Source organism: Cheilinus undulatus, linkage group 10, assembly GCF_018320785.1.
Source record: "Cheilinus undulatus linkage group 10, ASM1832078v1, whole genome shotgun sequence".
NCBI lineage: Eukaryota > Metazoa > Chordata > Actinopteri > Labriformes > Labridae > Cheilinus > Cheilinus undulatus.
This window is the reverse complement of record NC_054874.1, coordinates 41,335,658-41,479,836: the sequence shown is the minus strand read 5'-3', so window position 1 is coordinate 41,479,836 and position 144,179 is coordinate 41,335,658. Positions and strand designations below refer to the sequence as shown.

Below are 144,179 nucleotides of genomic sequence, written 5' to 3'. Positions count from 1 at the left end.
TCCTTTTAGGGTTATTATGGTAAGGGTTTCGGTAACAGCAGAGGTGGAAAAAGTACTAGATTATTTCACTAAAGTAAAGGTACAGTTACTTTGGTTAAAATTTACTGAAGTAGAATTAAAGCAGTAATCTATAGATCCACCCAAGTAAAAGTAAAAAGTAAAATAATTCAAAATGTACTCTGAGTACTGAGTCTCTTCTTTTGATTCCAGAGGTGGTTAAACACTAAAATATGATCTTTCCTTAATATGAAACAACTACAAGAGAAAATTAATCTATAATCAGGCTGTTTATTATAGGTGTGATGAAACCTAAAGTCAAATGCAACAGCTGCTTTAGGATAAAATTTAGAATCATTCTGTCGCTACTGACCATCATGTGTTGTGAAAGTCAAACTTCTGTCCATTGTTGGCAGAAAGCTACAACCTCCTCCTTTTGGCTTTTATTGTTAATTTTTTACTCAGTACTTGATACTTTTTAAAATGTAGTAAAGTAAAATACTGCCCCCAAAACATTCTTAAGTAAAAGTAAAAGTAGTTAACCTTGCAAAGCAGATGGATACACTTGTTTCCATGTTTCTCACTGGCAAATCCATCTTGCAAAGCTCCCGTCTGAACCGTTTGGGCAGGACCATTCAGCGACGAGGGCAGTACTTTTGGCGCGACAGAGTCGTGACGTAAGCAAGCAGCAACAAGAGGCCGGTGCTGTTGTGGCGGCATTTCTTCGTTAAAAGAAGAACAAAGAACAGCACTGAGTTGTTTTCTTTTAAAAAACGACAGAAATCGTGTGCTGACATGTCTACATTCACCATGGTTCACATTATGCAGTTCTATATGGAGTTTATTCCTCGGTAGCTGCGCACGCGCTCCTCGGTAGCGGCGACGATGTCTGGTGTTCTGTAGTTCTGTTTGGCCTGTAAAGATGTGACAGACAGAATGTTCATCCAATCACCCTCCAAGTTTTTTTTTTTTTTTTTTTTTTTTTAAAGGCTCTACCCTTTCCCAAATGCTTCGCATTGAAGGTTTACCAGATGCATGTGTGAAACACATCCATTTGGCATTTCAGGTTAAAAAGTAGTGATTTTAAAATGAACTCCAAAAAGTACAAGTACACATATGATACTCATTTACAGTAGCTTGAGTAAATGTAATTAGTTACTTTCCATCTGTAGGTAGCAGTTAGGATATATAGTTATAAACCTGACCTGCAAAGGCTAAAAAACATTCAACAAAGCTGAGTAAATAATCTGCTAACAGGAAAAAAAGCTAATGAAAATATCTCTGAAAATATTCTAAGGTAGCAAGTGTAGCTCTGTTAGCTGCGTGAGCTACATATAGATAATGTAGCCTCATAGCTTATGTAGCTAAAGCAAAGCTATCGTATTTAACATATCTTAACATATGGCATGATAATGTTGTATATCATGTTGTATCATATTATAATATGCATTTTATCAAATGTATGACTGTATCACATCATATTGTTTCATAATGTAACACAATGTAATGTAGTGGTATTGTATATCATTCCATATAACAACTGTATAATAAAGTGGTTCCTGAATGGTGTAGCATGGCACACTAGTGTGCCTTGAGGCAAGTATTGGTGTGCTGTGGGAATTTGCACCATCATGCATTATTATACATTTTAAGTTACTATAAAGTGTTTAAAAGACTCTCATTTGTATAGAAACGGATATGTTGTGACTTTAGATTTTAGCTTGATCTTAGTTGTGCCTTGAGCAAAAAAGGGTGAAAAACACTGGTATATGTATAGTATCACAGAGGAAATGAGGTGGACCCCGTTTAAAGTTATTCGACTTTTAGACTGACTTTGAACAACAAGCGGAAAAAATTAAACATAGTCGTTTGACAATCAGGTGATACCATTTGCCAGTTCTGCACTGTTTCTGTCATACAAATATGGTAATATGGCGTATAAATGAAAATAGTATTTTTAACCGATTATATCTCCTTCAATCCTCCATAAAATATTATGGATATTTCACTAATCCATAAAGTTGTATACCCCAGGAACTTTCTGGATAACTGTCCCTTTAGTCCAGTGTCAGTACTTTCACACAGATGGAGCCATCTGGAGGAAATAAAGAATTTAATCAAACTTCTCAGAGTTCTTCTTGTGCACAGATTTCATGCTCTGATTAGACGAGGGTTGAGGCAGAGACAGGCAGTAAAAAAAAACATCAGACAAAGCTGGATGAAATCTGCCCAGCATCACCTCAGAGCCTGCCAAAGTGCTCTGGATTACAAAATAAGGTTGAGTGGGGTCACCGTCTTGCGAGGTATAATTATATCGTAAAACTAAGCCTCTCGCCCGGACATAATGGTAGATAAACAGACTCTGATTTGTGACACTTCTCAAGTTCAAATCCAGACTGATGCAGCTAACTCAATTAGCAAACAGGGGATCATGCAGCCCCTTAATAGGGATTGGTGGGGATGAGCGAACTTGTTCCCAAAAATTAATTGCCTATCACATTTCTTGTGGTCATCAAAGTACCCCGGGGCTAATGGCACGGCTAAATTCATATTCAGTGGAGCGCTCATGTTCCATTAGAAATGTCAGTCACCCGCTTGATAGAGTGGTACAGTAATGTTTGCTGTTGACTCACGCCCTTCAGAAAGGCCCCAGCATGTAAATGAGCTCTTTAGCTTTGTCTCAGTGATGGAGTAATTTGGTTTAGAAAGCATACATAAATATGTGAATGCACACTGTTGGTCACTCACAATGAAAGTTGGTACAGGAGGGCAATTAATAACGCACAGTTAGAGCTGACAAGACACCTGAAGGACAGAAGTGACAGCGTGCAAGCAGGAGCTTCATGTCATTGTTCATCTCCATTACAGCAGGCTTTATTGAATAATAACTCAAACCTGAGCAACATTCACCATCAGCTCTATGTGCAGCTAAATCAGACAGCAATTAACAGCTACATGAATTTTTTACAAAGGTAAGTTACACTGCTCTTACAATACCCCATTAATTAGAAAATAAAAATCATGTACAATAAGTAAAAGCCATAATTCCAAAAAAGCTAAGACATTTTGTAAAATCTGATTAAAAACAAAACAGTGATTTGCAAGGCATTTTCAACCTATTTTTAACACATACAGCATAAGACATTCCAGAAAAGCTGGGACATGGGTAAGAAAGGACTGAGACAGATATGGAATGTTCAAAAACACCTGCAACATCCATAGGTAAGCAGATTCATAGGTCAGAAGTGACACTACAATGATTGGATATAAGAGAGGCACACCTGAAAAGTGTAGTAATAAATTATGATGCACAATTCTCACATTTTTAAAAGACTGCATGGGCATAAGGTCCACCAGTTCATGCAGAGCAGTGTCACTCAACCCTGCTCAACCAAAGAGCCAACTTGTTGAAAAATTCATTTGCATGAGCCACAATCTAAGTGGGGAAAAGGTGGTGAAAATATGGGTTATAGTGGCAATAAAAACAAGTAAAAGCTGGAAAAATGGTTATAAAGTGGCAAAAACTGGGTTAAAAGGGGCACAAATGAAGAGAAAAAGTGACAGAAATTGGTAAGAAGTGACAAAAAAATGTTTTACAGGTGGTAAAAATGCGGAAAAAGATAGTAAAAAGTGACTAAACTTGGCAAAAAGCAGCAAAGAGTTGCAAAATGGGCAAAAAGATGACATTTAATGGCAAAAATGGCATAACAGGGTCAAAAATGGCCAAAAAGTGGCAAAAAGAATTGCCAAAAATGCGCTAAAAGCAGAAAAAATGGATTAAAAGTGGCAAACAAATGGAAAAAGGGGAAAAAAATTGCAAATAAGGGCAATGAAAGTATAAAGATGAAAAATAAAGGTTGACAATTAACTTGACAATCAATGCCTGCTGTGTAAGTGTGGAAAACAAAGTGATTAATGTGACTTGCAATGGATAATTTAAGTGGTCACTGACGGTCAGCTTGGGTAACTCATGCAAACAGCGATTAAACTGCAACAAGTCTGCCATCTTATGCCGTTCTCTTTTGTGCTCAAACTCCCAACCGAAAGTTTGGGAGCCACCCAATGCAGAAGTGATGCGTGCATGGATCCCATTGTCTTCAACTGATGATGACCACAGTACCAAGTGCTTGGTCATTCACAAAGAGCTGGACTCAAACCCCCCAGAAGTACAGCGGCACAGTGTGAACCAACTGTATTTGTGAACTCATTCTACCACTCAGGACAACAGAGGAGAAAAGTCTAGCTAAGTGCATAGTGTTCTCTAAAGATCTGGGTCTTTTGCCTTCTCTTGAAAGTAGAAAGGTACTCAGTAGATCAAATAGAGTTGGGTAATTCCACCTTTGAGGGACAACAGAGGAGAAGAGTGGAGCTTGTAAGTTAGGCTCTGATGTGATGGAAGCACCAGACGCCTTTCACTGGCTGAGCGTAGGGGCCAAGAAGGAATGTAGATCTGGATGAGGGATTCCAGGTAAACAGGAACAGTTGCAGTTACTGCTTTTAAAGCAATGATTAGAGTTTGGAATTTGATACTAGCTGCAACTGGAGGCCAGTGTAGAGATGACCAGTGAAGTGACATGTGCTTGTCTTGGTTTGGTTGCAGACCAGACGTGCTGCTGCATTCTGGATCATCTGCAGAGGTCTAAGTGTGCATGCAGGGAGACCCACAAAGTTCTAGGGACAAAGTTCCAGAGGGACAACCATCACTGCAGCTCATCACTGATATCGACTTAATGGCAGAGTAGCTAGATGGAGGCCTCCCCTCAGTGTAAAATACATGACAGCCCACTTGGGTTTCATTTTGAGTTTTCTGCAAACTCCAAGCAGGCTGAGGAGAGGCTTCTATGGCAGAGTGGCTTTTAGCTCATAACAGTGGGGGGCTGCAGTGAGGTTTGTCCTTCTAGGACTTTGTCCAATCTTCACACAGGATCTCTGGAGCTCAGTCAAAGTGACCATCAGTTCTTGATCACCCTTCTTACTGAGGCCCTTCTCCCCAGTTGCTCAGCTTGGCCAGGCAACCAGTTAGAGACCTGGTTGTGCCAAACTTCTTCCATTTGAGAATTATGGAGGCCACTGTGCTCTTGGAAACCTTCAGTGTAGCAGAATTTTTTGTAGCCTTCCCTAGATCAGTGCCTTGCAGCAATCCTGTCCCCAAGCTCGGCAGGCAGTTCCTTCAACCTCATGACTTGGTTTCTGCTCTGATATGAATTGTCAGCTGTGAGGCCTTCTATAGATACTTTCTGAATGCACTATAGTCAAAAGATGAATAGCATTTGATTTCAGATACAAGTGAGGTTTTGTAAACATAATATCCTGAATAAGATCCCACAGTTTTACAGAATTAGCCTCCTCACACCGTCACTGAAATCACTGAGCTAAGACATAACAACTGCTGATTGAGGCTCAACTCAGGCCTGAGGAGATGAAGACAACTTTATACCGGCTCCCACACAACTGTTGTGCGGCTGTGGATGCAGTACACAGGTATGGTATGGCAGGCCTGTGATAGAAACATGAGCCTGAACCGTAAACGTGCCATGAAGGAGGAGGAATGTGAGCGCGGGAGCTGGGCAGAGCTGGATTGAGTTTTCATGGATCCTGTCAGGGTCAGTACATGAGATAATATGACAAATGGCAGCAAAAAAACAGCTGAAATTTGCTCAAAAGTCAAGTTAAATTTCTGAATTTCCTGCTCTCTTTAGTTTATTTTTGTGTCAATTAATGTAAACTGAATATAGATGTATTTAAAGTTCAGCAAATGAAAGTTGTTATTGTTCTGATGAGTTTTCAATGCATTTGTTCATAATTGTTTCCACAGTTGGCCTCCCAGGTTGGGTTTTAATGGGAAAGATTTCAGCATTTTCTCAACTTTTATAGCACTTTTTTAACCACACTAGAATAAAACAGTCTTATTTTGTCATTTTAATCTTGTTGTTTTTGCATTAATACAAATAGAGGAGATGTGACCACTGTCATCTTATTAGTGACTATATTAGTCTTTCCTTGGACCTCTAAGTTCACCCAGCCTTTGTGACAGAAGCACTTAAGCTAACATTAGATTTAAGGCCAACATCAAACAGCCAAAGGGGACAAAAGCAAAGCCCCGAGCTGTGAACACAATGCCGTCTTCACACTGGTAGGTTGTTTGTTTACACGTGGCCTGAGATAATTAGCCCAGAAGTAATGACTGCTCTCTGATGACAGCCGCTGAAACCCGACCCCCTGGTGTGACATGCTCTCCCCCGTCACTCTCCCCTGCCCAACAACTGCAGCCGGGTTATTTTTTGCCACGGCTGCTAGCGGGGCTAGCCTGGCGCCAGCCCCTGGGACCCGGTGAGCTAGGGGGGCTGACAGGGCCAACGCCGCCATTCAACCCTTAACCTCCCACACCCCGACGATGCCAAACGGCAGCCGGAACACAGCGCTGAAAACACTGTCATGGCGTCACCCAATGACAGCAAGGAATGACAAAAACATCTGAACTTTGTGCTGAGTCCCCTTCAGACAGAGGGCAAAGGGAAGGGTTAGAGCTGAGTTTATGGTCAGTTTGGAAAACCCTGAGGGATAGAGATACTACTGCCAGCTTCTGGTTATTGTTCCAGTAAATGCCCACCTTTGGGGGGGGTACCATATTTGTTTGAACTATTTTGCTTTAGGTACATTTCTTTTACTTACATTTTTTTCATCACGTCTGGTAGAACATCCCTTGGGCTGTAAGTGCTGTAGAACCTACATAGTATTGTGGTCGGTCAAATGAAATCACTTTTAAGGAAAAACTAATTTTATGAAGAATTTTGCTTTATGTCAATTACTTTTACTCACTTTTGTGATGCTTAGTTAGTAAGTTGGTTCATTTTATTATCAAACTATTACATTTTTAAACTCATGATTAATTGCATCACAGTGGATCCCAATCAATCAAATGCTTAAAATTCACATCTGTATTCCCAAACTTTTTTGCTCCATATTAATGATGTGGGCAGTATCTTCATTTATCATTTAAATGAAGTCAAATCATTTCATGATATTGGCTTTTAGCTGTCAACATGAATAGCTGACTTTTAGTTTTGTCATTCAAATAAGTGCTGCACTGCTACAGCAGCGTGCTCTGAAACCATTACTTAAAGAAAAGAAACAGCTTTACAGTTCTTCTTCTGTGAAAAGCAGTGTTAAACAGTGTTATAAATATGCAGGAGTGCATGTACAAAATGACTCTGAAGTCAAGTGATCCCTGTGTAGCACTTAGGTGTCCATGATCAAGCCGGTGAGATTTCATCATGTGCTACTTTTGTCTCATAACAGAATGAAAACAAAGCCACGTTTTGCATTGCAATCACTACATGTGGGAAGCATGGTCTTTAAGCTTCCTTTCAGTTTTTGTTTGATGTCAACAGGCCAAGTAAAACAGGAAATATGATCATTTTAATTTGATATAAAATTGTTACACATAGGGGACAGTGGACCATGCTTTACAGGACTGGCACTGGTATATTTCATCATTTCAGCATATTGTAATTTTAATTAATTTTGTTTTAAATAACATTTTTGATTTTTAAATCCATTTTTTGTGGGGCATTTTGTTTTTTTTTTGAGGCCCTATATGTAATACAGTTAAATAAACTTAAAACAGAATATAGTTTTCATCTTACAAAGTTTAGGTAGTGCAGAAAAAGATTACACCAAACATGAGCATGGTATACATTTTCTGAGTGATTTATTTTGTCAAAAAAAATGAACAAAATGGCAAAATAGCAAGTGGACCTCTAAGGGTTAATACAGCAGCACTTCTCAGGAGTTTACATCTAGGTACTGTCTCTGTGCAAGTAGCCCACACTGTAAAACCAAAGAGGTTGAAACTGCTCAAAATGTTTGCTGAAACTGATTATATCAAAGTTTTTAAGTAGTTGAAATAGATTTCTTGGGTAATCATTACACATACATTTATGTTGGGTTAACTCCAAGCTAATATGCACAGAAGAGAAATTCCTATGCAAAAAACTTGGTTTAAATCCAACTCAGAACATGTCTAAGTACAGTATTTGTCATAAAGCTGCATGTTCTTCTTCCACTGTAATTTTCCCTTATCTCTTTCACAATCTTTAATCCTTAACATTTATGCCACCCAAGGTAGTTAACTTAAAATAATTGACAACAAATAATTGAGTACAATGACAAATATACCTTGAATTATTAAGTACTGTTTACTTAAAACTAATGTGCTCTATAACTTAAAAGTAGAGCTGACATAGCTTTTTTGATTTTTAAGTTAGCACAGCTAATTTCTTTTAACAGCCTTCAACTGTTTGGTCTTACAGGACAGTTGCAGGACAGTTGTGTGGTTTCTCAAGTACAAGTTGATGTAATTGCAGGCATGCTTTCTCCTCTCTACTTTATTAAGAACAGCCAAAGTAGTAAAACAGAGGGTTGCCGTGCTCTGCCCACATGTGCAAAGATAAACACTTTATTTTTTATTTGCAAAGCGTTACAAAGCTGCAGAATTCTTACAATCACAGCAAATATGCACATGTTGGCTTTGTAATACATTACTATATTATTTCAAAAGCATCAACAAAGCTGCACAAATGTTTAAATCGTAGAGCTGCTGTGTTTTCAGCACAGCCAAACTTGGCTTAAGACAGCTCGGACAGTCAAATGTCTTCCTTTTCTGCTTATTTGAGTGTTGCTTTGACTGGTTACCGCCACCTACTGGACAGTGGTGTGAATCAGAAAGTGTGCTACTAGTTTAGATTAAGTCAACTTTACTTAAAACAGCAGTTAAATAGTTTCCTTCACCCTGCTTTTTAACATTATGTGATAAAAAATATAAATAGAACATATACTTGATTATGAAGTAAAGCTAACTTAATTTCTGTGAGCATGGATAGCTATCAGGTGTATAAAACAACTCAACAGCCACTTCAGAAAATTACTTAAATAATGCAAAAACTTTAACAGTCTAGGAAGAAAACATCAAATTTTTGCAGTTTAAGCCAGATACAATTCAGTTTCTTGTGTTCTCTTGGACTCTCCTTCAGTGGCTTGTACTACATGACTCAGAGTCTTTGTTTCAATGACAAAGCAAGAGCAGCTCTCCGACTCATCACGTTCCAGAGGGCGGCGACCGACCACCAGGACACAGCTTAACAAAGACTACCCGGCTTGATCTTCCTCAAATCTAAAGCAAACAGGCCCAACATGGCAGCCATGCCAGCCCGGCACACTGCAGCTTTAGAGGGAAAACAATGACTTTCCCTGAGCAGCTATCAAAGCTTTGCTGCCCGCCAAGTGCAAAGGCCTCACAATCCTCTGTACATGTAGAGGGTGAGGAACCTGGCCAGCGCCCAATGCCCGTCTGCGTCAACAGTAAAGGGACGTGTTTCCACATCCTGTGGCGGTGTCCCACTGTCCTTTTTAAGACCTCTTTAAACCTCTCAACAAATTTAAAACTTTGCCTGAAACTTGCACCGTAGCCTAATTTTAGAAGCCTTTACATGAGTAGTTTGGATGACTCAAACGACAGGGAATGGCATGGCTCAGGCAGCTAAAAGACGGCATGCCACAGACATGCGTCTTTCTTTTGAAGATGATCCCACGTCTCCGGTTGTCAGTTGTTTTTTGGTTACCTCAAAATGTGCTCCGTAAAAAAGCCAAGGAGGCAGGCATAGTTACTGGAAGACATTTGAGCCGTGTTTTTGGTGCTAAAAGAAGAAACTGGTGTGATTCCCTTTAACTTTGTGCCCATCTGTTTTTGGTATGAGCAAATTTTATGCATGGGGAAAAAAGCAGTTTTACTGCAGAATTGATGTGAAATTGTGCATAAAATGTCTGTTTTGCAGCTGGTTTCTAGCTATGTTTTAGGTCTAGGTGCATGGTGACTGCCAGAAAATCTCTCAATTTATTCCTTAATATCTGTTGAATGAATCAACCAATCTCTTGAGATATTATTTGAAAAATGAGGGCAAAATATTTCTGCTGTATGATTAATTTGATGTAGATTTCATGTTCTTGATCATATGCTACAGTAGAAGCTTTCATGAGAGGAAGTGAAGTAAAACACGTATCTCTTTTCCTCTCAAAGGTTTCGAGGTTACATCCTTGCTCTTGAAAGGCAGACACTAACATTTAAAAGGCCTGAAGGACTGAGGGGTTGCCACTTGTGACCTCCAAATGGTATTCATTCCTTGTCGGTCTTGTGTGTGAAACATTTCTGTTGACACCCTGCAATGCGGCGTTGATGAGTTAATCTAGCAGCTGAGTGTGTCCTTTAACTACACCCAACCCCCTGTAGATTTTCAGAGGAAAAACACCCCTTATCTCCACGGGAGAGGGGGGAAAAAGGGGCCCTGGTAGCCGTAAATTCACAGGATACCAGCGTAAGAACGACAAAACGTGGCACTATCATGACCGTTTGTGCCTGCTAATTCAACTGGAAATTTGAAGCAGTTTGCAGTCTTTAATCTGGTGTCCAGTTTAACAGGAGTGTGGAGTATTTTCTATCTTGTGTTAGACGTCTATAAAAGTAGCATACATGCCACTTTTGGCTGCACAAGACTGCAAAGACAAACAAAGGGCGTTACAAAAATGCCATGCTTCCTCCACAAGCTTATGAAAGTTGATGCCTCACTAGTATTGCTCCATTACTCCGAAAGGTTCCCCACTTGCAAACCCCAGTGAAGCAGCAGTACCAGGCAGTGTTACTGCAAGATATTACTTTAACCATCCTGGACGGGCTCCAGGGTTGTCTGAGATCAGGACAACAAAAATAGGCTTAGAGTATGCTCAGCCCTGAGTATGAAATCCACACTAAGGCTCGCTGCCTTATTGTACGTGTGGGCCGCTCTGAGGGTATCGCTTACTTCTCAGAACCATCTTGTAACCTGGGCTTATTAGACAGCCTTAATAAGGACATCTGACAGCTGAGGCCAGCTCTTTTCGAACCACAGCGATGTAGGTTTTAACATAGTGATGAGAGGGCTGCTTTGACATCATAGATGGCATTATTGAGAAGGTTTCCACTGGCAGGAAGGTTGCTTTTAAAATTTAAGAGTCCTGACACAGAATCTCTAATTGCACTGATTATTTTGGAGGAAAAAAGTCACAGTAAACATGAAAAGGCTGAGAACTGCTACTGACTCAGTCTTTGCACACAGAGCCTGTTTTGGCGTACGAAATTGCCCCATGTTTAAAAAGAAATGCAATCTCATGCTGTGTCATTGGATTTTCACACTCACTCCAAAAACGTTTATGCTTCATCATTGTTATTTCTCTTTGAATCAGGTTTGACATTTTTGTGTTTTCCCTTAGCAATGCAAATTACGGTTGGTGGTTTGACTGTTAAGGACAGCAGCTGCAGCTCCCTTTCTCCTGACTGAAACTTCACGTCAAAGACCCTGTAAAGTTAAATCCAAACTTTGTGTCTCAACACTCTAGATATGTTGGAATATGGTTGTTATGCACCTAAAATACTGAGATCTACATGTGGCTGAATTTTGGATTTAGACTGTTAGAAAGTTTTTCACCTCTTTCCTGGCTGAGTTTAATTTGAGCAGGGCAAATATGATGTCACTGGCCCTCGATGGGGACTGATCCCCACCCCTCTAACACTACAATTATATAAAATCACGGAGCAATTCATCTCAACTCAGTCTGTTGTTAGCTGATGTCACTGCCTTTATTGAAAGTTAACCGTCAGTTAAATGCTGTTTTTTTGTTCATTGAGAGGTAAATTACCCAAATCTTTCAGCCACAGTGGCTTATGGATCATTAAAAGCATCATAACAGAGAGATGAGGGCCAGAGAACAGATTGTCTCTGCTCTGATACAGAGACAGACAGTTGCATAAGGTTAACATAAGGGAGCAGGCTAAATGCTGGAGTGCTCGTCTACTATTAACTTGAACCAGATGCAGCAGTAACAAACATCCTACCTGCTGAAAGTGTGTAATATCCATATCCCACTCATCTTTAATCCTAGATGATTAAAAGAAGCGGGCTGTGGCTTTCTCTCTACAGCAGAAACAGTTTAATCTCTCATGTCTGTTAGCAACGTGATGCTAAAGTTTAGTAAAGTATCTGTCGACAGACACGTTCTATTCCTGCCAAGTCTGTCACAATAAAAGCCTTCAGTACTAATCATCATTCAAGACTTTTATTTTGAAGAGCAACATCAAGGAAATGGGGTGTTATCAACAGCACCTTAACAACAAACACCTCTCAAAAATGGGAGAGAGAATTAACTTCACATAACCCAGGACAGTGTTTCACAACCCCTACAAGTACCTAAGAAAAGTGGAGTCCCCCCCCCCCCCCCATGGTCAACTAATGACCCAGAAAATGAAATATAAGGTATACAGTATGAGAAAATGAAACCAAGGCTTTTTAGCTCTAAACTGTCATGAGATAAATATGATTGTTTCTCTGGTAGCTGATACAGACAGATGATTCCTCCACTCAGGTTGTAGCATTGTTTTTAATTGGAGAGGACAGCTCTTGTGGGCGTGGCTTCGGCTCATTCAACGACATGCCCACACCATCCTATAGCAGATTTACTGCCTCATTTTGATGCTTAATTTGATAAATTTAGGCTTTTTTATTTTATTTTTTTTTCCTGAAATTTTACCTGGTGGTTCATAATACTGTGGCCTGTCATACAACAAACATATACAGATTTGTTATGACTTTACAAATTAAATGCAGTGTGCACAATTTGTGTGAATGACACTTTTAAGAATCAGTTTTCTACTCTAAAAATGCATCGAAAAAAAAAGTCAGTGTGCAAAGACAATTAGACCATTACAAATTTTTAACCTGCCTTGAGCTCAGGGTATTTGCTGCAGGGTGGCCCGAACAGCTAACCTGACATGCCAGATGTTTCACACATCCATCTGGGAAAGCTTCAATAGGAAACATTTGAGAAAAGGCCGAGGCTTTGAAAAATCCTCGGAGTATGATTGGGTGAACGTTCTGTCTGTCACATCTCTACGGGCCAATCAGAGCAACAAAGCACGTGAAGTAGCCGCTAGCAAGCTGCGCGTGCGCAGCTACTGAGGAATACCATGAAAAATGGCGACTATAGACATGTAAGTATTCAACTTTTGTCGTTTTTGAAAAGAAAACAACTCACTGCTGTTCTTTGTTCTTCTTTTAACAAAGAAATGTCGTCAAGTTCTGATAAAGCTGGCGCTTTAGCAGCATCCACGCTAATCTCTTCCTCCATAACTGCACCAGCTCTTGCTGCTGCTTGTTTACTCACGACTCTGCTGCGCCTGCAAGTACTGCCCCTCGTAGCTAATTGGTCCTGTCACTTTCTAACCGGGCCCAAACGGTTCAGATGGAGCTTCGCAAGATGGATTTGCCAGTGAAAAACAAGGAAATGGGCGTATCCATCTGCTTTGCAAGGTTGCCGAACAGCCTGATAACACTAAGGTTCCTAACACCCATTTCAGACTAGGTACAAGTTTGCTGTATGACAGCTGTCATTCATGTCCGCTTTGGCACTTTCATAGCAGGCACGTGTGTTGCATGTTAAGGCCAGGTCAGACTATGATTTCAGCTAGATTTTGGCTGCATGGTCATACACAGATCAGACTTTAAAATATATAGCTTTTTTTGCTTTACTTTAACTTTTATTTTACTTGGAACAGTCCCACTGAGATGTAGGCATCTCATTGGCCAGGGAGTCCCTGCCAAGACAGCAGCTATAAAAAGTTTAAACAAACACAAGACCATAAAAAAACAGATTTAAGACGATAAACTGGCAGCATTAAGCAGCAAGACATGGTCATACACAGGTCAAAATTATCCTCAATCCTGTGTTTGAAATCTTCCAAGCTGATAAAATGTTCTTACCTATGATGTCTCAGGTCAAGAGGAGGGAGCAAGACATTCAATGCACGTTAATTAAAGACAGATCAGCTTTTACAGAGCTACTTCTCAGCTAAGTGGGATGTCAACATTAATATTGCAAAGCATTACAGCTCTGCTTAAATTTTGTTAGACCAAATCATAATGTCCAAAGTCTTACTAAAGGTTTATTTGTCATATCTCTCACCTAGAAGATGTGAGATTTGACTTATAATGCTTTCAAGTATAAGATGTGAACACTGTCACAGCTATGTGGAAAAATGCTCAGACAAAGATACAGGAGAATTGATCCAGGGATTTTTTTTGCATGTTAGTGTTTCACTGTGGGAAAGTCGGTCTCATCTTCAGCAGGGATTCCCACTCAGAAGAGGGGGGGGCTTTGCATGTGAGATAGATCTGAAGGTGGTAATGACCAGTGTATTCTTTCACACTGACAGCTCCTCTGACATCTTGGAATTTATCTCTTGCAGCACATTTTCACAGGCTTAAGACAGCAGCCTGGCTGCCTCACGGGTATATCTCACTTACTGTACAGGCAGAAACAGCTGTAAACAGAGAGCCCAGTGGGAAAAGGAACTGGCCTTTTGTTTATGCTTTGACTCAGTGTAAGTGCAGGAATCTGACTTATCCTGCAGAGATCTTTTGTTAGAGCCACAGTTTGTCTTTGCAGGGGAACTGATTTGTTTATGTGGTGATATGGTTGTATGCAGTAAAATCCTGAAGCCTGCTGTGTTCCTCACTGACAGTTTGACACCTACGAGCCAAAGGTGAACAGCAAGTGTGGCGCTATCAACAGCCTGAGCTTATTAGGCTGCTGCTCTGACACCAGAGCCTGAAGGCTTATAATGAAGGATGAATAATGTGAGCAAAAATAGCTCAATCTTATTTTATGAAACATTTTATATAAACATGATACAAATTATTTGGTTTAGAGAAATAAACATAAGACTTGAGTAAAAGTCAACTTTCAGAGCAATCTGACATCCTTACTGCGACACAAAGGGCCCTATTTGTGCATGCTATCTAAAGCACATGGTGCACAGTGACTTAAGACATGTCCGTCTTCATTTTTCCACCCTAAAAGTGCACAATTTAGGTGCAAACCCAGACATTGAGCAAAAAGGAGTTAGATTGAAATGGATTAACTATGCATGGGTGTGTTTTGGGAAGACATGAATCAAACCAGTTTGACTGTCATCTCTCATTACCTTTACAATCCAGTGCAAACGCCAGCTAGCACTTTGGTGCAAGCTTACATGTTGAGCTAAATTTGTGCGTAGATTTTATTTATTTTTTTTCATTTTGGCAGATATCTCAGTTATGACAGGACTGAGCTAGTGACACTTTTTTGTATCTATAAGTGCCATGAAAATGTGCTATCACTGCAATGGTAATGTCAGCACCCTCATTAAAGGGAATCAGTGGTGAAGCACCCTCATGCAGGAGTCATACAGCCTAATGTTACTTAGTTTCATGATGATAAAGATGCACAAAAAACAGGTATTCATGGCAAAAAACAGAATACTGTGTGGCAACTGTGAATGTTGCAGAGCATCCCATTGCAAGCAGTTGCAGGTTTCAAGCTTGTGGAAAATACTGGATGGAACCTCAGTGATGTCAGCCCTTTGTTTACCAAAGGGGGCTTCTGAATCTGCGGTCATTAGCATATTGAAAATGCTGTCTTCAAAAAACTTTGGATCAACTAAGTACAGAAATGAAGAGGTGGAGTTGAGGCAGGCCTGGTGTGACCATATTCTCAGTCCTCCAAATAGGGCCACTTTTATCGCAAACATACATGTATGAGCTCATCGTATGAGATTGTTTTTTTGCACTTTTTGGCACCATACACAGTGCCTCAGCAGATGAATCAGTGTCTTCCAAGATGAACTAAAACTTAAAAAATGTAATTAATCAGCACCAGTAAAGAATAAAAAAGTGTTCTGTTGGAGAATTTGGTGACCTGCGCTGTGACACATTCTTCAGGTCCATCAGCCTTTTTAAAATCTTTTACCATTACTCTTACTGTTATAATTACCATATATTTTGATAAAACAAATACTATCATTATTATTGTTGTTGAATTACAAAAACAAGGCGGGTCTAAAATTTCACTGTGGTCAAAATAACTTAGACTTATATATATAAAAGCACAGGAATGAATGGTCTTCACTTTAAGAAATCTGTTCTAAACAGATCTAACCTGTTCCTGCTGTATAGCTTTATAACTTGAGTTTCATCTAAGAGATGCTGTCCTGAGCAGTCAGCTTAACTTAAAGGGATACTTCAACATTTTGGCAAATTCGTCCATTACCATAATTCCTATAGTCTTAGTAAAAGGTCTGTTACCTTTAGTTGTCGGTGCAAGCTGTTTCTAGATCACCGCTGCCGATTTCGGACCTGCTGTGCCAACTCAATGTAAACAGACGGTATTCTGGCTTTCCCTCATCAAACTCATCAAATACACAATCCAACAACTCCAAAACACTCTTGTGGACAAGTTGTGACCTGTACATTCACCACGCTATGAAATAATCATGGAACATTACGAGACGGAGATGTTTTAAAGCTAAATGCAAAGCCGTAACTACACTCCAGACATGGCTGCTGCACTGTGTCACTCCGCCCAGTGGTTTACTCAAGAAATAGTTCAGAGTATTTGTTTCATGCGTCCTAATGTTACAGAATTATACATTATTATTTCATAGCATGGTGAATGTGTCACAACTTATCCACGAGAGCGTTTTGAAGTTGTTGGACTGTGTATTTGATGAGTTTGATGAGAAAAAGCTGGAATACCGTCTGCTTACATTGAGTTGGCACAGCAGGTCCAAACTCGCAACAGCAATCTAAAAATAGCTTGCCGCTTCTGTGAGACACTGCCTCTGTCTGGACAAGAGTGTTGTCAATTATAACATTACAGACTAAGAAACATTCATAAATAAAACAGAACAAAGGACAGAAGTGTAATCCAGGATCAACTTACATATGGACCCATTTTCGAAATAGTAACAATTAGCATTAGCTAATTAGCTGACATAGCTATGCATTATGCACTATATTAGCCAATGTAGCTACATTAGTTTAAGTTTTAGCAGCTATGCAGTCTTCAGCTACGTTACCTATGTTAGCTACACAGTGTAAGTAGCTAAGGTACCTTTGTTAGCCTTAGCATTAGCTACGTTAGCAGCATTAGATTGTTTTCATGGAGGAAAAGCTGTGTTTTGTTTTTTTGTTTTTTTTAGGTTGCAGACTGTTAGCCACCTTTCTAAAGGTTTTGTAATCAGTTTTTACAGGTCAGGTTTTTGAATTTTAATTTATGGTATCCTAAGCCTCACCTTAACCCAGTGTTTCCCAAAATGTTCAGCCTGTGACCCCCAAAATAATGGTGTCAGAGATCGAGGACCCCCGCCTCTCCTTGAGGGGATAAAGTGCACAATGTTGCATCATGTACAAAACTTGCATTTTAGCTAGTTTTTATAACTTTCACTTACATTCAAGCACACATCTCACTTGATAAATACATTTTTTATTTCAAAGTGAACTTTTTTAACAATGTTTTTTACAATAGTGCATAAAATTCATGATTATAAATCATATTAAATTGTCCTTTGTTTTTGGAAAGTATCCCATGACTCTCCCTTCACTGTATCGCTGCCACCCTTGGGGTCATAACCCTCACTTTGGAAACCACTGCCTTAACCCTTACCCTTACATTAATCTGATTTTATTTTGAAAGTTTTAGAGTGTATTTCAATCCTGATAGATGCATCTCACAGTTTAAGATCTACCAGACTGTCTTAAAAATTTCAAGTATTTGTAGATTTTTAGTAGAGACATATGACTAATATTTCTAAGTCCTCATTGTCTCTTGAACTTAAATCTACTGATATAACTCTGGTTAATGTTAATTATTAATAGAATGAACTGATTACCAACATATCAAAGTAAATGCCACTGTAAACAGATAAACAGTGTGCATAGTTAAATTCTTCATTATCACCTCTGCCCAATCTTTATTAGTATAAATCTTCTGGACAACAATAACACTGGTTATTACTCAACTAGGTTTTAAAATGGGACTCCCCTTTTCCAAGCCTTATAAGATGTAAACATGCCAAAGTAGCAGTCTACATGCATTCTGAATTGAAGAACACATTAATCTTTGTGTTTCTGTGAACTTCAGACGTCCAAAGAATAATGGCCAAATGCCAAAAAAGCAAAGCCCATTTATTTATGCTGCAGCCCAGTTGTTCTTGTCTTTAACACACAGACACTCAAGCCACAACTTGAGCCCATTTGTTATCTGTTGCCTCGGCACAAGTTATTTAGCCTGTCAGCAGAATGATAAACTCTCCCCTGCCATGGGTGTCACTTCGACAGCTAGCTCTCGCGTTAGCCAATAAACCTATAAGGTGGACAGGAATGAAGAGTCTCAGCTCTGGAATAAGACATCCCGCTCCCTGAAAAGTGACAGCTGCTCCCTCTGAACGATCGATAAAACCAATGAAAACAAAGCATGCATCTTTATTTCTCAAGAGTTTTACAGTTAAAAAAATCACTGAACAACTTAAATCAAACTACAAACTCTTTGAGGAGAGCTCCACAAATATTTCTATAAATTCTTTGGATTAGAGCTGAAGTAGTGTGAGCGATATTGAAGTCCTGGGTATTGTACACAGAAAGACTTTGTGCCTGGTACGGCCATTAATCACAGTTAACTTGACATTATAGGTCTTCTTTATTGGAGGTTAGAGCTGGACGGGGGGGTCAGGGTGAGGTCAAGGCGAGGTTCATTTTAAAAGTTTGTAGCAGCTCCTCCAAAAACTTCCACAGAAACCCTCTACATCAAAACAAACCAAAGTATTTCCTGCCACTGTTGCTTGGATTTACCAAAATAAAAGGTACAGTAAATTCATGCCTATAGGCTGAGTCAGTGTAGTTCAGCTTTGTTAATATCCTGTTTTAGAGCTTCTGTGAAGAAATTTCAGTCTGTGTTGTTTTTACCCCTTGTGGACAAAGCTGTGCTTCTTTTTTGTTTATTTTGTCCTGTTAATGTGAAAATTTTCTTTATTTTCATGAAATAAATCCTGCTTTCATTCAACAGTGGGATTTTCCCTCATCAAGAATCTTAGCCATGGAAAAAGGAATAAGAAAAATGGGACTAATTCTGTATTTTCTCACTTTTTCTTACATCTACCTAGCAACAGCAGCCTCAGACGTTAACATCCAGAATATAAGTGGAAAAGACGCAGTCCTTCATGTTAATCTCTTAACTCTCTGAGACCTGTGCTATTTTTTAACCATTGTGTCTCATCTGGACTTATTGTCTTCAAAAGCTTGTATAACAGTCAAGCTCTAAACATCCTTTTTCAGGAAACCAGGGCTTTAAGACTGTGTGTACTGCAATAATGTCACTTGAATTTTTAAAAAGTGATGGGACTATAAAGAAAAAAGAAAAACTAAACAGAAAATAAAACTCAACATTTGATATTTATCAAACATAGCTAAAAATAACCATGAAGGGTTTTCTGCACAAACTTGTTCTCCCATGTCTTTGGGACCAAAAAGGTAAAATAAAACATTTTGTGACAAGTTTTAGAAATAATCACATATTTACAAAGGACTCTTTGCACTTTTTGGAATTGGCTTCATTTGAGCCATTATTCAAAGCAGTTCCTGTCCACAGAGACACAGAAGGACAAATCACAGCCTCTCTGTGTTTCATTCTCTCCATTATGAGTCATTCAGGCTTTCTTCTTCAGTTTCTAAATGTTTACACAAACTCTGCTCAGCAAAGCATGGCGTGATGATGGAATAGCCTGCCATTGGTTGTCACAGCCCATGTGTCATCTGTTTTAGGAACTCCAGATGGTGGCTAATGCTGCTAGCACCAGAGGCGATCGAAAATGGATTAAATAATTAATGAAAGATGTTCAGTATTGGAGTTGCTGGTGTGGATTTAATCTTTGAGGACCCCAGATAGTCAGCCAAGTTCAAATCTCACTAGAAAAGATTCTGTAAGAGCTACAAAGGCGTGGATAGCATCATTAGAACGGTAAAATGAAGTGCTTTTAGAGGGAAAAATAAGTGGCTATGATTTACTGTTCAAGAGTTATTTAACTTTGAATGTCTTTTTTTGTTGCATACAACAACACCAGTGTCAGAGTGATACGGCTCATTTATAATCTCCTTAAAAAGGAAAAGAGACTTGTGCATTTAAATGATACATCCTTCACTATGCACATATTCATGTCTGCTATGTGGGAGAGAAAGTTAAAACAATAATCCTACATCATTTATTAGATTTGTTTGTCATTTCTAACAACACACACAACATTCTGCATTATTTACTCAGAAAGTTCCTTTAACTTTCCAAATCCTGCATTCTGATTGGTTGTCACATTTACATTCAATATGCACCTTTCTGTTTAATAAACTTGACATAAACCTTTAAATATAAAATGGAAAGTAAATGTTGACCAGTCTTTTGTTTGTTCATAGAGGACATACCGCCTAAATTTTAAAAATCAAACGTACATATAATTTAGCACACAAAGGATTATTGAGCCATATTTTTGAGTATATTTAGATTTTAAAATCCACAGTAACAAGACCATGTGGAGGTTTTCAGTGTCCTCATCACTTCTCTATAAAACCCTGATTGGATGTTTTGACTGTGACCAGTCGCTGGTATTCCCTGTCTTTCACTGCCCAGCTCTGACGGGGTGATTTTTGGGGGTCCAGGCGTTGTGTCATTGGCCCCGGGGAGTAAAACTCTTCATGCTAGCTGAGTGTGGAAATTGCCACCTCTGATTGATTAGCTTCCTGTCACCAGGAGGTTATGAATGAAGCGCCCCTTCTTCGAGCTACTGGGGAGATCCTCACGCACAGGAGACTTGAGATACTCCAGCGCAACGGTTTAGCTTTCTATGATTTCTCTCAGTGAGAATAAGGAGAGAGGCAGAGCACCGGTTCCCAACCTGGGGTCCAGGGCCCCCAGGGAGTGCGCCAAAGATCTTAGGGGGTGTGCGAGGCTTTGTTTGCTCTGGGCAGCAAAAATAAAGTTTGCATATATTGACTAAAACCATGATAAACATTACCATGGGAAAACCAGCTTTGAAATCCCAAGATAATCAGATTTCAAGGAGTGATGAAAATGTATTCATCACAGCAAAACAAAGTAAAATAAAACAATGCAAACTGAGGGCATTGTTAGGAATGATAAGCATGATAAATAGAGTTCCTACTCTTTTCTTTTCTTTTTGTAAATTGTTTTGGACTGTTCTTTTAATATGGGAAATGAAAAATGGGTTAAGCTTGGTGAAACATCACTGAATTGTCCAATAGTCTTGAATGCACCACGCCAGCAGTTCATGCAAAGCTGCCACTATTGTAACCTTAAACTGAAGTCATAAGACTCAGGTATTAAGAGGATGAGAAGACACCAACTCACATGTTACTGGACTCTATAGCCGACCCAAAACCCACAGACTTGAATGAAACTAGGTATTGTTTGTTAAAACCCAACCTAACTAAAACTGAACAATCACCGCAACACTTTCAAGGGAGGCCCAGATAACCGGGATATGTTAGCTTACCCAGCTTGCCTAGCCTGTAACAGGTGTTTTCTCAGTGTTACTAAACCTTGCTCAACTGAAGAGTCACATTGTTGAAAAAACACCTTTGCAAGACCCACAATCCAAACCTTGGTGATGGGGATGCCCAATAACTACTAAATAAAACTATATAAATCAGAGCAGAGAGCTTGGTTCCACTTTTCATTTTCATCAGTTTTCTTTGCTCTCTAGTGAGTTAAGGTAATTATTTGAGTTAAAAGCTATTGAAAGCCATCACTTTCTATCCCCATTGTCTGCTCTGGTGGTTTTGTTAATTTGACTAAAAATGCATTAATCCTAGCTAATTGTATTCTGTTATTTGTTAAAATATCAGCTGATCAATAGCTGGTATCTATCTGTAATAATTATTACTTATTTAAAAAGACTGGTTTGTATTAAGGATAACACTAGAGAGATAAGGGAAAAAATGAACAATAAAAATATTGCATTATTTTTAAAAATCATCACTAACTATCAGTGTTATATAAAATCAATAAAAATAATTTAGAATAAATTCTACTGCATCCAACAGAGCTGACAAAAATCAAGATATGATGAGCAAAAAAGTCATATTAAAAAAAAAAAATAGATATACAGACCAAAAAATAAATAAATAAATAAAGGCTGACAATTAAACTTGACATTTAAAGCCTGCTGTATAAATGTGGGAGACAAATTGATTAATGTGACCTGCACTGGATCATTTTTGATGTCAAAATTTTCCTTTTTAAGATTTTCTGGATAATTATTTTTCCAAGTAAGACCTAAAAGAGCCACTAGTCATCACTGCAAAGCCACATGTGGTTCAAGAACCACACAGTGAGTGTCGCTGCATCATTGACTACTTCTTTTTTTCAGATATTTGTGACGAACAGACAACTCTGAAAACTACTGCTTTAAGCCGCATTTAGTAGACGAGTCGGGATAAACATCTTATTTTCTAGCTAAAAAGCAGAAATAGACCTGAAGTCTTTGTAGGAAGTTATAAATAATGTGGCAAGAGAACTTTCCTTTAGTGTCTTGAAATGAAATAAGTGGATATTCAGTGCATTGACAGTAGGGCTGAATGATTTGGGAAAATAATCTAATTGCGATTTTTTTAACCAATATTGCAATCGCAATTAATATGCAATTATTTCTTAAGTTTCTCATCTCATGTATTTTCCAACAAAAACAAGCAATAATTCAGTCTAAATTGAAGAATAATGTTTTTTAATGGCATATATATTTGAAAGAAAGTCGAAATCATGAAGTTAAAAGTCAAAATATGATTCAAAATTTGAAATTGTGAGGCCAAACAGTCAAACTATGGGAGTATGAAGCCAAAGTTTGGAGTTGAAAATATGAGGTAAAATACAAAATAATTGGTTAAAAAGGTCAAAATATCACTTAAAAATTAGAATTATGAATCTTAAAGCTCAAAATATTAAGATAAGTCAAAATTATGAGTTTAAATTGTCAAAGTATGAAATAAAAAGTCAAAACCATAAGCTTGAGTCCTAATTGTGAGATGCTAAAATGAAAATGTGAAATTAAAACACATTAATTTCTTTTCCAGCATTCCTGGCTTCTTATCTAATTATTTTTACTCCTTACTTTTTCAGATTGTGTGACTTATATCTGATATCCTAAATCAACAAGGATTGTGATGATTTAGACTCATTTTGCAAATTGGATATGAACTGTTGTTTTAAAGGGAATGATAATTTTAATGTAATTTTTATATTTAATGAGAAAAACATACAAAATGAAGAAATTAGGATTTTCTTTTGTAAACTATTCTGAAATATGCCACCATAATTATTGCATGATATGTAATGCCTAACGCCTCTTCTGCAAAAAAGTTTCAAACTGGTGGTTTGATACAAATTTCAGGTTAAAGAAATATTACGCCTCCTGCAGTTTGAAAATCGCACAAGGCCACATTGCGATTTAATCTAATTTGCTATTAATTGCCCAGCCCTAATTGACAGTGGCTAGACGGAGTCCCCTCAGTGTAAAACACACGACAGCCTACTCGTAGTTTGCATAAACCTCCATATGAAAGCCATTTTTTACCAACTAGTACATGACACAGGATCTCTGGAGCTCAATCAGAGTGACCATCGGGTTCTTGGTCAATTCTTACTGAGGCTTTTGTAGCCTTCCCCAGATCTGTGCCCTGCAACAATCCTGTCTCTGAGCTCTGCAGGCAGTTCCTTTATACTCATGGCTTGGATTTTGCTCTGATATGCATTGTCAGCTGTGAGGCCTTTTACAGAGAGGTGTGCTCCTTTCCAAATCACATCCAATCATTTAATTTTACTAGAGGTGGACTCCAATCAAGGTGCAGAAACATCTCAGCAATGATCAAGACAAATGGGAGGAGCCTGAGCTAAATTCAAGGTTTTTATTTTTCATGAATTTCCCCCCCAAAAAATCTAAAATTCCAGTTTAACTTTGTCATGATGGGGTACCGTGTGTAGACGAATGTGAATCAAAATTATTGTTATTTAATATTGTATTGAAAAAAGTAAATGCACTAGACTGTTTCTAATATTAAAAATGTACAGAATACCCTCTGCATGTGTTTTAGGAACTTTGAAACCCATGTATCTATTAGAATAGTGATGCTTACACGTGAATGAGTCAGACATTTCTGATTCAGTTTTTCCTCTGTTAAATGGTGCATTATTATATTTTTATTTACTTCACATGATTAGCTTTAAAAGTATTCATTGTGACTTTCTTTGCAACAAGTTAAACAACATTTTGAAATCTTCCCTTTAGACCTTTGTGACAAAAATGCTATATATTCATGTAAGTAATCCCAAAACCTTACAAAAGCCAGTCAGCACGTTGGGATCAAAGCATGTCAGGTTTTGTGGTGAATTTCGAGAGCCAGTGTGAAGGAATGGCTCAAACCACTGCTAAATTCAGCTGTTCCCATTCCCAATAATATAAAGAATACCCTCTGTATGTCCTTTAGGCTCTCTGAATCAAAGTTTCTATCAGGTGGCTGAGGCTCGGAGGAATAGTAAAGCTTACACATGTGGAAAAGAGTTGGACGTGGCTGTCTCTATTTGGCAAGATGTCGCAGTCCCACTCTGAACGTTTGTCATGACCCCAATTTTGGCTGCTGCTCTCCTCTGCACGCATCCTCTGCTGCTGCTGCTGCTGCTGCTGCTGCTCTCCAGCTGGCAGCCGGGCCGGGACAGACACCAAGCTGAGGTCTGACCCCTGCTGACAGAAATGAGGTTTGTATTTAAGACCTGTTGCTGGGGTATTGCATTTAACATTAGCGTCTGGTCGATCTCCAGCCTGTTAGATACAGTTTGCATGATCCGGCATGAAGTGCTAAATTGGTTATTGCTTTAAAAAATGTTGACACAGGATGAAGGATTATTAAAACCACTCTGCTTGAGCTGCGCAAACACATCACAACTGTGAGCATGTGTGTGAACAGAGGCTGAGTTTATCACCTTTCACCAAGCTCACATTCATAAATGTGTTTATTTATAGCAGGCCTCTGTGTGAAAAATACAATAGTCAATGTATGTGTTTACTTCTGTTTATGAACGTGCATGAACTTGTATGTGGCTGTTGTCGTCAAAGCCTGTTGCCATGGTGACAAACAGTAAGAAAAGTCTTTGCTGAGTGACCGGCCACCTGCTGGAGAGAGAAGCCCCGCAGAGACGCAGAGAGGAGGGGAGGAAACAAGGGGGGATTAATGAGAGGAGGAAATCCAGAGAAGAGGAGACGCAAGAAAACGGGAGAGAAACTGAGCTGACACTTTTTTGGTCAGTGTCAAAGTCAAAGCCTAGCAGCAGGTGTGTGTAGTGTGATAAACATGGAGGCTGACAGGGATGGATTCAGTCACATTTATGATCCCATTTCACATGCAGACTTGTGTAATTTAATTGCGAAATGAAATTTGGGTTTTCATATTTTTGTCAAATACACAAATGTTAATAATCTTTAAAGGCTGCCTCATTCATAAAGTCTCAGTGATTAAGTGTAGGGCTTAAAGGTACAGTTTATTTTTTTATTTTAATTATGAAGGGACAGTCTGCAATGACAACAACCATTCTTAAACTAAAACATGGTTGTACAAGGTTTCTTAAGTTGCTAATCTCCATTTGTAGTCCCACATAAAACTGACATAAAACATAAACTCCCACAAAGCAGGGACAACACCTCACAAGACCACAGCTGACAAGACAAGGTACATAAAATACACTGTTGATCTGTATCCTCCTAAGACCTGAGCTTTTATTTGCACTCAAATTTTTAGTTTCTCACACTTATTCTAACCTTGCAAAGCAGATGGATTCGCCCGTTTCTGTGTTTCTCACTGGTGAATTCATCTTGCAAAGCTCCCGTCTGAACCGTTTGGGCCCGGTTAGAAAGTGACAGGACCAATCAGCGTCAAGGGGCAGTACTTTCGGTTGCGGCAGAGTGGAGATATAAGCAAGCAGCGACATAAGGCGAAAGACATTAGCGTGGATGCTGCTAAAGCGTTAGTTGAACTTGACGACATTTCTTCGTTGAAAGAAGAAAAAGACCAGCATTGAGTTTTTTCTTTTCAAGGTGGTTCACGTTATGCTCTCTAGTGCAGGGGTTCTCAACCTTTTCAGCCCCCGACCCCCAAAATAAAGGTGCCAGAGACCGGGAACCCCCACTGTACCTGAAGGTGGCTGAAAACAGCCATGCACATTCAAGAATAGTCATGTGCAGACAAGGCTGCCCATAAGGGGAGAAAAATGCTTTCTGGGGCCAAGACAAACAGGGGGCCAGCAAAATCACGGTCCATTGTAAAGTTAGCTGTGGTATTTATATATTTAACCTGAATAATAATAATAATAATAATCACTCTTATCAAAGAAACCAATTTTAATTCATTTGTGAAGTAAGTAGACCTTTTTTAAAAATGTAAATCCTTTTGTTGAAAACAGAATTAAAATTCCTTTAAAAAAAAAGGCTAAAATGAGTTAATAATGGCGAGAAATGGTGGAACAGGTGGTGAAACTGGATTTTAACAGTAGCACAAATGGGTTAGAAATGCCAAAATTAGATAAAAGTGGCAAAATAACCAAAATGGCAAAACAAATGGACTAAAGTGGCAAAAATGGTGTAATAGGGGATTTAAAAGTGGCTGAAATGGTGTTAAAGAGGCAAAAATTGGTTGGAAATTAGGTGAAATGGGATGCAAATTGATATGAACTGACAAAAAAAGGGGTAGCCGAGGCAATAAAAGTCAGAAACTGGCAAAAATGGGCATACCAAATTGTGAAATGTGGCTTAAAAAAAAGGTAAAAGAGGTTAATAGTAGCAGTAATGAGTCAACAGAGCCAACAATAGGCAGAGAGTTGCAAGATTTGGTTTAGAAGTGGCAAAAACAGGCAGAAAAAAAGTCATGAAAATGGGTTAAAATTTAGAAGAACTGGTGTAAAAGGAAACAGTGTAATTTAAAAAATGTTAGTTTTTCTTAAGGTATTTGGAGATCTCCTCTCAGTGTCTCGCGACCCCCAACGGGGTCCCAACCCCAACGCTGAGAACCCCTGCTCTATGGCGTTTACTCCTCGGTAGCAGCTACGTCACATGTTTTGTTGCTCTGATTGGACCATAAAGATGTGACAGACAGAATGATCATCCAATCACCCTTCGAGTTTTTTTTTTTTTTGTTCCAAAGGCTCTGCCCTTTCCCAAACACTGTCTATGGAAGGTTTTCCAGATGGATGTATGAACCACATCCATCTGGCATGTCATATTACACTTTTTCAGTGTTAGTAGGACATGATCATTTTTAAAACTCAGGCTTGTCTTTTATCAAAAATGTATTTTTACCGAAAAGGATGTCTGCTTAACACTACTACTACAACACTGGATTGGTTTTAGAGCAGTGGTTCTCAAATGGTTTGGCAAGGCCATAGACTGTTTAAAGAACTGGACAAAGCCTGTGTGACGTCTGCCGTTAGATTACATTAGGCAGATGCAAACAGCTTTTGCAGCCAATCCGTGGCAGCTTCCATATAGAAATCACCGTCTCAGCTGTATTTTAGATCAACCTAACAGCAGACAAGAGCCTGAAAAACTTCTGCTGCTTCCTCCTTCGTGAATTGATGCAGGTTGGAGGAGTCATTTGAGCCTTCCTTAAGGTCGAGAGAGCTGTCCCCTTCACTCACCTTTGTCGACTTACTTTTATTTGTCTTTGTAGACATTTTAAATTGTGAAAATCTTCCCCATGTGAACTCGCAAACATGTGTAAACACTAAGCAGTCCTGTAAACTTCCTGGTTTAATCTACATCACGCCTCCTATTACTGTAAATCCTTTAGTAGCTGTCGTTGAAACTCTAGCACCCACACCATTTTTGTAACCGACAGAACACATCATTTTTCATATATATGTGTGTTCTGTCATAGTTCAGTCAGATACTCAAGTGTACAGCTGAAAACAATGTTAAAGTGTTCACTACCTCTTTAAGGTGTAGGAACATCTCAACAAAGATCAGAGAAATGGGATGAACGTTGGCTAAATTTCAAGTGTTGTGCAAAGGATCTGAATACTTACATCAATGTGATATTTCAGCCTTTTTTATTTTTAATAACTTAGCAAAAAAATTGTTTTCACAGTGGCATTAAGAGGTACTGAATGTAGATTAATGAGAGGAAAAAAATAAATTTAAACGACTGTAGTATCTTACAGGACCATAGAGAAACACAAAGACCAAATGGAAACAGACTTGTAATTTGTAGTTTTCTCTGTTTTTGAGTTACCCTTCCATTACAATAGCATTATTACCTGTGCCTTAACCGTTAGAGCTCACAGCTATTTTTTTCACCATTATGTCTCATCTCGACTTTTTGTCTTAAAAAGCTTGTAAAACATCAACCCTGCGGTGCACAGTCAAGCTCTAAACATCTTTTTTTCAGGACCACCTGGGCTTTAAGAATATATCTGCTACAGTAATGTGACTTGAATTTTGAAAAAGTTATAGGGCTCTAAAGACAAAAAAAAAAAAAGTATTTGAAATTTTTGAAACTCAAAGATTTCTATCGATAACACACAGTAACACTAATGACTAAGCCTTTTCTTTGCACAGACTTGTTCTCTCATCTCTTGGGGACAAAACAGTGAAAAAAAAATATTCTGTGACAAACAGTTTTCAAAATATATACATATAAACAAAAAAAGTCCATGCGCTTTTTTGCAGTTAGATTCATTTGTGCCATTACTTTAAGCAGTAGAGATGCAACATCTTGCTACTGGAGGACAGCCCCTCCCACAATGCATTGCATGTAAACACTGCCCTCAACAAATATGGTGCTGCCTACTGAAGAGAGCCAAAGTACATGATGGAAAATTGAATAAAAATGGACAAAAAGACACTTTATATTGGATCTAATGCCTTGGGTTTAATCTTTAAAGACCCCGGAAAGTCAGTGAAGTTCTGAGCTCTCTAGAACGGTGTCCTTTAGGGCTACGGAGACACAAGGGTAGCAAACAAACAGCAAAATGGTCAGCTTTCAGAAGAAAAAAAGAGTAAGTGTCTAGGACTTATTGTTTAAAAGTTATTAGCATTTTTCTAAACCATGTCACTTCTTGTTGTATACGACAATGCGGTCCTCAGAGAACCTGGGAAGTCAACCAAGTTCAGGGCTCACAAGAAAATGTTCTGTAAGAGCTACGAAATTCATGAAGAATATATTTAGAAAGGCAAAACACAGAGCTTTCACAGGAAAAAAAACTAATTTGTGTTTACAACATACAGTTCAAAAGTATCCATGCCACAAGAGCTCCAAGGGTTAATATTGAGCAGATTTCTTTGTGCATTTGGTAGAGCAAATCCAATTGGACCTATAAGAAACTTGTTGCTCAAATTTGTTTGGTATTTCACCTTTGCTGTTTGATTTCCTTTTCTCAGTTGCAAATTTCTGCATTAAAGCTTCTCTTCGCAATGTAACCATTTGGTTATATTTCGGACAAGAAGATAGGGCTTGTCTTTTGCAGATGCAATGGCATTTCTGTCCTTCTCAGTCCCTGGTCTCTCAAACCTCAGACTACTGCTGTTAAACACATTTGAATTCATTAGCTGTTAATGAATAAAACAAGTGATTCCACCTTTATTTATGAGCCATTACTGATCAAGAATAAAGAAGCTTACCAACATTATGATCTTAGAGGTCTTATTAAAGCTGCAGATGTTTCTAAGCTATTGTTGAACTCTCAGTAAAATGATAAAAATAGATGTGATGAAAGCTAACTTAAAATCATAAGAGAGTATTTAAAATGCCTTTATTTACAAGGAAGATTCACATCAATATCTGCATTAGTTCTGGTGCAGAGATAATATTTCTGTTCTGCACCTGTGCACCTGAAAGAATGACAGTATGTCACACTCGTCTTTACAAATAGACATGAGTGGTGGTTGAAGAATGATTTGTCCTTTCAAGCCATGCCAGTGAGCGCTCTATTAAATGCATGTCCTTCTGATCCGTGAAAAACTATGACATGAATTACAGCCATGTACACCACAACCACACATGAAGCTTAGCAGAAAGCTTAGTCACATTTCACCATGTACCACCGCTATGCTGCACCACATGGTGGAATCAAATAAACACTTCTGACATGGATATTTCCATCCAACTTTTTATCAGTTAATAACCTGTTCATTTTCTGTTTCAGAATAAAATGCAGCCGCATTTAATACCAGAGAAGTCACTGAAAATATCTGCCTTGAACTATATCAGTAAACATTATGGATGATTTTAAATTCCCATCAGCCCCAATGGCAAGTAGACAAAATGTTAATTTCCAACTTTGTGTAAATTATTTCTTTAAAAAGTCAAAAGGAAAAACACTGTTTTCATCACAACTGCAGCTCTTCTTATGTGACTGAGGCTTTCAGGATTAATACCAATTCTATTCATCCATTCAACTGTTATCTGTACTCCCTATCCCATTCAAGGTCATGGGGGCTGTCATCTTGAACTGGTCACGCACCGACTCACACCTACGGTCAATTTAGAGACACCAATTAACCCTACAATTATGTTTTTTGAAGAAACCAGAGGGAACCTTCTTTAATGTCAAAGTGAAAACAGATTTCTACACAGTAATGTTAATAGAAAAAAATATGTACTTTAAAAAAGTGACTGCATAATTATTCCCCCCTTTAAAATGACCGACTTAATCGAACAGAGGTCCAGCTAATTGCTGATAGTAGTCTCACAATTAGTGAAACGTGGATCACCTGAGTGCAGTGAATGTGTCTTCACTGACTGTAGTATAAAGACACCTGTGTCTGGGAGGTCTGGTCACTGGTTAATCAGTGTTCCTGGCTACCATTGCACCATGAAGACAAAAGGACACTCCAAGCAACTCAGAAAAAATGTTATTGAAAATTGTAAGTCAGGGGATGGATACAAAAAAAATCCAAGGCACTTAATATCCTATAGAGTTCAGTTTAATCCATCATCAAGAAATGGAATGAATAATATGGCACATGTGTAAATCTGCCTAGATCAGACCGTCCTCACAAACTAAGTAACCGTGCAAGAAGGAGACTAGTGAGAGAGGCCACCAAGACACCTATGACTACTCTGAAGGAGTTACAAGCTTCACCACCTGAGATGGGAGAGATTCACTATGTTTGGCAGACACCAAACACTGCAAATCACCACAAACACACCATCCTCACTGTGAAGTATGGTGGTGGCAGCATCATGCTGTGGGGATGCTTCTCAGCAGCCGGTCGTGGAGGGCTTGTAAAGGTGGAGGGTAAAATGAATGCAGCAAAATGTCAGAAAATCCTGGAGGACAATCTTATTCAGTCTGCAAGAAAACAACAGCTTGGGAGAAGATTCATTCACAATGACTCAAAGCATACAACGAAGCGACAAAGAAATAGTTTAAAGACGGCTGGACATGAAAAAGGCTGTACACGAATGATCTTCGTGCAACCAGAAAGAGCTTGAGCAATTTTGCAAAGAAGAATGGAGTAAAACTGCAGCGTCCAGATAAGCAAGCCTGAGTGAGACCTATCCACACAGACTCAGTGCTGTGATTGCAGCCAAAGGTGCATCTACTGACCTGAAGGGGGTGGATAATTATGCAGTCACTTATTTTACCTTACATGTTTTTGTGAAAATATTACAACTTTGTAGAAATCTGTTTTCACTTTGACACTTAAGAAATTTTTTCTTGTCAAAAAAGCCAAGTTATATTGACCATGATTGATTTATAAAATCAAAAAAGGGTAACATCCAAGGGATGAATGCTTTTTTTTATAGGAACTGTAAAGTTAGATTTTGTCGCCACAGTTCAGGAACAGGAGCAAAAAATGTTCACCTGCAGCTCTGGTACGAAAACAAACCATGTTGTCCATGGGACAAAGAGTTAAGGCTAATTTAGTAACAGCATGGCTCAGTTATGGTTTGATCCACAGCCACATGGTGACAGCTTTGAGTAGAGATTGGCCGCGGTCCACATCTTTACTTCCAATCGCACTGTTAATGCTCGCTGTCTATTTATACAGTGCGAGCAAATGGCCTTAGCAGGTTTTGTAGCATGGCATTAACAAGCAGAGCTGTCTGAACAAAGGATCCGAAGGATATGAAGTGTTATATTTCGAGGGGAAAGGCAGCTCGGGGGGATGTTTGAGATGACTTCCTCATTGTTGAAAAGCATCCACTTCCTCACATCAGTGCAGGGATGGTTTTCAATGGTGGGGTTGCTTGTGTTCTTTATTTACCCCGGGGGACTTCTTGGCACAACTGGGGCAGTCTGGGAGAGTCACCAAACCCCATTCTTCCCCCCATGCCAGACTTCACCCCATTGCTGGCCCTCCCGGGGTTTGAACACAAGCCGGACCACCGTCACGCATTGTTCACCACTGTATTGCGACAGACCCAGTTTTACCACGGCTGCACTGGGACATCTGGTCTTACAGCGGCCACCACCTGTTTCTGAGGACAGATCGTTCACGAAACTGGGATCCATGATATGCCCATTTGTTGGCTGCATTAGTTGCAGCGCGTCATGTGATGTGACAGACTAAGCTCTCTACTCAGTACTGTCTCAAATTTCCCATTAAAAATGAACAGAGAATGCAGGAGGGGGAGTCAGTGATTAGGTCTTATCCATCATTTATAATAAACATTCAACAAGTATACATGACTTTATTAGGTCAACTTTGAAACGTAAAGGCTGCAAATGTAAAGTCTTCTCATAAAAACCTTGTGTTTCCTGAAATCATGAAGGTCTACCTTTTTTTTTTTCCACCTCACCTCCAGTTGAATCAGAGGTCAGAAAGAAACAGAACGGCTATAAAATATCTGCTGCAGGTTCACAGTCGAGCTGAAGGACACCTGCTGTCATGGAGCCTTGAACTGAGTCTGTTTGAGAGACTGTTTGCTGACTCGCTGCGCCACCCTGCTGCCCTTTAAAGTCTGACAGTCAATAAAATCCTTGTTGACAGCCCGAAGGTTAACCTTGATAAAACAGTAACTGATGTTGGGATACAGGGAATGAGATGCAACAAAGCTTGTGGAATAATACTGTAGAAGCATCAGTAACTACATTCATACCTGCAAAGAAAAGAAAAGTCATGTTGGATTTCCTTTTTTTGACATTTTTATGGATAAAGCAATGATGAGGGATTAATCTGGATCTTTTTTCCCAGCGCTGTGTCATTCCTTCTTGCTGATCCAGTTCACTACATGTTTGTATTATCCTCAGAAAATAATCTACACACCATCTAGTGATAAAGAATTTTGAGATAATATCATAGCCGATTACCAATACAGATCAGAGTTTGTCTAATAAGTGACCTTTTCTGCCTGAAGTGACTCGAACCAGAATAAGTGTAAAAAGGATGGATGGATGGATGGGTAATTTTTGTGTAATTCTAATATAATTTGACTCCTAATACAATTTGTCAGTATTATCAGTAAGTAGTTTGCTTCTTTCTTCACGGTTTATATAGAGCTGATAGCAAATCCCTAATAGAAATAGATCATCCTGTGGTTCTTTATTCTGATCACAAATAAACCAGTGTATTTTAAAAAGAGATCAAGTACCCTGGCTGTCTTACTCAATCTAGTTCAATTTTAACACTCGTTAACTCTTCATTTTATCTTTAATGTGACAAATTCGCACAGTACAACTCTCTTCTCTCATATCATATTGTCTAAACTGTTACAGCGTTGGACAGCCTGCATTTAAGATACTTTATTAAGCATTCACAGAAATAAAGTCAATATTTAACACATTAGAAATCAGGTCAATTCACAAAGGTTACTCTATTCAATCTGTGGTTAAAATCGATGGACTTGGTTTTCCCCTTAAGTTGGGCATTGGGGGATTATATGTAAAACAATAATCTATTGTCATTAACTGCTTTAAGTTACAGCTGTGGAAAGTAAGTAATTACATTTGCTCAGATTACTGTAGTTGAGTATTTTTTTGGGTACTAGTTCTTTTATGAGTATGTTTTGACATCAATACTTTTACTCCTCTTAACCAGAATCAGAATCAGAATCATTTTATTATCATCGTACAACATACGACATTTTTTTTTTTTTTTTTTGCAGTTCCATTCAGTGCTCGAGAAGTTTCTCATTTAATACTGAAACTACTCTGGGATAGGTTCTGTTTTTCAGTCTGTTAGTTTTGCTTCTTATTGTCCTGAACCATCTCCTAGAGGGTAGCAGCTGGAACAGGTGATGTGCTGGGTGGGATGAGTCCTTCAGGATGCCCAGGGCCTTCCTGTGGCAGCGGGACCTGAACAGCTCCTCTAAGGAGAGGAGAGCACAGTCTGTGATTTTCTGTGCTGTGTTGATGACCCCCTGGAGAGCTGTCTTCTCCTGAGCAGTGCAGCTGGAAAACCACACTGGGATGCAGTATGCCAGTACACTTTCAATGGAGCATCTGTAAACGGACACCAGCAGCTAACCCTATAATTCCTGAGTTTTTTAACTCTTTTTCTTGTTTTGACCACAAAAGGCCCAGAAAATGTCCTGTGGGTTAGTGCTTTGGCCCATTTTTCCACATGTTGAGTGTTTTAACAATTGAAAATGAAGAAATACATAAAAGGGGAGAACTTTATGCTAGATTTTTAGAGAGAAAAGGGGAAGTACAGTGAAAACCACATGTTGGCTGTGAGGTAAAATTTCTCAGCTTTCAGAAACTGAATTTTTCTGATAACACACACAGTCATGTAGTTATGGTAGTGCGAAGTGTGCTTTTGCATTGTCTGTGACGCATTAAATTTTAACCAGAGAAACTTTACTTTTACTTTAGTACTTTCCTCTTGTGCTTTTTTCACCTCTGTTGACCACACAGTAGCACATAGACAGAGAATGATTTCACATCCCATTACAAAACAGCTGTTGAACAAAGCAACAATTGCTATGTTGATGTATCAGGGTAAAACATTTCAGAATTGATTTGAACTCGAGTGTAAATTTAATTCCATTCTGATGGAACTGGTCCTCAGTGTTCAGTTATTTGACAGTGTTGATCTCCCAGTGTTAGTTCAACTCTGTGTGAATCACTGTGATTTCAAATCTGGGAGGATTTGTGGGTGGAACTTCCCATCATGCCATTGGGCCATTTTTTTTTTTCTGATTTTTGGGGGGATCACAGACAGGCCAGGGGCACATATTTTTGTTAGAAAAGCCTGAAAAAGTGATTTTTGCATAATATGTGACCTTTAAATAAAATATTTTTTACTTTTACTTGGGTAGATTTATATACCAGAAGGTATATACCAGATAGTTGTGTACTTTTCCACCTCTAGTGCCTTATGTCACCTTAGATATTATTTTTCTGTTCTGTTGATCTGCTAAAATTTAAGGTCTTCCTTTTCCTGTAAGGTGAGTGTGGAGGGCGGTTCAGAGTATATTCATCATTAAACTGAATGCTTGTGGTATCTAACAGCCCAGCTGCATTTTGTGGCTTTATTAACACACCTGTGCAGCTCAAAATATTTCCATAAATGTTTTTCATCATCTGAGGATCTGTACTTGATGGTAAAGAAGGTGTAGTTATTAGTGGGGATGCTGGGCATCCACACTATTGATATTTGCATTGGACATTTTGTTTATTGTTATTATTGCTATGACTTTATATTTCGCTATTTTCATATTTAGCTATTTTCATGTTATTTTCAGCTGTTTCTATGCTTTTTCAGCCATTGAATGCAATTTTCAGCTACTTTTAGGCCAAAATAAGCTAATCTTATGCTATTTTCAGCTATTTCAAGGCTACTTTCAGCTATTTTTAGGCTATTTTCAGCTTTTTAAGGCTACTTTCAGCAATTTGAACCTTTTTTGAGCTAATAAATGCAATTTTCAGCTACTTTTAAGCCACTTTATACTATTTTAAGCTATTTTGTGCTTTTAGCTATTTTCAGCAGTTCTTCCACAGTTCAGCTCTCAGCATCCCCACGCAATTTCAGCTGAAATTGCACTTTTGATCTAGTTAAAAATATGTACAGCATTTTTCAGCTGAAATAAAGCTGTTTGCTGCTAACACCAACTGATTTCTGTCACCAGTATGAAAGTTGCATCGACTGTTGTCATGTGCGTACCCTCTGTACACGTCTTTATTTTATTTTTTGTTAAGTACTAAACATAGAGGTCGCCATATGTTTATGAAGTTAAACTTTTTTAACGATGCTGACTGCTATGAAATGCCTTACAGTGTAGCACTGTGATAGCATGTACACATTATCATAATGAATTAAAGATCTGCTGATGTGTGGATCTATCCTCTCTTTCTACGAGAGACTTGGCAGCATGTATGCAGAAGGGTAGGTGTGAGTGTGTCTACATACAGATGTGTGTGTTCCTCAGTGTGTGTGCAGTGGAGTGAGTTTGAGGAGAGTGGAGGCAGGGGTGTAAAGGAAAACACATCCAACTTCCTCTTTGTAAGTAAAAGGCACACTCTGGGCTAAGAGATTGACTGAGAGGGTGTTTCCCATCAGGGGGTAAAAACAACCAAGAGCAGGAGTTTCTTCACACCCGCCTTGTTAATTAGCTTCCTGATGGTGCTCAGAAACTTTTCACCTCACCTTCTCAGCAGGGGGAGCTGGAGAAATGTCTTTCAACTTCACACTAAAGAGTGAAGCCTAAAAGTCACTGTTGTTATATGTTTACATTGCAGAGCATAGAACATACAAACATCAGTTCTGGAAAAAATGGAACATCATCTAAAGTGTGAATAAACGGCAAATACAGTAATGAAAACATACTTGTAAATTAAACTAAATACAGCTGAATTTCAGCTTAAAAGATGACACTTAAACCGCTTAAATGTGTTGCTTTGAGGAAAAAATATTTTAAATAGGATGCCTGCAACATATTCCAAAAAAGTTGGGACAGGAGCTTGTGCAACACTGTTGTTTTACCTTTTCTTCCAACAAAACCCTGTAAGCAACTGAGTGTCTACTCAGTCTTCCCCAGTCTTGTTTGATGTGCATTTTATTTCACTCAAAAGTGCAGGATTTCTGTTGTTGTAGTGTGCACATAATAATAATAATAATCATAAATATAATAATAATGTTAACTTTATTTATATAGCACTTTTTAAAAGTTTAGTGGCTGCCACTGCAAATGCACGATCACCCCTGGATTTAAAATTTGAACATGGGACTTTTAGAAGATCCTGATCAGATGATCAAAGATGGTGACTCCTAGAATAGAGGCTCAGCAGTTCATTTACATATGTAGGAGCTAGCCCATGCAGGGCCTTGTATGTAATTAATAAAATTTTGAAACTGATCTGAAAAGTACCTGGAAGCCAATGAAGAGATGCAAGATCTGGATTGATATGGAAATGGCAACTAATGTGTGTTAATAACCTTGCTGCTGCGTTTTGTGCTGACTGAAGATGAACCATACATTGCAGGAAAGTCTACTGCCTGCACTATTTTATTGTGAAACCATGCTGTTGTAACTTGTGCAGAATGTGGCTTTGCATGGTCTTACAGAAACAAGAAGGGGCATTCCACAAAAAGACGTCATCTGGATGGAAGCATATGTTGCTTCAATACCTGTATGTACCTCTCAGTATTAATGGTGCCTTCACAGATGTGCAAGTGACCCAGGCTGTGGGCACTAATACACCCCACACCATCGTAGATGCTGGCATTTGAACTGAATCTGGATGGTCCTTTTCCTCATCAGCCTTGAGGGCTTGATGGCCATCATTTGTGAAAACAATCCAAAGCCTCTTCCTTTATTGAAGAGATAGTATGAAAGCATACTACCTAATGGCTATTTGCCCCCATGAGTTATACAATTGCCAATTATCCAGAAAAAAGGACTGGGATTATTCTTCACCTTGACCTTGCTGAACCAAAATGTATTGAGCTTTTTCTGATGACAGAGTGGACATTTTATGCAATGTTTAGAAAAATCCCTCAAAGCAATCTGGACATATTGCATTCACAAGCAAGACAATAACATGAACAAACTTTATTTGTTAAGCAGTTTACAAAGTGTTTTGACATAAACAAAATCACACATAAGACAGTGCATCATAACATGTAAAAACACAAGAAGAAAGACAAAACACCAACAGAAGAACATGTGAAAAGTTCAGCCAACAATGTAACACCAACATCATAATAACCGAGGAGACACATTATGAAGATCCAAGAACACATCAAGACATTAAGACACCAGGTTGCAGTGGCAGCAGGCGAAGCAGATCAACCCAGACATCCCTCTCCCTAGCAACATTTTCCAGTTCCTCCTGAGGAATTCCAAGGTGCTCCCAGGCCAGATGGGATACATAATCCGTCCAGCAAGTTCTGGGTGTGCCCTGGGGTCTCCTCTGAGTTGGACATGCCCAGAAGACCTCTACAGGGAGACGACCAGGAGGCATCCTGATCAGATTCCCAAACCATTTCAACTGGCTCCTTTGATTGCAAGGGAGCAGTGGCTCTACTTCAAGAGCCCTCCAGATGTCCGAGATCCTCACCTTATCTCTAGGGCTGAGCCTAGAAACCCTCCTAAGGGATTTCATTTTGACTGGTTGTATCCACAGTCTAATTGTTTTGGTTATTACACATAGTTAATGACCATAGGTTAGGGTTGGAACATAGGTTGACTGGTAAATTGAGAGCTTTGCCTCCCAGCTCAGCTCCCTGCAGCACTGCTGATGCTGCCTGTCAATCTCACAGTCCAATCTACCTCACTCAGTAACAAGACCATGAGATACTTGAACTCCTTCCCTAAGGGCAAAGACTCACTCCCAAGCAATCCACCATTTTCCAGCAGAGAACCATGGGCTTGGACTTGGAGGTGCTTTTTTCATAACAGCCCCAGTGTCTGTTGCAGGTCCCCAGATGAGGAAGCCAACAGAACATCATCTGCAAACATTAAAGATACATTTCTGAGGTTGCCAAACCGGATACCCTTCTCAGCCCTACTGCACCTTAGGATCCTGCCATGAAACACAAAAACAGAATTGGTGACAAGGATCAGCACTAGCTGAGACCAACACGCAACATGTCTGACTTTGTGCAGAGAATGTGAACTCTCACTTTGGCTATACAGAGTCCTGATGGCTCCCTGCAGCGGTCCTGGAACCCCATATTCCCACAGTAGCCCCCCACATGACCCCCAAAGGTCACAATCGTAAGCCTTCTCCAAGTCCACAAAACACATGTAGAATGGATGAGCAAACTCTGCAAAATGAGCAGCCATAATAATCAAACTTAAGGCATTAAAAAAGTTTTTCTTTGGCTGTCTCAACATTTGCTACGCCCTGCTCTCATAACCTGTCCTCTGGCCAGACAAATTTCACTTCCCCCTGCTGAACTTCACTCAAGCTAAAGTGCAGTAAGCATTTTTAATTCTGTCCAGTTCTCCCATCTGCCCCCTTCTTTGAATTGGTCTTATGAAAGTCTCCTGAGTGTCCCGCCATGTCTCTGACTGCCTCCTGATCCTCTTCCTCCTGACTCTCTTCATTGTTTTTGGCACAGCAGCTGCTCTGAGATTTAGATATCATCATTCAGGCAGGCAGATAGGACATCAAGACATTTCCTCCGGGAGCCTGCAGAGCACGGAGCAACAGAATGTGAGATGTGTTTGTCGGACACAATTTGATAAAGAGTCTGTGTGTAAGTGACAGGAAAATGCCTCCCAAGTGAATCCTTTCGCTGCGCTCGCTGGCTCCCCAGACTCTGGAATACAGTTTGGGAGCCTGATACGCTCTATGCAATTTTTTAAAATCACTGGAAGACTTGGCCGGACGTTGTCATGAAAAAAACAGTAAAGGAAAAGAGAAACTAATAGTCTTTGGAGGGCTTTAAGGAGCTCCATTTCTCATGATTACTGTAAATGTTCTATTCACTTATCACTGAATGCCACTGTGCATATCTTTAACATTAGAGAAACAAACCAAGGGGAAAAAGGAAACATAATCTGCCAAAAACTATTGGAAACAACTTCCTTTTTTAAAGTGTTGTTTGTACTTGAGAATGTGTGGATAATTCATAAAAGATGTTGTTCAAAGTCTTTTCTTTCCACACTTATATTAAAGTTATTTTCAGTCATCCATAAGAATGCCCTCAGTGTTTGTGAGCATTAGTGTAAAAGTGTTTTCTGATTCTTTCTTATTAAAAAAAAAAAAAAAAAAAAAAACAGGTTAAAGTGTTTTCTCATGTGATGATTTCAGTGATTCTGATGACAGGGCAGGGGGTGGGGGACAGCCATTAGAAATGAATGGGAATTAAGTATAGTTAGCACTTTACAGCTCTAAATGGACCTGTATGCTGTAGTTATCATCAGAAAATCTCTACTTACATTTAAACTATTTGTCTGGTGTTGAGGCGATCAACATCACTAATACTCAGTCCTGCAGACCTTCTAGTGTCTTGCAATATTTAGTCAGATGAAGGGGGACAAAGTCTTGAAAAGTATGCACCGAGCCAAGCCTCTTTAGCATAAAAACAATGCTTTTCACTGAAACAGCGATGAACTATCATCTAAATAAACCTTGAGCGATAAGGGATGGAGAAACAATGTACCGCTAACAAAATAGCCTGCGCTACAAAATGGCTCTTTAATGTGGACCAGAGTAGCTAGTTCCCATCTGAGAGCCTAGCAGCCATTGCAAATGGCTTCGAGTACAACTGAACCTGCAATAGCTACCTTGTTCTCGTGAAATGACACTGATTGGTTTCGGGTTGACACAAACAGTGTAGATTGGAGCTTTTCAAGGTGGATTTGCCTGATGACAGAGATGGAGTCTGGCAAATCCATGTGCTTTGAGAGGTGACGAAGTTTAATGTGCGAAAACATGGCAGTAATGTACTGAGCCAAACACAAAACATCGCCTTTTGGTTGTGTTTCTTTATGCAGAAACCATTTCTTGCCCCCCATCTGGGTATCTCTGCTGCTAGGTGTGAGAACCTATGTGCAGAAACCAGTGTTAATTTTGACAGCTATTTTTAATCTCAGTGATTTTGATTAAATGTATTTTAGTGTTAGAAACATTTTAGTCATGTCTACCTCTTTTTAGATTTGGAAAAGTCCAACTCTAGTTTTAATCCATAAAAAGTCCTCACATTTTAGTCTTACTTTTAGTCCAAGCATTTATTGTCTTGCCTAAATCTGGTACCAAATCATTGTAGTGTGCTCTATTCAACCTGCCAAACCTGGGGTCCCTGCTATCTACAGCAGAAGAGATAGAGTTGCATTGTTTTTTTACAGATTTACCCACAGCAGAGAGATATGGATTTTTAACGTCAGATGAAAACTACATTACATTTTAGTCTAGTTTTTGTCATCTTGATGAAAACTAAACTTACTTTTTGTCAGTTTTAGACATCACAGATCTATCTTTGGCTAGTCTTAATCTAGTATTTCTCATGGAAAAAAGGCTGACAAACATTTTAGTCATAGTTTTTGTCAACAAAATTAATACTGACGGCAACAGGAAAACTCATGGTTTTAACTAAAATCCAAAAGCATAGAAGTGGCAGAATAATGTGATTCAGGCCACCTGACTAATACCACATTAGTGACGGGTTGTTCATGAACAAGCCTGTTTAAAGCCGACTCTTTTAAGTGAATAAGATCTGCATCCTGTTTGAGAGCCATTTTATATCATTATTACTATCACTATGATTATTTCTATGTATGTTGTGTGTGTTATATGATTAATTAGTAGGGATGATCTTTTCTCCACACTACTCTACCACAGGCACACCACACATTACGGAAAAAGGCTTGATGGTTTAATAATGTTTTGTATCATGAAGCCAGTGAGCAGATTTTATCTGTCCCGCAAGGTGTTTTAGGGAGACAGTATAAGAAAAAAAAAAAAAGAGAAAAATTCTGACATTTTTTCAATTAAAAAAAAGCATAACTGGGGTAAAATACAAGCACAAAAATGGATCATACACCGCATTTCAAATTATATTACCTGCTTGCTGCTTTGCAATGGCATTTTAGCAGCTGCTCTCTTAATCTGATGAATTTGTCTGGCAGAAATCTTCCTCATTATGCCTTTATCTGCATGAACCCGTCTGTGCTCTGAATCCGCCACAAATTTCTTCACAGTATGATGTTCACGCTTAAGTTTTCCTGAAATATCTAATGTTTTCATACCTTGTCCAAGACATTACACTATTTAAGGCTTTTCAGCAGCAGAGATCCTTTTTCTTTCCCATATTGCTTGAAACCTGTGGCCTGCTTAATAATGTGGAACGATAATTTGGAACGCAGTGTATATCATGACATTCCTAAATTTGGCAGAACAAATGAAGCCAAACTGTTACCTGAGTAAAGAGCCAAAAGAGAAGAGTTCTTCTTGTTGAGCTGAGCCAAATGATCCGGATCACTGAAAAGAGGCGAAATTCCAATCACTATCTCATATGTCGTCATGATGCTGTAATAGTCGCAATAGTCACATCAGAATTGTCACAGCACCGACAATATATTGTTCAACCCTGGTACGAACTGAATAGAGTCAGAGGTACAGCTAATTTGACATTTTCTACATTGTAGTCACCTCTGAAACACAGTTAAGGTTGTTCTAACTGTAGAGTTAGCATTCAGACACATATTCGGTTTTCTTGTTTCCTACCCAAGTAATGTTACATCACTGTTCAAAGCTTCTCTTTGAAGAGATTAAGAGTGAAAATGATCAGTCTTCTTCAAAGTGTTGAAAATAGTTCATACGTGGACCAAATAGAGACAAAAATGATCTGTACCCAGACCCCCTTCCCTTGCATGAGGCCAGATTACAGACGTGTAAGTATTGTATCAGTGTAAGACGTGTAAGTACGAGTATTAGTTTGAGAGATAAGGCACCTGCAGTGATTTCTTCTTGGAAAAGTAAACTACAATATCTTCTTTTTCTGAAAGACTGCAGCTAAATCGAATCATCTGTCCCTTTAAATCAGACAGCTCACATTCATTTTTCTGTGCGTTCTCTATTGATCAAAGCTTGTCTGGAGCTTTATTGCATCTCTGCTTATTGCATTTCTTCATTTCATCTTGTTCCGTGACAACATTTGGCCCAATGAACAGAGGGACTGTTTCATGGAAGGACTCATCAGATGAGAATCCAAATCAATTTGTCAGCTCATGTTTGACCGACTCATTACTGGCGGTTCGATTAAAATGCCGAGTGGGCTCAGGTGACTGACAAGCCAGCTGAAGGCATTATGCAGAGATTTGGGATCAGATCCCAGCCCTGGATGGCGGGTTCCATCCAGAGGCCTCCTAAAGTCATCCATCATAAGGAATTTCATTCTGCTCCTTAATGTGGGCTACGTGTTGTTCTGGACGCCACAGAAATGATCAGAATTTGGCCAGATTGGACCATGCACCGAGCGTGCTCAGTCATTGTTATCATCAACAATTATTGTCTTTCATTGATTTGGCAGGAAGAGAGTGACTGGCCATGTTTGAAATGGAGGCGTGTTCCCTAAAACGGTGCCAACACTGGGCAAGATCAAATACTCAGGCTTGTTTCCTTTGCCAAGGACGGCAATTAAAGCACATTCCACCCCGGAGTAGATGCTGGTTTTAAATGTCTCCAATATTTCCTTTTAAACAATTGTGGAAACAGTTTGGATTATTAACATGTGTGTCCACTCAGGCCGGCTCACAGAAGAAATGGATTGTTCAGCTTTGATGAGAGCTCTAATAAATTATTGTATTTGTCAAGAAACACATTCCTCTGAACCTAACATTATGTTCCATTTTTGTTCAAAAGTCCACTGACAAAAACATTACTCCAGTCCAGACCTCATACACAAAACAAACTGATGTAGCTTAGCGTTTTAATATTTGGAAGTCATTCCACTGTACAGTCATACATCACTGCTTTATTCTTTATAAAAACCAAAACTTGATTCTCACGCACAATTTTAACACTATACTCACAGCTGTGAACGAGCCAACACAGTCCCACGTGTCCGATAATCTTCTCTGTGAAACATTACCAGGAAACCCACTGGATTAATAATTGCTCAAATGATTAATTACTCCCACCAATGAACACTTACAAAGGAAGAAATGTTCATTTCTAATGAGCCATCTCATCAGACTCGACTGTAATGGTTGCCATGCATAGAGCCTGCCTTTTTCAACACCTTCTAGCAAACTCACTGTGCGTACTTATCTAAAATCACAGAGAGAGCAAACTTACACTTTGAATAAGTTACAGAAAGAACTCAATTATCTAGCAGAGGTTTATATATATTTCAGCTAATAGGGAAATTTTAACTTGTGATTCTTTGTAAAGGGGACATGCTATGCAAAAAGGCTTTATATACATTTTTCATCCAATTTCACCAAATTTTTGCCACTTTCACTATTTCAGTGACATTTTAATCCCATTTTACCACCTAATATGCCCCTTTTTTGCCACTTTGACCCAAATTTTTGCCATTTTTGTTTTTTTTTTCACCACTTTGATGTCATTTTTGGCACTTCTAACCCATTTCTGCTACTTTTAAAATCCAATTTCTCCACCTTTCCCACCTGTTTTTTTTTTTTTTTTTTTGCCATTATTAACCCATTTTAGCTATATCTAATGTATTTCAATTCTGTTTTTAACAAAAGGATTTACATTTTTAAGAGTGCCTATCACTACACAAATGATATAAAACAGGTTAAATATAAAATACCACAGCTAAAATTTACAATGGACCATGATTTAGCAGGCCCCCAGTTTGTCTTAGCCCCAGAAAGCTCTCCCATTTATCCCCCTAATGGGTGGCCTTGTCTGCACACGACTGTTCTTGAATGTGCCTGGCTGTGGTCAGCCAGCTTCAGGTACAACGGGGGTCTCCGGTCTCTGGCACCTTTATTTTAAGGGTCGCAGGCTGAAAAGGTTGAGAACCACTGCATTAAGCCACATCCATTTCCTGAGAGGGGCGTGGTCAGGGGTGAAGTCAGATCGCTCATTAACATTTAAAGCTACAGACACAGAAACAGCTCGTTCTGAGCAGGGCTGAAACTGAGGGTGTTTTAGACATACAAAGATCTAATACTGGAGGGTTTTTCAGCATCAAAATGCACAGGCATGTTTTGGGGACTTCTGAGACAATCTAAACTTGTCTTAAAAGGGCAAAATATGCCCCCTTTAAATCCCCATAATGACAAAGTGAGGACAAAATGTATTAGAAATTTTTGCAAAGTTATGGCAAAGGAAAACTAAGAGTTGACATTGACACAAGTATTCAGACCCTTCACTCAGTGCTTAGTTAAAGCACCTTTGGCAGCAGTTACAGCCTCAGGCTTTTTGAATATGACACCAGTCTTACCCCTCTGGATTGGGGGATTTTCTGCCATTCTTCTTTGCAAATTCTCCCAAGCTCAGTCAAGTTGGATGGGGATCGTTTGTGTATAGCCGTTTTCAGATCTCCAGAGATATTCCATAGGTTTCAAATTATTCAGAGTGTTCCCTAAGCCCCTCCTGGTTTGTCTTGGCTGTGTCCTTAGGGTCATTGCCATGTGAACCTTCAGCCCAGTCTCAGGTCCTGAGTGCTTTGGAACAGGTTATCTTTGACTGTGTTTACATGGACTGGGTTATGAGTCATATCCTGTATAGTGTGCCAAAGTTACTCTATAGTGTGCCAGTTTTACACAGTAGGTGTTTAAGGGACTTAGAGATTGCACCTGTTTTTGCACTTTATTACATCTCCTGCTATGCAGTGTATGAATGCTCTGAACAATATTTCGTTGTTATAGTTATTATGACAATGACAATAAACGATTGATTGACTGATTTATTGATTATTTGGTACTGGTTTTTATCATATTCAGAATACTGTGTTTAAATGCGCACAGAGGAACCTGATTATATCCCTGTATACATGAGTAAAACTACTATCCCAGTTTCTGATCACTGAATCATATCTGCACAGGCATCTGGGATTTTTAAAACACAAAACAAGTTGAGTTTGAAATCTGAGAAAAATTAGATCACTGTTGATTTTTTTTGGGCTTAACACAATTAAATGCCAACATCATGCTGCAGAAATGGTTCCCACCTCGTTCCAACAATGGGAGAAAACAAAATCCACCTCATTTATTTAAGAACATGTGCTGAAAAAGCAACTGCAGAAAAGCACCAGAGAGGATGGAAAGGAGTGAAAGAGATATCTAATGAATGGGCTTAATATCACTCTGCATTTTAAATTATTATGACTACAGTATTAGGCGATTATTACTATTATTAATCACTACGAAAGTTTGGCAGAGACGCCAAGAAAGAGCGAAGCAATCTTGCAGTTGACTTACTTCCCTAAACAACTGTCCTGGAAACAACTTCAAAATAAAAGCACGTGAAAATGAGGGTAGCTCAAAGTCGGCCTTGAAAAAAATATGCTTTTACTTTGAAAAGTACACCGGAAGAGTCAATGTTTCTAAATTTCAGGCCTGGGAGGCGTTAACAATTGGTGCAGGATGCACAACCAAGGGATGTCTTTACATCTTCAGCGCAGAGCTCTAATTCCTAGCAACAGATGGTATGAGCGCTCATTTGCCTTCTCCACAGATAACTACACTTATGTTTCAAATTAAACTGGTCATCATCTAAATATGAATGCACTTTGACATTAAACTTTGGTTAGTTCATGGACCGATCTGCTGCAGACACAGCTGCCCAACTATCACTCTCTCTGGGCACAGAAACTGGGACACTCAAGTCCATGTAAACATAGTCATTGAGGATATCTCAATTTGCACTATTCAGCTTCCCCTCATTCCTGATCGGCCTCCCAGTCCCTGCTAGCATTGCACTCAAGACCACACTATCCATGACCAAGACTTGCCTGAGACCGGAGTGCACTGAGACCAAGACTCTTGGGGGTTGAGACCAAGTCAAGACCGAGGCAGAGACAAGACCAAGAGCATAATAAAAATCTATTAAAGAAAAAAAAATTATAAGGTTGAACAGTTAAAGAGCATTCTCTTTTTAGTTTTAGTTTTCTTTTCAATAAATTTGACAGATAAAAACAGGTATCTGCAACTCTTTTAAAGCACAACATGCAAAAATCTCAAATTTTAACAAATTTTTTCCAATAACTTCTTGTAAAAATAAATCCTTGTACGTATCTAAAAGCCACTGAAAAGTCAAGAATTATTTTAAATATCTGAAAATGAGATGTTTATCCAGATTTGTCAGGTGAATGAGGCCTAAAGTAAGTGTTCAGAAGTATTTCTGACTGGAAATAAAATGGACTGATGTCCTGAGTTTTTGGTGTAGCTATTTGTTCCTTTTGCAAGTGCTGCTTCTTATCATCACATTTATGAAGTCGAAGAATAGCAGATCAGTGCTGGTCTCAACTGGTCTTGATGGAATATTCCAACTCCAGCCAGTCCGAGACCAAGACAAGGCAGAGTAAAAATGCTCTCAGATCTGAGAAAAGACCAAGACATTCAAAATGTGGTCTTGAGACCGGTCTTAAGACTGTTATCGAGTACTACAACACTTGTCTCTGCTGCCAAAAAACACCCCCACAGCCTGATGCTGCCACCACCATGCTTCACTGCTGGGATGGTAATGGGCTGGTGACAAGTGGTCCCTGGTTTCCTCCTGACATGATGTTTAGAATTGAGGCCAAATAGTTCAACCTTGGTTTTATCAGACCAGAGAATCTAGTTCTTCCCAGTCTGAGTCCTTCAGGTCCTTTTTTTTGAAAACTCCAAGTGGGCCTTCATGTGTTTTGCACTGAGGAGAGGCTTCAGTCAAGCCACTCTGCCTTTAAGCCTGGATCAGTGGAGTAAAGGAACAAAGGGGGTCTGAATGCTTTCTGAATGCACCTCTAGTCCAATCAGACTGCTTGATCAGAACAAACTGCTGTCTAATTAAACATATCATGGTATTTATTATTGATTTGCAAATGCATGTGTTGCTTTAATACTTTCATAAATTAAATGTTTACATCCCTCTGTGGCTCCATTGTGGTCTTGATTGCTTTATTCGTTGCCTCACACTTCAGTTTGACTTTATGGCTTGAGGAGTAGTTTATAAAGATGACAAATGGATCACGGCCACACCAGCTGTAATTATCACCATTTCCATGTTTACATTTCTACCAGCATTCTGGCCGTCTCTAAGATCTTCATCACAGCCTCTTAAGTATTTGATACCCAACATCATGCTGTGTTTATGATACCGCCAAAGCCTTTTTACTGTCTCGGCTATCATAACAGTTGGGGGACTCAATGGGGGCAGAGAAAGGCAGGCAGGCCTTTTAGATGGGAGCACATATGCATGGTGATAGATGTAATCCTTCTCTCCCCCTCTTGCCCTCTGTTTGCTATCCACCCACACAGCTCCTAATAGCCACCGATCCCCCTTCAAGGCTGCGAACCCACGCAGTGCTCCAGTCTGCCGTCATGCTTGTTGACTTCAGAAGGTTCTGATGTCATAATGAAGGGGGCTGCTGCTTTGAAATGGCTCCTCGGGAATTTCATGCTCCCTGTGTTTCGAACGACTACGGCGCTCAGCTGGCAGGTACAGTAGAAATTGGAGTTTTATTGCCTCAGGCCCAGGGTGGATTAGCAGCCGGCCAAGAGGCAGCAGGGATGGGGCAGCGGCATAAGACCCCCTCACTCCCTTGAACCTTTGAGCCACATTTCTCACGCCATCTAAACTGAAAGCATGGCTCAAATCCTGCTAATCTCTTCCAAATACAAAAGGATCCAGGGTGGTATACCACTTACTCCTCCAGCAGCCTTTTCACAATTGATGCAGAGCGCCGCAGGGTGATGACATATCTTGAATAGAAAAACAGCATATTATTTCATCAATTTCTAATGCCATATGTTACATCCACGTGTTTCTCCAGGCAAAAATATGAGTCTCTAATCATCAGATATATTCTTCTGATTGTAAAAGAGCGGCCCTCATGGACAAAATAAAGTCAAAATTAAAGACATGCATGAAAGAAATTAAACAAAAGAGATGTATTTTACTAAATCCGATGCACAATGGCAGATATGGTATCTCCACATGCCAGAAATCATTTGTGAGACATGGAGGCTTTAATGTGAGGCAGGAAGAGGAGGAATATTTGTTTAAAAAAGGGAGACATGTTCAGTGTCTGTCTCTCCATATACATCTTTATTACATCAAATAGGCTGTTCCATGTCAGAACAATAGCTAGAACAAACGTTATTTCTTCAGATACCTTTAATGATGTAATGTACTTTGCCATCAACGAGCAAGGAGTAGCAATCAGTTGGGATATATGGCATTCCTACATGATTCCTGGAGAAAATAGTCAGTGCACGGCCGCACTTGACAGGGCTACAAATTTATCATTTGCTTTACGATATCCCCCCAAATCAGTTCAGAATGCCTTGAAAGGAGGCTGCAGGGAAGCCGCACAAAGACACATGTGAGTCGTCTGTTCACCAGCGTGCTCCCCGTGGTATATAAATTCTGGGCTTCCAGAGTCTGAAGTGAGAGCAGACATCCTTTACTAATAAAGAGTATTCCTCCAGCTTTGCTAATGGTTGAAGAGCGAGGGCTGACTTTTGTTACAGGGAAAACTCAAAGCAATAATGACACATTTTCACAATAGAAAATGATCCCCTCTGTCATTCTTTGATCTAATAACATTTTGATGCAGTTGACTTGTATATTCAATGTATATTGATCCTTTCCAGGGAATCCTCACATGCACTGAAGTATTTTAGATTCTGGCGGCAGGAAAAGCAGTTTGGTGGAATAAATTTTAGATGAACTGGATTCTGAGAGCTTGCAAAAGTCATTAAAAAAGTTACAAATAGAATTTTAATATTAATACTCAGGGATGTCCCTGCCATTTTTCTTAATACATGTTTTCTGCCAATCATGGTACCAATCATATTCTTTTTTTGATTTAGCAGCTTGTTTAAAGGTTCATTAGTCCACTTATCTGTGTAGTGCAGGTGGCAGCAGAACTTAATCCTTATTCAACAAAACATGCTTTAACTGACTTAGTCTAACCTTGCAAAGCAGATGTATACCCCCATTTCCGTGTTTCTCACTGGCAAATCCATCTTGCAAAGCTCCCACCTGAACTGTGCATATCACTAATGTGGGATGCCACATGCCACGCCATGTTATGCTGGCGGTACAATGTATTTCCCTTTTAAAAGTTAGATTTTTCAACTTTACTCATAAACAAAGTCTGGCAGTTACATTCATGAAATAACCATATCACAAACTGTACAGATGAAGTAACATTTCATAAATGGAACAGGTGATATAAAAGATCAGTTAAAAGATCTGTGATTGAATCATGCATAGACCTGTTTTCTAAGTAATTATGCTTACTATGGCTCACTTTAGCTTTGTTAGATTTAGCTAAAGCTAATGTAGTTATGCTAGCTATAAAGTTCACATTACTACATAAGCTAGTGTATCTACATTAGCTTTAGTAATGTGAGCTTTATCAAATGTAGCTAATGCTAACAGCTAAATTATCTATGAAGCTACTGAAGGCATTTGGTCACACTATGTAGCTAATGTAGCTATACTAACTTTAGAAAACAGCATAACCTAATGTAGCAAACATTGTTTCATTAGCTTTAGCTACGTTAGCTACGTAGCTATTTTGTGTGAATGAAATATGGGTTTATGAGATTTGCAACACTGTAAAAAGGTGTACAGTCTTCTGCTACTTACCTACATAGATTACACTGATAACATAGCTTGTAAGATTTACCCTTATCTATATTAGCAGCGTGACCCCCAATTTCCATATACAGTGTGCGCGCCGCAGAAGGCCGGCGAATCAAACTGCGGAGCACTTCGCTCCCTCTCTAGTCTATCAGAGCATTTCCATAGCTGGCGCTCCAGACTGGCAGCGGCGTGTGCCTGGACCTACACTTCACTCCGCTTCGTTTCAAATACACTGCAGGTCTATTTCAGTGCCGGCTGCTGCCAAAACCTTGTAAATTCACCGTCATTCAGAAAGCACCAATCATGGAAGTCACAAGCGTAGAACATCCGGTTCTTTTAAAATAAAACACAATGCACGGACTCCCAATCGTAAATCATCACTATAACAACATTACGTCTCATCCTGCAGTGAGAGCAAAGGGTCACTGAGAGGTCAGTGGGTCACAGAGCTACAACGGTGCCATTGACAAGGAAAAGTTAACTTTTGGGGATATTTAGGCACAGAAATTTGCATAAAACCACAGATCCTTTAAGCAAACATTAACTTTTTAACTTCCTAATGTACTCAATCAGTGGCGGAAGCAATAATATTATGGCCTTATACCGGAAAGGATGATAAATTAACCCCAAAAGGTAAAATAGTCCTCTGTTGACAAACTATTCCTGCGTGAACTTGCAGTTCTCCCGTGATCTCTTCCTGCTGATCAGGACTGCACGACGTGGCGCTGTGCTCTAGACTCGCTTCCAGTGGGTGAGGTCGCTCTCCTTCAGTCGGAGCAAACCCGCAGCACTTCAGTGCGCAGCGCGCATGCTGTATATGGAAATCGGAGGTTAGATTGTTTTCATGTGTTTTTTCCTGTAAGCAGACTGTTTCCTCTGCACTATTAAATTTTTTTATTATTAGGTTTTGAAGGTCAGGTTTTTGACTTTTTGGTATCCTAACCCTTACCTTAACCCTTGCCCCATGTTTAACTTATTCCAATTTTATTCTGAAGGTTTTATCCTAACAGATGTGCATCTCACAGTAATGGTCTGCAAGAGGGGGCGTCTGAGAGCTGTGCTCTGCAGCCTGACTGTCTAGGAATCTCCCAGTGAGACAAATAATTAAGTACATATCACACAAAGTGTCGGGCCATAACCTGCTATTTCCAAAATCACCACTTTCCAGGCAAGGTGTATTTTTAAGTGTACTTTAATGGCTTAAGTCTATTTCTTTTTCCATCCTCAAACCTTAAAGTGAGCTTTGAGGACTAAAGTTTTAGGTCTGAACCACATTAATTTGTTGGTATCAGTATTGTTACAAGTTTAAAATTGGTTTCAAATACAGGCACTCAGATATTGTCAAAAATTCAGTTGTGCATCCTTACCACCCTAAATGCTTCTCCCAGCTGCAGGCAACATACACCAGAAGGGAACGGTTTCAGCAATGATTCTGATCTACGACCACACAATGTCAATAAAAATCTGCTAAAAAAAATCAGTTCCTGATCAGCTGGGGACATCTCTAATAGTTGACATATAGTAAATATGGGGGTTGCATTGATGATGATTCACTTGTAAAACACACATTATACTACTACTATTATGTAACACTTGTTTGTGAAAATTCATAGTTACGAGATCAACATTTCAGACATCCACTTGAGAATCCGATCCAAATCTCTTTTTAATGCCTTTTTTATGAAACAACAAATCTGCACTCTGTTATGCTTATTTACCTCCAGCAGAAAGCCTGCACTGAAGCTGACAGGGGACATCTGTATGCTTGCAAAGATATTTTTGTGGAGGGAAAATGACAATATAGCTAAATGCATTTCTCATCTTCCAGGCAATAACAAGATTATGTGATGGAAAGGCCTCTCGGGAAACCATTTCTATGCAGGCAATTACAGATTGTCTCTTCCCCACACGCTGCTCCAACAACAAAGTGTCAGATGACAATTTCATTAGTGAAGATTAGAGGAGGGTAGCAGGAATTACAGGACATTATTACACTTTTCTGCCTGAAAGATCCAACGTGGAGTATGTGACAAGCTTTGACAGACTTATCTCCAACGTGGAGACTAAGGCTGCTTTCACATTTGTGCTCCTAAAATGTTCAAGAATTTTTGATGAAGTCTACACATAACAAGGCCGCCCATAAGGGGGGGTCAAGGGGAGAGTTTTCTGGGGCCCAGCCAAATGGGGGCCCATGGAAGTGAGGAAAGTCATGGTCCATTGTCAGGTTAAGCTGTGATTACAATATTTGATTTAACCTGAATATTAACCAACCTTGCATGTCTTTTTTTTTCTGTAAGCAGAATTTTTACTTCACTTTATTAAAAAAAATGGGTTCACTGATGCAGAATTGAAATAAGCATCAATAAACATCCAGCTGTGTCCCAATATGCTGCTTCCTGGAATGTTGATATTTCGTTTATACATGTCCAGACCCAGCAACAACCTCTGGTCCTGAAAAATGAAGCCAATGCAGAAGTGCAAGAAATTGCTATACCACGAGTGTCCACTTGAGGCTGGCTGCAGGAACACCGGAAGTCCCTTCTGGACACCTGTTAAACAGCTGGTTTTTACACTAGAAATAAACTGGTTTACAGCCTGGTTCAAAATACCAAATGTGTCTCATTAGCTAGTGTCTTATTGTGCTCCCACTGTACAGGGGGTGAATTTTTTTGTACCCCAATCATTTGGATTATATTTAGGATGAAAGCTGATTTGCACGTCTCATTTGATTGGCAAATACTTTGGCAGGCAGAGGCTCCGTTTCTGTCAACCAGAATGCTGGCTAGAAGGCTGACAGGAAGTCACGCTTTGTGGGCGGGCCATAAGGTTGATCCAAAGTTTGGTTGAGACCGCAATTTCAGTATTGAAGCCTCCATGGACTGGCTTCAAGAGCCGTTTGAGTCCGCCTATTGTAAGCAGACGACTGACATCACATGGGGTTTGTCCAATTCTTTCTACAGTCTATGGTCCAGACACTCCCACAGTGAGAGCAGAATCACGAGCAGAATCCTCAACTTTGGAGTATGTTGTCAATTGGAAACTATCAGAGCCCATCCTAAATCACCATGACAACAGCAGGACTGACTCTCCAAGCCCCCCACCCTGGCTATAATAAAGGAAATAAGTGAGTGGGAAATATTCCTACCTGCAGTCCTCAAGCTGACATGGATGGCAATGCTGTTTGTATGTGTGGGATATTAAGAGAGAGAGAGAGAGAGAGAGAGAGAGAGAGAGAGAGAGAGAGAGAGAGAGAGAGAGAGAGAGGATATGGCTAGACACAACTTAAACCTTAGTGTGAGACTTTTTGTAAAGAAAACTCCAGATTTTTGTCACAGTCTGCCCCAACTTCACTTGTACAGTGTGAGCTCAAGGTCGTGTGCCACCATCAGACTGTATAGTGTGAACACATAAATGTGCACAGTGGTCATGTGTCATCAGTTGCACAGTGTGAACTGACATTCTGCAATGACTGTTAGAGTCGGCTTGAATCACACAGTGCATGCCCAGCTTTATGCACTGGACTTTGTCTTTAGCAGCCTCAAACTTTGATATATTGTGAACTTAGTTTTGAATGCATTTTTACAAAGCACGACATGTGCACTTAAAATAAACTATACCATACATATTTTTGGTGTCTGGAGCTTTCGCGTGTATGTGTCTTCTCAGCAACACGTGATGAAGACTTTTCACATATGATTACAATTTATAACTGCATTTTTGAATGGTTTCTATTAATCTGCTTCTTCGTCTCGCTTTCTTCTTCTCTGGTTTCTTACTTCCTGTTGCAAACATCATGGCACAGAGTGAAATGTCAGCAGAGGATTGTTGCACCATTTGATCTGCACGGCGAGGAAAAAGCTAAGTAATTGATGAAAGCTTGATTGGAGTGATAACCAGGCTTGGCAGCCATCTGCAGAGTCAACATATCCTGAAGCACATCACTGCAGTGACAAGCTTCTTAGAAAAGGCCATGCTAAACTCAAAGTGAGGAGGGATCCAATGAGCAAAAACAAAAACAGATCTTAAGCAGATGCTTTGTTGGGAGGGCATCAAGCCACATCTATTTTCAGTTCCTAATTCCTATTCTTTCCTCATTACCAGGAGAGTGGTATTGTGCTTAGCTGTCATCGAGCATGGAGCTGTCGATGGGAGGATTTAAAGTGTGTTTAAGTTGCGTGTTTGTTCAGACTCCAGCAGCTCTGGGGAGGGTTTCTCGTCACACGGCAACCCAATCATCGCGTTAAAGTATTTGAACAGCAGTCGTATATGATGTGGCTAGCTCTGTGTGATCTGAAATGTGCAAAATGAAGGCTTTTGTTTGTGGTGTAATTCATTGAACCATTCTGCCAGGAGTGGACAGAAAATGTCTTGAGTCTGAAACTAATAGTCTCTAATCAGTGAGAGCAATGCATCAAACGTGCCAAAGAACATGAGACATGCAGTGCTGTGAGGGGGGCTGGATACAAAAAAAATCACCATGGCTTGAAATATGAAACAAGGGTATCAGTTTGAAAGTAGATACTGTGGATTTGTTTGATTGTAGGGAAGCTGTAATAAGTTGAAGCAGTTCCATTCTAAGGAATCAAATAGCAACGACCCTCGCTTACTTATACTGACCAGAAAAAAAAAAAAAAAACAACCCAAACCCAAAAAACACCACAGCTTTTGACTACCGGTAATATAAACCCTTCTGTAGATGAATATCAGCATTCAGAGAAACTGCTTTAAATGACACTTTAAAAGGCAGCTATGGATGGAGGTTGGGGGTGGTGGATGAGTCGGACAACATGGGACCTTTGCTCAGGAGACCAAACATCACAGTATTTAACATTTTACCTATAGAGTGTATAAGGTTAACAGCTTTATAGAGTACCATGTTATAAGCTCATCCATAGGAAAAGAAAGGGTTAAAATTATGAACCTGACTGTAATGCAAAGGACCTAAAAAAAAAAAAAGGGTTTGTGTCACATGTCTTGAGTGAAAATTATTCAATTAAACAGAAATTTGCATAAAAGTGCAGCTAGTAATAAATTTCAACATTTTTGATGATGAGTCACAAAACAATAAACATTCAAATTCCTGACAGGGTGTATACAAGAGGACCAAAATTGTAAAGCATAACTGAAATGCTCTCCAACTGGTTGGTGCTGCTGTTTAAGAATAGCTACACAAAGTGTACTTAAATATACAGCCACTATAAGTTGATGTTTGCAGCCAATTTTGGCCACTGTTTACAGTTGATACAGTAAACAAACAATAAGTATGAATGTATACATTCGGCTCCAAAGGTACTGGAACGGTGGGCCCAATTCCTTTATTTTTGCTGTAGACTAAAAACATTTGGGTTTGACACAAAAAGATTAGAGACCAACATTTCAGCTTGTATTTCCAGCGATTATGTCTGGATCGGATACACAACTTAGGAGAAAGCTTAATTTGTGACAGAACACCAAATTTTTAGGTGAGCAAAAGTATTGGAACAGAGAGACTTTAGGCAGATTGAAATGAATAAGACTTAATATTTAGCTGAAAATCCTTTTCTCGCAATAACTGCAAAGAGGGACATAGCAAGTCTCAGCACACGTGTCTGTCCCAGGGAAGTGATGTGGATGCATAAATACATAGCTAAACAAAGTGTATGTAGTCTGGGTTTGGTAGATATCAGGAGTATGTTAACAAAGAGAAAATAACATTTAACAAATAAGGTCTGGATAGAACCGATTCCTTTTAAAAGAGGAATATACAGCTCCCAGCACAGTGAGTCCCCTCTCAGTGAAAGGCAACGGAAGTTTATTAATTGATCTCAGATGGAGCCATTTCTACAAAAATATATCAATAAATTGACCATTCAAGGCCTGACCACGGTACACAGATGAAGTCTGTGTGGGGAGTGCAGGATGTTCTGATTCTGAACTAACTTGGCAAATGAACTTAAGTTCATTTTAACTGAACCATACAAGTGAGTAGTGAAAGAACCTTAAGGAACAAATTAATGGGCACTACTCTGGGAGATGTTATGGACAAAGAAATGGTGTTGCACACATAAACACTATTCCAAAAAGGACGTTTTAAGTCATTTAATGTGAGCTGCAGCCTGTAGTGGAACTGGGGAGAAACTGGCTTCCATTCTCAGAGGGGTCTGATCATCGCCAGAAGATAAGAGATGATGAATGCCACCTGGTCAGGGAACCAGGTATGGCTTGGGGTAAAAACTTGATTCCACAGGTATAGTTTATCAAGAAAAAAATATGGGATTGTTTCCATCTAATGGGCAAATGTGGCATGACTGAATCAAAATCATAACCTTCAATATCTTTATTCACACTACCAGGAACTTCCAAGTCAACGCAAAGATATGGTGAAAACATAAACCCTTATCTACTCAAGGAAAAAGATTCTTTGATGCCTTCGCCAAACGCACCACTCATCCAAAAACAGCATGGTTAATGGTAGAGGGCAGATGACTTTATTTGTTACCAAACAGTCAATATTAAACCACGCAGAAGAAGAAGAATGATCAGGCAGGACATACAACTATCTCATGCAAAGCCTTTTGAGTCCGATAGATCCCCGGCCAAATATGAGGTTCCTGATTGTGCAGGAAAGGAACAACTGGCATTCATTAATATGTTGGAAAACCAAACTGTCCCTGGGAAGATAAATGAACAAGAAAATGCTTTGCTCAGGACCAAGTGAAGTCTGAGCGTGAGATGCTTCTTTCAGCACTCGCTCTGGCTCGTTGCTGGGACACCTTGTTGGGAGTGCTCTCCATCGGACGGATGTTGCCGCTGGAAGCTCAAGAAAGAACGAGCTGCAGACCAAGTGATGACGGAGGGGGGTTTTCTTTGATCATGGTCCGTCATCTGTCTGCAGTGGCAAATTAAGGTCACTAATAAAACCAAGGCAGATTACCAGAGCAATGGACAGACCCAAACTTGATAGTAGACGGTTACCCCAAAGACTGTTACACATTTGAAGACAAGTCCTGAAACATCCAGGGACAACATTTTTGACATTTTTTCAATTTATATTACACATGGGTGCTGCTTTGCTCAGATAACTGTTTACCACTACCAGGAGATGGTTCTGCTTTTCACTTTAAAGTATGCTAAAGCACTGTTAATATGACTTTGCCAGATTAGCACAGACTAAATGTAGGAAAATTTACTGTCTATGAAACTCTGGCATTTAGGTTTTTTAAATCGTATATATTTTTTTTATCATTTATTATCTGCTCTTGTACCTCTTTGGTATCTTAAAAACACTTTTTGATCTAGTGATAATAAAACCAGTTCTTTCAAGTTACCTGGTTTGCTTTGTTCTCATCGCCTTAACAAACAAACATTTGAGAAAGTCTATCAATTCTGGCATCCACATATGCAGGGAAAAGCATAATCAAGCAAAGAATAAGCCACAAGTGAACACGATGCAGAAACACTGTATGCAGATGCTGGGGAAAGTTTGTTTAAAATGGACAGAGGCACAAAGCAAAACTGTTCGGTGTCCATACGATTAAAAATTTGACATTCGTTTTGGGAACCATGGACGACCTGTCTTGTTGACCTATAAGGAGAGGGACCATTTAGCTTGTTATCAGTGCACAGTTCAAAAGTCTGCATCTCCAATGGTATGGGGGTGCATAAGTGTCTATGGTGTGGGCAGCTTATACATCTGTAAAGGCTCTATCAATGCTGAAAGTAGATAAAGGTTTTAGAGAAACATATGCTCCCATCCAAGCATCTTTTTCAGGGAATGCTCTGACTTTTTCCAGCAAAACAATGCTACATACTGCATCCATCACAGCCGTATGACTTCATAGTAGAAGAGTCCAAATGCTGAAGTGGCCTAGCTGCAGTCCAGACATTTCTCCAATAGTAAACATTTGGCACATTATAAAGGAAAAACATAGTAAAGAAGACCCGGGACTGTTGAGCAGCTACTACCTACACCAGACAAAAATGGGACAACATTCCTCTCCAAAAGCTCCAGTGACTGGTCTTCCCACTTCTAAGATGTTTACATACTGTTGTTAAATGAAGAGGAGATACTACACAATAGTAAGCACGCACCACCCCTTTTTGAGATATGTGGCTGCCATCAAATTCAAAATGAGCTAATATTTTTCATGATTTGAAAAAATGTCTCAGTTTCAACATGTGATATGGTGTTTATGTTCTATATCAAATAAAAATATGGGTTAATGATATTTGACAATTATTACATTGCTTTTATTTACATTTTGCACAGCGCACCAACTTTTTTGAAATTGGGGTTGTACAACAGAAATATGTCAGCATTTACTTCTTGCTTTCGAGCACAATTTGAAGTTAAGGTCTCCCCTTCTGCTGAGAATATTTCTGAGTTCCCTGTAAGCCTCTTACAGTGCGATAGTTGCCCAAATATCCCAGAGCAAGGTGTTTGACCTCTGTAACTGCTGGAAACTGGCAGCTCTACGCGGCTGGAGAATAAAAGTGAAGCAGAGCTCTGCTGAAAAACTACATCCATCATCTACTATTTCTGTCCTGCATAAATGAAGGTAGAATAAATGTCTGTGCGGGAACGTTTCATAACAGTAACAAGCAGAATTGGATATTTGCTGATTCGACGTTAATCCAGCAAAGGCCTGAAGCCCCGACATGCCTCAGAGATGTTAAGTGGCCCTTCAGTGTGTGTCGTTTAAAAAGGCTTTAATGGCGAGCCCACAATAACAACAGTAACACTGTCACAGACACTCACCGTTTTTATAGCGCTCACCTCGGCCCCTGGAAGGATTGATGTGTCACCATGGCAACATTGACCCTTAAAGTCTCATTGCAACCTGAGCCAGGCCCAGATTTATGACTGTTTTCAGCTTGTTACAGCAGATTTATCTTCACAATAAAAAAGAACAACAATCTGCAGAAATCATTAAGGGGAGTCTGCTGGAAACTCGGGGTTAAAGGCAGAGGTGGGCCAGCAGCAGCTGAAAATGATGTTGATATGATAAAGTACAAAGACTTGGAAGTTAAGTGAAAAAAAACAAAGGCTCTTGAAAAGAAATTTAGCTTTCTTCTAAGAATGACTGAATATCCTGTGTAGCTTTTCTCTTTTCTCAGAGAAGTAGTCCCCAGAGGGAACAGTTTGATCCATATTAATGATAAAATCTCTGATTGAGGAAGACTTTTTTGTGCTCGTAGCAGTATTGGTGAATTGCTTGCATATTTTGTGTATTATAGCCCTTTATGTGCAGTTTCTTTCAGTTATGCAGGTGCCTCTCTTAAATCTCCTGCAGGATTGAACTAGCTTTGATTCCGCATTAGTTCTGCAAACTTAATTTCTAGGAAGAGTCCCGTATGCTTCATTCTGAGGGGATTACCATCCTCATTTTCTTCCCATTTATCACTCTTTTTGTCTCTTTCATGTGATGAGGCAAAGATATTCTAAACCTAATAATACATCCTGGCACTTCTTGATGTTACTCAAGACTTCTCCAAGAATTTTAGTGGAAGTCAGTGAGGAATGGCGTGCAGTCAGAGATGAATTTATCAACACAGAGCGCTGATAAAGACAAATGGCGCCCCGAAAGTGGTGACGAGGAGCTGGAAGGGCAGAAAACCATGAGAAGGAGGACATGCAGTGATGGCTGGACTCTGGTATTTTAAGCAGGACATCTTCATTCCCTCCTGCCGACGTGAGTGATCCTCTTCCATTCGCTACGGTAGGAAGCTGCGTGACCCCGCGGGGGCAGTCCAGCTGACTGGGACTTCTCTGGGGCAGCCAGCAGTGCATCCCTTAAGCAGGCTTGACCGACCTGCAGTCACACACTCAGCGGTCAAGCCCTGGGCAGGGGGATTTGAGATGTGACAGCATAATCAATTTCCATGATTCATGATCAGCCCAAAAGGAAGGCGCGCTGAGCGGCTGGGCAGCTGAAAGAGGAGAGTAGAGTGGGAATGCTGACAACAGCAGTCTGCAGACATTCAGACCGGTGGCTGGGTTACTCATGTTTGTTAGATCGTACCAGAACACGAAACAATAATATGAGGCTTTATTAGTCCCAGGGGGGTGAGATTCTGTTTTCACTGAAGGTTCTCCAGAGAAAAGTCAGAGCTCTGGGAGATCACAAACCTCCAGATATTAGCTTATCCAGAAATAATTGGCAGTTTTCTTATTGTGCTGCTTAAGCTACAGAGGTTTTATATTAAATGAACAAAACAACTGAAGATACACAGCCAAAACAGTGTTATGTAAGTGAACACAAAACTCTTGCCAAGTCTAAATTGTGCAACTTAGACTGAAGACTAAGTAAGAAAAATAATTCATTGTTGGGTCTCTGATGTTACTATTTTGACCCCTTTTTTCCCCACATTTTTAAAAATCTTTCTTTACTGTATGTACATTTCTGCACACTACCACCCTGGATCAGGTGTAAACAGTCCTTTTCAAGTCCAGCCACAAATTCTTTATTGGAATGAGGTCTAGGCTTTTACTTGTCACCTTGTTGTCTTCAAACCATTTCTGTGTAGCTTTCACTCTATGCTTTGGGTCACTGTCTTGCTGGAAAATAAATCATCTCCCAAGCCGAAGCTTGCAGACTGAGTAAGAATGTCCTCCAGGATTTTCATATATTTTGCTGAATTCATTCTACCCTCTACCTTTGCAAGCCTTCCAGGGAAGGCCACTGAAAAGCATCCCCACTGCATGATGCTTCCACCACCATGCTTCACAGTGGGGATGCTGTGTTTGTGGCGATGTGCAGTGTTAGATGTCAACCAAACATAGCGTCTTGTCTGATGGCCAAAAAGCACCATTTTGGTCTCATCAGACCACAGAACTGTCTTCCACTTGACTGTGGAGTCTCCCACATGCATTTTGGCCAACTCTAGATGAGATTAATCTGAGTATTCGCCAACAGTGTCTTTCTCTTTGCCACTCTCTCATAAAGTTGGGTGAAAAACCTGAGCAACAGTTGTTGTATGCACAGTCTCTCCTATCACAACTGCTGAAGCTTGTAACTCCTTCAGAGTAGCCGTAGTTGTCTTCATGGACTCTCTTACTAGTCTCCTTCTTGCACGCGCTCTCAGTTTGTGAAGACGGCCTGATCAAGGCAGATTTACACATGTGCAATATTCCTTCCATTTATTGATGATGGATTTCACTGAACTCTGGGGAATGTTCAGCACTTTCATATTTTTCAAATCCATCCCCTGACTTAAACTTTCCAATAACTTTTTCTCTGAGTTGTTTGGAATGTTCTTTTGTCTACAAGGTGTAATGGTAGTCAGGAATACTGATGGAAATGACTGGACCTTCCAGACACAGGTGTCTTTAAACTACGATCGCTTCAGACACATTCACTGAACTCAGGTGATCCCCTGGACCTCTGCTGAATTAGGTCAGTCACTTTAAAGGGGGTGAATATATATGTAGTCACTTATTTTACCTTACATGATTTTTTGATTTACATTATTTTGTAGAAATCTGTTTTCACTTTGACATTAAAGAGGTTTGTTTTATTTTAATAAAGCCTAATTATAATAACCATGGTTGATTTATAAAATCAATTAAAGGGTATAAACCATCCAAGGTGGTGAATACTTTTTAAAGGCTCTGTATGTACGGACAGATGTACACTGGACTCTGCTACCATAGACAGAAATATGCCCCTACCTGCCAGTTGCAATTGGACCTTCTCCTTAGTTAGCAAATGGCTGACTGATTGTCAAACAGTGAATAAATAAATGGACTACTAATGCTTATTATTCTGTTGGTTCAAATTCAAATGTGATGCACATTATTCCTCTTGTATGTAAAGGCAGATGTCAACATGACTTCTGCTGTTTTATGCATTTTGTGAAAGATCCATTCTTTGGCTTTTGCCTACCTTTAGATAGGACAGTGGATATAGAGTAGGAAATTAGGGATAAAGAGCTGGGAATGACATGCAGGAAAGGGGCCACAGGTCAGATCTGAACCCAGGCAACCCATTTAGAGGACTATAGCCTCCAGACATGGGAATGACTTAGTTGCCAGGCCACCAGCATCCTGATATCACAAATTTATATTTGACTTTCGGTTCAAAGCCAAGCATGGAAACAGTGGAGCATGCTCAGAACACTTAGGCTAGTATGGGTCCTCCTAAGGTGTAAACATGCTTGAGTCAATTTGATCCCCATTATAGGAGTGTTGGTCAGTCAGAAATACAACTTACTACACTTTCAGTCAGACCAACATGTTAACATGCATTTTAAAAGTCAGACACAATGAAATGACTTTTTCTAAGTGCATATAGATGAACTGTCTAAAATGCACACAAACAATGTCGAGGTTTGTGCAGCTGTACATCTTAGACAGCGTACAGCAGTTTGTTTGCTGTTTTTGTTTATTACAAACATAATTTGCCTAGTATGGGGTCTTCTGTTAACCGGAAGCTAGTTAGTTTTGCCAGCTTTATGCTTGAGTTTAAATTTTGGCATTGTGCTTGAGTTTAAATTTTGGCATTGTGCTAACCGTGTTATTTGCGTTAATCTGTAGAGCTATAAATGTTGTGTCAAAAGTGCTCACTGTATGTACAAATATAAAAAGCAAGAGAAAATGTGAAGTCACTCAGACATTGAGTCAAATCAGTCGAGGTTTATTCCATGTGTGGTATAGGGCCAGACATCTGAGAAAAGGACATATTTGCCATGAACCGTGTTATCCTTGTAAAACCATGCTTTATGTTTTTTGCCTTGGGAAACTTAGATTTCTGTCAGAAGACCTGAAGACTAGAGGAAGGGAAAGTCTGCTTAACCCTGATCCATCAATCCATCACATCTCATCAGACATTTGAGACACTGTTTGTCAATCTATCCTGACATTTTTATTGAAAAAGCATTTTATTAATTTCTCTCTTTTTATAAACAGTTACTCAGAGTTTATCCAAGTTTCTCATTAAAGAAAAAGTATGATATCATGACGTGTCAGTTTCTCAGCATTGTGTTGCAGTAAATCCTCCCTCTACAGTTCACTGATAAGTGAAGGCCGACGCCCGCTCACGTCTGCGTCCTCGGTGAATGACTCTAACAGCTGAAAATCTCTGCAGATGTGAGACTTTGTCGCTGTGGATAATGTCACAGACTCGTAAACGCCATCTTGAGACTGAGAAATTGAAACTATAGTCACTCCCTGCGTTCTCGACAGGGTTCATCTCTTGACCTTCCCAACCCCAACAAATGCCTCAGACATCAAGACACTTTACTATTAATAATATCCTCTTCACAACAGCATAAACTACAGTTAATCAACTTTCATTATCCCTGTCACAAACTGTATCATAATCAACTTAGTTTACTGTATGACTTCATTCTCTATAAAGTCAAAGAAAGAAAAACCATTTAAATGCATACATTCATATTCTACATGTAGAAAATTTGCCTTAAATTGAACTCTTTCTTTCAATTCTGTAAAACTGTTTCTTTATTTTGTCATTTCATTTTTGATACAACTTTTCCCTCTTTTAACCCATTTTTACTCTTGCAAATAAATGTTGCCACTTTACCCAATTTCTGCTACCTGTTGACCCCTTCTCACTGCTTTAAATGCAGATTTGTACCACTTTTAACCCATTTGTGCTACTTTTTGACCCCTTTTCACTGCTTTAAATGCAGATTTCTGCCGCTTTGAACCAATGCGTGCCACTTTTTAACCCTTTTTCATCGCTTTAAATGCTGATTTTGGCCACTTTTAACTCATTTTTTCCTACTTTTTGAGCCCTTCTCACTGCTTTAAATGCAGATTTTTGCCACTAAACCCATTTTTGCTACTTTTAGACCCCTTCTTACTGCTTTAAATGCAGATTTTTGCCACTAAACCCATTTTTATTACTTTTTGACCCCTTTTCACTGCTTTAAATGCAGATTTTTGCCACTTTTAACCCATTTGTGCAACTTTTTGACCCCTTTTCACTGCTTTAAATGCAGATTTGTTGCCACTTTTAACCCATTTTTTGCCATTGTTATCCAATTTTTTCCTCTTTTTTTTCATCATAATAAAATTGCTTTGGTATTTTTGGGAAGAATTTTTCTTGAAAATTTTAAATTTGCGGTGAAATTTTAAATTTTAATACTTCGAAGAGTTGCATCTGAGGTTTTGGGAGAAATTTGCTCTGGAATTTTTTTGGCATTTTCATGGAAATTTGAGAGATATATTGGAATTTAATTCAACCTTTTCTGTTTTTTTTCACCTTTTGAAAAAAGATATTCAAACATGTGAAGGCTTTTCAAGCTATGGTACATTGCAATAATATCGTTCATAAACATAATGATTGTATGGTTTTGATGCATGCAAGGATACTAACTACCTTAAGGACTACCTCACCCGGCTCTACTAAAAATATCAAACTGTCCTTTTAAGCCATAGCATATGTACGTTTACAGTATTTACTCTAGTTATGACCAAATGCCTTAAAAAAGTCAAAAAGTAAAAACAAAGTCGTAAATAAGAGGCTGGTTAGTTGGCTCGGTCTCGTGTCGAGCTCCCTCCTCGTTTGTTTGTGGAGCTCTCAAGGTCATGGTCTCTGCCCATTAGCAGACCACGGCGGCCCCGTGAGCTATACATGGAAAGGGTTGATGGTGCTGTGCGTATGGGAGGGGGTTAAAAGGGGGCTACAACTCAAGAGTTGATACGTCTGTCTCTCAAAGGCCAGCAGGAGATTGGCCTCTCCTGCCCAGACGGCCGCTGACCCCTGTGGAGACAGTCCCGCTTCAAGTTGCTGCCGGGTCCCTTTGAAAACACCTCGGCCCTGCTTGAGTGATTGGCCATATGGGCGGCAGTGCCATCCAGGAGCCCCCCGCTGTGCCAGGCATGGGCTGTGGGAAGCATGGCAGCCTCCCCCAACAACCCCCATATTCCAGTCATCTTGTTTCTACCATCTCCACAGTGAGTCCTAACACAACTACACGCTGTCATTTACAGTATACTGAGGACCGCATTCCCCTTCACATGACACACATTCACACAAACATTCAGAGCGCTTACAATCGCCGACGTAAACATCAGCCCAAAAATATATCCTGCAGCTCGTGTGTTCACACATGTGCTGATAATTAAAGCCTCAGAAATTTCCCCAGCAATATTTATACAGCGTATAAAATATCAAAGATCAAATTCTCATCAAGAATGGACGACAATGTAATATTCATGAAAACAGAGTTCACGTAGAGAGTGTATAAAAAGTATTCACCCCCTTGGATGTTTACCCTTTTTTGTTTCATAAATTAATTATAGTCAATATGATTATGTTTTTTTTTTACACATCAAAATGACAAAAAACCTCTTTAAAAGTGAAAACAGATTTCTACTAAGTACAAATAGGTCTCTATTAGGACTGCACCAAAGCTGAAGTTCTCTGGCAGATTGAGTAAGATATAATGCCTGACAGTGTCAAAAAGGTGTCAAATTATTAAAGGTTGTAAGGGAAAATTTACTTTAGATTACAGTGAGTAAACACATAAAAATAATCCTCATTACAGATTATCCTTAGTTCAGGGGTGTCCAACCTTTTTCCACTGAGGGCCACTTAGGGAAATATATAAGCATGCTGGGGCCACTTTAATATCCACAAGGTGAGGCGTATGACATTAATCAAGTCAGAAGCAGAATGAAGGAGGAGCTGGGGTGGAGGAGGGTAGCAGTGTAAATGAAAGCTAGTGTGCTTAGAGCAAATCAGCTGGCAATCAGCTGATGAGAGTTTGCATTAGATCAGCTGATCAGAGAAGACCTTGACCCTGTGGCCTACCTGAACTAATGCTGAACGCATGAGTTAAAGCAGTGGTACTCAACCTTATTCTCCCAAAGAGTCAGTATAGTGTCAGAAGAAAAAATATGTAGCTGATAATGAGCATATATTCATTTTAATTATATCTGACGTCGGGCCAAAATCTTCTATCTCAATTTTTCATGATGTCAGTGGGTTTTAACCAATTTTCGAGCGATAAATAATGTCAAAAGATGTGGGTTTTTTTTTCATTCCCTGAGAAGCGGTGATTTTGTCTTTGGCCAAACATCAGCGTTATGTGAGTTCCAACTGGCCTAAAGATTTTTGAAGATATTAGAATGTGCTGGGTTTGTGCGATGAGATGCTTTTCAAAGAGCTGATGAGTTATGGTTGGCTATTGGGGTATTTATATCTCACAATGGGACATTTACTGTAGTTCTGTGGCTTTATTAATGTAATAGAGGTGCTTTGTAATTTTTTTTTCACTCATTATCAATTTTTAGCTAAGGGGGGGTATCTATTTTCTCAAAGAGGCTTCAGGCTCTAAAGCCATGAGATGGGAACAAATATCAAGGACTAACACTGAGGCATTAAAAGCAGCTGCAAAAATATATACGACTTCATTGAAAGGAAAATGTAATCCTTAAAGCAGGGGTGTCAAACTCAGTCACAGCAGGGGCCGGATTCTGGATGCAGGACTAACCTGAGGGCCTAACAGAGTCACCTTTGTAACCAGAAACTGTCAACCTTGCTTCACTGGTAATAACATATGGAAAAAAAATGTAGCACCAATGATAAACAATTCTGACATTTAAAAAGTTAAAAGGGTAAATTTAAAGGCTCATAATCTGAGAAAAGTAAGTTTACTAGTTCAAACAGGTCAAAACATGAAATTGAAATGGAAAAAAATGTTTTTTTAAAGACTAATACATTAGAAAGAAAATCAAAATCATGAGTTTAAAAGGTCAAAATATGAAATAAAAAATTGTAATCACGAAATTAAAATTCAAAATATGATTCAAACTTTTAAATTGTGAGTGTAAAAGGTCATACTATGGGATTATGAAGTCAAAGTTTGGAGTTGAAAATATAAGATAAAAAACAAAATAACTGGTTAAAAAGGTCAAAATATCAATTGAAAACATGAATTATGAATCTTAAAGCTCAAAATATTATAGAAGTTAAAATTATGAGTTGAAATGCTCAAAGTATGAAATTAAAAGTCAGAATCCTAAGTTTGAGTGTTAATTGTGAGATGCTAAATTAAAAATGTGAAATTAAAACACAAATTATTGTCTTTTCCCACAATCCTGACTTTTTATCTAAACATTCTTACTCCTTACTTTTTAAGATTTTGTGACTTAACAAGGATATCTTAAATCATCAAGGATAAGTTCACCTTTTTATACTTGAGGAAATCTGCAGACCTCATACTGATGGGCCAGTTATAACAGAAATATGATACCATATTGTGGGCCAGATTTAACTGTTCCCCCAGGCCTTGAGTTTGACACCTGTGCCTTAAAGCATTAACTGATCAAAACCACAGGCCTTCAGAAAAGATCCCAAAAGGGACAAAAACAGAAATTTTGAGCCACATCATATCATAAATGTAATGTTGGACACATGCCATTCAGTAACTGATTTTCTGGGCACTTTGAAATATATTTCTTGGTTACTCCAGATTTAAGCTACAAAACATATAAACCTTTAATGGCCTTTGGGAATCAGTGGCCTTCAAAGTGGAGCTCAAAGCCTCTCTGTCACCTGCATGCAGGCTTGCAGTTTAATGAATCAAAAACAAACAAGACCTGTCACATGTAGCCAGGGGTGATTCGAGAGTCTGTCTGGGCCCTAGGTAAAACTTTCTACAGGCCCCCTCCTACCAGCATTCCTCCCCTTAACATTATAAATAATCCAACACTAACAAATAAAAATCAAAGTAGTCACATTGCCAAGTTCTAGGCTGTAAAGCGTTAATTATATAACAAGCTCATTCCCATTTTTGCAGCCTGCTAGCCAAGCTAACAAGTCAACAGTCGGTGTCCTCACTCTGACGAAACGACCTATATGTGGGTTGAGCCCACAAATTTGCCAAATCTTTTCTACCAATGCCAAACAGCTTATTCTGCTGTTGCTACTGACTCTTGTTTTGAGCTTCTTACCCACAGGAGCTTTAAAACACTACTGACTTACAACTGAATAAAACACAATTTACTGACATTTCAAAACAGCACTAGTCATTGTATTTTTCCTGATACTGTTGATTAGTGTTGCACCTTGCATTTAATGCCGGGGCGGCCATGTTTGTTTACATTTGATTTCAAATTGGTAACCAAGGAAACTGCGGAATTCATAAATGGAATTAGACGTATTGTGACATCATCAAAGCAAATGGCTTGGATGTGTCACTCTTAGAAGGCTATATATACTAGGCAAACCTCAAACACTGCAGACTTACAGAGCAGATCAGCGATCAGCAAGAAGTCTTCAAACTTTTTGATTTGAGGTAGATTTACAGAGCAGATCAGAGATTATCGCTCAGCGAGTAGTCTTCAGACTTTTTAATTTCTAGGATATTCTTCAAACACAGAAATGTCTGAAAACACCGTGACTAGTTCAATTAGCTGGGGGGATTTAATGGACATGGAAAGTGAAAACACCAAGTCTATAGAGATTGGGGATGAAAAAATGATCGATACAATGCCTGAGACAAGCAGCGATCAGATCCAGGCTGAAGTCACAACTGAGGAGCAAAAAAATGCTCCCCAAGGAAGGGAGGAAGGAGGTCCCAGGCAGTACCAAAATCACTACCAGGGACCCCCTCCACGCCACCCTTATCACGGACCCCCACGACCACCATATCCCAACCGTGGACCCCCTCCCCCACCAAATAACAGACCCTCATATCGGCCGTGCAGAGGTCCCCCTGGTCCACCACACCATGGACCCCCTCGCCCACCATTCCAGGGCCATGATCGCCCTCCTTGGATGCGGGACATTGAGAGTCTGAAGAGTAAGCTCAGAGACCGGACAGGCAAACTCAAAGAGGTGTCCCTTGAGCTAAAAGAAGTGTCCTCCAAGCTGGAAGAGGAGAAAGAATCAAAAGCCAAATTGGAGACCGAGAATAACAAAAAAGACAAAAAGATTAATGATCTCCTTGAGGCGGTGAAGGCAGAGAACAACAGGAGGATGGAGAGTGAAAAACAGATCAGGATGCTGAAGGAACAGCTGAAGCACCTGAATCCATCCTTCACTGAGGTGAACTTTGGCCTTTATCCGTATAAAACTAAAGAGGAGCTCGTCGGGGTCATTGAAGCTCAGAATAAAAAGCTCCAGGACAAAGCCTCAGGGGTTTCACACGAAGAGAAGACCCTGAGAGCTCAGATACAAGTCTTGGAACAGGAGACCAGGACCCTGAGAGCTCGGAACGAGGTCCTGGAGCAGGGGATTAAAACCATGCCAGAAAAGGCCTCCAAAAAAGAAGCCATGCAGCTAAAATCTTTAAAGGATCAGCTGAAGTTACAGCGTGATCAAATAAAGGCTCAGGAAAAGGCCCAACAGGACAAGGACAGGGAGATAGAAGACCTCAGAAAGCAGCTGGAGAATTCATGTCCAGCCTCCAGAGCACCACAGCAGGAATCAGTTGATGATGGGAAAATACAAGAGCTCTTGGATCTTGTGTCTTCTCAGAAAGATCAATTGAAGGATGAAGTGTCAAGGTCTGGCTCCCTGCAGAGAGAGGCTCAGGAGGTCCGACAGAGGCTGTCTGCCGAGATAGACTCTCTCAAGAAGGATATATTGGTCCTCCAGAGAGAAGCCTCTAGAAAGGACAATGATACCTCCCTGCAGATAGAGTCCTTGACCAATCAGCTGCAGGTACAGACCAGCTACGTCTGTGACCTGGAACACAAACTGCAGACTGAGGAAGGCAACATGCAGCTGAAAGCTTTAAAGGATCAGCTGAAGTTAAAGCGTGATCAAATAAAGGCTCAGGAAAAGGCCCAACGGGACAAGGACAGGGAGATAGAAGACCTCAGAATGCAGCTGGAGAATTCATGTCCAGCCTCCAGAACACCACAGCAGGAATCAGTTGATCCTGGGAAAATACAAGAGCTCTTGGATCTTGTGTCTTCTCAGAATGATCGATTGAAGGATGAGGTGTCGAGGTCTGGCTCCCTGCAGAGAGAGGCTCAGGAGGTCCGACAGAGGCTGTCTGCCGAGATAGACTCTCTCAAGAAGGATATATGGGTCCTCCAGAGAGAAGCCTCTAGAAAGGACACTGACACCTCCCTGCAGATAGAGTCCTTGACCAATCAGCTGCAGGTACAGACCAGCTATGTCTGTGACCTGGAATTCAAACTGCAGACTGAGCAAGGCAACATCCAGGACCTGCAGAAAGACATTGAGTACGGGAGAGACCTCATAGCATCTAAGACCAGTCATCTGCAGGCTGAAACGTTGAGGGCTGACACTCTGAAAAACCAACTACAGGGTGTCAGTCTTCAGCTATCAGAGGCTGAGGACAGGATCCAGATGCTGGAACAGCAAATGAACGAGGAGGCCTCCAGCAGAGACATGGTCAACGAGCGGCTGGAGAGCCTGGAGGACGAGCTGGAGGAGAAGACGTACTGCTGCATCGTCCTGCTGAGAGAGGTGCCCAGGTTACTAAGAGAGGTGGGGGAAAATGTGTCATTATGGAGGGAGTTCAAAAAGGCCCTCACTCCATCGTGCTGGCGCCAGTACAAGATGGACGAGATAATGGAAGACCTCCGGAGACTGGCCACACTTTGCCCTCCCCCTCCTCCAGATTCAGGGAGTCTGTAACAGGCCTGGGCAGCACAGTGGGTCATAGAAAGTCCTGCTGGATAGGAGGTAGCTTTCTGTCTGTCAGGGCGTCACATGATCCTGGTGGATAGGAGGTAGCTTTCTGTCTGTCAGGGTGTCACATGATCCTGGTGGATAGGAGGTAGCTTTCTGTCTGTCGGGGCATCACATGATCCTGGTGGATAGGAGGTAGCTTTCTGTCTGTCGGGGCGTCACATGATCCTGGTGGATAGGAGGTAGCTTTCTGTCTGTCAGGGCGTCACATGGTCCTGGTGGATAGGAGGTAGCTTTCTGTCTGTCAGGGCGTCACATGGTCCTGCTGGATAGGAGGTAGCTTTCTGTCTGTCAGGGCGTGACATGGTCCACTGTGTCTGTGAAAGGTTTTCTCCAGGAGCTCCTGTTACCCCATAAAAAAAAAAAAAAAATTTGTTGCAGTTTGAATAAAAGTGTTTACCTAAAGTGAATAAATTCTTAGAATAGACTTTCTGTACTGTACTGACAACTGTAGAGTGTAAAGTGTCCATATATACTGTGATCTTCATCGACGCAATGTCCACCTTACACCATACAAAAGGTTTTTACTTATAACTTGGATGAGGACAGTGGCCCATGATGTCCATATTACAAACAAACGTGCTGTCAGAAGTGGTCCCCATAGGGCGGTCTTCTATTGTCATTGCAATAGTTGCACATTTTAATTCATTGCTGTTGTTTAAAGTTTGTCAGCACTCAGTTGCTCCTTACTTGCCAGCTAGGGGCCCCAAACAAATATCTGCCTTGGCTAGAGCTCAAATGTGTGGTAGGAGAAAAATTCCCTTCAGTTGATTTAAAAAAAAAAAAAAATGCTTTAATTCTGAAAGAAATTAAGGAATTGGGGATAGATTGACGATATTGACATAAACTTAAATACAGCTAAGACGCCCGTTAAGAAACACAGAGTGGTAACTAGTGTTGTACTCAAGACCACAGTATCTGAGACCAAGACTTGCCCGAGACCAGATAAGACCAAGACTTCTGGGGGTCGAGACCATGTCAAGACTGAGACAGAGATAAGCCGAGACCGAGACAAGGCCAAGACTAGGCTTGATTTCAAAAGATCGATTCTCCAATTCAGATCAGTTCTTTTTTTAAAAACCAATCCAATATCGACCCATAAAATCGAAAGATCAATCTTTTAATACATGCCTTTTTCCTCTCCTGTCGGCTCCTCGCGCTACCAGTCTCAGACTTAACCTACGTCACTCACGCAGCCTGAGAGTTGATCAGCACTCACTTCTAGAAATGTTTAGACTCTGATTCAAGGTTGAAATCTCACGCCCTATCATCTGCTCCGTTTCACGTGCAAATTAGGCCCCGCTGTTTACAGCAGGGAAATGACGGAGCGCTCAGTCATTTAGGAAGATATGAGTAACAAACTCACATCTCATGTAGATTTTCTATCAAGTTAGCATAATTTAACATTCACAATAACATACAATGTACATAATATGCTAGATAACATGACGCATATTTCTTTTTACAAGCGCTGTGGGTCTTTACATTAAAGAGCGTAGGTGTCTATGGTACATACCTCACAGACAGCAGACAGATAAACATTACAGCACCACACTATATGCACTATATCTGAAAATGTGACTATTACTACTTGTAATAGTTTTTAGTAAAATAATTAGTTAAAAATAATTGATCAAATTTACTTATTTTTATTCTTTAACAATAAGAGTTCCAACTTGGACATGCAATAAGTGACTTATCTCTGTAAAACAAACATGATGGAGCCTGGCAGCTCTGCTCCACTGAAGGAATCTCCAAACTTGACTGCATTTTGGATTTAAAGACCATATCCAGGATGGGCCAAATGGAGGTAAAATAGTGACGGAAGTACTATTAATTTAGGGTCAATTTTTAATGCAAACCCTGAAATTTTTAATAATGTGTCTAGTTGGAACATTCTTTGTACTATTTCCAACTAAAGTTCTCTGAGAATCACTTAAATGTAGAAGCAACATAGGATTTTTTACTAAAATATCTCTACATGAATTGATACTGAATTGAATCAGTAATCGAATCGAATCGGGGCCTTGAGAATCGGAATCGAATTGATTCAGGAAACCAGTGGCAATACCCAGCCCTAGCCAAGACCATAAAAATCAATTTTTAAACACAATTACAAGGTTGAACAGTGAAAGATCATTCTCTCTTTAATTTTAGTTTTTTTTTTTTTAAATAAATCTGACAAATAAAACATGGTGTCTGCAACCCTGTCAAAGCACAACAAGCAAAAATCTCAAATCTAAACAAATCTATTCAACTAATTTCTAGTAAAAGGCCACTGACAAGTCTGGAAAAATTATTAAATATCTGAAAATGAGATGTTTATCTTGATTTGTCAGGTGAATGAGGCCTAAAGTAAGTGTTCAGAGGTATTTCTAACAAGAAATAAGATGGTCTGATGTTCGAGTTTTTGCAGGTGTAGCTCTTTGTTGTTTTGGCAAGTGCTGCTCCTTATTATCACATTAATGAAATCAAAGAATAGCAGAGCAGTGCTGATCTCGATTGGTCTTCACAGAAAATCCTGAGACCGGCCTGTCTGAGACTGAGACAAGACCGAGTAAAAATGCACTCAAGTCTGAGACAACACCAAAAAATTTAAACCAAGACTGTTCTCAAGTACTGCAACACCAGTGGTAGCTCTGCCCAGTACTAAAGTGTAAATAACGTAACAAGCTTATTCAATTTATTTCAGCCTGCTAGCTAAGCTGACAAGTCAACAGCTGATGTCCTAACCCTGACTCCCAATAAAATGGTGATCAAAGCTATGAAGTCAGTCCAAATCAAGAGGAAGATTAAACAAGCCCTTGGGGCCTTGGCAGAGGGATTCCATCACTATCAGCCCTGCCTCACACCTTCAGCTCTCCCAGACACAGCGTTCTGCCCTGCCTCATTCTGTAGCTTTAGTTTTATATTTCTGCTCTTTTGAGAGATAGCGATCAAATAAAACACCCACTTTTGGACGAGTTTCACTAGATATTACATTATCACAACATGTGATCTGTGTGTGTTTGGCTCATGGATGATGACACATATTGGCATAATCATCATAAAATGTGAGTGTGAGAGAGCATCAGCAGGAAGTGACTGGAGGAAACTGTTAAAATGAGGACATAAGCTTCAAAAATAAAAGTTTTCATTTAAATGTGGTAGTTAGCCTGTCTTCTCTGTGAGGGTAACAAATTCATTGATGTGACTTATAATGAATCTTTACACATGACAGTGTTTACCTTACTAAAGGTTTTAGGGAAGTGTTATTTTTTTTCCCTTAAAAGAGCTGCAACCGGTCACTGAAGAGCCACATGTTTGGCTTGTCAGCTGTGGGTTGAGTATCACTGCTCTAGTGTTACAAATCCAACCTATGAAAGTTACAAACACCACAAAGCAATACACACTTAATATTATGTTTATATGTCTGTTTTTACATAGTTAGAGGGCTTTTGTGGAGCAGGGTTAATGTAAATGTCAGTTATTTGTTATATTTGTTTGTGTTGTGTGGGATGCAAAATGAAAAAAATGCCTGTTCAAATGACACAACTGTTTAATATCAGTGTTACATTTTCTTTACTTCTACCTGCATATTCTGGCTATATATATTGTTCATTAGAAGTCACATTTTTACACTTCAATCAAAAATGAGTACACTGTGTTAAACAGGCTCATAAAATACACAAAGACCAGGCAAAGATTACAGTTATTACCAAAGACAATATGAAGGCTCGTCCTACTTTTCACAGTTCTCAGCATTGCCAGTTATCATGAATAATATGCAGACAGGCAAATATTTGAGATGGACAGCACAGAAATAAAAAAAACCCATGCACAAATATACACAGCATGCAACCACATTTAGGTGCAAAGAGACTGACACCATAAATATAAACATGTGAATAAGTTCCCTGCAAAGGTTGGGCAACAGCATGGTGGTGTGTTCAAACATGTGTCCCTAAAGAATGAATTTGGCAGAAAGTGTCCTTGTCTGTCTCAGTTTATTTGAAATTCCACTGACATGATAAACACTTCCTTCTTTTGAACGGCTAAATGGATGATAGCTCTGACGAATTTCCAACAAAGTTCAGGCTGTCCAAACATGTCCGCTTTCAAAATCCAACACATCATGATTACTGCTCCAAACCTGTTAGTTTGTCATACTTTCAAGGCCAGGTTTATCACACTCTTTGTAATATAACAAACAATAAAACTTTCTTTTGTGCAAATTTAACCACAAGTAAAACTTGGTGCCTTTTTTCAGTTCTCAGCATTGTTATTCAGCATGATGTCTCAATACAAGCACATTATGCAACAATGAAAACATGCTTAACACTCTTGTTTAATGGTTAGCAGATTAAGTTATGCAGCCTGATGAATAATGGAGTAACAGTGCAACTAATCTGCTATTACCACAGGGGGGATTTGGAGTTGTTTCATGTGGTTCACACCGCAGGTTTATGCTCTCCAAACATCAAACCCCCACACCTGCAGCACATCAAGCTGCATATCTGGACAAATTGAACCATCATGACTTCTAAAGTATAAAACTCCAGGCAGGCCAAAGAGCCCCGAGTTATCAGTAACAGCTGAAGAATGAAATATGTTAGTCTCCTTTAAGTGGGCTTTTTATTGATTTATTTAGGCTTGATAACAAGAGTCGTAAGCCATTTTGGGGCGTTCTCCCTCCCCTTTCCCTCACCACCGCCCTGCCACCCTTCCTGCGCTGTCAGACGTGAGGTTTAAAACGCTCACTGCTGCTGCTTCTGCTCGAGCAGCAGTGGAAACGTTTCACCAGAGCTGTAAATCTCCTTGCCAGATATTTTCTTTGATTTCTTTTTCATCCCTTCCTCCTCTTCCAGCTGTATACATCGCTGTGTTTCTTCAGTACACGACTGGACGAAGCCTCAAAGACTTGTTCGGCAGCATCAAGGAGACAGGGGAATTAAAAATTAGCAAAAGTAATTTCACATTTACAGGCAGATATTTGCTCACATTTTGTTTCAGTTAGACGCTGCGGCTGCACACTTGTCTCAGCAAAAGGCGAGGGAATCCCCCCCGGAGTTTCCTGTTCCCAGTCCATATGCTTTGATTCACATAGCTTTGCTTTTTTATTTATTAATTTACCAGGCCATCTGGTCCTGGCTGAAGTCATTCTGAGGTCAAACAGTGCTTCCACTTAACATCAACAGTAAGGGGATTTTTTTAACTTTAAACTTGAGGCATTAAGTTTTGGGATCATTTCAAAATATAAAATGGTGTAATACCATTTCTGTGTAAGCCAATAATCCCACATGTTAACACATCTACAACTGTGCCAAACCCTCTAAGTCTGTTAAAACCCACATGAATACATGAGGGGCATTCAGAACCTATTCAGAGCCCCTTCCCTTTTTTCAGTTTTATTATTTTTCAGCCTGATGCTTCAGTCATTTTTTTTCTCCCATTAATCTACACTTAGTACCCAATAATGACAAAACAAAAACAGAAGGGCCTTAGTAAGAGAGGTGACCAAAAACCCAATGGTCACTTGGACTGAGCTCCACAGATCTTGTGTGGAGATGGGTCAAAGCTCCAGAAGGACAACCATCACTGCAGCCCGCTACTGATGTGGACTTAATGGCAGAGTGGCTAGACAGAAGCCTCTCCTCAGAGTAAAACTCATTGAAGCCCACTTGGAGTTTGCAAAAAAGCACCTGAATGACTCTCAGACTGTGAGAAACAAGATTCTCTGGTTTGATGAAACCAAGATTTGGCCTCAGTTATGTCAGGAGAAAACCATGCAGGCACTGCTCATCACCTTCTTAATACCACCCCAACAGTGAAGCATGTTGGTGGCAGCATCATGCTGTGGGGGTGTCAGGGATAGGCAGGGATAGACATCCTCAAAGAAAACCTGCCCCACAACCGGGCCAGACATTCACCTTCCAACATGACAATGATCCAAAGCACACAGCTAAGACAACACTGGCTCAGGGATGAATCTGTGAGTGTCCTAGAGTGGCCCAATCAGACCCCTGACTTAAACTGAATTAAACATCGCTGGAGAGACCTGAAAATGGCTGCCCACCCACGGTCCCCATCCAACCTTAAAAGGAAGCTTGAAAGGTTTTGCAAAGGATGGCAGCAGATTCCCCAATTCAGGCCTACAAAGCTTGTTGTGCCATATTTGAAAGACTCTAGGCTTTAACTGCTGCCTAAGGTACTTCAACTAAGTACTGAGTAAAGGGTCTGAATAGTTTTATCAATGTGATATGTCGGGGGGGTTTTCTTTTCATAAATATGCAAAATTCTGTTTTCACTGTGTCATTATGGGGCACTGAGTGTAGATTAATGAGAGAAAAAGTAAATTTAAATGGCAGTAGCATCAGGCTGCAACATAGCAAAACTGATAAAAAGGGAAAGGTCTCAGTCAATTAATCAACATTTGTTTGTACAGCACCAAGTCATAACCGAAGTTATCTCAAGACACTTTACAAAGAGAGCGGGTCTAGACTGGCTACCCTCTGTTGTTGCCTATTATTATAGACCAGCGTTAATCATTAATATTAATATATAAAGATTATATATATCAAAATAAAGACAAATGTGAAGTAGTATTGCTCTTGGATTCAATGAAACTATTCTAGTAATGAGTCTAGAGGTAAAAATAATGCTAAAAGATGAAGCAATGATTCAGTAATACTAGCATTGGCAAAAATAATGGTGGTGAAGAGAAGGACATAAAAAATACATAAAGGTAAAAATAGCAATTTGAACCATTTTTAAATTCACTTAAAGATATGAGATAATTAAAGTAGTATTTATCATAATAATAATAATAATAATAATAATAATAATAATAATAATAATGAGCCCCGTGGGCAATCATATGCAAGGGGTTCGATGTGCAAGAGGAGAAAATTATTTGCACAAATTAAAAAAGAAAAAAATTAAGCAAGTAAACTCCCTATATTTGCACATTTGGATTTGCACGAATGCAGTCATTCACATTTGGTATGAACTAGTGCTGTTAATTGATTAAAAAAATTAATCAAGTTAATCACATCACTACACTGGGATTAATCATGATTAATCACAGCATTTTTTGAATACTTTTAGTAAATTTTTCTGTTTTTAGATTTTTAAAAGTTGTTATTGTCAAGTGTTTATTTTTATTCTTTTAATTCTATGTACAGCACATTAAAAGTGCTGATCTGAGTCCTTATTGATACCACTATCAATACTTTCTATAATTTGGTGAAAAAAACAAAATAAGGGCAAATATTTATACTACAAGTGGTCTTAGCTGAGTAATGCTTGAGTTAAAAAGCTGTGATTCAGTCTGTCACATCTATTGTACATCCCTCAAACATAAACACATATTCACACTGTGTTTGCTGAAGTTTCTCATCAAAATCTAAATTTTCCCACTTTTATGTGACATTTGAGCACATAATAACATATAGAATACAGCTGTCTAATTTACTGAGGTTACCTGAACGCATCATATTTTCCATCTTCATCTTGTAGATTTCACTAATTACCTTAAATTTTTACAGCATTTATCTGAGCAGCTGAAGAAGAAAACTGTCCTGAAACAGCTGAAGAGAGTGGTATGACCACGGCTTGAACCCATGTTGTTGTTACCGTCTTTGCTAACATTAGAAAAGATGTGCTTTGCCCAAAGGTAGAACTGAAGACTTCGTGCTTCGGTGTAAAGACAGTTCATCACTGCAGCATGTACCCACAATTTTGGTTTATCTTAACCAACATTCACCAGGCTTTAAAAAAATAAAGCAGACCTGGGTTTGTCTCCTCACTCATCACTGCTGAATGTGTCTGACCCTCTCACCTCTTTACCCACAGGCATGTAAACATCCGCGCTGGAGGACTACAGGAGCAAGTTGTGGTCTGATATGATTAAATTGCGTTATTATTCTTTTAAAGCGTTTAAGGTTTCAAGATTAATCACAAGCGTTAATATGTTCATGATAACAGCCCTAATATAAACACATTATGCTACAAAACAGAATATCTAAGAGTCATTTTGCTCTCTCTAGCCTCATTTCACTTTCTCAATCCATATATACCACTTGTAAAATAAGCTATACCCTCAACACAAGCTTTAGTCTAACTTTAATGTGCATACTTTTATTTAAGAATTTGTAAGTTTTAGGTTTTGTGGTTTTGAGGACTATTTGGCTCTTGCTCTGTACTTTGAATGATTCTGACACTGTTTATTAGGAGGAAAGTGCTCTGGGAGAGAGAAAGAAGTCCACTGGGCCCCATGATCACATTCACCCCTTGTTTACTGGGCCAGCTGCGCCCCTACGAAGGCAACAGTAACATAAAACACTTAACGGCAGATTGACATAGGCCATAAATGAAGTCAAGGTATTAAACAGGTGCATGAAGAGAAGAGAGTGGGAGGATAAGAAGTGTGCAAAGGGAGGCAGTGAGATGAGACGGGGAGAAGAGACGCTCCACCGGACAAACCTCGACCTCTCACTCCGTGGTTGAGACGGTGTTGTAGTAAATCACAAGTCGTTAAGAGTCTAGACACCTCTTGACTTCAACTTCAAAAAGAGTCTGAGGTTCTGCCTGTTAGCTTCAAATTTTGCATGGAGGACGATTTTTGTGATTCGGTGTCTGCTCCTGGCCTTCACATCTGGCTGGCAGCACCTCAGCTGAAATTGAGACTTTGTGTCTCTTGAAGTTTTCCTATGACATCTTTATGAACACTTGCCGTTACCGGTCCTAGAACCCACCAGTGTTCTGGACATTTCTCTCGCTATTAACCTCCTCAACCTATACCCCTAAGAGTCCCCCTCTCACTCCTGGTTCCCAACTTCAGAGCTCCGGTGATGGTAGGACGTTAATGCGAAACATTTGGAGTGTCTTCCGATTCTCTGCAAAAGGTGCTGCTAAGTGGAACCTTGCAAACTGGCTCGGTGTCCTCCTCTGTGAGCAGCAGAGGAGTGAACCTGCACACCTTGTCTACATTACTACAGTGGAGGCCTTTTATGTTGCTCTCCTGTCGATGAATCTATCTGGCCTACACTGATTTATTGGTTGGCCTGGAAGTGCCCCCAAAAGCCTCCAACCCCCTAGAGATCTCCCTTTCTTGTACAAATGGAAAGGAGAATAAAATAAGAGAATGGTGTGCAGTTTTTTTTTTAGAGATCTGACCTGTAAAACCACCTCTGCTGTCACCATCTCTGCACATTGGTCCTGGCATGGAAACAGGGCTTATTGCCGGCTCTGAACAGGTGCAGAATGGAAACCGTGAGCCAGAGAAGGTACATAAATTACATGGCAGGCTAAATCTCACTGCACTGTTGCTGTGTTAATCTGTCAAGAGCTTTGAAGGCCAGGACTAGTGAATTCACCCTGGAAAGAAAAAAGTCCTCTGGACTGAACTGCCACCATCAAAGGTTATAGCTGCACAGCTAAGACCCTTGATGATGCTCACATGGAAATTTGTTGGTATCTATAAGCTTGGTCTTGCTAGACCTTTGGCTGTGTTCTAACTAAACAAGTCTGACTGTGTTAGAAAATCAAGGAATTTCATATCGTGATTAGCTGGCTCAGCTATTAAAGTTGGAATCCTGAGTTGTTCTTATCATTACTAGTCTATTAACCTTATTCTCAATGTTCATTTCAGACATATGATCCTGGTCCGATGCTCTATGGCCACTAAAGTTCTAGTTAATGGCTACCATCATGCTGCATAATACTTTTTTACCTAATGTAAACAATGATGAACTGATAGCCCTGACATTCATTCAGAGGAATTTGTTAAAACTGTGCAATTAAGCACCAGTTTGATCCAGGAAACTGAGCTAAAGTTTTACAAAAACTGTGTCAGGTTATACTGAAATAACCTAAGCTTTGAGTTATGACAGTTAACAAAGACATGTGAATGTTGATCTGCAAGGAAGATCGAAGGCCGACATTTGGTATAGTGTTTTCACTATACTGAAATTCTAACTTCAGTGTGACACCAAGTTTAGTGCCATGCTGCTCAACACTGAAGTCCTACTTGAGACTGAAACGATGCTGGATCAGCACTTGATAGCTGAAGGATCAGAAGCAGTATGCTTCTAATTTCACATGTTCGAATATTTGCTATTCTGTGTTTATTTGGCCAAACAGTGTGCTGTGCATAAGCAAAACTATGACACTCAGACTTTGCAAGGTACATTTTCAGAAATATCTTTAGTTTCTAATTTCATCTACATAAGGGCAAGCTGCTCATCTGTGGTTAGATTTTATTATGTTGGACAAATATTATTCTATTTAAGCATTTGATTTGATAACATCTACTCATCCATCCTTCAGTTTCCTCACCGCTTATCCCGTTCAGGCTCTTGGGGAACTATCCCAGCCGTCATTGAGCGAGAGGCAGGGTACATCCTGAGCATGTCTTTGGTCCATGGGAGGAAGCCAGAGTACCCGGGGAGAACCCACGGGTTACATGTTTCAAAGGTAGGTACCACCGTAACAAATGATTTTGGTTCAGCCCCTCTCAATTCCTGAAAAACACAGGTGAAAAGTTCAGAGGAATGCAGACCTGAACCATGCATTTCTTTTCCCAAATTTCCTCTGAGGAGGGGCAGTCCCTCACAGAAGGTAACCTGGGCACAACACACCAAGGCTCATTATTTCCCCCTTCATTCTTCTCATGAACTAAGGTTCCTTCACATGTAAAGTGTGGAGAAAATAACCACTTTGGTTTTCATTACCTAAAATTACAGTGCTTTACTTTTGTAAACAGCAAAATGAATTGAATTAAATAATTGTAAGACTAAAAGAATAACAAAACTGAGAATACAGGGAATAAAAGTGCCCTTACATTTTAAAGTGTACCACACATGCATGCCAGGAGAGAACATGAAAATTCCATGCAAATTGAACCAGAAATCGTCCTGCTGTGAGGCAACAGCGCTAAACCCCGTACAGCCAGATTTGATAATCTGAGCACAGACTGGTTTGTGCAGATAAAGGCATAATGAGGAAGGTTTCTGACAGACAAATTTATCAGATTAAGAGAGCAAATGCTAAAATGCCATTACAAAGCAGCAAACTGGTATTTTAAGCTGCTGGTGCCTCTGGAGTCCCACTAAAGTGAAGGATCCTCCAGTTGCTTGCAGTTGTGTATAGACCTACTATTCAGCCACCCCAAACCAATGCTCACAAGCCGAAACAGTTGCCCAAAAATACATGAAGACTCATTTTCAAACAGTCTTGTTTACTGATAAGTGCCATGCAACCCTGGATGGTCCAGATGGAGGAGTAGTGGATGGTTGGTGGATGGCCACCATGTCCCAAACAAGGCTGCGACGCCAGCAAGGAGGCAGAGTCATGTTTTGGGCTGGAATCATGGGAAGAGAGAGGGGAGAGGTATGAAAGAGTTTCTGACTGACCACTTTCTTCCATGGTACAAAAAGAAGAACCGTGCCCTCTGTAGCAACATTATCTTCATGCATCACAATGCACCATATCATGCTGAAAAGAATACCTCTGTCATTGGCTGCTATGGGCATAAAAGGAGAGAAATTCATGGTGTGGCCCCCATCCTCCCCTGATCTCAACCCTACTGAGAATCTTTGAAGCATCCTCAAGCTAAAGATCTATGAGGGTGGGAGGCAGTTTACATCAAAACAGCAGCTCTGGGAGGATATTCTGACATCTAGCAAAGAAAATTAAGTAGAAACTCCAAAAACTCACAAGTTCAATGGATGCAAGAATAGTGAAGGTGATATCAAAGAAGGGCTTCTCTGTTAACATGTAACTTGACCTGTTAAGATGTTTTTGGTTGAAATAGCTTTTGGTTTCAGTAAATATGACCTCCTCATGCTGCAAATTCAACAAATGACCATTTTCAGTTCTTGCAAACTATACATTGTTTTGAAATTGTTGTGCATAATATTGTGTAACAGTCATTTTGAGTTATTTTATTTTCGGAAAAAAAAAAAAGTTATCATTGGGAGGTTTGTTCAATAAAATCCGAATTTTGCTCTAACAGTTGATGACTGGAAAATTATACTGACTGTCATTTGCATCGACTATTTAGGAAAATCAGAGAAAAAATACCATTCGCATAATATTTTGGAAAGCAGTGTAACAGATCATTTGTATCTATTAACAGGCCATTTCTACTAAAAACGTTGCTCCAAATCCCTGAAATGATTTTTATTTTGACTTTATCAAAGGCACTTTATTCACTACTAAGAAGTTCACAGAAATAGTGTGCTTGTTTTCTTTAATTGATCCTGTACAATAAAGCCACCATCATGACATGTAATTGAAGTAAGATGCCGGATTATGAGCTATTTAGCTATTCACTAAAAACAAAAACAAAAACACAAAAGACACCAAACACATTTGGTTTAATATATCTGGAACTCCTATTTTCCGCTTTGCATGTGTTAGGTGTCAGAATGCAATCAGGACAATAAAAAAGACAAAGATTGTTCATATTCAGTTGCAGTAATGCCCATCAGCTAGAGGGTTTATTTTATCAGCCCTTGAAACTGTTCCACGAAGCCTCCATCTTTTCTTCACACCAGACAGGAAGTGTCGGTATAATTAGAGGGAGGGGGTCCTTGTCTGTGCTCTGTGGCAGGGCAGCTTGGTGGAGGGGACATGTGACGGACAGGTTCATTGTAGAGCTGCAGGAGCTGGGGGCCTAGCTCTGCTCCCAGTGGCGTCCCTCAAGGCGCCGACCACGAGACCTGTCACTTTGAAACAATGGAGTCTGCTCCGGCACAAGACCGATCTGCTCCTGCAGGCTGTGCAAGTCCTTGAGGCGTGATGCCAAAGCATCTAATAATCAACCATAAGGCCGTGTCTCTAGAATTTTAAGGCCAAAAAATCTGTTATTTACCAGCACACAGGAAAAGGGTTGGGATGAAATATTTTAATGCAAGCAATATTTTGTTATCCTGATTCTTGTGATACACTGCAAAAACTCAAATCAAGTAAGTATGATGGTCTAATTTCTTGTTTAAAGTATTTCATTCAAATTATTTTAAGCACATTATCCTGACAAATCCAGATTCATCTTTTTTCTAAATAAAAGCACAAAAACAAGGCAGAAAAGGTTAAATATCTGCCAGTAAGGCAGCAAATTTGAGCTGCATTAGTTGAGTCAAACAAAATATCTTTTACCAATAGTATAATATATTTTAACTTATTACAAGCATTTTAACCTTTTTAGTTTGGATTTGCCAGTTAAAAGTGGCTTGGAATACATATATATTTATAAAAATACATAATTGGACAAATAAACTTGCTTGGAAATTTGTTTTTGCAGTTGTCAATTTTGTCAATTTCCCTGAAATATGCCATCTATATTCTGAGAAATGACTGTACCAGGAGATTGTTTTGTGGTCAAAGTACTGTGGCGTATTGTCACATATATCATATTATACCATGTCATTTCATATGATATTTTGCTCTAATGTATTGTATCATACCATAACCTTGACGTCATATGATATAGGGTCGTATTGTATCGTCTCCTATCATACTGTATTGTTTTATCCTATAGTATCATACTGTATTATGTCATATTGTGTATTGTGTTGTGTATTGAGTATGGTGTTGTATCGTGAGTTACACTGCAAATCTGTACCCTAGATAGGAATAGTTACAAGTGCGTGTATACAGAAAATTCAATGTCACAGATTAAAAAAGTATTTAAAGTATTTCTAAATCACAACAGAGATACTGGCCCACATTTGTCAGCTTAACATAGAAACCAGCACAGATTGTGGAGTAGAAATCATCTTATGGCATGGTCCACATGTGATTTATGAAATGTGAGTATCTGGCCAATTGTGGTGTACAACTGAACGGATGTTAATAAATACAGCAACTGGAAAAAAAAAACATAATTCAAATGACACGCACATAGATATTCACTGTTCAGAGGTTATGACATGGAGGTATTAGAAGAAGCAGCATGTCACAGGAGAAAGCCAGTCTACAACTGCTTCAGAATGAAGAGTGCCTACAATACTTCAGTTTCAGGTAGGGGTGCACGATAACTATCGGGGCCGATAGTTATCAGGCCGATAACAGGAAATTATTACGTCATACTTATCGGCCTGATAACATGACAACAAGTCCTGATAACATATATATTTTTGTCAGCACGGCAGTGCTGGCGTTTGTTTTCTTTCTCTGGAGACTACACATTCCGAAACAGCAAGTGGTGCCGCAGTACACAACCCGCTGTTAAAGCACCAGCAAAGAAGAGTAAGTAGCAGCCCCTGTGCTAAAATGCTAACAACACGGTGGCGTTATTCAGTATTTACAGGGAGGATAACACAACCGTGTGTGTAGAATTTGCCCTGCAAAGGTCGCAAAGAGTACAAAGAAGTCCTCGACGGATCTTGTAAGTCACTTACATTCATCATCCTAACGACGTTAAAACGAAGCGGCAGCAGCCACTAGCCTCAGCCGCAGGCATCATGACCGAGTCAGCGGAGCTCTGATCCTAAGCAGGCATTGAAAACTGCAGAAAGCTTGCCAGAGTCAAAAGGCGCAACGTTACAATAACAAAATCAGTCTGACAGTCTACTGATCCATCGCTACTTTCATAGACGTACACCTGCATGCTCTGTTTGACGTGGTTTCATTCAGTTAGACCACGGTGGACTTCACATTCTTAACCTGTCTCTGATATGACTTATGTCAATGCATATTTTTAATCTTTATGTAAAACATCTGCTTGCTTTAATTCTGGCTTAAGCAAAAAAACAAAAACAAAAAAACAAAAAAAAAAAAACAAACAAAACCCAGACCCCCAAATATCTCCATTTGTTAAGCATAACAGCCTGTTATCATTTGGTTGTATGGGGGAAAACCTATGTCAGTTGTTTGTGTATCCTGTATTTGGTACACAAATGTTTAACTAAAGTTAACTATAATAACAGTTAAAATGTCCGAATAGTTCTTTTTTTTTTTTGAAAAACACAAGTGATATTAGTTAAAATTAGTTATAAATATCTTTGCTCACTACACAGTAACCCCTTCTTACCCCCAGATGTGAATAAACACATCAAATAAACTTATTTTGTTAAATCAACAATTGAAAAAAATTTATCGGTTATTATCGGTTTTTGGCCATCAGGAGTACAAAATTATCAGTTATCGGTATCGGTTCAAAAAAATAGTTATCGTGCATCACTAGTTTCAGGTATTAGCATTATTCATGTAGGCTGATTATAAGTACCAGATAGAGATGTGTTCGTTTACAGCAGAGATAACCTGCTGTCTTTTACTGATGAAGAGACGGAAAATGAGACCAAAGAAAGCCTGAAATGTCCAGTAGCCTTTAAAACAAATGAAGAATTGTTATAATTTTGATTTCTAACTCAAACATATCAGTCTTAATTCTAACATATCAGAGCGCTGGATGAGCTCCTGTCTCTTTTGCAGACTCCAGCCATTTGTTTGTGCACAGTATGCTCCAGGCACAGCAGTGGATTAGATTGAATATTTAAGTCACCAGACATGCCGATTGATTATGATAAAATCTACAGGGCTTTTTTTTAAATTTTATTTATTTATGGCCAGCTCTTGAACACACACTCCAGATTAATAGTTTGGAGTAAATTATTCCTTTTCCTGGGAAACCCGTAACCCAATCACAGCAGACACACCAAATAACTGCAAATTTTTCTCTACTTTAAACTTCCACACTATTTTCCAAGTGCTATTATGTCATACACTGGAACTTTAATAACTGAAGGCAGCATGTCGACTTTATTTTTAAAGTAAATCAGTAAAGAAACACCTCTTTAGCGAATATAACAAACAACAAAGAAATCAGCTAAAAGCTCTGATCAACATCATTTCAGAAGCATTACTGCTCACAGGGAAAGTCAAAGCTTTGGTTTAATGTTAAACACATTTTAAAAGTCATATCTGATCTAATACCACCAGATTCACACTGCAAAATGAGTACGTACAGGAGCTTTGATCTGGGGTTTGGGCGTTTCATATGTTGTTGTCCACATTGATATTTGCCGATCTGTGCATGGAGAAAACCACACAAAAAAAAATTCTGTTTTACTAACGTTTGATAAATAAGAGCCAATGTGTGTCAGAGAAATAGAAATGGAAAAAAGTGGAGAGTAAATACTGGGGCAACTGAGGGCAATCCTTTTTGGCCTTGACAGGAGAAATAAATCATCACAATTATGGGCCGGTCTGAGTAAACAAGGACAGGTCACCCTTATCATTCCCAAGTTCAAGGTGTTTCCTGCTCATCCAGCCAGCCAGCCAGCAAGGTTTGCTGCCAAAAATCCATGGACAGTGGGATCCTAATGTCCCAGAGATGTTTGTGAAACATTTGGCAGAGTCAAAAAAGATGGAACAATGCAACTATTCGAGTGAACTGCACAACCTAAGACTGAAATTAAGTTGTTGCATGCTGGAACTCTTAGACCCTCCAAAACCTGAAGTTTAAAAAAAAATTCAAACCCAGAAAATTATGGAATCAGCTTTTATTCTGAACTGTTTATTAAGATTTAAGATTTTAAATAAACTCCAACAGCAGACAGTTTGAGCACAGCAATATTTTCATCTGTATACCTTCTTCAACTCCCCTAGTACAAAGATGTAGCAAGAGGTGTTAAGACCATTGCATACTGAGTCTGTTCTTTCTGGAAAAGGTCTGATTAATTTTTGCATCAGTCCAACTTATTTAGATGGTTGGTTGATTGGTGCTTGTAGTATGACTATTAGTAAAAAAGGGATCACCTGAGTGCAATGAATGTGTCTCAAATGATTGCTGAATAAAGACACCTGTGTCTAGAATGTCCAGTCACTGGTTAATCACTATTCCTGGCTACCATTACACCATGAAGACAAAAAAACACTCCAAGCAATTCACAGAAAAGTTTACTGAAAAGTATAATTCAGGGGATGGATATGAAAAAATCAAAGTGCTGAACATTCCCCAGAGTTTAGTTTAATCCATCGTCAAGAAATGGAGAAAATATGAAAATATGGCAGGTGTTAATCTGCCTCATCAGGCCATCCTCACAAACTGAGTAACCGTGCATGAAGGAGACTAGTGAGAGAGGCCACCAAGACACCTATGACTACTCTGAAGGAGTTGCAAGCTTCAGCATCTGAGATGGGAGAGACTCTGCATACAACAACTGTTGGCCAGGGTCTTCACCAGAAAAAGCTTTTTATGAGAGTGGCAAAGAGAACGCCACTGTTGAAATAAACTCAGATTAAATCTCAACTAGAGTTTTTGCCAAAAGGCATGAAGGAGACTCCGTGTTCAGTCTTTCAGAGAACTTTAGTTTTGGTGCAAAAATTGATTTTTTCAGGATAAGCCCTGTTAGTCTCCTTTATGTACATGATGATTAAAATAGAAAGCTAGGGGACACACTGAGAGAAAGACATAGAGAGAGAAAGGAGTGTATGGAAAGTCTAAAGAGTGAATGAATGTGGGAGGTGAGATTATGCCCCCAGTTGCTGCGACTACTCCGGCGGTTGATTTACACTGAAATTTAAACAGACTGCTTTCAGCTCCACAAAAACTCCACTCACGGTGCCAGACTGTGTGAGTCTGTTCGACCTCAGAAACAGCTCTAACACACAGCTTTCGCTTTAATCCTTTGTTTCTTCGCCTCTTTCTGCTTCTCTTTCACCACCACCATCTGACCATTTTGCTTTTATCCCTTTTCAGTCTCATTTTCCCCCTTTCTTCTCCTCTCTTGTGGGTGCGAGTAGGGGAGCGCAGGACAGGGGGAAATTGGTGTAATGAATTTAGGGCGCTCATGCTTGCTGAGGCGAGCCTCCCTCGGCTGCTCGTAGCCATTAATCTTCCGCACTCTGTCAGAGCAAAATGTGCCCACAATAGGCAAAGGGGGAGCTCAAATTGACTACCAATTACGCGCCTGTGAATAAAGGATATGGAGAGAGGAGGGAGGAGGGAGGGCACAATATGGTTCAGCAGTAACGTTTATTTTAACCCTGCGAGCATCGCAGGAGCGTAAAGGCCTGGAGATAGAGTGAGTGAGTGTTTGTGTGTCTACTCAAGGGTGAAAACTCGTCCTCCTTTATCTGAGGATGTAGTGGTTCACGCCACCATGGGGTAACGGGTGGAAAAGCTTTTCTTGTTGTGTTTCTCTGTAATCATGCCACAAAATGTCTGAATTCTGAAGTGACAGGGTTGTAGATAAGACCGAATTATTTTGAGATGTTTTCTGACACTGATCATGCTTAACATGCCAGTAGCATAAAGTAAGTAAAAAAAAAAAAAAAAAACTAAAAAGAGGAGAAATTGGATAAAGACATCCCTGATTTACTGAACACTGTAAAATAAAAATTGTCATTACTTTGAAAATATAATTTGTTCCTATAACGGAAACTTTTTTATTTTTATTGTTCAAAGCTATTAGTACTGTGCAGGACTTTCGGGCATACATTTGGGACAGAAACTGAGGCTGAATTTAGTTATGTAATTGCAGTTAAGCCTACCTGAGGGCACCATAGGGTGTGGAGGATCACTGCCACAGCCCTGGTCGTGCTCTGGATGTCCTTGCATATTACCAGTGGCATGGCTAAATAATCTGTTTAAAACATAAAGTCTACAATTTTACTCTACAACAGAGTAAAGGGTGGATAAAGCGTGTAAGCTTGGCCTAGGGCAGGGATCATCAACTCCATTTATAAGGGCCAGCTTTTTCTTGACAGACACTGTGGGGGGCCAGACATTGAAATAAACTAAACTAATCAATATTTTAGTCTAATTAGCATATTCTTGTAAAATACTATTTCCTTTAAAAATGAATGGAACTAAGCTTTTAAAGTGGCAATATACTTCTAACCTTTTATACACTTATCGCATATTCTGAAGCCAGCCACAAGGGGGCGATTGAGATATTTCTGGTGCCCTCTTGATGTGTCCTGATTGGTCAAATACACATGCAGGAAACACATCTTTTGTGTAGATTCTCAGAAAGCAAGATTGAACTCACAAAGAGCCTTAAAAAATACAGCTTTAATCAAGGTGATAAGTAGGGATGCACGATATTGTAATTTTTGCCGATATCCGATATGCCGATATTTACAGATTCATTATACCGATACCGATATCAATACCGATAACAGAAAAAGACCTGACATCGGTCTGTTGGTTTAGACTAAAACTCCACTAATTTATTAGTATGTATGGACAAAATTTACAGTTGATATATGCTGAAATGCAAAGGCAAAGTATGTAGATGTAAATATCGGCAGAAATTTTGATATCTGCCGATACTGATATTTGTCTTTTTAAGCTAATATCTGCCAATATTAGGTTAAATATCGTAATAATATTGTGCATCCCAGATGATAAGTCTTTGCTTACCGTGCCAAATTACAAAAATACAATACCTATTTGCTGTTGGAAACTTACTAAGTTGAAGGTTTTAATTTCAACTTTAAAAAGAAAAAAAGGTAAACAACAGTGTGCCCATCTCAAATTTTCTGAATTTAAGTATACTCCAGGGGCCGAATGGGCAGCCATCGGGACCCTTATGTGGCCCCAGGGCCTCAAGTTGATGATCACTAGACCTTGACTCTGGCCGCTCTCTCCCCCATCTAGCCTGATGGGCACGTTGCACCCGGTGAGTCCTACATAATGAAAACTGTATGCACAGGACTGTATCCCTTTGAGCCATATTATTAGCTGGGAGTGAGATGAGTATTTTTTTACTCTGATTCTAATTTAAAGGCGTACTGTACATTTTGTCTGTCAAAATTTTAATTTTTTCACTTTTGGACAGTGGCACCACCAGCCATAACCCCTTATGCACTTTGCATACAATTTATTACTGGTAATAAAACAGTCTATAATCATCAAGACATTTAAAAAAAAATGTATCACAGCACATCATGTGTTCACTGGTTTGATTCTTTCATTGTAAACTACGGTGAGAGCCATTACCCACAAATGGAGAAAACTTGGAACAGTAGCGAACCTTTCCAGGAGTGTGCGGCCTACCAAAATCACTCTGAGCTAATTGAGGAACCATCCAGGAGGCCACAAAGGAACCCAGAACAACATCATAAGACCTGCAGGCCTCACTTGACTCCGTTAAGGTCAGTGTTCATGATTGAACAGTAAGAAATAGACTGGGCACAGATGGCATCCACGGGAGAGTTCCAATCCTGAATGTCCACCAATCAGTTCAAGACCTCAAGCTAAAGTGCACTTAGGTTATGCAACTGAACAATGGGCCGAAACACACCCTTAAGTCCACCTCTGAATGGTTTAAAAGAAACAAACTGAAGGTTTTGGCGTGGCATAGTCAAAGTCTTGACTGAAATCCGATTAAGATGCTATGGCATGACCTTAAACAGGCCGTTCATGCTTGAAAACCTTCCAGTTTGGCTGAATTAAAATATTTCTGCAAAGAAGAGTGGGCCAAAATTCCTCCACAGGGATGTAAAAGACTCACTGCTAGCAGTTGCTTGCAGTTGTTGCTGCAAAGTTCTCACAACCAGTTATTAAGTTTAAGGGACAATAACTTTTTCACATAGGGCCAGGTAGGTTTAGTTGGCTTTTTTCCCCTTTATAAATAAAATCATTGTTTTAAAACTGCATTTAATATTTACTGAGGTTAACTTTGTCTCATATATAATCTAGTTTGATGAGCTGAAACATTTAAGTGTGATAAATATGCAAAAGAAATAAGAAATCAGGAAGGGGACAAATACTTCTTCACCGTACTGAGTGGTGGAGGGTTAAATGAATGGAAGCAGACACACTGCAAAGATTACAAGTACCAGTGGTGCCATCTCTAGTTACAAGGAAAGGAAGTTAAATAATGACATTAGATTATGCCATATTTAGGGTTTTAGGGATCCTTCACCAGAAAGTTTTTGGTGCCAACATTTTATTTCTTTCATTGTAGTTTATTTCTATTCTCCAAGTTGTCATTAAAGTAAAGGGACACTTAATCATTTTAAAATCCTCTATTGTTTGCCTGAATGTGATATTTCACATTTTAACAAGAATAAAGCTCCATCATTCACACAGCGGTCTGATGTCTGAATGATGAACCTTTAGATTACAGGAATATGGACGATTTTTCAAAAGGGTGTTCACTTTCAATTTTTGCACATTTTTTTGGGAGTTCATCTACCATAAGATAAAAATACGACCTTTTAAGACCATCCACAGACATGGAGAACACATTTTAAGGGATAAAGCTACTTCTGTAACCTGTTGAAACCTGACTGTATGATGATGAACTTTAACCTCCTTTGTCTCTGTCACTGTCTGTGGCAATAAGGTGTTTCTATTTAATTGGTGTCATTTCAGTATCAATGTAAGTCTTATCAAATCATTTGGGATGCTTAACATTTTGAAAAATATGATGCAATCAAGACGTCAGTGCGCTTAATTTTAGATAATTTATATTTCAATGTATAATGCGTGTACGCGGAAGAAAGAGAGAGAGAGAGAAAGAAAGAGAGCACGGGGGGGGGGGGGGGCACCAAAACAGGAATTGAATCGTGAAGCCTGACGGTGTTCTGTAAAGCTGTCGGGTCAATCAGAGAAGTTTATGAAATTCCCTGAAGTCTGCAGACACAAAATGAGTGCTGCGAGTCATGCAGGCAGCGCGTGAACACAGAGATCTGCGTAGGTTCACAGGTGCAGGCGTGGTGCCGTTTTTACCATGAAGCTGCAGCCAGTGGATGCATAAAAACGTAGGACGAGTGCCTGTAAAAATCACTGCATCTCTTTCTCTTCCCTCGTTATTTTCACGCCTCGTATCATGTATGTTACACTGTAGTAACAGCAAAAACAAGGGCATTGTGCCACACAAATAGCTGACCGTGCGAAACACAGCACGCCGCGCAACACACGGCGCGATGTCCAAGCATGGGCGTATATGGATACATGACTGATTTAAGCGAAGCCTGGAGGCAGATAATTTGCCTCGAGGAATTTTTTTAATGGAATTACCCAAACAATTCGAGGAATCATTTCAGCCCTACATAAAACATAAACCCATTTGCTAAGATAGCCCAATGTCACAGTTTATTTCTGATATTTCTTCACTTGTCATTCTTTCAGAGTACCTGAGTGTATTTAGTGTAGTTGACAGTCATTACTTAGTTTCCTGCTCACGTGTGACACTGTGTTTGTATAGAAGAATAGCACTTGTAGAGAGGTTATAACAATGTTTTTACACTGTTGAAGTGATGCTTAACACCTCTGTTACACAGGCTGTAGACTGTAAAGACACTTATAATAACACTGCATCAATCTGAGCCAGGCATCCATACTGTGGGTATACTTATTCAGAGGAATTCAATTGTTAGCATGATTGCAGCCCTGATGGTTGTGATTATTCCACAGCCGTGTTTATTGTATTACCCACAAGAACATGACAAGAACTAATAAGTTCCTTAATCGTATCTGATTTCATTCAGGCCTAATTTTGCTGTGGGAGACACGGGCCAGTTTGCTTGGAAAGCACCTCCCTCTTAATAAGACCATTACACGAAGGGTGTGCTCCACATGTGGCTGCAGAAAAAAACAGAACCTGAGTGAACAAACCAAGATAAATCAAACTCTCTAATCAAGTTTGACTTTCAGGATTAGGGAATTTCGGCACAAGTCGCTCTGAAGTTATGCACAGTTTGTGATTCCAAGAAAAACTTTCACAGCTACAATAATACATTTCAAAGCTGCCCGTGGTTCTGCTGTGTGTTTGTGGATTTCAACAGGACGACTTGTTGGTAAAAAAGAAAATGGGTGGAATGAAACTCTGAGTGTGCGAAGAACGTTTGGAATGTTTACTGTGTGGTGGTTTTATAATCTGATGAACCAGAGGGGATTACTTTGTCCAAGATAATTCAGCCTGCAGCTAATTCTACAGTATGAATGGGTAAATAGATAAAGTACAGCCCCGATTCCAAAAAAGTAGGGACACCGTGTCAAATGTATATTACACCAGAATACAATAATTTAAAATTCTCAAACCCACATTTTATTTTCAGTAGGACATAAACAACATATCAGATGTTGAAACTGAGACATTTTTCCATTTTGTAAAAACATATTAACTCATTTTAAATTTTATGGCAGCAACACATCTCCAAAAAGTATGAACAGGGATATGTTTACTATTGTTTAGCATCCCCTCTTCTTTTATCAACTGTCTGCAAACATCTGGGACCTGAGGAGGCCAGTTGCTGGAGTTTTGGGAGAGGAATGGTGTCCCATTCTTGTCTGATATAGGATTCTAGCTGCTCAACAGTGCTGGGTCTTCTTTCTCCTTTTTACATTCTCCATTTTATCATTATCGTCAAATCTCAAGGATCATTGAGGTTTCCCTCATTTACAATGATGTTGCATAACAGAATAATGATTAAAAAATAATAATAATAATAATACATTTAAATACTTATAGAGTATTGCTGAGCTGGCCATGCTATAGGCACTGATCCAACCCCATACCATTAAAGATTCAGGCTTTTGAACTGTGCACTGATAGTCTCTCTTCATGTGCAGGACACGGCAGCCATGGTTACCAAAAGGAATTTCAGATTCTTGAGTCATCTGACCACAGAACAGTTTTCCATTATGTCTCAGTTCATTTTAAACAAGCTTTGGCCCAGAGGAGACGGCAGCATTTCTAGATCCAAGTCACAGATGGTTTCTTCTTTACATCATACAGGTTTAACCTGCATTTATGGCACAGTGAACTGGTGACAGACAGTGATATCTGGAAGTGTTCCTGAGTCCATGCAGTAATTTCCTGTGCAGAATCATGCCTGTTTTTAATGCAGTGCCACCTGAGTGCCCCAAGATCATCAACATACAATACTGAGCTTTTGCCTTGTCCCTTGTTCACAGAAATTTCTCCAGATTCTCTGAATCTTTTGGTGATATTACGGACCATAGATGATAGGATGTTCAAAGAATTCACAATTTCAATTCAGAAGATTTTTCTGAAATTTTCCACAATTTTTAGACACAGTTTTAACAGATTGGTGAACCTCTACCCATCTCTGCCTCTCTGAAAAGCTTCTTTTAAACCCAGTCATGTTACTGATCTGTAGCTAATTATCCTTCAATGCAAAATGCTCCTCCAGCCATTTTTTATGAGTACCACTTACTTTTCCAGCCTTTTGTTGCAACATTCCTTCATTTTTTAGATGTGCTGCTGCCATCATATTTCAAATGAGTTAATATTTTTCTTATCAGATTGTAAAATGTCTCAGTTTCAACATCTTGTTTGTTTATGTTCTATTATGAATAAAATGTGTTTTTTATGGGATTTGCAAATCATTGAATTCTGTTTTTATTTACATTTTACACAGCGCTGCAACTTTTTAATGTGTACCTTACAGTCTATCTTAATATGATATATTTCTCCTATTAATGGGTTTTTTGTGTGTTATATTTTGCATTTGTTTTACAAATCAAAAGATTTTTTTTATCATTTTTGTGTCTCTTTTCAAATTGTGTCATGTTTTATTTTCCTCTTTTCTCATTAAATTTCAAGACACAAAGAAAAATATCATTGGCAGATATTTCTTTTTATCAAAATACATTCAGGCCTTAAAATATGAGGAAAGAGATGCAGTATGTGGTTTTACTGATTCAGTGGAATTTTTTCTTACTATTTCTACAAAATGTATCATAGATTATGGATCTTTAAACAGACTAATGCTCTGGTTTAAGTTTAAGTAAGATCTGCATGTGAGAGTATGGAGCATTTCTAGCATTTAAAAAAACGTCTGACCACGGGAATGTGCGCTACACGAGCTCTGATCAGAATGTGCTTGTTTGTTTGTCTTTGCAGGCACATGTCAGCCCATGTCCCGTCCTTACAGGGAGGGGTAAAGGGATGGAGGGATGGGGGCAGATGGACGATGTTGTTGTGGGCGGGATGTCAGAGGCGTGAAGGCGGCACAGTCAACCAACTGCTCAGGGTCATGGAGGGGTTGTGCTCTCCTCTTGAAAGAGAGCGAGAAGAAGAGGCAGGGCGACTTAAGGCATCACCCACAATCTTAACACCCTCCCCACACGTTCACACACACACACACACACGCTCTAACACAAACATTATTAACAAAACTAACACACTGACTGACAAGACAAGTTGAGTGTCACTGAGAAACTGTTCCTGTGTTGGGGCATTGCTGATGATTTTTTCTTACATGTTGTCCAGCAGAGATCACTGTCAAAGAATGGACACTTACTCGTTGTATTTCAAGTGTATTTCTCACAAAAGGTCAGATTTTTCCTCTACTGTGAAAAATGAAAAACGTGCAAGAGGATGCATGTCAGGGCAATAAAGTTTGTAGAGCTCATGCTTTAAAGCTCAGTTTAAAAGTAAAACATTTTTTTAGTCTATTTTCCAAAAGTGCAAACACAGATTTTAAAACTCTCACCAGCTGAGAACAGAATCCAGTAATTATCTCCTCCTGAAACTCGTCCATTAGTGCATTATCTCTTCCTGTTGATCCTGTGCAGGGTCACAGGTCCTCCTACTCAAAAAAGACAATTGGAGTTTTTCTTTACTATTTGGATCATTATCTTTTTTAATGTAGTGGAAATAAAATTATTTTTAAAAAATGTGTGCAAAAAATTAGGGCCGTCAAAAGTGTACAATCTTTAATGTCAATCAGTCTTAGAATTTCTGTAGTCAAACGTGATTAATTGCACCCTTTTTTAGAATCACATTTGAAAATTCTACTATTTTGCATTCTCGACTGTTTTGGGGTCATTGTGGATTTTTCTGATTAAACCCAGAGTAACTGACTTCCTGCTTGGGTATAGGCCTGCTTTAATAGGCCTGCTTTAATAGGTAGGTAGAGGATAATTGCATCAAGTTAACCATAGAAAGTATAAAGACACCTGTGTCTGGAAGGTCCACTCATTGGTTAATCAGTATTCTGGGCTACCATTACACCACTCGGACAAAAGAATACCCCAGAAAATTCAGAGAAAACGTTATTGAAAAGTGTGAGTCCAGGGCTAGATACAAAAACATTCCAAGGCACAGAACACCCCCCAGAGATCAGTTAAATCCATCATCAAGAAATGGAAGGAATATGGCACATGCCAAATCTGTCTAGATCAGGCTGCCCTCACAAACTGAGTGACCGTGCAGGAAGGAGACGAGTGAGAGAGGCCACCAAGACACCTGTGACTACTCCGAAGGACTTACAAGCTTCAGCAGCTGAGATGGGAGAGACTCTGAATACAATAACTGTTGGCCTGATTCTTCACCAGTCAAAGACTTACAGGAGTGTGGCAAAGAAACCGCCACTGTTGAAGAGAAATCGTATCAAATCATGACTAGAGTTCAACAAAAGCCTGTGGGAGACTCCACAGTCAAGTGGAAAAAAGTTCTTTGGTCTGATGGGACCAAAATAGTGCTTTTTGTCCATCAGACAAGAAGCTATCTTTCTTGGACACCAACACATCACCACGAACACACCACCCCCTCTTTGAAGCATGGTGGTGGCAGCATCATGCTGTGGGGCAGTCTTATTAAGTCTCCAACAGAATTACGGCTTGGGTGAAGATTTATTTTCCAACAAGACAATGACCTGAAGCATACAGAGAAAGCTACACGGGAGTGGTTTGAAGACAACAAGGTGAATGTTCTGGAGTGGCCACACTTCATTCCAATAAAGAATCTGTGGCTGGATTTGAAAAGGGCAGTTCACACTTCATCCCTGTGCAACCTGACAGAGCTTCAACAGTTTTGCAAAGAAGAGTGGAGTTACATAACAGTCTCCAGATGTGCAAGCTTTGATTGAGACCTATCCACACATACTCAGTGCTAAATACTGACTTCAGGGGGTGAATAGTTATGCAACCCCTTATTTGACATTAAAAATTTTTAATTGACATTAGTTTGTAGAAATCTGTTTTCACTTTGACATCAAAAAGACAACTTCTGGGCCTTTTTTGTTCAGAAGTCTGAATTATATTGACTATGATTGATATACAAAATCAAAGGGATAAAACTTTATTAAACATTAACATATTGTTTGACTTCCATTAGAATTCTAGTATCCTGACAGCCCAGTTTGATATTGTATCTTTGTGGTGAAACATGCTCTCTGTAGTCCAGATCAGGAGCACAATACGGAGGCTGCTGGGAGAAAGTCTCACTGCTGTGTCGCTACGCCCTCTCCCACTGACAGAGCGAGAGGGACACATCAATCTTTCACTAATTCCTTCAAGTGTGAAAGGGTCCTTGTGGTGTCTGCCAGAGGGGGAAGATGCTCCGACCAGAGGGGCTGAATGAGAGGAGGAAGGGAGGAGAAGAGCCTCCCCACCACAGAGACCCTTCCTTCTGGGCCCCCATACCTCAACCCTGCGGCTGACACCCCCGGACGGCCGACCAGATGGCGGCAGCATTATCCCAACAAAGGCGATCTAATTAGGGGTACAATAGAGAGAAAGGAGTTGGGGGTCTGATGGACGGCACGCAAGACGGAGAACAGCCAGGCAGGCCGCCTGAGACCACAGCCCGTCAATACCTACATCCCCCCACACATATAGCTTACCACACAGCCACTCACGCCCCCCCTGGCAGTAATATAGGGGGCTATGACTTTATTACCCCTCATTAACACAAATTAGACCACTTGAGCCTCCCTGAATGGCGATGACAAATTGAATTAAGTGTTTGGAAACAAGTCAATCCCCACCCCTGGCCAGGCTGCAACCATATTGCATTAACATTCATTGAAGAGTGTGTGTCTGAGTGTGTGTGTGGCTATAAAAATCAGAGCTTTTATTTAAGGGTAGGAGGGGTTTTAGAGGCTGTGAATGGCTACATTCCTTTAGAAATGAAATGGATCCTCCTGGCTGTGCTGAGTTAACTGTGGCGAGTAAAAAGGGGAGTAAAAGAGAAAGGAACAGTTGTTGGACGGAGGATATCAGAGTTCACAGAGAGGACCTCACACATTTATCATTAGATCATCTGATTTTGTTTACTTTTATAATAAGAGAAGGTCTTGATCAAACTAAGATAAGCTATGACATTATTTAGAACAGCTTCCCTGAAACAGAATTGTTTTCTGAGTCCACATGCTCTGACGTCACATGTAGTTTGTGGCATCTCTGTTCAGCCACGAAGGGTGGCAGAACATTCTGGCTGTCTGCTCTATGGGAACGGCTGAGACCTGGAAGAAAACAGAATCATTTCTGCTTATAATAGGATTATTTGGGCTCATCAGAGACACCTATCGTTTGGTAAAGACACAGTGGACATTGATATGGCACATGAAGGCACACGTCAGCCCAGATTCATCAGTGATGGATATGAAACTGTCAGAATTTTGGGTTACTGCAAAGCTTTAGATCAGCTGTTTCTCCATATTTCGTCAATGCATTTGCTTCTTTTTACTCAACTTTAGAGGCTGCTCTGCGATTGTTTACTTACACGTGACATTGTGAGAAATGGACTGGCCTTTTTTGTCTTCCCTGTAAAACCAGCCAGTGTTGATCGGACATACTGGGTAGTCATGGGTGGTATGTGAACGTGCTGGTTCAAAGAGCCGACTCTTTTATGTACACGATAAGAGCCAAATCCTGCTTGAAAGGCGTTTTATATCATTATTACTATTATTATTTTTATAAATGCTCTAGGTGGCTGTGTGCCATGTGGTCGATTAGTGTTAATGACCTTTTCCCCACACTGCTCTACAACAGAACACAATGCATTAAGGAGCCATGCTTGATGGTGTAACATTAAAGGTTTATATCAGGTGTGTCATACTGCCCAGCCACTGAGCAGATTTCATCTGACCCACAAGGTGTTTTGGGGAGACAGTATATTTTGAAAAAAAATTTATATAATATTTTCATCAATTTAAAAAAATGACCATTGTTGGAGTAAAACACCAGCACACACATCAATCATATTTCCTGATACTGATTAATTTGGTAGGTTAAATAAAGCCAAACAAATACCCAAATGAAGCGCCATTTGGGAGTTGGAAAAGACGGCTCTTCATGGTGAGCCGGGCCAAATGATCCAGGTCACTGAAAAGAGCTGCAATTCCCCTCACTAACAATGCGGGTTTTATCTAGAGCAGTGTTACTCAACTGAAGAGCAAAGTTGATGGGAAAAAAACACATTTTCAATAGCCGCAATCCAGCCTTGGCCGTGATAACTACTAAATAAAAATACAAATCAGAGCATGCAGCAAGTGTGGGTTCTCCTTTCATTCCTTCCATTTCCTTTATCGATAGTCAATTAGCCATATAGCCTTTAACTATTTGAGTTAAAGGCTAATTAAAGCCATTACTTCTTATCCTAGTAGTCAACTCCATCAGATGATGGTTTGTTAATTTTTTTGAAAAATGCATTCTTCTCAGTTCATTTTATTCCACTTATTTGTTAAAATACCAGCAAATCTGTGTGCTGTTTTAACTAATTTATTTAAAGATATCAGTATACTATGGCTATTATTAAAGTGAGATCAAACATTTCTGAGATGAGATACTTCAGATACTTCAGAAATTAAATTTGACATTCAAAGCCTGCTGTATACTTGTGCTGTATCATTTCTAATGTCCCTTTTTTAACGTTTTTCTAGGGGGATTTTTTCTCCAGATAAGACTTAAAAGAGCTGCAAGTCCTTAAATATTATTTGATCTGCTAAAAATGAATATCAATTTTCCAGTGAAGGACAACAGGAGGAGGGAGAAAGGATCATCATTAAGTGAATTCTTCTAGGCTCTGTCACATGATGCACACAGTATTTGGTTGCTTACGTAACAGCGGAGCTTCATCTTGTGGCTTTATTAACCTAACTTTACAGATCCAAACATTTTTACTAACATTTTCCATTAGCTGGGCTAAACAGCCCCCATGAACACTGTCAATAAATAATGACTGAAAAGACGGTCATTTCGAAGCTGCATGAAAGATTTGTACGCCACTTCAGCATTGTTCTTTTTACATCATGTCTTATTAGGATAAGATCATTGTTACTACCATCATTAGCAGTGCAGTTTTTCTGTAAAAGGTTGTAATTAATTCATCAAGTATATTAATTCATTTATGTCACATTTTTAAAAAAATGCAAGTTACAATGTTCTATCTATCCAACAAGTCTAATCCTAATCAGCTCATCCAAGGCCTTCCCTTTGAAAATTATGTAAAAGAGTGCAGACTAAAGAGCATCAACAAACATATTTCTCTTTTTAACCTTCTGTTCTTCCATTTTTTTTTTTTGTCAACTCAATGCATTCGATTTTGAAATGTGTTCATTTACATGTTTTATCCCCTTAGATCAGGTTTGCTTTCCCTCTGTTGAGAAAGTAAGTGTGCACTTTTGGGGAATTTTTGATCACATTTTTGTGTCTAGGACGATCCCAGCCACCCCTACACATGCACCAGTGGAGTCCAAATGCATTGCTTACATAAATGAGACTTTTGCAGTGTGCATGTTGTGAATTTTGTAGATCTCAGACTGAGAACACAAAAACAGACAAGGATTCGCTAAAAACAGCAGAAAGCTCTTTTCAGCTCAGCTTCCATCAGCAGCATCTTTAATCATCAATATTTAAAATTAAATGTGTATTTTTCTTGACGTTCTACACTTCCTCTGACCCCCCAAACACTGCCCCATTCACAGAAAATATATAGACTAGGGATAATGACGTTTCAAAATAAAGTGTGTATTTTCTCTTTTTACACTAAGTGTTCAATTTATATTAAAAGTAAAATGGCATCAGCAGGTCTCCATTCAGCCTGGAGCTGAGACAAATTAGTTGCAAAATATACCTAAGGTAAAACATTAGCAGGAAAGCTAGTTTTCTGGGTTCTTCAATGACCCTGATTCACCATCATTCATAAGATAAATAAGAGAAACTAGCACACTGCTCTTAGCAAAAATAGAGTGTATGAGCTGAAGTCTGGCAACAGTCACAGTTTATGAAGCTGATAAAACATTAATAAATACGCTTAGAAACAGTTTTAACAAGAACACCATATTTAACTCAACTTGGAATGTTTTGGAGCCAGAAACTAAACTAGAAGCTTATTTTGAAACAAAGACTTCACAAGGGCAGTACCATCTTGGCATAGAGTCTCTTAATGTTCAAGAACTCACATACTTAAACCTCATTAGAAAGATTAGCTTAAAAGTATAATCCACGTTGCATTTGCTTCCCTTGGCCTTTATTTCACAAGTGAAGGTGATAGTTGATTATAGTCATAGCTTAGAGTAACTTTTAGCTATAAGGCCGATTTCAAAGTAGGCTATATATGTCTTAAAGTGTTGCTGTGTGTTTTTAAAAAAGCTATAATATGACATTTTACCTATCTGTGTACATAAAGAAGACAAAATGTTAAACTCCTGTGTAACAATAAAGTCAAATAGATATATTCATACACATTAAAAGACAACTTATAATAAAAAAGGGCCCTAACAAAGAAATAAAATCACAGTCCAAACATTTACAATAAAATAATTAAATTTTTAAAAGACGAAGCAATATAACAAGCAGCATTCAGGTACAATAGTCATTCAGGTAGATTCATTTCTAACAGTGAAGAGCCTTTAAAACACTGAAGACTGACTTTATTAATAAAAAAAATAAATGTCACAAAAAACCTTCAGACTTTCATCACCACATAAAATCAGCTTCGGTTCAAAATACACTTTTTTAACACTGTATTTATGTTTCTATAAAAAAGTAATTTTCCTGAAGGATGTCGTCATCCAGCTCTGGCCAATAAATGTCTTTCTGACTCCATCCTTTTTGTGTGCTGGTTTTTGCTTCAGTGTTGATAAGAATGACATCATGAATCCTTGTAAAGAAATATTTATCTACTTTTAATTTATTCACTGATTTGCAGCCACACTTAAACATTAAGCTAGTGTAATGCAGAACTATAACCTTTTCAGAAGTGTGATTAATTCAATCAAGAAGAAAAAAAAAAGAAATATCCAAAAAGCCCTCTAATGGTCCATTATGTAAACAAGCTGACAGTTGAGTATGTGTGTGTGGTTGTGTCAGTATTTTTGTGATAATTCAAACACAATGACTAATCCTATGGAAAACCACATCTAAAACATATCAGCAGACCTTCACTCTATTGTAATCCAGTCTCTCCTGAGCACTTGGTCTCCCTCAAGACAAAGAGTTTGCCTCAGCATCTCTCTTTAAAGTTGTAGAAGGATGACACCTAGTGGCAGTCAGTGGGACTACATGTTTCATGTGATTGGTCACAAAAATAGACACAAACCTGACTGAATAAATCTGAAACAGAAGACTACTTACACAGTAAAATCATCAGTGTTGATTCAACTTACACAGTGTTCAATTTAACAATTTAAAAGTGTCAATATTTCTACTCCATTGAATTGTTTTTTTTTTACATCTTAAAGTGTACTTTTAACAAATACTGTGTTATTTCCTTTTACTTCACCTGTAAACTTGAAGTATTGATACTTCAAAGTATTGACACCTGGCATTACACTTTTCATATTTAGCAAATAGTCCCATTTTATATTCAACACCATTGGAAAGCTGGTTGTTTTTGGCAAGGATGGAGTAAAGAGGTGAAAGCGGAGAAACACCCTTTGATGAATATCAGCACACTACCCTTAACTGCAGCTCAGCCCTAACCTTGCAGCAGATGGATTTGCCAGACTCCATGTCCATCATCAGGCAAATCCATCTTGCAAAGCCCCAGTCGACAGTATTTATGCCCAATCTGCAGCATTGAGGTGAACAAGGCAGAAGGTTTAAGTTGTACTGTCGGCCAATAGCAATGTAGCTGTGTAGCAGTTAGCTAGGATGTAGATATTGTATAGCAGTAGTTTTAACAGATTTTGACCATGCTGTATTGTGAAATAAAGAGCAAAGAGCAGCACTAAAAGCCTTTCAGAACAGAAAAGAATTTTTTGGTATTCACCCATCCTGCTTTGGCATGAGTTTGTGATAGTTACGGCAGGGTTCAGGTGTACTATAAGCCACTACAAGAGCTACCACCAGGGTAGCAATTAGCTTGGCTGTAGCTGTAGATAAGTGGTGGTTTAATAAGACTATCACCTTCTTTTATGTTCTGTTCAAACACTATTGCAACACTAGTCTGAATATCTCAGGTTCGCGCTGCCTCACTTTATCTTGCTACTCTGATTGGTCCATCATGAATGTGACGGACAGAATATTCATCCATTCGTATTCCAAGTTTTTTTTGTTTTTAAGTCCTGTCCTTCCAAATGCTTTGTATAAAAGGGTTTCCCAGATGAGTGTGAAATATATCCTTGCATGGATATAGAATGAAACAGTCATTCATGCATGTCATGTTAGCTCAACCCTTGCCACTGGTGGGAAGTGACTAACTCAGTGGATAATTTCACTCATGATGCAGAAGTGTCTAACATCAAAAAATAATAGTAATCGACCATAAACAAGAAAAAAGGAGTCTCAGCAGTGATCACTGAACAACAGGTAACATCTTAACATTTCTTAAGACTCTGCCCAAGGGCATGATGGGAAAACTTCAACCCCCAGATTTGATCAAATGACTCTCTACATCAAGGGTGTCCAATGTATGGCCCAGGGCTAATTGTAACCCACATCAAATTTTTAGACTGCAATTAAATAAGGCCTGCAATAGAACAAAAAGTGTGTGCTTGACTGTATCAGATGGGTTTTACTAAGTTTAACACACAAAAGGCAAGCTAAAGGGGCTAGAGTGGCTGGAGTGGCAAGTAAGCCTTGCATTTTTCTGAATGGAGCCCTCAGTAAAACTAGTTTAGATACCCCTGCTCTAATTGGACTAACACTGAATGCATCAACACTGTCTAGTAACTCCAACACTGAAGGCCATTTAACTCAAAATGGAGCTCAGATAACACGTTTGGATTTAAAATCAACTCAGAAATGTCAAACACTGAGATTTCAAAACTCTAGTTTTTATGTGTATCATGCCAAAAGTCACTCCAGCAAGGAAAACATAGTTATAACGTTTGTAATATACTCTCTGTTCTGCATTCTGAATCACATCATTATTCGTATATTTTACTGTTTTTTGTTAAAGTGTGTACTGCATGCATTCTGACAACATATCATTATGCTGCTTTCAAATGTTAGAGTTTGGCCTGACAATAAAAGGAGGTCTGATTTCCTGTCTTATGTAAATTTCACACAGCTATTTCACTTCAACAGTCACTGACAGTGGTGGTTCTCAGCATGCTTTTTCTCTTCCAGCAGCATTTCACAACACCTTCAAAGATTCACACCTGCTGAGACTGACTCTGAACAGTTTTGGCTAAATTTTAGAGAAAGAATCCAATAAAGGCATGTTTTACTTCAAATGCCTTGACAGTTTTCAGTCAGTCTTGGTATTCAGAACATCAACTCTTTATCTAAGCCTTTATATCTGACTATGACTTCCATTTTCCTCCACAAAAGAAACCAAATCTCATATTATTACAACATATTAGGTAATAACAACAGCAAAGGGTCTTGGGCTTATAAAGAGCTTTTCTCCTCATCTGACTGCTCAAGGGTTTTTCACTGCAGGCCACACACCATACCATGAAATACTGTCCTATACCATTTCATACCATACCATCCTATACAATACAGTACCATAGCAAACCATACTGTACCAAACCAAACCATGACTTAACATACCAAACCATTCCATACCATACCATACCATACAAAACCATACCATTCTATACAATACAGTACCACAGCAAACCATACCATACCAAACCAAACCATGACTTAACATACCAAACCATACCAAACCATACCATACCATACCATGACGTACCATATCATACCATATAAAACCATAACATACCATTGTATGCCATACCACGGCTCAACATACCATACCATATAATGCCATACCATACCATGACGTATCATACCAAACCATACCACCACACCATAGTCTACCATACTATACCATACCATATCAAACCATACCATACCATTGTCTACCATACAACGGCTCAACATCTCATACCAAACCATACATACCATTGCATACCATACCCTAACAAACAATACCATACCATATCAAATCATACCATACCATTGTCTACCATACAAAACCATACCATACCATGACATAACATTCCGTATCGTATACCATACCATACCTCATCATACCTTATACTATGGTCTTTGTGAACACTCAATTCTAGTTGGCTGTGGAAATTCCATTGGTGTCTATTAACTTCTGACTCACAACATACCATGACTTAACATACCATACCAAACCATACCATACCATACAATCCCTTATCAAACTATTCTAAACCATACCATACCATACCAAACCATACCATATTACATCATACCATGTCTTAACAAACCATACCATTTTAGTTCTTTTACATCTTAGTGCAGCATTTGACACCATTGATCTTTTGTTTGGTTTTGTTGCTTTGTTCTTCTGTTTGCTTCTGCACATGTCAGAGCACACTGTAAACCCATGTTTTTAAAAATGCTATACAAATAAAATTCTTTTTAGTATTATACCTTACCATACCATACCATGACATAACATTCTGAACAATCACATACCATACCACACTATACCATAACAACACATAACATACCGTACCATACCATACTGTGCCATACCACACCATGACATAACATAACATAACATTACATTCTGCACCATACCATACCATGACATAACATTCCGTACAATACCATACCAAACCATACCATAACAACACATAACATAACATACCGTTCCGTACCATACTGTGCCATACCATACCATGACAAAACATTACATTCCGCACCATACCATACCATGACATAACATTACATTCTGACAATACACACCATATCATAACATCACATAACATAACATACTGTTCCGTACCATACCTTGCCATACCATGACATAACATTACATTCCACATCATACCATACATGACATAACATTACATTCTGACAATACCACACCACAAATGTCTGTAAATGAGAGAAAAGTTGCAAGAGAATCATTAAATAAATAAAGCTGTTAAATAAAAAGGGAAATAGATGATAGGAATACATCCAGTGAATGAATTGAAATGTATAAATGAATAATGAGGTACTTTGACCTTTTACCTTAATGTGTTTATACTGCAGTGTGGCCACTTTCCTCTTCACTTTCTCTTCTCTTAATTGTTTTAAGTCAAACTGTCTTAATGTTATTAAATCCCTATGTGTTTGTGTGTCTTTGTCTGTTCCTGTATCATGTCCAATCCTCAAGAAAACACATCCACATGAAGTGCCAACGTTCTAACACTAGGTGGAGCCAGAGGACAAAAATGAACATGAACTCCCCCTGCTGGAGAAAACTGCACCTCCTCTGTTTATCTCTCTTTAACATTGAAGCTAACAGACTACTGTTCTGATGATTTGTTCATGTTTTTATAACTTCTTAACCAACTATTAACACTTTATATTGTGTTGATTACACATGTCTTTCACAAGCTCACACCTTGGGAAATACACAATGAAATTGCTTGTGAAAACTTCACTGTGTAAAGTTACATGGCTCAAATCAGGCAGGTCTTATACAATCTCAATTTCACAGAACCAACAGATTTCTTCATGCACCTGTTTACTTAAGATCTGATCAACTGCACTGCACACAATATAAATATATATATTTATATATAGTCAAAAGGGGGAAGAAAATCTGGCCTTGACAAATGCTTTGGTTTCTAGGATGCACCCAACATTAGTTCGATTTTTGAAAAAGCTTATCATTATTTCTGGCCTCCAATGAATAATTATCAACAAAGTGAATAAACTTCAGAATCTTGTCTATCTGTTCACAGGGATGGCATTAACTATCAAATCTGGACAAAGGCCTTGCTGTTAATGCAAAGCGTATTGGATATACAATCTTGAGAGACCTCCTAGCCACCGTACATTTACCTGAGGAACAAATGGATGCATCAGTAGTTATAATCCAGCTTTACAATACATATTATTCTAAAATACAGGTTTAATTTTGTTTCATTAAATATAATAAATATATGATTAAGAATACACTCACACCTGTATCAGATTTTTTTTTCTATCTGCAGGAGTTTGCTTACAATTGTTCTTAATGATAAACAAAACCACAGATTACTGGGTGCCTATGTCTTCTATTTCTGTTTCTGTAGAATCAATAAAGCTATTGTTTTGATTGATGTTACCAGTATTGTAAAAAAGTTTTAAATTGTGGTGTTGAAACAACTCCAGAAGGTCATAAAGGCTGCTGAAAAAGATATTAGTGAGCCTAAAATGAAAATATACTGCAGCAGGCATGAAATGTTAGCTGTAGCTGTGGCAGATGGGAAATGTTGTGTTTAATTATAAATAAAAGCACATTTTAGGCCAAAGAATATGAGGGCAGATGGCAGACCGTGAGTGATTATTTTTCCTGACCAAAAACTACCATTCTTACCCCTTTTCTGTGGCCACAGAGATAGTACAGTGTTAGAAAGTGCTACAGTAGGCATTTGTTTCCAAATGCTGCTATATATTCAAAACACTAGAATCCTGGTGCCAGTTCACTCCTGAGCAAAGACAAGAATCCCCCAAAGACTCTTACATGTGCAGCCCAGCACAACTGGTGCCTGTCCAAAAGGATTCTGCTTGTGCCCGCATTTCAGCATGTTCAACTAAAGGCTGTGAAACTGAATCTCGCTTAAAGAAATAAATAAAGATAACCTCCAAAAGCCAACTTATTGGCCATGTCTGAAACGTTTGTGCCCAGTCTGAGATTGATCAGAACGATCAGGAGAAACAGGCACAGGTACAGGTGTGGTTTAGCTGGACTGCAAGCCTCTAAACAACAATACAGAGATGGGTGTTGATGCAGCTGTAGCCGCAGTTTTATCAGTACTGTTCAACATTTCTTTACTAAAACAAATGCAAAGAACCACACTAAAAGCTTTTCTTGGCAGCAAAGAGTTTTTTCCTCTACTCCCATCTGGTTCTGCAAGAGTCTAGTTCACCAGCTGGCTCTACTGATAGTGAACGAGGACAATGGTTGCCTGTTAAGCATGTGTTGTGTAGTCTTTCCTTCTGGGAAATGTACATTTGCTTTGTGGTATGTTCAGTTGCTCTGATCAGTCTGTGATGGATGTAACAGACTGAACATTTGACCAATTTTCCAATAGATTATCTCAACATTCTTACTTTACAACCACCGCTTATGGGTTGTTGCCCAGATGGATGTAAAACACGGCATGACCCATGCAATGGGTGTGTAAACGGTCCATCTATATGTCAGATTATAATAAAAGGATTTTGTTCCCCTCTTTCTTTATCTTCACCACCAAGGCTAAAACAGTCAGCATCACAAATATAAAAACAGCTCTTAAAAGACAGAAACCTCAAGTAGACCCTGGGGTCATGCTGATTACCCACCACAACTAGATCCTTGCAGGTAAGGTTGGCACGATCTGATTACTTTTTAATACCAACTGTTTTAAATCATTGTTCATTCCGATTTTTCTTTTTAAATGATGAACAGCATCTACAGATACCAAAGTTTAAAAAAACTATATTTCATTAGAATGGCGTGTTGAAGAGAAATTAATCCACCAAAAATTACAGCTAAACTTACACATGTTGTCTGAATTGCACAAATATTCTGCCAACATAACAACAGAAATAAAAACTATTAAAAAAAATCTAAAACTATTACAACCTTGATCCACTGTCCAAGCTCTCAAAAGCCCCAAAAAATAACATTTAAAAAAATCCACTTCGGATGCATTTAGGGATAAAATTTATACTTTTTAGCAGCATATTTCCCTCATCCACATCAATCAGAGCATCACTTCAAAAAATATGAGCTTTAAAAACCAAAACTCATCTAACCAAACCCAAACTTCTCTCAGAGAGTTGTGTCAAGAATCATTTTAGTTACTGATTACACAATCTGTTGTTTATAGCTATTATCAATAAGGATGTATTTGAGATGATAATTTCTAATAGAGCAGATGTTGCACTGCTGGCTAGTCAAATCAGATTAATATTCCTGATAAAAGTTCTGCTGTTTTAATGAATTAAAATTTCATTATTCAACTACTTTTCTTATTTCATTTTGTGACTCTCTCAGAGAAAGAAATGCTCAGTGAATGGATTTAATCACTGACAAACACTAGATTCTTCACCGTGCATTTCTATTACTGCAGGTTGTTTTAAACATATTTCAGTCAGTCATTTCATGTTTGCAATTTTTCAAGCATTTATTGTGGTAGCATAGCATGGCATAGTTTGGCGTCAGGCTCCGACTTAATCACTCCTCACCAACAACAGGTGGATACTGGGGAGGAGGTGGGTTGAAGCAAGAGCGCAGTGCCAAACCAGGCAGCAGGCAATTAAGCAGAGGAAGAGACAGGAAATCTTGCAGCTCAAATAGGCCACTGAATTAGGAGCATGGGAGTCATGTGATTTGATTAGATAAATGTCAGGTGTGAATCGTTGGGCTTGAAATTACTGCCTGAACTAACTCACAAAGATCCTCACATTTGATTTTAAAGAAGGGGTATTATACTTTCCCGATTTTTAAAACATAAATATAAAGTCACAATGTTGGGTGTCCATACTTCACATATGCAAATTTTAAAACCGCAAGATAAATGTATGTGGCAGTAATCTTGGAATTAGAGTGTAAAATGATGAAAACGGTTCGTTAGGAATCTCTCCGTGATCTTCTCGAGATATCCGAGACCTTCCCAAGATGAGATTTCAATGGAGCGATCTGATAAGGTTATCGCAATAGGATCTCCTGACTGGTTCGTCCGTGCTGCCAGCAAAGCAGAACAGACCGCCCCCACAAGGCCTTTTAGCCATTTAGTAAAACAGTAATTTAACACTTACCAAACAGATCTGTCCTGTTCTATCCTTTACTGCTGCTGGTTTTCTTCCCCCGCTCTCTCCAAACTATCAGGGTCAGACTCCAGGTCTAACAAGTATGGACGTATATCAAAATTCGCCATATTTTACTCAGTCGAACTGGTTCATTCAAAGTTTACAAGTACTAGCATAGCAACATAGCCACATTGGAGGGGGCAGGCACAAAATATTGAGTCCTGCCCCCAGCCAGCCTCCGGAAAATCGGCCAATCGGAGGAAAGCAGGTCCGTGGAGGGGTGTTAAAGAGACAGCAGTGAAAACAAAGCATTTCAGACGGAGGTTAAAATAAGGGTTTTTCAGGACGCCAGTGTGAGAAACTTGAGGAGTTTTTTGAGCTGTAAACCATGTAAAGCTACTACGTGGGTATAAGAGAGATGTGTAAAGCCTTGAAAAAAGGCATAATACCCCCTCTTTAAACTCATCTTTTCCCTTGTCTATGACATGTGTGAGAATAACTTTCTGTTTTAACCTGTGGCTTCTGGCTTCTGCAACAAAGAGTTGGTGATAAAGCCCCAGTTAAATCCAAAAAATTTAAAAGAAGTAGGTTGTAAAAGTTTAAAACAGTCAAAATCGTTTCCTAACATTATGAGAATATTTGTAGTTTAAGAAAGTCTTTGTAAGTAGTGACTTTAAAACTAGGCTAGTTTTAATGTTGATTCCTGTATATTTGACTTTGTCTGGGTGCTAGTCTAGTTGGATAACAGTTCCTCTTTCCAGGAAGCTGAAGGGCCTTAATGTGTTCCTGTGATGTAGTACCTTTCTTAGCCACCGGGCTGTGCTGTTGCACCATCTTCCAGCTGTGTGGTCGGACTCTTTGAGGTCTTGTTTGCCCGCACACCGGCCCCTGTATCCACCTGGAAGTGGTACAAAAGCACAGTTGTGCAGGAAGCTTTTGCAATTTCCTCCCTCTTGCGTCACAAACACATAACTGTGCCTCTCACCCAAACCACAACCACATGGGACCCAGTGCAGCACTGGAATTTTCCCACTCACAAAAACACACTAACTTTGCAGAGTGTACAAGCTGACTGCGTCTCATGGCCAAGCTGTAAGTCTTCAATGAAAGAGTCTCTTCTTAGCAGCACCTGTCATGTGCTTATAAGAACTAATAAAGTACAGTGTGTCTAAATCTGACCTGTTTACTTTCTGATCTGAACAACCATTCAGGATTTTCTTGGTTTTAAAGATTCTCGACTTGCTCTTGAGCTCTTAACCAGAGGGAATGTATGGAAGTGATAGAGAATACAGTGGTTTTAGCTCATCTTCATCTCGCTTCTTAGGCAAAATAAAGGCTTATAAAACCACAAAAGCATGAGGATCAGTTCTAAAATACATCACCCACCACCAGTCATCAATCAAATTCTTGTTGTTTGTTGAAATAGGGAGATAATAGGCTACATTTTTTATAGCTCATTGTGAAAAATCAGCAGTGAACCAAAGTGTTGCACAAGGTAAAAAAGAAAAAATAAATATGAGTAAAGAATAGGGATGTAGCCATACACTCAGCTCTCAATATGGTATGGATCAGTTAAAACTGACCAGTATGTTTAACAGGGATAAAAGCATCTACGTGTAGCACTTTCTGTTACCTTGTCCACTAGGTTGCGCCCTAAGTTGGTAAACTTTAATTCCCTTTATGAAGTTACTTAACCTTTTTTCCTTCATTTATGCACACTCACCTGTGGTACTCTGTCTCTTAGAGCTGAACCTTAAAGCTGGCTTTACACCTTCTGTGATGCTCTCTTACCTACAGTTAAAATGAATCACTAGACAACTATGTCTTCATGAATTAACTTCACAGTTGCTTAGGACAAAAAGAAAAAAACAATAGAGTGGCAATGAAATGAATTCTTTACCTTTTAGTTTCCTGACATATATCAAAACAAGTTCTTATGAATTCGGTGAAATGTTCCTTTAACCTTTTTAAAGTTTCCTTTAATCACTGAGTGTAAATTACCTTAACTCTAAATGTTTACCTTAAACAAAACTTAACCACTTAAAGATTAATATTCACCAAAGAATATTATTTAACCCCCCTAAAGAGCTCTTGTAGTAATTTTAAGTAATGGTAAATAACCTTGTGGACCCAGACCCACACACACTGTCACACAAACCGGTGTTCTGCCATTTTTTGCTACCCATGAAAAATTGCTACTTTGTGGTTCTGCGCATGTGTGCGCATGCGCCCTACGCCATCTGCGTCACACCCACAAGGGTTAGGGTTAGGGTAGTCCATAGGGGTAGTCGATAGGTAGCAAAATCTGACAAGGAAGCAAAATAAAATGTCAGGACACCGGCAATAAGAAAATAAAATGGCAAAACTAAAACACGTCGCAGGCCTGATTGAAGATGGCGAGGGTTGCACCTGAATCCGATTCACTTTAGTTTGTAGAAAAACAGGTGGGTACTCACAGTGTCCTAGTACAGGCAATAAGAATCCAAAGAAGTGCACCTCGGTCCTAGCGTAGTACGCGGGCGGGATGATGATGAGCTGATGGCGGGTAGACGGCAGGCAGGACGACCATGGACCCTCGGCGGCAGAAATCTTCTTCCCACTCAGACCTCTCCTTCCCAGAAAGTCCAACAACAACAAACCAAGCACTCCTCCGAGCTGAAGGGATGACTACTGTCCTGGAATACGACTATGGCGGCGACAATGGGGAGGAAAGATCTTTTTCCACGTTGTCTGAGCTGAGCAACTCACCACAGTCCAAATTCACTATAAAAGTCTGTTTCTCACCACTGAGGATGGTGGAAAACACTTAAAAAGTCTCTCTGACTGAGCTGGACAGAAAATAAAAATATTTTTCTTTAGTTACTTATCTCTTTTTCTCTATCGTTGCTGCTGCTTCCGCGGACGTTCTTGCTAGCTTCTCCCCTCTCTCTCTTCTCACACAGACTTCTCCCGAACTAAGTCCCACCCCCACAGCCAATCAGTAAATACAAAACTTGACAGAAGTCATTAACAACAAATCAGATGCATGAAAATAAAGCATTGTAGGTTGCACTCTGTTTTCACCTCCTGTTCGCTAAGTACATTGCAGACACACTACTTAAAGGGCCAGTACAACCATATATAACAGTGAACATTTTTGTAACATTAAAACACTTATTTTTAATGACTTTTTATTGACATTTAAATATTTTTATTGTCTTTTGTCTTCTTTGAGCAGAAAACCTTTGGTTTTAAATGTTTTAGGAGTAACTTAAATTACACAGGGCTATATACAGGTGGAACAATGTGAGAGTGGTTTGCAGTGTTTGGCCAAGTTAAGTAGCACTAGCCAAGCAAGATAAAACTTTTGATACTTTTATGTGTGTCTGTAGTGTCTTTTAAAGACAGCAAGGAACCAAAGGAGAGATACAGCCATGTCTCCTGGTCCCTAAGTTTTTCCTTACATCCCAGTCTGCAGAATGATGAAAGCTTGGGAGCATTTGCTGGTTCAGCACTTCGCTGTGCCAACCTTGGTTCTGGGCTGCTGTGTCCTCCTGATGGCAATTGTCCAGGCCTTTGCCATGCCCATGCCCCATCTCTCCAGGTAACCTCCCAGCTGCCCCCTCTATGGCGTACACGGTTGCCCTTGCCGTCTGCACCAGCCCACCATGTCCTGGGCACCATGAATGCAGTGAGCTGGATCAGGTCCAAGAAAGTATGCCAGGTGCCTGTAAAAGCACAGCTGCTCTCCCCATATCAGGCAGCCGACCCTTCCTATCCCTTCTCTCTTGAGCACATCAGCATTAGACTTACAGTATTGCCAACAATACCCAATGATGCACCAAAGAGAAGTCCTCACTAAAAGAATCCAGATGACGCTTCTGGTCATCAATCAACGTCCAGATGTAGTAAGACTGGAACGACCAAGGACTGAAAGACAGCCCTGCAACTACATAAGAAGAATATCAAAAAATTTTAGACGGAGAAGAATCAATGCATATACTTCTTCAGGTTTTATTAATGATAATTCAGATGAAATATTTGATTTGAGGGCTGCAGTGGTGCCTAACAGCAAGAAGGTCCCTAGTTTGCTTCCAGGTCAGGGCCCTTCTGTGCAGAGTTTGCATGTTCTCCCCGTGCATGATAGGGTTCTCTCCAGGCACTTCGGCTTCCTCCCACCACTAAAGACATGCTTACAAAGACATTAGGTTAATTGGTAGGTGTGAGTGTAAGCCTGCCTGGTTGTCTGTCTCTATATGCCAGCCCTGCGATTGACTGGTGACCAGTCCAGGGTGTACCCCACCTCTTGCCCAATGTGATAGGCTCCAGCCCTTCCACGACTTCCAACGGGATAAAGGGTATAGAAAATGGATGGATGGATGTATCGTGATTTGTTACCTGCCTGACTGCATTGTGCCAACTGTGAAGTTTGGTGGAGACAAGATAATGGTGTGGGGCTGTTTTTTTCAGCCTTTGGGCTAGGCCTCAATCTTAATGCTTCGGCATACCACAACATTTTGGACAATGCTATGTTCCCGACTTTGTGGCAACAGTTTGGGGACAGCTCTTTTTCTACTCCAACATGACTGTGCCCCAGTGCAAAAACTAAGACTATAAAGACATGGTTTGATGAGTTAGGTGTGGAAGGACTTGACTGGCCCACACAGAGTCCTGATCTCAACCCCATCGAGTGCCTTCAGGATGAACTGCAGCCTTCTCGTCCAAAATCAGTGCCTGACCTCATAAATGCTCTACAGCACAGGTGTCAAACTAAAGGCCCGGGGGCCAAATCCGGCCTGTGGTGCAGTTTTACCCTGCCCGCAGGATCATATCATATTTTAATTAGAACTGACCCGTAGGTCTGAGCAAGTGTACCCTGATGCAGACAAGATGGCCGACATACATCCAATCCATACCAGAAGTCTCAACCGGAAGTCCGTACGTCTAAGGTTAGGCTTAGGCATTAGTGGTTAGGTTCAGGTTCAGGTAAGGTAGTTGGGAAGCTGATATATTAGAGATCCAGCACCAAGGGTTAGGCTTAGGCACCAAAAAGACTGACAAACACTGGCAGCTGAGTCCAACACGAAGAAGAAACTTCCGCTTGGGACTTCCGGCATGGATTGGATGTATAGCGACACCCATGTCGGCCATCTTGACTGCAGTTGGGTCCCTCTCAGTCTGAGGTCTGCGGATTTCCTCCAGTATAGAAATGAGAATTTAACCGTGAAGATTTAAAAATACCCTTTGTGAAGTCAGAAAAATTTGAAAATGTAAAAAGTAAAAATAATGAGATAGAAAGTAAGGAATGGAGGAGATAAATTAATTTGTGTTTTCATTTAATATTTTCAATTTGCATCTCAAACTTCTGAACTAAACTTAGCATTTTGACATTTTATCTTACATTGTGAACTTTTAGATTCCACTTTTAAAATTCAAGTCATATTTTGAAATTTCAAGATCATGATTTCAAATTTAATCTTATATTTTGCCCTTTTTAACATCTAATTTTGAATTTTCATATTTTGACTTTTTAAACTCACAATTTAGAATGTCATCTCATGTTTTGACCTTTTAGATTCACAATCTTAAATATTAAGTCATATCTTGACCTTTTAAACTCAGCATTGGGATTTTTTATCTCATATTGTGACCTTTCTGTGAACTTTAAATAAAGTTTTGTATTGTATTGTATTGTATTGGTTTTCTCAACTCCTAACTTTGATTTGTTATCCCATATTTCAACCTTTTAAACTCATGATTTGTATTTTATCTCTCTCTTTTCACATTATTTTCACTTTTGATTTTGTGTTCTGACTTTTTTAACTAATATTTTGACTTTTTATCTCAGATTTTGAGCCTCTAAACTTATCATTTTGAATTTTTTTAAATCTCAAAATCATTTATCATCAGTTTTTCTCCCCCTTAAATGTATTACCTGTGAAAATAAGGTTTACAGTTTATGGTTAAATGTTGACCCGTTCAGGCCCTCAGGTTAGACCTAAATTCAGATTTCGGCCCCTGCTGTGGTTGAGTTTGACACCCCTGCTCTGCAGAACGAATTCACACAAATTCCCACAGAAGCACTCCAAAAACTTGTCGAAAGCCTTCCAAGAAGAGTGGAGGCTGTTTTGGTTATGAAAAGGGGGCCGACTCAACATGTTTTTGTCAGTACAACTTTTGTAAAAGTGATGGTTTGGTGGCCAAATACTTTTTTCCATATAGTGTTCTAATCTTCTTCTTTTTGTTACAATCTTCCTGTCACACCAAATTAAATTGTACGTATTTGTGTCTGTTCTATTTTCTTTTTGAAGCCTTTTTTTTAAAAGATAGTGGTAAGAGTAGGAAGTCAGGGAGGTAGAGTGGTTATTGCCATGTGTGAACGGAGCCACATGTCAACAGACTTGAACATTTGAACTCCAGCCAGCTTAGAGAACCACAACCTTCCTAAATGAGGAAAGACCTAACCATTTGATCATTAGTGCCTTAAGTTTGTGTGTGTGTGTGTGTGTGGGGGGGGGGGGTCAACTGTTTTGTGCAGTATTGATACTGGAGATTTGTCTAAACTCTGCTGCTTGTAACACTCTCTCTTTGGTTTCATGTATCTCTGGACTTTGTTAGCTGAAGAGTTATTAAAGAAGTATTTGTTACTGTAAACAGAACTCAGTTTACAGTTTTGTCGAACAATTGATTTCTCCCTCCTACATATAAAAACTTGTGATTATCCTTGAAACCTACACCTGGATTTGGATTGTTTTTTTCCCCCTGAACCAGTCTGAAATCAGAGGAAAAGACCCCCCCCCCCTCTGGCTGTTCAAAGCTGCTGCATTATTAAATAAGAGAAGATAGAAAACAGATCAATTTACCACTTGGACGGTGATCAATGTAGCAACACAATCGCAAAACAACAACCCTGGGCCATTTTTAATGAACTTTGTGTCTGCTGGAATAGAGCAGATATGAATGAAACCAAACGGCTTCACTAGTCTGGGGTGTGTGTTTGATTTACTGCCGTCTGAAAGTTTCACAGCTGTTTTCTGTTATTCAGGCTGATCAGACCGAGCTCAGGTTCACGTTTACTGGAACTCTCTGAGACCAGACCAACCTAAATATACACACGTTTGTTTACCATACTAACAGTATGTAAAAACATGCTTTTTCATGCTTATCTCACCCTTACTTTTACCTCATGTACTTCTGTTGTTGTATTGTTAGGTGCTGCTTCTTTTGATTTAGACTGGTTGATTATTTAATATCACAAACATCCAAACTGGATTTTTTAAGTTAAGATGACCATTTGGCTGCATACAAAGCACATCACTTTGTGTTAGTGTACAAGAAATTGGCAGAATGTTAGGGATTTGAACACACTAAATCAAAGGACATGTGTTTCAACTAAAATTCCAATAAAGCTGGGGTGCCGTGTTAAATGTAAAAAACAACAGCATGAAATCATTTGCAATTGCTGTGAACCCATATTTTGCACAATAGAAAATAAACAACATAGCAGATAATTGTGTCTTTTAATCAACATACTGTCTTTCAAAGAAACTGAGGGTGAAACTGGGTTTCTTTTGACAAAACAAACGTTTTTCTTTTGCTGCAAGGAAAAAACTCATTCAAGCAACTTTTTTGTCTGTAATTGAGTATGGTGATGTTCTTTACATGCATGTTACCTCATCCTCTCTGAAAATGTTGCACTAAGTAAAACATGCTTCCTTGGGTTTTCGTACCCATCATTGTGTTTGTATGAGAAACTTGGTTGGTCTTAACCTTGCAAAGCAGATGGATATGCTAGTTTCTGTGTTTCTCACTGGTGAATCCATCTCGCAAAGCTCCCGTCTGAACTGTTTGGGCCCGGTTAGAAAGTGACAGGACCAATCAGTGACAAGGGGAAGTACTTTCAGGCACGGCGGAGAAGAGGCCGGTGCAATTATGGCGGAAGACATTAGCGTGGATGCTACTAAAGCGTACGTTTTATCAGAACTTGACAGCATTTCTTCGTTAAAAGAAGAACAAAGAACAGCAGTGAGTTGTTTTCTTTTCAAAAACGAAAAAAGTCGTGTACTGATATGTTTATAGTCCCCATGGCTTGCGTTATTCCTCGGTAGCTGTGTACGCACTCCTCGGTGGCGGCTACGTCACGTGTTTTGTTGCTCTGATTGGCCCGTAGAGATGTGACAGACAGAACATTCATACAATCACACTCCAAGTTTTGTCAAATCTTCTGCCCTTTCGCAAAAATCTTAGTATTGAAGGTTTTCCAGATTGATGTGTGAAACAAATCCATCCGGCATATCAGGTTAGGTTGATCTTCCTTATACAATAGAAGGATGGAACATTGGTATATCTTTCTTTATAAGGCTATTACACATTAATTACTGTCTTATCTCTCTCTCTGTCACCTCAAGAACATCTCCAGACCCTGACCATCACTTCCAGACACTGCAGCAGAAACCCTCATTCACACCTTCATAACCCCTCGCTTAGACTATCGCAATGGAGTCCTGTCTGGGGTACCCAGCAAAACCCTGCACAGGCTCCAGTTTGTCCAAAACTCTGCCGCTAGAGTTCTCACCCGCACTAGACCCTGGCAGCGCATCACTCCGACCCTCATCCATCTTCACTGGCTCCCGATCAAGTCCCGCATCAACTACAAAGTCCTCCTCCTTACATACAAATCTCTCCATGCACTGGCTTCTCAGTACCTTTCTGACATCCTCCATCCTTACACACCATCTCGCAACCTTCGGTCTTCAGACACTGGCCTACTTTCCATAACCAAACTCTGAACCCATGGAGACAGAGCCTTCAGCGCTGCAGCCCCCACCCTCTGGAACACTCTGCCTGCAGACATCTGTAGCGCTCCATCTTTGGACATTTTCAAACAATGTCTCAAGCAGCATGTGTTCACCACAGCCTACAGTCTTCACTAAACCACCCCTTACACTCATCCTATCCCTCACATAGTCTGTCCATGTCTATGTGTTCTTGTAAAGTGTCCCTGGTGTTCTTGAGAGGCGCTATATAAATTCAGGATATTGTTATTATTATTATCGTTGTTCTGTACTGACTCCAAAAGCTGTCAGTAGCTGTAGTCTTCGTTCTTATGGGATTATCATGTATGAGATTCCTTAAACTTGTTCTGTCTTTGGTGAAAGAGCTTTTGATGTATTTGCTCCGTTGTCTTGGTCTGAGTTACAGGATCACCTTAACTTGAGCATTGTGATAGTTTCTAAGATTTCAAAGCTAGAATTAGGGAACATTTGACCAGTGTGTGCACATGTTTTTCTGCTGAAAGCTGCTGATTTGTTAATTGATGTCACCTTTGATTTTGTGTCCTGTTTAATGTCATATGTGGACTCACTTGTAAAAGAGATATTTGTATCTCAGTGGGAACACTCGTAGTTGAATAAATAAATGTAAATGTACTTTATTTAGTCAGCCCTTTACAACACCCCACAGGTGACCAAAAAAATCAAATAGCATCAAAACCACAGCACAAGACAAATCCATAAAGATAAAAAAAATAACAGCATTTATAAATACAAACTAAAAGGATGAAACACTCAGCGCACTACTAGGTATTAAAAGCCACACTGAATGAATAAGTCTTCAGTTTTGATTTGAAGAGGCCCAAGTCAGAGATAACACGCATATCAGAAGAAAGATTATTCCCAAGCCTGGGTGCAGCAACTAAAAAGGCTCAGTCACCCCAGTGTTTATATTTTGACCTGGGCACGTCCAACAAAAGTTGGTTGGATGACCTCAAAGCCCTGCCATGTTCCCAAACTGTTAAAATCTCAGATAAATAGGACAGAGCAAGGCCATTCAGAGCTTTAAAAGCAAACATTAAAAGTTAAAAATCAACTCGAAAATGGACGGGAAGCCGATGAAGGGAAAAGAGAATGGGACTAATGTGCTCTAAATTACATTTTGCACAGTGTCCCAACTTTTTTTGGATTTGGGGTTGTATTTTCGGCATTTAGCCTTTCAAAACAAGATTCCCATTTATCTACTTGCAACATTCAAAGACCAGCTGTTGGTTGATGAACTGAATCGCTGGCAACACCCTCATCGGGCCTGATGGAGCCGCAGTGGGCCAGTTCATTAAGCTGTAACCATGCCTCATGATGGCCTGGTCTATCACGAATTTTTGGCCTGAACTCAGCTCTTCAGGGAGACATCGGTGGTTATGGTCAGGTCATGTTGAGTGCTCTTTGGATCTAAAGCAACGAGCTGAAGCTGAACCGGCACCTTTTTGTTGGTGGGAGGCTCAGGTGTTGTCATTTCCTGCTGTTATATTTCACGTATGTGTCAAAGCTGATTTTGAATTCCTGATTGACGATTAAAGGGAATCTGTAACTAGACTGGACTGCCATTAAATCAAGGCTATTGTCAGTCAGGAACGTCCTTGTTCTTGTTTACATTTGGTAAAAGTGACATACTGAAGAAGGCTTGCATTATAAATAGATACTGATTCTAAACTTTTTCTGAAAAACAAGATTTTTTTGGCTTTTTATACCAAACAAGGTCAGTCTATCTAATAGATGTAATCCGTGTGCTACACCCCTCCTATCCCCAACACACTGAGGCTAAATCTGTCCTTTACTCCCATCTTTAGAGTATTTCCATGCAGATCATTATTTTTCCACATTTGGTGCAGACAGATGCCTCCAAATCACCGTGTGGCCGTAATGTTAGGGCTGAAGATGGCATCGTCTTTACCTCGCTCCTCTATGAAATGACTTTCATGCTTGGCTGCTGTCCAATTTTATCTCCAGGAGTTGCTAGGCGACAGGAACATCCTCATCACAAGTGTATTCTGGGAAATGATGGGACCAATAAATGAATTCTCCAGATCTGTGGCTTATTATCTGCTTTAAAAACAGTTATCACATGGGTCAATGAAGCAGCAGCATGCTATGATATGATATCTACACTTTTATACAGTGAGACAGCACACAGTGACAGTGTAGTGTGATGCTAGAATAACAAATGTGACAGTTTGGAGATTTAAATTTCACACCAGGGGTCTCTGAAAGGTCAACCAGAGAAAATTACAGCTTTCACTTCAGACGATGAGTTCATCTTCTAATCTACTGTAGCTGCATTAATTAATTCTGTGAGTCAGTTGAACAGCAAAGATGAACTGCTGCAGAGCATTAACTCGGTCTTTATCAGCTGCCAGAGGAGATCCTGGTGCCTCATTTTCAGTGATAACTACTCAACACCTGACTGATAAAGCTGCCCTTTAATTAAAAATAAACCCAATACCATCAACTTTTTATTAAAGGAAAAACTCGCCTGAGGTGTGATTAATGACACGACTTTGTAATCAAGCTCTGCAGAGCTGCATGAGAGGATCTAGCTGCTGTAGCTGTGGCTTCTTCTTAAAGGGACCGATTAACTGTAAGGAAAATTCATTATTATCATCAACCACAGACAAACATGACTTCTAGATGCTGGTTTTGTCTGACAAAGTGTCAGAAAATTAACATAAGACAGGGATAAATATAGCCACAATTCCAAAAAAGTTGGGTCCTGTTGTAGAATTAAAATAAAAACAGATTGAAATCAATAAATCACACTCTTTTTCTATTCACAGTAGACCATAAACAACATATCAGATGATAAAACTGAGACTTTAACCCTTTCATGAAAAACATGAGCTCATTCTGAATTTGATGGCAACAACACATCTCAAAAAAGTATGGACAAGGCCGTGTTTAACACTGTGCAGCATCCTCTCTTTCTTAACAACAGTCTGTAAATGTCTGGGAGATGAGGAGAACACTTCCTGGGGTCCCTGGGGAGAGGACTGTTGTCCCATTCTTGTCTGATGTAGGTTTCTAGCTGCTCAACAGTCTTGGGTCTGCTTTGCCAGATTATTCGTTTTATGACATGCCAAATGTTTTCATTTGGTGAAAAGTCTGGACTGCAGGCAGGCCGCTTCAGCACCCGGACTCGTCTACTGTGAAGCCATGCTGTTGTGATGAATGTGGTATGTGTCTTGCTAAAATAAGGAAGATCTTCCCTGAAAGAGACACTGTCTGGATGGGGGCACATGTTGCTGTAAAACCTCAGTAACACTTTATTCTAGAGGGCCCTAATTACCAAATAATTACTGAGTAATTTTAGAGAAGTTATTTAGTAATTTCCATAGTTAATAAGTATACTCATTTAGTAATTTCTCAAGAATTAATAATTATGGTAATATTAAGGAAGTATTTTCTCAGTACTAATGTATTGATTATAAAGTAATTCCTCATCATAATATGGCATTTTTCAGTACTTTGGGCTAATGATAATGATAATTTACACAAAGTGTCTTTGTTTTGGTCTGCTAAATTAAAGTGAGTCCTTCCTAAATAATTTTCATCTAACTTTTAGGTAATTTCTGAATGTGTTCATTCATAATTTCTTAAAAACTCCCTTCAAAATTCATAAATATTTTTAAAAGTAATTTCTGCACATCAGCCCACCAAATTAAAGCGAGTCCTTCCTCCATAATTATCATATAATTCATAGGTAATTTCTAAATGCCTCCCTTAAGAAATTATGGTAATTTTGAGGTATTTCTGAATACATACCCTCACAGTTCTCAAGCAACTTATATAAAAAAAATCCCTATCATCTTATTTCTAAGTAACTACATGGTAAAATACCACCTAATCATCTGAGAATTGCCACAGTATTACGAGGGTTAGGGTCAGGGTTAGGCTAAGAAGGTTAAGATTAGGGTAAACTACCACCTAATAACCAGAGAGTTACCACAGTGTTATGAGAAATTACTTTATAATTAATACATTTTTTACTAGGTAAATACTTCCATAATATTGCTGGATTCCTGAATTGTTGCTCAGAAAATTTGAAGTTATTACTAGGTTATTACAACCTTATTCTTGAGAAATTACTGGATAGTTACAGTTATTACTATAAAATTACTAAATAATTACCATAAAATGACCTGGTAATTACTTTGTTATTAGGGCTCACTGAAATAAAGTGTTACCAAAACCTCAACCTTCCTTCTAGCATTGATAGTACCTCCAGATGTGTAAGCTGCCCGTGCCATAGGTACTGATTTAACCCCATACCATCAGAGTTGTGGACTTTTGAACTGTGTGTATGTAACAAGCTGAGTTGTCCATCTACTCTTTAGTCCAAAAGACACAGCTTGGTTTCCAAAACGAATTTCAAATTTGGGTTAATCTGACCACAGAACAGTTTTTCATTGAGACTCAGCCCTTTTTAATTGAGCTTTGGCCCAAAGAAGACTATGGCGTGTCTGGAAAGTGTTCGGTTATGGCTTTCTCTTTACATGATACAGCTTCAATTTGCATTTGTGGATGGCACAGCCAACTGTGCGGACAAACAATGATTTCAGGAAGTGTTCCTGAGCCCATGCAGAGATTTACACTACAGAATCATGCCTTTTCCATGTCTTACTGCAGTGCAGTGCTTTTTTTGCCTTTATTATAGAGATAGGACAGTGGATAGAGTCGCAAACATATACTTGCAATAAATGACAGGTGATGTTGGAGGACACCTCTAGAGTATATCAATAATCAATAGTGACATCAGTTCAGTACACCTGTCAGAGCACACCGTCTGCTCTGAATGTCTTCCACATCCATTATATTCCCAGTGTTGTGGTTTTATTAAACCATGTTAACCAAAGATCAACCAATCATTAGCCTGGCTGACTATTGAGGCTGATATTTGACATTTGGCCAAATTTTCTTTGAAGATAATCAATAAAATTAATTAATCAATGAGTGCACTACTTTGGCACCACTGCAGTATGTATCTACCACTCTGTCTCTATTTTCATTCTTCAAACTCTAATCAAACTCTGCCGGATAGTCTGGATGTTATAGAGTACCAGCCAATAGACACTGAGGCCTGAGTGCCACTGACACACTGAGCACGATGCTCTCAACTCATGTTGACAGTACTAAATTGTTCACCTTTTGATCACATAGTTTCACTTTTGTCACATTGAGAAAATTTGGTTCATGATAATAAATGCATATCAACTCCAAATATTGGTTATCTGTCTCATGAACTTCTAATAATCAGTATCTGCCCTCGAAACAACTACCGTTGAACCCAGAGTGTTAACAGGTGACTCTCAGTGAGGACTCAGTCTTCAACATTTTCTCTAATCCTTCAGACTTTCCAGATAAAATCTGCCACAAAAAGATTCCTCTCCTAAATCACAACTTAAGTTTTAATTATCTTCCAACAGGAAGAAAGCAACTGTAATAGAGGACATTTATTTCTAAAAGTTCACCCCTTTTCATCAAAGATGAGACAGTAATACAGAAAATGAATCTCATTCTGAATTTAACCTAACTCGCACAGCAAACAGACTCTGCCCTTCCCTTTACTTCTTGGTATTGCTACAACCTCCAACCATGTAATCTGATCATAAATCAAGTGATAAAAATGATCTTTAACATCATTACTTACAAGTCTGAGTGTGTGTCTGGAGGTTGGAGGAAGCACCTTGAGCATGCTTTAAATTCAAATTTAAACTTCTGAGAGAGCCTGCTATCCTCTGTAATATAATCAGGGGGATTTAGTGACAGCCATGATACCCAGTGGTGAGAGAATAACAACAAAACAAAATTACACTGCTCATAATGTCAAACAGAGCTCTACTGTATGATCCTGATGATAAATCACACCAGGAAAGCAGACAAACTGTAAACAAAATAGTTTTAAATGGAAAAAAAGCATAAAAAACTAAATTATATTATATTAAACATATACTTGCTGTATGTCTTAAATGATTCTAACATAAGGAAAGTATTTTATGCATTTAGATCTGTAATGCAAAGCTGGGCACGGGTCTGTTAATTAGTATTAGTCCTTATTTGAATTTCAGTGTAGACGTTAATTTACAACTTTAATATGGAGGTGGTCTTCTTCTGCAGCTGTAACAGCCTCCACTCTTCGAAGACTTTCCACATTATTGTGCTGTGATTCTGTGGTTGTTTGTGCCCATTCAGTCTGTAGAGCATTTATAAGGTCAGTCACTGGTGTTGGACAAGAAGGCCTGGCTCAGAACCTCCATTCTAATTCATCACTAAGGTGCTTGATGGGTTTGAGGTCAGGGTTCTGTACAGACCAGTCAAGTTTTTCCACGCCAAACTCATCAAACCATGTCTTTATAGTCATTTCTTTGATCACTGGGGCACAGTCATGTTGGAGTAGAAAAAGGCCTGCCCCAAACTGTTGCCACAAAGTTGGAGTCATTGCATTGCTATGCTAAGTGACCCACCATTTGTGTCACTACTTCAGAACAGGTCTATACATAATAAAATCCCAGATTATACCTCTGATCTTTTTCTCTGTTTAACTTGTGAAGTGCTGTTAGTCCCTTAAACCCTAGCGGGACCACATTTGGTCCTGCTTGCTTGATCTGAACTGGATCTGAGGGATTTCACCTTGATATATTTTTTTTTATAAAATCTCTTTTATTTTGCCCTGCTAAACCCCTAGTGGCATAAAAGTTGAAACAGGTAATGTCAAAATGTGGGGCTTTGACCTACTGGAAATTTTACGACTTCAACTGCATTATTTCTATGAGATACAGTGCTTAACAAATGTATTAGACCACCTGTCATATTTGTCTCAGAGACCATCTAGCATCATGAACTGCTTTAATGCAGACTCTTTCATTTTCAGTGAGCTCTCCATGTTTTACCATTTTGAACAGGAATGAGGGATTTCAAACTGAATTCACCCAAATTTGAGCCGGCTCACTGGGCTTCTCTGAGAAGTCAGAAATAATTTAAGCATAACATTCAACCACTAAAACTCATTTTTCTGTTCAGGAATGCAAGTAAATAACTATAATTTGACATATTATCAAGAAATATTAATGTGCTATTATTTTTTTCAGTTTTCTTGCAAATCAGTAAATTTGAAAATTCATGGATAACAATAATAAATATATTTTAGCATTAAAATATCATTTGGGTTGAAGAGCTTCTACATATTGGTGTATTAACCATTGCAAAAACACAAAAAATGATTTTGGTAATTACCAATGCAGTTAATTTAGGGCAGCTGTGGCAGAAACCTTACGTTGGTTATGGTTAGGGTGGTCTAATAAATTTGTTAAGCCCTGTATATGCTAAAATTGCAAAAACATTAGGGCAAAAATGAATATTTTCATTTATAATATGTGTGCTAAGTTTACCCAGTAACACATATTTACACTTCTGAACAAATTTCACAAGTGCCCTCTTCATTATTGTACCTTGATCATTCAAATAGACCCTGTAATTACAGAGTTATACTCGTTTAAAGATGGGCTGGTGATTTTGAGTGGTAGCCTAATAAAAGAAGCTAGGGCTTAACAGGTTAATGTTTGCAATGTGGTTATTTCATGAATGTTATTGCCAGATTTTTTTTTATGAATAAAGCTGAATTTTAAAAAAATCTGAAACTGGAAATGTTGTACCGGCAAATTAGGCACTCCTGTTCTGAAATAGACAGCGTCTCTGATGAAAGTCTGCAGACAGACCCCTCTCAGGGTGGTGTCTCTCAGTAGTGGTCTGCATTGTGACGTTTCTGACTCCTCCAGTCTGCAGCCAGACTGTCTTGGTGATTTTGAGTTTCTACATCAATAGCTTCTTAAAACACTACAATAAGCATTGTTTTTTTGTTTTTATAATGCCAGTCATAATTCAGCATTAACTTCAGTCGATTATCTATGGAATCAACTAATTAATTGCTATCAAATGAACACCTTAATAAATGGACAAACAATTAACCCGGTTGAAATCCTCATTAACTGCACCCACCTCTGGCTACATGTTCATAACTCCAAGGATAATCATTATCTTTAACATCATCACCAGCCATATAATCCTGAGTGTGTCTGGAGGTCAGAGGAAGCACCTTCAGCACTTTTATCAAATCCCAATATAAACTTCAGAGAGAGCCTACTTCCCTGGATGATATTAAACTGTGATGGTTTATGTGACAGCGGTGATATCCAGTGGTGAGCAAATACCAACAAACACAATAATACCGATGGTAATGTCCACCATGGCACTGCTGTCTGATCCAGATGATGAATCACACTCCAGGATGAAATATATAAACTTATGATTATATTGGAAAATAGTTTTATGAAGATTTATTACTTTATATGTTTGGTTTTGGAGTTGTTTGAGCTTTTCATGCTGTCAATCTTCAGCTGTGTGCAAGTGACAGCGAGAGTAAACTGAGAACTCCGGCAGATTTTAGGGGTCAGTGAACTTCACACATGATGACAACTTCCTCCTGTTTTATCTCTAAGAAGCTGCAGTTGGGCTTAATGTCAATTAGTATTTTTCAGAATCCAAAATGTGGCAGCCATTTCCTGCAGTCGTTATATATCATAAATAATAAATCCTCACCCAAGGGCAAAAGAAACGAGGATTCCTTTTAAAACTGTGTGGGAGAGAGTAAAACTGGTGTTTGTTTCTCTGAAGCATGATGATTTTTAAAATCTTAAGCCATTTTGTAAAAGTGAGAGACTCCACTCATGATGACATAATGATAGATTTCACTGTTTTATTCTTATTGTGTTTGGTGTGTAAAGAGATGACCAACACATTACACAACACACTGACAGATTCATTCACCAATTACCAGTCTCCACTCTCAAAATCTCACATGGGCAAATACAAACAGTAAAGAGCTAAATGCAGCTAGCTTTACTATCCCAGTCATGGCTGTGTTTGTTCTGCTGCCATCTTCACTCAGCTTGCTTCCTGACTGGTTGTTTTATTTTTCACTCAACAATCCACCGACTGTCCTCAGTACTCCTCACACACACTAAGCTTTCAGGGCAGCCCACATCTGTCTTTAGAGCAGATCAAGGAGGGTGAGATCCCTCTAAACACACCTCATTCTACAGAGGAAAATCTGGAAAGATTATCTATAAAATCATCAGATAATCAGGCTTTTGCTGGCTTCGCTCAGAAGGGGGGAATCAGGCACAAAAGCTTCCCAGTTATCTCACAGTGTGTTCTCCACCTAGGACAGTGTGTAGCCATGGCCATGCATTATACACTATAAACAAGAAGTACTTTTTTGAAGGGCTTGAACTGCCATGAATATTGATGTCGTAGGCCCAGACAAGAAATTCAAAGGATCATTTGGGATATAATAAGCGGGGTACACACCACAAGATGACTGTGCTGAATCTAAGCCATGCAATTGTGAATACCTAACAATCCTGTAGTGTGTGGGGGACACTGAGGACAGCTGAGCGGGCATGAGCAGGACTGTTATGTGAAAGGGGCGGGGCAATAGCCAAACCACAGACTTTTTATCACCTGTCAAAATAGCTGGCAGTCCTTGCTCATTCAGAACAATGATCAGACATTTGCTATAGATAGCCATGTAACTGATAACCTGCATTTAACAGCAGTAAATCATATTGATAAAGAAACACTGTGATACAGTTCATCTGGGCTAAAATGGTACTGGGGACACATTTTCTCTCCAAGCCTTACCCAAGGCAAAGAAATCAAGCCAACAGTCAACTAGAGTAGTTGTTACCCTGCAACCGCAGCCTGCTCGTTTACACATATTACCCATGATGGAACGTTGGAAATGACTGTGGACATTCTTTTATTTGTCTTTCTGTAAGTTATCTAAACAAACACAATGAAAATTGGGAGCTTTTCCTGCATTCAGTTGCACAATATACGCCTTCTGTAAAATATGTTCACAACAGCAGCACTCAGCTTCAAATTAGCACCATTAGCTCTAAGTTAGCCCATTAGCTGCTATCCATTACTCAGCCAAATAGCATCCTCCACTGAAAACACCAACACCTTAAAACTCCTAATTACAAATGAAAATTGAGTCTTATGTCAAACGTCCAATATTAGTCCTCATGAACTGATGATCTCAACTGTAACCTCCACTAAAACCACCATGGTTTCTTTGGAGTAGTCCTGAAGAAAGACAAAAGCATCCTCGGTGGATAGTTCAGTACAGTTCCCTCATCGATGGCTTTTCCCACATTGTTGCAGCTGATTAGCCAGGACGCCCCCAGCATGAACACCCAACTATGGGTACATGAGATGGTGCTCTCTGCCTTAAGAATACATGCCTGTCTGCATGACATGATTCTGTATGGAATAAAGTTCCACTTTATCATATAAATCTATCTATATTGGTCATAGATAGATTTACCCACTGATTTAAGTCCACAACAACTCTCTGCTGTACCTGTGGCAATTACTAATTCAAAATCCTTCCATTCCACTGATTTCATTTAACCTCTATCTAACCAGGAAAACCTCTATTAGATTAAAAATCTCTTTTCAACAGTGCCCTGGTAAAAATTTTTGTGTGTAGTTTTCAGTACTGTTGCTCTGTAGTTCCCCGGATGTGTGCTTTGTTTGACGTCTTCCATGTTGATCATATGAATATTCATGTCCCTAAATTAGCCATGTGCTCCCCAAGTAGCTCAACAACCTTAGCACTGAACAGAGGTCATAGTAAAATTCACTATTCACTTATTTGGCAGCTGGCATATTTTTCAGATGGACATTTTGGCTATTAACATGTTTTTTATGCCGGGCTTTTGACTATAAAACCAACCAAACACTGGCTAATGGAAATTAAGAGCCAATGAACAGATTGAGGCCAGCTAAGGCTTGTGTTGGGGGTTCAGTGACTTGCTCAAGTACAGTAGAAGGTGAACTGACCCCTCTCCAGCTACCAGACCAAAGTCAATATATGGTCTGACCCGGGCTTGAAACGGTGACCCTCCGATTCCCAGTCCAAGTCCTTACAGGTTGAGCTACTACCAACCCAGGAGCTACAACAGATGTAGCAAGTAGCTAACAGCTAGCCAAACTTAGCTTCTTTACTCTAAAGTCAAGTTTTGAGAGTGGAGACTTTGCCTGTTGGTGAACAGAATCTATTAGTGTGTGGTGTGCGGTGCAGGTCATCTCTTTGCACACCACACTATAACAATCAATACCCTCATACTGACGTGTGTCTATAATGTTGGAGTGCACACTGATAAACTAATCCACAAGAGGTCGTGCTCTCTCAATGAGCTACTTTGTTACTGTCCATCCATCCCATATAGAAAGAACAGTCTTCCCTACAAGGGGCTTGACTCAGCCTATAGTGGAACCCTTCTGGGAGCTTTTCAAAATAAAAGCATCATGTACAAGTGAAGGGAGTTTCTCCAAAGAAATACTAAATACTTTTACTTTGAAAAGCGTAAACCCGAAGTGTTTTCACACTGTGCTTATCTTTACCTGCAACATTTTGTACCTGTGGAAATAGAAAGTTTCATAAACAGTAGAAGTTTGGGGACCTCAGATCTCAAAATTCTCCGCACGTGAGATGTGCAGCTTCTCTACAGTGTGTGAGATAAGCCCTCACACTGGCTGCTAGTGTTGTCACACTACCAGTGCAGACCAAACCATGGCGGCCTCCTGGTGGGTTTATATGCTCAAATTTACTCAGAATGCAGATATCTAGTGAGTTTTTCAGTTCAGTATAAATATAAGAGATACAAATATCTATCCAATGAGGCAGCAGTTTTCAAAGTGTGAGGCAGGCCTCCCCAGAAAAAAGGTGATCTGCTTTGTTTACTTATGCTGTGTATGGGGCAAATTGCACAGATTTATAGTTAATGTAGAGACTATACTAGAGATGACTACTGAAGTTAGGATTTTCCTACATTGGTCCAGATGATGCTAAATGTTCACAGTGTTTAATTTGCAAAGAGTTAAAAGCTAATGGCAGCATAAGGCTGTGTGGACCTTGGGGCCATACTGAGACAAAAGAACAAGGTCTTTTGACCAAACCAAGAGATTTTATTTTTACAGGAAGTAAAATTAATTTCTGTCACTGAAGGTAACTGAGAAACTTTGCTCTGGCAACACTAAGACGGCCTCTTTAAGTGCAGTTTTTTGGCACCAACACTGAAAAACCAAGAACCACGCAATGCTGAAGGTGGAGAATGATCTGCTGTTATACAATCCTGCATCAATTGCGTAGGTGTGAACTCATGATTCCCACTTAATTAGAGAGTAGAGCATAATAATCAGGTAGTACTTAAATACTTTAAGTTGAGAGATTAATGTTTGAAAATATAGTTGTTGAATTGTTGTTGTTTTATTAGTTTGTTAGTTTGTTTGTTAGCAACATAAATCAAAAAGTCGTGGATGGATTTTCATGAAATTTTCAGGAAATGTCAAAAATGGCATAAGGAAGAACTGATTAGATTTTGGGACTGATCTGGATCACCATCTGGATCCAGGAATTTTTTAAAGGATTCTTTACTATTGGGAGATAGGGCTAATGGCGGAGGTCTGCGCTGTTACCACTTGATGCCAGGAGATGGCGGACATGAGTAACTTTAATCCCAGCAGCATGTTTTTGGTTTCTTTCTATTCAAAGTTTTGGAGTTTATAGAGTTTGAAAGATGCACGCCCAGTCGAGGAGACGAGTCGGAGCATAACAGAGAGAAAGACAGCGAATTGTAGAGAGAATACTCACAATGCTGGGAGGAGTAGAGGACTATTCACCCTCTGCCATGACTTTCAGTCGTCTGGTGAGACCATGGGTGAGACTGTCAGTGCATCTGTTGGCTAAGCAGGCAATGCTTCCACCACGTCTTCACATGGTGAAGCCAATGCTTTGCTTCACCTTGGCTTCTGCTCACTGGGGAAGGAAAAATTGGTGAATCAGCTTGTGGGAGAGACCTGGATGTCTGGATCACTGTCTGGTTCCAAGTATGTTTTTAAAAGGATTCTTAACTGTTGGGAGGCTTTTGGCGGAGGTCTGCACTCTCTGAGTGCTTTTCTAGTTCTTAGTGCCACTGGCAGCAGGATGTGCTTCTTTTGATTACACTTTGTGCTTTCAATTCATGTTGTTTGCAAAAAACGTGATTGGTAAGAGAATTTTGACGTTTCTGTGTCTGATGGGCATCACTATAGCAGCTCATTCTGCAGCTGTGCCACAGCCCAATATGCACCAAACCCCACTGTGAGTGATTGTGAGGGCTGTTGCAGCTCTGCATCCTTTCATGTTTAATAGCCTTGTTTATCTCTGCTTGTAGAGGGCATAACAAGATACACTTGAATAAAATGAATGGAAAAAAAGCTATTGTGTTGCAGTTTATGACACTGAAGTCTTAAGAACGAATGTTACAAAAACATGTTTGAAACAAGGACATCAGAGGGAGATACGATAAAAAATGTTATCTTCTATCTCAGCCAGGTTTATCATCTCTGCCTGCAGTGAACTGTTATCCACATAAGATGCCATTGTTTGTAAGATGTCTTCTGGAGGAAATTGAATTCCTGAGACTATTTTTGAATACAAAGACGCACAGATATGAAGAGAAAACAAGCCTCCTGCTGTCCTGTTTTATTTTTGTGGCCGGTCTAAAAATAGGCCATTAATAGAGGACGAGCTGCCCAGGGCCAGGCTGTGATTGAAGATGGACACATCAGTGTTTGTTTTTAAAAGCTAGGACAATATTTCTCAGAGATATCACTCTGGAAAACACTTAATACTTGCTGATTAAATGTTATTTCATGTCATTTCACAGATCTTGTGTGGATACGGCCCACCGACTTGGAGGATTATTCCAGCTGACAGTACATCTGCAGCAGTGAAACAGCCACTGAGAAGTAAGCTGATCATGCTGTGAAAGAAACTTAATAACCTGTCTGCCTCACTTAAACAGCGACGAGTTTTGGTTTCAAATAAATCCTTTGTGAAATTTCAATTATGGCATCAAAGCTGTAATCTGCCCTCGGAGGGACAGAGCGGTTATTGCAGAGCAGCGCTGAATGGTCAGCGCTGCGACGCTGACGGAGACTTCAATAACAGCACACTCGTCATTATGATTCCTTCCACATGAGCGCCTTTGAATAACACAGAGGAGAGGAGGTGTCATAAAACAGGTAGGATTGTTTTTGTAATGCCTTCAGTCACCACAGGGGGCAGTGATGTGTTAAAGAAAACACCCTTGCCAAAATAATTCTTCTTTCAATCTGAAGCAATACCTGCACCGAATGTTCTACTAAGCCGTGAAATGTGAAGGCTAAAGATGGTATCCTCTTTATGGAATGACTCTCATGCTCAGCTGCCACCCAATTTTATCTCCAGGAGTTGCTAGGCGACAGCAGCATCCTTTTTACAAGGGTATTCTGGGAAAATGAAGGGACCATTAAAGGATTCTGCAGATCTGTAAGTCATTATTACACTTCCACAGTGTTGTCATGTGGAGGTCAATAAAAGAGAATGATAACATGCAAATGGGCCATTAGGTCATTTAGCAGAGGCTCCTAAGTGTTTGCTTTGTCGTGCATGAAGACACACAGATCAGGTCTGGATATTTTAGCTTAACATGCAGAGGTTAACAGGGCTGGCATTTACACTGTCAGGTTTTAAAGATTTCCAGCATTCTATTCAAAAATGTTTGAAACCCCTGTACGCATGGTAACATTCAGCCAGATTAAGGCTGTGATTGAAACAACAAAGAAGAGAGCTGTAAAGAGCCCATGGGACCCATTAATGAATTCCCCACTTTTCTAACGTAGTATTTACCTTCAAGACCAATAAACATGTCAAAGAAGAGAGATGCATTCACCGGGGCCTGTTCTTTGATTTTGTAACCTGCAACAATTTGTAAAATTTGTAGAAAATAACAATACTGCACAATTTCTTTTTCCTTGTGCTTTGTGTCTCTCACCAAACAGGCTGCAGAAAAGCAACTATGTCTCCTGATTTGATGTTTAAAGTCAAATTGAGGTTGGAGTGCAGGAATCAAGTCAGTTAGACGGACATGCTTGAAATGTGCTTTTGTTTAAAATGGCCATATGTGCACCTAAAGCATTATGTAGCACATTAAACTGCCTTGAACTAAGAACTCCAAACATGTTTTGATTTTTCCTTCTTTCCTAATTTTCTTCTGTTTGGAGGCAAAGGAAAGAAAACAAGCAGAGAGGATGCAAAGATAGAGAGGAGAGAAAAAGCTTCAATCTGCTGCACTCAGCATCTTTATTTTCTCTGATTGTAAAAACTCATATTGATAACTTTTCTTTATGAGGTTGTAACACTAGAAATACATTAGGAAAAAATTAATGCTGAGGCACAGATTTGAGGTTTGCACTTTAGTGCTGGAAAGGAATGACTGCATCATTGTGGGTGTCTGTGACACACCATGTTCTTTGCTGTACAGGTCTTTTGTTGCTTTTCATCATCACATATTGGGATGTTAGAGCTATACAGTGTCCCCATCAAAGTGTGCGTCATTTATTTATAGTTTTAACGACTGCAGAAAAACTGAAGAACTTAGAGATGCCAGAATGCCCATTACAGTTTCTGAGAGCAAAAATCTTCACGTTTCTTTGATTCTACAAATCAGTGTTTCCCTGACTTTTCTCTGGTGCTCCATATTTTACAAGGTACGAGCCATCATGACCCAACAGTTTAGTTTTCTATGTGTTATTTCTTGTCAAGTCTGCCTTCTGTTCCTTCCTCAGCTGGTTGGTTGAGCTGATGGTGGGTGCTAGCTTGGGTAAAGTTAATCCCAGATTCAATCTGGTCCTGACCTGGCACTTTCTGTTTTACAAGCCTGGAAGAAGCCACTTCATCTCTGCCACCACCATCCCCACTGTGACATTGTGGTTCCACTAGACTTTTCCAGGTCAAGCAGAGACCAGGCCTACTGCTTACTTTTCTTTTGAAATGAGGTGTCTGTTCAACAAGGTGAATTAACTAAACAGTTAACTTGGGAGAAAAGCTGTTAAAAATGCACCCTCTAGCTCATGCTGCAAGTGATCCCAGAATGCTTTGTGAGTAATTCGCCGATGAGCAAAGATGTGGAGCTGAGCAGCACTGATCTCATCTCGCCATCTTCTGTTATTGTTTTGATAAAGAGTGCCCCCTGGTGGCTGCATTTACATACTGTACATTTAAAAGTAAATTATGGCCATTACAGGGTAACTTTCCAATACACCACATGTTTGTTAACCTCAGTATGACCCTTGTGTGGTTGGGCCCCAGAAAGCCCTCCCCTTACCCTCCTAATGGGCGGCCTTGCTTACAGTTGGATGCATCTTTGCAGGCTGCAGAAAAACCGAGTAACTGTGTTTCCTTTGTGGAGAAATAACCATGAAGATCTCTGATCTAAGAAAAGGATGCATAAAGGAGGAGCTGAGCAGAACTGATTGCAATGTAGTGGTCAGGAACAACTGATCTACTGCATTTACAGCACTTTAAACAGGAAACATTAAGCGTCTCCTACATAATGTTGAGCAGTGTGAATTAATGAATCATCTAAATCACATTAACAGCAAAGACTAACTACTGCTGCAGAGCATGAGCTCAATCTTAATCAGCTGCCAGAGGGGATTCATGGTGATAATGACTCCAAGTCAACACCTAACTGATAGCGCTGCCTTTAATTAAAACATTTCCCACATTTTTGTTACTAAAAAGTAGAAAAACAGAACTTGACTGCTTCAGAACTCATCTTTAAAACAAACCTTCCCCCCCCCTCCGTCTGTCCAGCTCTGCCGTTAGGTCTGTTGTGTGCACAAATTGTATATAGGCTTAAAGAAAACAGCCAGCTAAGACATATTATATGATCATGAAAGATACATATCTCATAAAGGGTGCTCCTAAATAGATTATCTGGGCCCTGTGTGCAGAGTGGCTAATGGAGGCAGTGGCTCAGAGGGAATAAGACCTGTTAGCTGACTGTGTTTGCATGAAATGCTAGCCAGTAAGGGTTTTTTTCCACCACTGTTCTCACAGAGATAAATCCCTGTTGCACTTAGTAGTCATCCATTTTTAATGCTGCAGCCTCAGCTGGAGAGAGGCGCTAAGACAGAGAAGGGGGGTGAAGAGAGGGAGGGAGGGAGGGGGAGCTAAAGGTGTGGATGACACCAGCAGTCTACTTGATGTGTTTTTCTACTGTATGCTCCGCGTCAGCAGCAATCATCAACGTCTGAGCTTGTTTTGCTGGTGAATCAGGCAGCAGACAGTGAAGCCATTCATGAGCTCATCTGATTTGATTCTATTTATTCCCTCATTGATGGGACGTTTTTACGTTGTAAGCTACCACCATGTACACATCTATCTGCTTCCAGAAAAACAAGAAGCAGCAGAAGAGCTTCCTGCCTTTTCTGAGCTCCTTAATATGTCTGCAGCAGCCATTCCACAGATGGCAGGCGGAGAGAGAAGGGCCAGCTATTCAATCCACTTCAGTGCAAACATGATCCGTTTGAATGGGGAGGCATAAGCCAAGACATTCTTGTGTGGGCAGACCTCCCTAAACAACGACAAAGACGAACAAGCATGGCACTGTGTTTGTCCTGCACAGACTAATCTGGAAGATGCCAGAGCTGCAGAGAAGCTCAGCGTCCAAAAGCAAAGGTTAAAGGGATGTTTTTCCTACATTTTTGGCTCCACTCTTAAACATAATGTTCATACAGTTTGTGTATTTTATCAGTGAACGTGAGTTCAGAGGAGCAGAAACTGTAAATGTGTTTTGTGTTAGTTGACATTCCTCCAAATCAGTCAGTCATTAAAGCTGCAATATTTAACTTTTCAGTGTAAAATCAGGTTTAATACTTCCAAAATCCCTTTATACAGTGGCCCAAAAGGTTAAGTACAAAAAAACATTTCAGTAAATGCAAAAATATCAATGAGCATGAAGATATTTTGTGTAAAGTACAAAACAATATGTCATGTTATGTTGTAATGTTTTACATTATTTTTGTTTCTTAAAATGTTTTTGTGTTTTGCTAAATGTTTGAGCATTTAACAAAATGTTACTTTGCCTCAAAAGTTTTTTGTTTGCATTCACAGAATTTTTCTGTTTTTCACAAAAGGTTTTTGAATTTCACAAAATGTTTTTAAGTTTCACAAGATGTTTTGCCTTTCACAGAATGCTGTTTTGTTTTACAAAAGGTTTTTGCAGCTCAATAGATGTTTATGCATTTCATTAAGTGTTTCTTTTTTCAATAAAAATTTGGAATTTCTCAAGATTTTATTGCATTTTGCAAGAGGTTTTACCATCTCATGAAATGTGAGCTTACTGCATAAAATATTTTGCATTCAATCATTCTTTTTTTTTTTTATTTGCATTTCACTGTTTTTCCCTGTGTTTTTCAAAATGTTTTTTGTGATCCACAACATGTTTTTGCATTTCATTTAGTGTTTCTATGTTTCACTAAATGTTTTAGCATTTCACAAGATTTCTGATTTTTATTTGGCAAGTTTTAACCATTTCATTAATACTATATTGCTGCATAAAATAACTTTCCTCCTCTTTTTCTTTTTTTTTGCATCTAACAATATGTTTTCATTTCAGAAAATTTTACTTTGCCCCACAAAGCTTTTTTTTTCCTATACTTTTTTTTTATTCATAATTTTTTTTTTCGAAGCTTTTTTTCCTGTTGTTGTTTTGCAAAAACTTTTTGCAGTGCACAAAATAATGTTGCACTTCATGATGTGTTACTTTGAACAAAAAGGCATATCACAATAAGTTTTACAGTTTCATGAATTATGGTTCATAAAATGCAAATATTATTTTTTTTTTTTGCATTTCACAAATAATATTTTCACAAAATGTTACTTTGCCTCAAAAATTGTTTTCATTAAAAAAAATCTTTAATAAAATGTTTCTTATGGTGCACAATATGTTTTTTTTTCAGTTTATGAAGTGATTCTTTGTTTCACAAAAATGTTTTTTTTTTGCAAGTTTTACTATTTAATGAAATGTTACTTTGTTTCATAAAATATTTTGCACTCACAATTTTCAAATGTTTTGGCATTGCATTAAATGTTTTTGCAGTTGTCCTTCAGGGCCCCCATACTTCAGTGTAAAGTAAAAGAAACCAAGAACCACATGGATGCAAACATTTGATAAGTTTTTATTTCTCTAGTGGATTCATATGTTGTTATTCTGCACAGCAGCATACAGGAAATTGTGGTAAAATATAAATAACAAAGTTCAACAGTGTTTCTTTTTTTTTCTATTATTCATTGAATCAAAAAACCTCTGTTAAAAGTGGCACATTTTTGTCAGCCGTTTTCAAATATGCACTCTCTGGCACACACTCTCAAGAATGTAACATTGAACAACTAAACTTTCCAAAGTATGGGTATCATAATCATTATTTACACACAATCACCTTGTGGTGAGCAATGCTTATAGCTTCTTGGAAATTCACTTCCATCATGTTAAATGCAACAAAATGAAAATACAATTATGTTATACAAAGATCAAAAATACTATCAAAAACCCTTATTATAAATGGCAGCACTATATCAATAAACTGCTGTTGACATTTTACATGTTAAGTACAAAATCCTGTTGAGGTAGCGCCCTCTGAAGTCACTTGTAATGTTAAAATACTGAATAAACATCACTTTATGTACAATACAGCAAATCTCTCTTCTTCTCTTCAATGCTATTGTATTCCTTTGGTAAACAAAACTGTCAGAAATGTGCAGTCCTGCAAGTGACACGTTCAATCATACATTCACAACATTTTTGCATCTTTTTTTGGATTCTTCAGTGAAAGAAATGACGGGATAAGAACAGGTGGTTGTTGCTGTTTAACATTCATTTGCTCTCAGAGCGAGAGGTAAACGGGAGCGTGCCCATGAGCCTCTCTGGTGGATACATTGTCAGGGCAAATTAAAAACAAAAAAAAAAAAAAAAGAGAGAGAGAAAAGGAGACCTGACAGAGACGAGAAATCCAGTGTGTCGCCCTTATTTGGGAATGTAAACATAAAGAAATGAAGGCTAGTATCTCTGGCTGCTTGTAAAGTCAAACACAAGATTGGAAAAGAGGTTTGGCTTGGCAACAATTGATTATAATGTTCCCTGGAGAATCTGAGCTCTAAACAGAGGCCACATTGTCTTTTTTTTTTTTTTTCTTCCTGCCTCGCAGATTGAATGTCAACTTTTAGAGCAAGTTGGAAAATATGCTGTGGAGTTTTTCAGGCGGGCAGATGGGATCAAAGCGTTCCTCCTCCTCTCCAGGCAGACGCACACAAGTACTCAGTAATGACACATTCTTGAGCTTCTTTAATGGCAAAACATAACTTTGGTTTTCTAAGACGAAGAAAAAAAAAGGAAAATAGAGGCAAGCTTAGCTCACCATACAAAAATACTTGGTAGAAATATGACATTCATCCCCTTTGCCAATGTCAGTGTGTTTCCCTACATGACCAAAATACTTTGTCTTTAAATTTATTCACACTTTGTGATTATTGATACATGTATATTTATATGCACACGCTCAAATGACTACAAACTAGCAAGAAAAATAAATCCAATGTATAAAGCATAAAATTATTCTATGTGGATAAAAGAACTATAAAAATATAAGAGATCTTAGAGGGAAAAAAAGATAAAATCAATATGTTTATGTAACTGGGATAAAGGCTAAATCAAAACAGTCATCTGGAAATTGTTCAGTGCAATTCGTTTTACTTTATAGTCATGTTTAGAATATTTTCATCCTCTTACCACCCACAGCTCTACCTCCCTTTAATGGTCGCTGGGATGGCTGCTCTTTAGACAGAGGACAGTATTTTATCGTGTGGGCATTGTCCCCGTTGGCACTGCAGAGGGGGCATGTGTAAGCCCTCAGAATGGGGCACACAACCCTCCCGTCCGGGGTCTTCAGGACGTGGGAGCCGTACACCTCCTCCGGTGCTCCGTTATTTCGGCAGAAGACGCAGATTTTGGGCTCCTGCTTGCTCCTGGAGGCGGGTTTACGCATCTTCCTCTCCATGCCGAACAGATCGAACCCCGCGAAGCTCCCACCGAAGCCCACCTCCCGCTCGGGCTGGACCCCGAGCTGGTTCTGGAAGGGGCTCAGTATCGAGAAACGCTCCTTCAAGTCCAGGATGGAGGCCGGAGGGGGGCTCCCGGACGGGCAGCAGCAGTCCATATGCCCGCTCTCTCCAACAACGCCGCCCGCGATTACGCACGGACACGGAGGAGAATCGTCCAAACCCAGGGTGGCTTTCAGGGACTCGGTGATGGAGTTCGGGTTCTGAGGCATGCTGAGCTTATTATTCTTCGTGACCAACGTCGTCAGCCCGAGATAGTCGTTCCAGAAATTAAAAGTATAGTCATAGGGGCTGCGCGCGTTCAAATAGTTGTGATTGAGAAAATCCATGGCCACTTCTGGTCAAAAGGTGAAACAAACAGAGTAATCCGTAAAGTCTTTGTAGCCAGAGTTGGTCTCCAGGAACGGTTCATGCACAGCGACGTGGTCTCCAGTGTTCCTGTTGTGTTTGAGCGTCCAGCAAACAGGCTTTGTGGTTATAAGGAGCAGGAGGGCGGGGCGCTCTGCCTTCAAAACCAAGTTTCTGATCAGGTTGAAAGCAGCTAGGGCTGGGCGATGAGTACAGTTCTAAAGCTACAGTGAAATACTTTCTAACGAGATAATGGGTAAGGCAGTATCATTCATAGAGATACAATTAATGCTTATTCAAAATAGAAACTATGACAGAGTAATGTGCAACAGAAAGACAGTTTACAGTAAGAACCAGGGGTGTTCAATTCCTAATGAATTTGTACATATTAAGGTTCTCTTTCTTATGAAAAGCAAGAAATACTTTCCCATTGCCATGCAATTTTCCTACTCATAACCATCCAGCCATATTAAAATCTTTGTACAATGGTACTGTTATTGTATCAAAGTTTTAAAATGTCAATGTCTCTAATGTGCACTAGTAATACTATTCCCGCAGTGAATTATGCAATTTCTTCTTAAACATCTCATTTGTGATGTAAAAGAGCTTTAAAGGAAAATATCATTACCTATTGCATGACCGTCATATAGAGTTAAATTTAATAAGGGATGATTTAGCTCTGCTACATCTTAACATGGACTTATCATTTAAAAATGAATGTTTTGCTCACTAAAATATGAAATGAAAATATTAGCTGGGGCTTTTTGCAGGATAGACTCATACTCTCTTTCAGACCCCTACTGTGAGGCGCTGCCTCTGTCGGAACAGAAATACACCCTAAAACCGGATTAAACATCTGGTTGGGGTTAAGGGTAAGGTCAGAGTAAGGATACCAAAAGTTAAAAGTCAAAAACCTGACCTGCAAAATGTATAAAGCCGAGTAAACAGTCTGCTTTTAGGGAAAAATCCTGTCCTCCATAAAACACTATATCACAGCTAATGTTGCTAAATATAAAGCTAACAAAGCTACGTGTGATAATGATGACTTAGCTACAAATATAGCATAGCTATATCTAAAGTTAGCAAAGCTATGTGTGCTATATAGATAACTTAGCTATAAATGTTACATTCTCTGAAGCTCACATGACTAAAGCTAGCAGAGCTACATTGGCTTACATACTAATGTTTAACTACGTAGCTAACAAACCTGTCAGCTTTAGCTCAAGCAAACACAGCTAAAGGGACCTACTGTTTGCAACACTACTCTCATAACAGGTCTTTACATACTGTAATCCTGGATTAGACGTTGAGTTTTTTTTTTTTTTCAGTTTTATTTATGAAATGTTGTCAAGTCTGACATGTTTGCATTGTGGTTATTTCATGAATATAACTGTCAGACTTTTTTTTATGAAAAAAGTTGAATTAAAAAAAAAAATCTGCAAATTGTTCTGATGCTGTTGTGGTTTGCAAATGGCAATGTCTGAGATCTGTGGTCTGCAGCCAGACTATACTCTGCCACTCCTTAAAGAGTCTAAAATCACCTATGATAAGAACAAGTTACAGTAATATGCTTATTGACCTACAATATTAATCTAAATAAGGATGAATCGATGTATTAACTGGGTGTATATTGAGAGCATCATATCATATCATAAGTACAAATCCAAAATGTTGATACCTGTTTGATACCATGGTAGCAAAAATAGAAGTCTGATGGACCCAATATTTGGAAATGTATTTATTTTAATTCTTACAAATTACAGGCAATCTCCTGCATAATTGCACAAAAATGTTGACATCACTTGGAAAAATGGCTGAAAGTTTACTCCTTGCTAGTTTCACCCATTGTTCCAACAACAATTTAAGCAGTGCTCTGGCCCTCACTTAAATATGACTGCGTGCATGGGAGTAGCACAGGGGAGAAAAAGGGTACGGATTACCTGGGCTCACATTAGGGAGTGGCCCTTGAGAAGCCTGCAATGAAAAGTGTGTTTTTATTTATCTTTTCTCAGTAATTAGTGTCATTATTGAATCAAAAGTGGCTAAATGAATTGGTAAGCAGACTGAAATTTGTATCAAGTAGAGTAAAATAAAACATTGGGGGCCCCTGCTCTGCCCTTAAAATGTCCAAATAGTATAGCCCAACACTTTGAAATAATACAAAAAAATTTAATTAAACCATAGTAAAAACAAATTGCTCATAAATTGGGAAATTATGGGTCAAAAATACATTCAAATGCATAGATATTTGTCAAAATGGTGCAATATTTGTTTGCTTGGCTTGCAGGTTAAAGGGGGCCCTGTGTAATATTCTTTTTGGGGTCTGAAATCCCTGGCTATGCCCCTGACTGTGTATATTTTGATCATATTTAAACACATGAAATTTAAAATTATGGAAAATTTTAAGTGTCATTATTAGAAAATGTTAAAGTTTTGTACTATTTAGACAGTGTGTAGGTGTTTATCTGCTTGTTAAATTGAAAATCGCCCAATATTGGGTGTCTAGGATCTCTGTAATGGTTGTTGTGGTATCAAACAGGTTTTCACACATAACCATTAGTTATCTCTTCACATAAAAAACAAAGTATCTATAGTGGATTCAGTTAAAAATATGGTGCTATGATTTTGCTCCATATTGCCCAGCCCTAGGCTCAAGCTGCCTCCTGTTCTTCAAAGCCACATTTGGAAAGACTTGTTTTCTTGCAGGAGGGTGCTTTGTCCACATCAATCACCACCATGCCCGTTCAAGGATTTAGACATTTTCATGAAAAAGTAGTTAATAGTTAATCATTTGGGCAAGTGTGCACAAAGCCGTATACTGTAGTTAATTACATTATTTCAGCACGAGCACCAATCAATTAGAGCGGGGTAGCTCCGCTCTTTGTTCCCCTCATGGTAGTAAA

The 144,179-nt window shown here is 39.3% G+C and overlaps 1 protein-coding gene and 1 long non-coding RNA gene across 3 annotated transcripts; both read right to left on the bottom strand.

Moving 5' to 3' along the window:
* Positions 1-38,293: 38,293 nt before the first annotated feature.
* Positions 38,294-113,979, bottom strand: LOC121516508. Of its 2 annotated transcripts, XR_005992483.1 has the most exons (5): positions 113,529-113,979; positions 111,873-111,970; positions 42,254-42,315; positions 39,011-39,522; positions 38,294-38,910 (listed from the first exon to the last, which is right to left on the bottom strand). It is a non-coding gene; the product is annotated as an uncharacterized LOC121516508 (long non-coding RNA). The 2 variants fall into 2 exon arrangements; XR_005992482.1 differs by having other exon boundaries at positions 38,294-39,522.
* Positions 113,980-138,976: 24,997 nt separating this feature from the next.
* On the bottom strand, positions 138,977-141,372 carry nanos1 (nanos homolog 1). The gene has a single exon (XM_041796964.1). The coding sequence runs from the start codon at positions 141,255-141,257 to the stop codon at positions 140,577-140,579; it is 681 nt and encodes a 226-aa protein (XP_041652898.1). The 5' UTR covers positions 141,258-141,372; the 3' UTR covers positions 138,977-140,576.
* Between the last annotated feature and the right edge of the window lie 2,807 nt (positions 141,373-144,179).

Excerpts from the sequence above, each read along its gene's own strand:
- nanos1 (XM_041796964.1), bottom strand. The coding sequence starts at position 141,257 with ATGGATTTTCTCAATCACAACTATTTGAACGCGCGCAGCCCCTATGAC.